Source organism: Vanessa cardui, chromosome 13 (genome assembly GCF_905220365.1).
Source record: "Vanessa cardui chromosome 13, ilVanCard2.1, whole genome shotgun sequence".
Lineage (NCBI taxonomy): Eukaryota > Metazoa > Arthropoda > Insecta > Lepidoptera > Nymphalidae > Vanessa > Vanessa cardui.
Window position 1 is genome coordinate 4,017,143 of NC_061135.1, and position 144,179 is coordinate 4,161,321.

General features: G+C 32.2%; 1 protein-coding gene across 1 annotated transcript; it reads left to right on the forward strand.

Annotated features, from left to right (window-relative positions):
* Window positions 1–34,486: 34,486 nt before the first annotated feature.
* LOC124534931 (steroid receptor seven-up, isoforms B/C) lies at window positions 34,487–119,134 on the forward strand (the record flags this gene model as incomplete). Its single annotated transcript, XM_047110973.1, has 4 exons — window positions 34,487–34,790; window positions 47,020–47,169; window positions 66,001–66,546; window positions 117,680–119,134. Coding segments are annotated over 4 exons (1,275 nt in total), but the record flags the coding sequence as incomplete, so codon positions are not given.
* Window positions 119,135–144,179: the final 25,045 nt, after the last annotated feature.

A 144,179-nucleotide genomic window follows, 5' to 3' on the forward strand; every position in this document is an offset into this window, starting at 1 on the left:
CATAAGGATTTTTTTTTTTTGTGTGTTGTGTATTGCTGTTGGCCCTACTGGCCTTCACAGCGTCACCTGACTTTCGGGCGAGAACTAATGTCCCCTGCCCTGAGGTTGAGCGCGGGGCTCTAAATTAAAACTAAAGTTCGTCCTGAGGGTGTCTCCTATGAGATCGCACCTCGGCTCAGAACGAAATCGGTGGGGAGTGATTCTAGCACTGAGTGAATTTACTGACGTCTCGGCCGCCTCCGAGACGTCGCATAACTGGGTCCTCGTTTCCGCCGGCGGAAACGCTGTGGGTGTGTGGTGTGTAGTGTGTTGTTCCCTACAAATGGTTTGTTTGCGATAGTGAGGCTATCGTCTGTGTCGTTCAGGACGTGCATAGGTCGCCTGAGTCTATTTGGAATATTACCTCTGCGAGAGGTGTATCGGCACGATTGAGCAATCAGCGGATTGCTGTGTTCTTTAGCTCTCTCAAAATACGCCGTCGATAGTATTTTGATATGCATAAGGAATGGCAAGTTTGATATTTATAAAGAAATTCTTCAAAACATCTCGGTGTCATGTTACCAAGATGTTATTAATTACTAGATGTCGCCCGCGGCTTAGAGGGCTGGCTCTCGTCATTAAAGTAAATAAATAAATAATAAATAAATAAATATGAGACAACATCACATACATTACTCTGATCCCAATGTAAGTAGCAGAAGCACTTGTGTTATGGAAATCAGAAGTAACGACGGTACCACAAACACCCAGACCCAAGACAACATAGAAAACTAATGGTAATCTACATCGACTGGGCCGGGAATCGAACCCGGGACCTCAGAGTGGCGTACCCATGAAAACCGGTGTACACACCACTCGACCACGGAGGTCGTCAAAGTAAAACTATAGTAGTAGTATAGTAGCCTATGTCCTTCTTTGGAGTTCAAGCTTGCGTCATATTAAATTTGACAAATTCTTTTCATAGGTTTGGTCGACAAAGACAGATTAACATTCACATTTATAATATTAGTACATATTAAAGCTTATGAAAGCTCTTTTAAATCGTAATGTTACAGACACAAATTAAATGTTTAAATACATTCTGCCGAGAAGAACTTACAAAAAACTCAGTAGTTATTCTTTTCCACCATTTTAATTACAGAGTATATCAATAAAGTACATTTAAATAAGTATATATATATGTATAATACTTGGGACGCGTCCGGCTACGCACGGGTGCAATACTGATACTAAAAATATACTACGGTATTTGTTTATTTACGACATCACATTAGAAACTTTTAAAATTGTCAGAATTTCTTTGCTAATTTGTCTAAGTATATATTATATATAATTTCAAATAAAATCTAAATAAACTTTATTCGTCATTTTACAATTAACTGAAGCTACCACCGGTTCGGAAAGTAGATTCTACCGAGAAGAACCGGTAAGAAATTCATTAGTTACTCTTTTCCAACATTTAAAAATATAAAGTCAAGTAGTTAAATACAATTATTTAAATTAATATATCCCGCTTGGAAGTCAACAGGTATTAACTCCACGCTTTTTTATCATCTATAAAATCTTGTATCGAATAATATGCCTTTTTACCAATGTATTTTTTTATAAACGATTTGAATTTACGAAACAGCAAAGTTAATAATGTCTGCGGTATTTTATAACTTCGAATTTGATACAAAAACCTTCCTCTCGAATCAATATATCTATTAAAAAAAAACACATCAAAATCCGTTGCGTAATTTTAAAGATCTAAGCATACATAGGGACAGACAGCGGTAAGCGACTTTGTTTTATACTATGTCAAGATTGCTTAGACAACAATACATAAGAAAACTTATTTACTTTGTCTTATTTATATTGTCTTGCTCGTACACACAAGAATTATTTTTATAGGCGTTTTAAATCATTTTCTTTGTTTAAGATAATGCATTGATTACATCGTCATAATCATCTTTGAAAATAAATATTTGTGTCATTGTAAAACAATAAATAAAACATGTAGGTATATTATGATATTATTTTTTACTCTTTTCACTTTTGAATCGTCATTTAACAATTAAGTGAAGCTACCACCGGTTCGGAAAGTAGATTCTACCGAGATGAACCGGCAAGAAACTCAGTAGTTACTCTTTTTCAACATTTAAAAAAATACAATCATATTAGTTAAATACAATTATATATGTATGTATGTAATGTTAACAAAATATTTAATAATAATATATATAAGGGAAATAAACACTAATTTTGAAATACCTACTTTAGATACTTTGTTTGTTTATTTGTTTATTTGTTTATTGGGAAACAAACAGTATTACAGTCAATCAATTGAAAATAATTCATATAAAAATAAATACATAAACCAATTAAGTTTCCACCGATTACAAGTTCATTTGGAGCTAAGAAGAATAAAACGTAGATATAAACACACGTTGGCCAAAATAGAAACCACAGATTAAAATTAAAATAAAAAAATGATGACATTGAGCAAAATAATAATATGATCAATGAACATTAAGAAAATTATTCAAAAAAAAAAAAAAAAATCATGAGTTAAACATAAATTATCAAAAATAAAATTAATTAATTACAATTTACAGGCATTACTAATTTCTTTTTTTAAACTTTTTTTTGTACACATTGTAAAATCTATATTGGAAAAACATTTATTATACTTATCACAGACACGGAAAATAAAAGTATTTTGAGCATATTTGGTTTTTATGATAGGTAAATGAAAAAGGGACTGATGACGCGTATTAATTTTAGGACATCGAAAGCATACATTTTGTAACAGATAGGGTGAATCTACAAAATTTTGAAGTATCTTAAATAAAAACAATTGATCTCTTTCCATGCGACGGTATTCTAAAGATGGAATGTGTGAAATATTCTGATTATGCGGCAAAAACTTGTAACTCAAATGTTTAATAAATTTGCGCTGAATTTTCTCTAATTGCATAATATGGCATTTATAAAAGGGATTCCAAGCAGTTGAACAATATTCGAGGACCGATCTAACAAACGAATTATATAAAAGTATTAAAGTATTTGCGTTTTTAAAATCCCTACCTACTCTTAAAACAAATCCAAGCATTCGGAAAGCTTTAGCTGTAACGTAATCAATGTGGGACTTAAAAGTTAGTTTGCTATCAATGTAAATACCCAAGTCTCGCACCTCGGTAACTCGTGCAATAATATTGTTATCTAGATGGTAATTGAAGTTAATATCTTTAGTTTTACGAGTGAAAGAGATAACATTACATTTCTTTACATTTAAACACAAATAGTTGTCTGAGCAGTACTTACATAATCTGTCTAGGTCATTTTGTAGGAGTTTGCAATCAGAAGTTTGAGTTACTCGTCTAAAGATTTTCATGTCGTCAGCATATAGAAGAATATTTGAATTCTCAAAAACTATTTGTATATCATTAATAAATATATTAAACAGTAGAGGACCGAGGTGCGAACCCTGGGGTACACCGGAAGATATAGGCACGAAAGAAGAAGTATGTCCTTTAATTGTTACAGCTTGACTACGATTCTCAAGGTAAGAAGACAGCCATCGAAGTAGATCGCCATGTAAACCTGATTTCTCAAGTTTATGTACTAATAATGCATGTGGTATCTTATCAAATGCCTTAGAATAATCGGTATACACGACGTCTACTTGGTATCCTTGATCCATTCCAGTAGATATATGGTGGATAAATTCACATAGGTTGCTTTCCGTGGATTTTCTGTTTATAAACCCATGTTGCTGATTAATTAACATTGGCCTAAGACAAGGGTAAATTTGGTCATAAACAATTTTTTCGAAAAGCTTCGCTATAATTGACAATTTTGAAATTGGCCTATAATTTTCAATATTATGCTTGTCACCAGACTTATATATTGGTACAACATAAGAGCGCTTCCAAGCGTCGGGCATAATTCCAGAACTTAACGATTTAGAAAATAATATTAAAAGTGGATAAGCCAAAGATTCATAACATGATTTCAAAAAATAGGCGGCAACCCATCAGGCCCCGAACCCTTGTCTATTTGTAACGTTTTCAAATATTTCTTAATGATGTTAGTACTCAGTGTAACAAAACCGATCGATAAATTACTGCAGCAAGAGGCATGATTACTCGATGTTATTCCGGGGGAGCCAAAGCTGGTAACAGGCTCTGCATAAACCGACTTAAAATAGTCATTAAATAACTGACATATTTTGTTACCATCATTACCCACCTCATTCCGAAAGAACATATGATCAGGTATACCAGCAGCAGCCTTTTTCGACTTAACAAAAGTCCAGAAAAACTTACTGTTTTTATTAATTTTTATCTCAGATTGATATATGTATGTATCATAACAATCAATTTGCACTTGTTTTTGACGATCCCGTAAAAGACTGAACGTGTCGTAGTCTGATGATCGGCCATAGATCTTCCATCGCCTATGAAAGTGCAATTTGCTACGAATAATTTTGATTAATCCGCGAGAATACCAAAAGGGGAAATGTTTATCGCCTTTTATAACTTTTGTTGGAACATGTTGAGATATTATAGAATTAATAGTTTTATAAAACATATCAACGGCATCGGAAACATTACAAGCGCTCAATAAGTCATACCAATCGGTTCTGGCTATAATGTTATTGATTTCGTCATAGTTGGCTTTTTGAAATAAGCGAATTTTACGAGGAACTGAAAAGTTTTGGGTAGTATTGGAAAGATTTAATTGAATATTAAGTGTCGGATGGTGAGCGTCTTCATTAACGAGATAAAAGTCACTTGGGCATACTGTACAATGTGTGTTACAAATTACTAGATCTAAGTATCGTCCGTTAACATTAGGGACACAGTTAAACTGCTTTAGATCAGTAAAGTTTAAAAAATTAAATATAGAATCAATACCTGGGTCGTTATCATTAAAATTACGTAGATTCATAAATTTTCCAACTCTATCCCAAACAGCATTAGATATGTTAAAATCACCAACTACTAAATAAATATCATCAGGATACAATAATACTTCATTCGAAATAAGTTCAAAACAATCACAAAGACATTCACTATGGTAACTGCCATGAGGGAAATAACAACAATAAACATGAAATCGTTTTGATATGGGTTCTAAGTCAAGTGCGATAGAGACCTTAATTATCTCAGCTGCATGATTTTTAACCACAATTGATAATGATGAACGAACCGATATGTCAGACTTCACTGCAATTAAAACGCCACCACCCATACTATTACCGAGCTTATCATAGTTACGGTCATGTCGATACACTGAATATCTAGAATCAAAAAGTTCTTCACTAAAAATACCCTCACAAAGCCATGTTTCGCTTAAACAAACAATATCATAATCAACATTTATTATTTTCCTGAAAAAGGAATTAGTTTTAGTACGTAAGCCGCGTACGTTTTGATATAAAATTGAATAATTTTTAATCACTGTAAACACAAAGAATAAATATCATGTTACTAATTTTTATAAATATATTCGCAGGAGAGAGCGTATTTAGGTATGTGTTAATTATTAAAATCAATATTTTTTTATGTCCAAAATCGTGTCCAAAATAGTAACATAAAATAATTTGAAGTCCCATAGTTGAGCTCAAAATACTTGATTCCAAAAACAGAATTATTAACATATATAAAACAATATAAAATATTTGAGATAGACAAACAAAGCTACTTATACAATTTTTTTTTAAATCACTAGACTTCACGAAATGCAAAACCGGACTTGTGTTAGAACGCCGGGCCATAATACTGCAGTTTTTGACCCACACGAACTCATAATTTTTTTCTTTTGCCGCTTTCTTCACAGATTGCAATAAGGCTTTATTTAGACTAGTGAGGTGGTCATTAAAAAATATTGAGTTATTGTTACCATTGAAGCCTATATCACAACATTTCAGTTTTAGTTTCCTAATCGCGGACAAAAATTCATCTTTTTTCCATCTACATATGAAACGCACAATAATTGGTTTAGATTTCTTCCCATCGGTTTTTTTAGAAGCGACTCTGGTGATGAAGTCTATATCCGTATTTATATTAAATTGTAAGTTTGTTTTATTAAAAATTGTTTCTAACAACGAGATCAGGTTTTCATTTTTTCTTTCTGGAATTCCATAAACTTCAACATTAGATTTTCGGGCCCACTGTTCTCGGTTATTATTATGAAATTCAATTTCTTCCACAGAACTGCACAGCTTACCGATTTCCATACATTTTTGAGATAAAACATTCACTTCTCCTTCGCAGCATTCAATTCGTTTATTAATTTCTTCAAATTTTGAATTTATAAAATCCAAACTTTCTTTTATTATTTGAAATTCTTTTTAAATGTTTTTAACTCTTCTTGAATGGGATACATAGAAGTTTTAAAATCACCTTTTAAACTGGCCAATTCTGTTGAAATTATGGATCTAATCAATTCAATAAAAGATGTTTTATCAGTTGCACCCAAAACAAAATCCTCATGTGTACCGGAAGCAGCACCTCTACGCGGGTTTACATTACTTTCACTGGTCTGTACTCGCACTGGTGTACTGTCGTTTCTCGCAATTCAGGGTTGATTTATTGTGCATTCCGGACAAATCCAGTGTTTTTTTAATTCTTGAGATACTTCTTTACGTTTTTCGGTTGGGTGTAAGCATCTAAAGTGATAATTATGACCACACTTTGAACACAGCAAGCAGTCACTAGCGACACCTGTCGTCAAATTGCAGCAGGCAAACTTCATTTTAATTTGTCTTATAAATAATGCGACTTAGAAATTATTATAATTTTTAATAACGCATATCGGTTCTAGTGGGGTTTGAACTCGGAGTCGTCGCGGTAAGTGAGGAACTCAAAAAGCAAGCACGCTCTACGCTGGACCAGACGTTCCTTAAGCTATCGTCTCGAAACTTGGCTACTTCTAATAATTAAGGCGAAGCATAAAGCCGGGCAGCTCATTAAGTTCTTTTGTTCTTAAATGGTCACTCTTAAGGTCACTGCAAGGGCACTGCGTATTAACCAAATACGATCACCACTAAAACTGTAAAATAGTCCTCTCACATATAGGAATGCTTGTTAAATTGCAGTTCAAACAAAACTGTACATGTGGTATTATTGTATTAACAACATTACAAGACAAAAACACAATAAAAACACTATTTATGCGATTAAACCATATTCTCTCTAGCCGCAGCCGTATCCACGTCTTAAGCTATGAAACGCACTGAATCAACTGATACAATCATACTTCCTATTTAAGCTTAAGATCTTGTCGCATTACATTTTTTTTATGGTATAGGTTGGTGGACGAGCAGATGGGCCACCTGATGGTAAGTGGTCACCATCACCCATAGTCAATGTGCCATCAACCTTGGGAACTAAGTTGTTATGTCCCTTGTGCCCTGCAGTTACACTGGCTCACTCACCCTTCAAACCGGAACACAACAATACTGAGTACTGTTATTTGGCGGTAGAATAACTGATGAGTGGGTGGTACCTACCCAGACGGACTTGCACAAAGCCCTACCACCAAGTAAATATGTATGTCATATATATACATAAATAATCTTCTAAATTCAAATTACTTCAAGAATAATATGTTTTAAATCGATGAATAATTTAGTTATTCTATTTTTAAAAGCAATTAAAAATATTCAAATAAATATGAACAATAAAATCGTGTAATATATTACAAAACTGGTTTCTTCCACTTGCGTCCAGATGAAATGATCTTTGGAGACAGGCATCGCGTGGTCAGAGCGTGGCCGACCTATTAATTCAACAGATAATATAACGTTTATAAATAACACGTTTTAATCCCCTCAGTACCATTATCATCTCAATGAGATGAAAGGCTTAAGCGTGCGATGTGATCAATGCTCCAAAGAGTTTATACGATCATGTCACCTGAGATAGGGTTAGCATGATCATTTGTTACAGAATAATTTATCGATATATCGATAAGATTGTTCGAAGTGAATGGCGGTTACTTTTTATATGTATTCCGTAACCGCTAATATCGAAAACTGGAAGGACAAGCAAAGGTCGAACGGCTGAAGATTAATGATAGACAAGTATCGTACAAAACAATCTCGCTCGTAGTTCTCAAGACCGTAGCTCAGCGCACCCCGTACCGACCACTCGAGCTCATTCATCAATATTCAAGAAAATCCACTTTCTACTCAACTAGTACAACAATTCACGTATGAACATAAATCGTAACAAAGTTTCGCGGCGCTATTATCCGCGAATTCTCACAATGCCGGGGATCGAACCCGAGCCATTAATTATAAATTCTGGACGCGGTCTTATGATGTATCGAGCATTGTCCGGCAAAGGTCACCGCTTGACCCGTGAGAAAAGCGAACACTGAAAAAAAAAAATAAAAATAATGATTCGATATTTAAAATCGCGCGACCCTAAAATTTGAATATCCCCTTCAAAACATGTAAGGTCCGTTAAGAAAACACTTATTGTGCGGACCGGTCATCTTTTGTGTGCGAATAATTTATTCTGTCGCATGTACGGCGCGGCGCGGTGCAGTGTCATCGTATTATTATTCAAATGCGGGCAGGTGCTGCCGGACGCAAACAGAACTGACCTTCGATTCCGTAATCTGCTTAGCTGTTGTGATTGGTCGAGAATTTTGAATTTCGAATATATTTAAGAATATAAATTGTTGCCTATTTCATTAATTATTATGCATTGGAGATCAAATTAAGAATGTGTCATTCTAGTTTCAAACAAAATGAATTAAATGCAACATTACAGAATAAAAGATTACAGATTCATTGGTCGAGAATTTTGAATTTCGAATAAATTTAAAAATAGATATTGTTGCCTATTCCATTAAAAATATACATTGGAAATTAAATTAAGAATGTATCATTCTAATTCCAAATAAAATGAATTAAATGCAACATTACAGATTACAGATAATACACAAGAGGAGAAAAAAACATGTTTTAATTTAAAATAATTAACGTAAATATTCTCGTTAGCTCACTTGTACCTGAAATAACAGGTTTATAAGAATACATGATACCGTGACGTTAGTTTTAATGTAAATTAAAACTTTATGTTCTTAATTTTTAATTTTCTTTTTGTGTTATGGGTTTATTTTTAAGGGTAATTTTTAAGAAATTATAGAAAGGGATAATTGAATTAATTAAATATTTTAAACATGACAAATAGACATTAAATTTTTATATCACGCAACACATTTTTAAATCACCCCTATTTTACTTTGCCGTTACTAGAACGTGCTACTACATTATGAAAAAAAAAAAATTAAAAAAATTGTGCCGGTAATTTTAAGTACTTACATGAAAAAAAAATCAAAAATGCATCATTATTAGTTCTAAATTTAAACCTAAACTAGATCTCGTCAACGTGGAAAGTCGGTTCGGATAGCTAGTATAAATATATTACGAGAGCAATATTTGCAATATTCAACATAACCAAAAGCCGTTTGCTCTCAATAGCCTCTATCAACAAGCCAACTTATTCATGGAGATAGCCGCTTTACCGAAAAGAGGGAAATTTTTCCACAAAGGCGGACCATCCATCAATGGGATTACATGAGTGATCGCCGTTCTTCACTTTAATCATCGGACCCCGGGGACCGCTTCTGTATCAAAATTATAATGTCCGGAGGATGGAATTGATTTCTCGTTTATATTGCTACTTGTCTGAAACAGCAAGAAGGTTTTACGCGTTTTGAATATTACAGAAAAAAAAATCTGTAATATTTATTACGCTTTTAAGTCTTTGTTTGGATTACAGAAAATAATATAGAGTATCAACACATGGGCGAAATAACAGTAAAAGTTTAGTTAATAATAATAAATGTTTATTTCGTTTTATTTTTATCACATTGTTAAGTGGATGTGCAAACAGGCCTTCTGATAGTAAATGGCCACAAATACACATATATCTTGGCGCTGTAAGAAATATTCCCATTCCTTACATCACCAATTTGCAACCAATCAATTGAAAAATGTTACAGCCAACTCAGCAGGATACATAATAGACATAATATTGTGCACATACATAAGTGCGCTAACATAATATGATAAGGCAGAGACGCGATCGAAGATAGTTCAGTGGCAACACCAACGGTTCTTCAGGACCGGGAGTCCGGGAGGGTAAACATTGCCAAAAGAATTCTCCAGACTGCTAAGTTGATACATTTTTACCCTGGCCTTACCTATTTTTGAGCCTAGGTCACGGCATTAACAGCTTTGCAACGAGGCTAAAGTATCGATGCATACAACTGTAATGTATTCGGCATTTTTAGGTTTAAAGAAGTTTATTTCCAAAAAAAGAACAAAGTTCGCTTACAAAGGAAATTTTAAAATTATAACTACAATTAAGATATTACAAATAATAAACAGTAGTGATATTAAACAAGATCAGTGAAATCATCTAATATATGGGTTCTTAATTGTTTTTTAAATATATTTAGAGATATTGAATTTACAACACTTACAGGCAAAGAGTTATACAGATGTGCTCCTTCAAATGAAATAGTTTTAATGCCGTACTTGGTTCGAGTTTTAGGTGTTTCTAGTTTATATCTGTTCCTTGTGTGGTAAGATTTTTTATCAGAACTTATCATGAGAATACCTAGATTAGTGCAGAGCCCTCGGAAATGGTAATATTTGACATTAAAACAAACGACTCGACGAGTCAATATCGAGTCCCGGTAATCCGCTCGGGGTTAGACGCAAATCCTCGGCCGCGGATGCTGCGTACATTACCCGTTTACTCGGATCACGCCAACCCTTTGTGAATCTGATTTACAAGTAATTGTCAGTTTCCATTGTCATGTTTTTTTTCCTTTTGTAGTGTCGAACTTCAACTGACGAAATCATATTTTTACCTTTAACATTTTCAATACTAAGTCCCCCACACGCCATATAGTCAGAAAAATACTAACATGAGACATAAATAAATAAATAATTGTCATAAATTAAAATTAACTTCGAGGATTGAAGTTACTAACAACAGTAATATCCATAGCTGGCATCTCATGTCCTTTCAGAGGAAGCTTTGTAAATCATTACGTAGCTCCACTTCTGTGGTATACATGTGGTAGAATGTCATCTAACGACTTCTGTTCTTATGATGTTTTCTTGAGCGAAGATAGGACACACATTTTTTTTTATTCTTTATTTAAGTAAGGGACTTTTATTTATAAAAAATGTGTCAGTCCTATTGTTCTCTTACAATTTGACTTATCAACACAAGGACACACATTTTAAGCACATACAAAATTGATGATGATTACGCTAATTCAATTTTTTTTTACTCTGACCCCAATGCAAGTAGCCGAAGCACTTGTGTTATGGAAAATCAGAAGTAACGACGATACCACAACCACCTAGACCCAAGACAACATATAAGAGTAATTTACTTTTTCTGCATCGACTCGGCCGGGAATCGAACCTGGGACGTCAGAATAACGTACTCATGAAAACCGGTGTACACACTACTCGACCATGGAGGTGGTCAATTTTGAGCGCAATAGCGGTTTTGCTCGCATAGCCTTTGTGGGCCAGATACCTGTTGACTTCCAAGCAGGATATATCAATTTAAACAATTGTATTTAACTAACATGACTTTGTATTTTTTAAACGTTGAAAAAGAGTAACTACTGAGTTTTATGCCGGTTCTGCTCGGTAGAATCTACTTTCCGAACCGGTGGTAGCTTCACTTAATTGTAAAATGACGATTCAAAAGTGCTTGTAAAAGTCTAGTTGAATAAAGTTTATTTTGATTTGATTTATCTTTCAGTTAAAGACACATTACAAATAAACTATATCCAAAAATTTAACGTAAAATGGATCTGATAACACAGTGTTCATATGACGATAGTAAAATGGATACCAACAGTGATGGACGCACAGAGGTACCCTTTAACCAAGGCTCGTAAAATTTTATCTTAAGATCATTCCTCTTCAATCTACACATATTCTCTCAATAGCTTATTTATACCACTCTTACATTGAGATAAATTTAAATATTAAGTTGCTAAAACACGCGGAGATCAGATATGTTATCGTGGGAAACATTATGATTGTAAAATGCACTGGCTGCATCTTTTCCCTCTCGAGGCTACTGCCAGCTCTTCTCTTGAGTCTCTCTCCGATCTCTCTCCACTGGGTTATCATTTATTTGGGATATGATTTAATTGGGATGCATTAAAATAAGAAGTGGACTAAGCAAGAAAATTATATGAAACAGATCATCATCAAATTTGTAAATTCGAAATTCAAATTTTACCAGCCAAGCTCAAAATTTTACTGTTACAGCCAGTTTCACCAACAGATATGAAAGGATTTGTTTTTTTTTTTTCGTTGCACATTTGAAAAATACGATGAATATTTTACTACTTACTTTATTTTATACTTTATCCGTTTTAAAGGCACGCTCTTGATCAAGATCGCGATTGACATGCTGTGGATTCAGGGTCTTCCAAACAATGTTTTTTTTTCGAAATATTATTTTATTGTATCATAGTTTTAAATGAATAATCTCGCATGTACCTTTCTCAGAGATAAACTAATTATATAAAATTATTATTTAAAGGACACCAAGTAAAATATATCTCGAACTATTTTTGCATGGTCAGTAATTTCAAATGACATTTTTTATTTATAGCGCGTGAGAATTTAGATTCTCAGAGGGTTGCTTGTGGATGGGGACAGATTATATATTTTGAAGGTATTCGAAATTTAAATAAAAGTAATCTAATTTTTACAATAATCTTTATTTTTTATTAAATCATAATAAATTAATAGCATTATATAATCTGTTATACATAATTAAATTGATTCAATATACACAAAATATAAATGTGTTGCTAAGATTAAAAAACGGTTATTTTGTTAGCTCATTGGATAACTTATGAATGTAAGAAATTTTTAGGTATTTATATTTCATTAATATTGATATAATATGGATGAATATGTGCTTATTTTTACTGAATCTGATTTCATAAAAAAGGTGCAAGCGATTTCAGAACGTTAGTCGTATTACTTTGGAATCTTTACAAGTTTTTTCCCGCGTAAATAAGAAATAATATGTCTGTCATCGATTTAATGTAAATTTGTCAATTTTGTCAAATATGACCTCGCAATTATAGAACACAAACATAATAAACATTGTTATTTGGCGGTAGAGATGACTAGGTAGTACCTACCAAGCTGGTCTTGCATAAAATCCTTCATCCAAGTACTTTCTTTATATAACAGAACCTTGTCAAATTACTTCAATTATTAAAAATAAATGTATTTGCAATATATAAACATACATTGACATTGTACAATATAAACATTGAAAAGAGGGCACTTTTGTAAATATTAATCTCGTAAAAGTCATCCATCTGCCCTCCTTGATGGATAGGGGTAGGAAATTGACGCAATATCCCTGATCTTGGCCGTTCAAAAATTCATAATACCGACATACTTATCTGACATTATACTACTTCTTGTTTCTTAAATATATAATTTTAAAATTAAATTTAAATCCATATTGCATTTAATTTTAAAACAACGGCGATGAAAAGATTATAACATAAATTTTTAATACAACAAAAAATGTATATCGAAGAAACGTATTAAAATTAAAAATTAGCGAAATTTAAAACAACTTAAACCAATTTAAGTTGAAATATTTAACATTGAAACAGTTTAAATTGAGAAAAGCTTAAGTTCTTACTTAAATTTTATTTATGGTTATAAAATAATGTACTTATAAGAGAACGTTATGTTTACGTAACGAAACGGTTTACTCTCCCATAAGCATCATTTTAATAATTTACAATTATTATGTCAATTGATTGAAAAATAGTCAAGTCCGAAAGACCATTCGATTATGTAATTGACTTTGAATAAAAATTAATATCATAAGAAGTTTATACATCACCTGAGTCTTTAAATATATATGTATACAAATATGAACTAAAAATAGTTACTGTATATCTTGACCGCGTGGAATGGTGGCAGGTATGCTAGCAGCGTTTCCCCGTTGGCTTGCAATTCCGATCCTCTGAGCAGAAAACGAATCAGCCCAGTCACCAGTGGCGAGGTGTATTATACGAAATAAACCATATATTATTGATTAACTTCATTTAATTAATTTTCTAAAACGGAAACAATATTAACTTTATAATTGTTTAATATATAAAGTGTAAGCTCGTACGTTATCGATTCAGAATAACAAGTAGGAATTAAAAGTCAGTGGCAAAATTTAAGTCTCACAGACTTTTATACGTTTAAAATGATTCCGCAGAATTTTTTAACTTTGCCGTTTAGTAAATTCAAATCGTTTATAAAAAATACATTGATAAAAAAGGCGTATTACTCGATACAAGATTTTGTAGCTGATAAAAAATTGTGGAATTAATACCTGTTGATTTCCACGCAGGATATATTAATTTAAATAATTGTATTAATTAACATGACTTTGTATTTTTTATATGTTGAAAAAGAGTAACTACTGAATTTCTTGCCGGTTCTTCTCGGTAGAATCTACTTTCCGAACCAGTGGTAGCTTCACTTAATTGTTAATTGACGATTTAAAAGTGCTTGTAAAAGCCCACTTGAATAAAATTTATTTTGATTTTGATAGAAATGTATTTGTGAAAAAGTTCAACAATATTAAAATTAAAATAATAAATATAGAATAATAATTGTTTTGCATGCCTATAAGAAAAAACAAGTTATATTGAAAACACACTTCAATTTTATTTATGTGTGCATAAAATTACGCCTATAAAGATATATGATTTAAAAAAACGTAGTAGCATTACAAGACAGCTGGTCAATATTTAAAAAAAAAGCAGTAAAATGGTCGGTTCGAAAAAAAAGTCGTTAACAAGAAGGGCGTGAGACAGTTTTTTTTTTTTAAATTTAAAATAGAGCTTGTGAGTGGTCAGTGCTTTTTTCCCTTCGACAAAAGGTAGGCAAATTTGTACAACACTTACAGTTAGTGGCTGAGAAAACATTTTTTTATTCACAGATTAAATATTTATGGGCTGCTTATACTATTGATATTTTTTTTTTTTTTTAAAAAAGCACAGGACTTATAATATGCTTATCGTATACGGTGTTCTTATTTTAAAATTAGAATATTAAATAAGAATAAATATAATTTGATTATAGAATTATTATACATTGATTTGATGTGACATGATTAAATAAAACACAAATTCGTATATGAGAAGAAATATATCATTTTTTGGTAAAGTTCGAACGAAGACTTTGTTTTAGTTGTTAGACATAATGGAATAACTCTTTATTTTACTACATCTCTTGAAATTGAATGTTTTCTTCACAGATACAACTAGGATATTAAAGATATAATATAATATACATAAACACTTATTACAAGTACTAATATACTTATTATAAGTACCTATGTCAGGAGAAGTAATTTTTAAGACTTTCAAATGTGATACTTTTATTTTGGTGCCAATATAATACAGTTCTAATTCCTTAATTATTTTCATATTAATAAGTTTAAAATATCCAAACAAAGTTTTATTGTCGTCGTTTACAAAACTAAAGTTGGCAAAGACTAAGAAAGATGAGAATTTTATTAGAATAACCTAGCTAGGTAAAATACCTTTCGATATTGTATATGATTGAAAACAAGATAAACTTGGTCTTTGTGATAGATATCACAAAGGCTACCTCTGAGCTCGATAAGATCAGACAAGTCCTATTTTCTAAGCAAACATGCCGGCAAAGGACACACGACCACAGCAAAGGTGCACCTCGACCCATTGTCCGACCTCCTTGGCTGCACAAACTACTGGCACAAAATATAATTGCCTTAGCCCCTCCGTCTATTCTTATTTTGAATTATAAAAAAAAAAAATTAAGTTGTGACGGTATTCAAAACACACGTCACTTTCTGTATCGATTTATCGCGTCACGAATCGGAATGTCCTTCCATTGTGGCGAAGTTTTCGGACGGAATCCCTTATTAGCTTAACCGTGAAGTCGCCGACAGTTCCCATGACGAGTGAATTTTATTTTTTTTTTATTTCTAAAATTATTACGATTTCTGGACGACATCGCATTGTTGTCGCGAATAGTTTTCGGAAGTGAAACGGATTAGTTCCGTTATCTCGCCGGACATTTTACGTAAAGTTCTATTTTACGAAATGGGAATTTTATTCAAATCAACCCCTAAAATAACGTTGCATCGAATTGTACGGTACATTTATTTTCTAGATTTATGTTTGAGTGGATTTCGAGGAAACATTTTGCTTCCATATTTAAAAAAAAGTACATATATACCAACGACATTATAAGTGACTTATTATTATGTACAATATGATATTTTTAATTATGAAGAAAAAAAATCTTCCATGAATATCAATTGTGGGCACAAAAAGTACCCTATGGTTCGTAACAATTCAGTCGATAGGGCGGTCTCTGATTACGTCGGTAACAAAAGTCTAGATGTTACAGATAACCCGGTAGCCACAATGCTGGGCGCATTACACCCCTCGGCGGTTTTAGGGTTACCAAAAACAAACCAATAGATACACAACTGTGTAACTCATCAAACTTTTCATAATTTTTACATCACAACGATGAGATACCTAATATGTTTATAAACTTTAATCTTTCTTAAACTAACTATATATAATCATTTATTTATTCTATGAACAATAACAATACCACATTAATATAGATACGAGATAATTAAGATATACATAATTAATCTTACAGAGTTAATTTTGAGTGCAAAATAACCGGTAAAAGTATTTGCAGAATTTCAGGTCAACAGAGTTAAAATATATTTGCAACGCAAATATATACATGCATATTACATAATACAATACATAGAATATTTAGTATACTTAGATCTAAACCAAAAGACGAGTTCAAATCTGGGCACGAATTAATGACATCTTTGCCTAACAATGTGACATCGTTTTAAAAAAACAAATCGATGTTTCTAATATCCTTCATGTCAAAATTTGATACTTAAACGCCATATTTGTAACTTATATTCTTTCCGTAAAGTCATAATATTTTTAACATGGCTATAATGATTTTAAATTAATTATAAATATCATCTGACACAACCCTATATCCGCCACAAAAGGTTGCGATGAAGCCCACGCAATGAGTGACATAATAACCGACGAACTGATCACAGATAAGCTATTAATTTGGCTCAAGTATCCCATTCTATATCAAAATTATAGCAGAAACTTTTAATCTCATACAAACCACGCAAAGTCGACTTTACCCGAACACAAATAAGGTTCAAAATTGTTTGACGCTTAACCCCCACCTAACTTTGTTTGAAATTGATATGAAACGGTATTGTGAAGACACACAATGACTATATTGTTTTTCTATTTAGGTCTACGAATACGTTCCGCTGATTAGGCTGTGCCCTTGAGGTTTGCTTGATTGATTAATATTCAAATTAACCCGACTTCTATACAGCGAGAATTATTTTTTTGAACCTTTGTTGTGTACTGTTCGAACATTAAATTTTATTTTATTGAATTAATTAATAATTATAAATAAGTTTATGGATTTTAGGTTCAATTCCGGGTAAGACTGGTTTTAGGGAATATATGTTTATAATGTGTTACAGACCAGTAAAAGAACTTCTTTAAAAATAAAATAAACGTGCATTGCTTTAAACGCCACACGTGCTTCACCAACCTGCACTGATGCACCCTGGTGGGATAGGCTCTAAATCTTAAAATCTTAGTCCAACATTGGGTCATTAATAATCTGTTACCGTTCAAAAATGTCATATCGTTGTCATTAAAACTTTAAACTACAAACGAAATTGCACTATCAAGCTTGTGTCATATAATTGGTTGATTAGCTAAATAATTTGTATGGTTCAATTATGATAATGTTTCAGGTCAGCTGAAGGTGTGAAGACGTATACAATTTTAGGATCAGAGGCCGTGGTACGATTAGTGCAAATTGCTTATAAGTATTATGTGTAATGCCCCATCGCAATTAAAGGGTTAATGCTAGCTTCTAATGAATTTTATTACACATCGACACGAGATGTTCCATATTCAATTTAATTTAAACTCGTACAGATAATGTTAATAATAGTAGAAGTGTTTATAAATGTTATTTATCAATTTGAAATTTAAATATAGAACGCGTTCTATTTACGAAGCTTCGATGTTTATCAAAATGTTACCTTATTGAGAATTTATTTTGTTTTTATGCATGTGTGCGTGCCTTTATATGTGTATAGATGTTCGTATTTCTTGACTGAAATTAATTTCAAACCAATATTATTCTATATAGTATAAACAACAATTTAGTTCAATTATTTTAGATGCAGATTTTTTATAGTTGAAGACCTCCGTAGTCGAGTGGTATGTAGACCGGTGTTCATGGGTCCACGCCACTCCGAGGTCCCGGGTTCGATTCCCGGCCGAGTCAACGTAGATTAGCATTATTTTTCTATGTTGTTTTGGGTTTGGGTGTTTGTGGTACCGTCGTTACTTCCGATTTTCCATAACACAAGTGCTTCAGCTACTTACATCGGATCAGAGTAATGTATCTGTTTTTGTCTCATATTTATTTAGTTATTTATACTGGTATCAGCAAAATGCGTTTATGGAAATAGGAGGTATTCGTGTAGATATCCATTTTAGAAACAGTTAAAGTGTGTGCAAAATTTCAACCCAGTTAGTTATGTAGTACTAAAGTTAGTTCAAAGGCCAAGGTTATCTTTCTAATTATATTTTAAAGTAATTCGTACGACATAGAACAAGATCAACTATGCCATATTTTGAACTATAACTTCCCACAAGAAATAATATCGTTACGGTTCCTGACTTAGAAGATGTGGCATAAAAACAATGACACGGCACTAAGGCGGGGAATCTTGACAAATTTACGACGGTTTTTGCCATCCTTTTTCGGTCCGAATACCGGTTTTTATGGGTTCCGTAAGTGTCGAACGGTTTACCGATTTTGATTTTTTTTTCTTCAGCATTTCGGTGAAAGATTATCGACCCGAAGAGAGGTGTTAACTCAATTTTATCGGAAATTCTGTTTGACGTTTGGTTAAGTTTATTAATGTGATATTCGACACTGAGATTATGATCTTGAAACTAAAATATTAAGAAAAATTGGAATAAAGTTATAAGAAACTAACAACTTGCATTTGTTGAACCATGTCATTTGGCAGCTTATTAGATTAGGATTATTCAAAAGAAAATATCCAATAATCGGACTTAATAACATCAAATGCTTAAATATATACAAATAGGAACTAAAACTAGTTACTGTATAAATCTTGACCGCGTGGAATGGTGGCAAGAATGCTAGCAGCATTTCCCCGTTGAATCGCAATTCCGATCCTCTGGGCAAAAAACGAACCAGCCCTCCTGTCACCAGTGGAGGCAATGAGGCGAGGTGTTATACTTTTGATGAAGCTTTTTGCACCACTCCTCCAAGGGCCAAGCGTTTCGACAGCAAATGGAACAAAAAAGTAATTAGATATAATACACGAATATTTAATAATCGGACAGTTCTGCTACAGAGACATAAAGTCTTAGTTTCCAAGTTTGGTAGGAATGCACGTATGTCTATATGTGCTGGTGACCACTGACCATTGATGGAATTCGCTTGTCTGAATTTGAGTCTAAAAATACAAATCTGATCCTCATAAGGTGCTAAGTTTTTCTATTTCATTTCACATAGTTAATAATAAATAAATATGAAGTTGTAAGAACTTTATTATAACTAAATGAACTATGTATTTTAACGTACACTATAAACATAAAAACTGTTTCCTTTCTATTTGTAAACTAACTAGAAAATAACAATAAATAAAAGAAACCCCTCTAAGTTTCTTTCGCCGGTTCTTCTCGGGTCAGGGTATTTTCTTTTCTGAACCGGTGGTAGTGTTTCAATTGACCATCAATAAGAAAGTGTAATGCTTCTGTATTGAATAAAGTTATTTGAGTTTGAGTTTACAATGTTAACTATACTTCTATGACTTCTCTTTCTCATATAAGACTCGTTATAATTATTCTCAAAGGAAATAACAAAAAAACATAGGTTTATCTATTTCATAATAATATTTAAGGCTTTATAATTGACAGTATTCGAGTCAAGATAAAAAACGTTTGATAAAAAAGTCGTAAACGCAGTACTTCTCACTAAACTTATTAGCGCTGCTTTGAAGAGATCATTAGAGAATATTGTTTGAATATAAATTTAAAACATAATAAAAAAAAAACGTACAAATGTTAAGACGTTGCCACAAAGGCGACGTATGTAACTATTATATTATTATATTATATGAATAGTATTTTCGAATTTCAAACTTCATTCATAAGTATATGAAGACAATAAAAAAATCTTTTGATACAAAACACAGAAACCCGTTGAAATGCCACGTGCTTACGCGCAGCATCCAACCCTTACTAACTGTTAACCCGTAAACGCGTGCGGGGATCAATAAGACCCACCTTCGAGATGATTCCCCTATCTCGTTTATCTTAAGCACAATCCCTCTTTATCCCTTTCACGTAAGGGTTAGGGAACTAGAATCGTGCGCATGGATTCTGTTATGTACCACGTGCCTTTTGTTCGGATAAAAAACGATCCAATATCGTTGAGACTATTACATAAAGGTTCGTTCGTTCCTTATGATAACATAACATTTATGTGTGCTAAGATAAGTCTTACCTTATCATTGTCGCATTATAATTGTTTATCGTGAAAGCCCAAAACTGGTCAAATCAAGTTATGAAACCATAAATTCCCAGAACGTATTACGAACACGTGAGCCCAAACCGTGGGACCACACATGCCGATTGAATAAAACAACAATATGTAGGCAAATCCGAAAACAAGATTTCTTTCTTCATCAATATTCACAATATTAGTTGGAGCCCCTTTATTTAACACACGATTTTTTTTTTGTTACTGGTTTCGTAACGACTTTTTTCTACGTCGAAAAGACGACGGTGACCTGTGACCTTACTTCGAGACCCTTTGACAGGGAACGGTTGAAATCTAGTTTTGTATGAAAAAAGTGTCTCGTCTTGTTCAACGGTATTTGAATGGAACGCCTCTGAAATGTATTTTACATGGACGTATTATATTAAATAGAAGTATATATTAAATGGCATCATCTATTTATGGCGTTAGTGTGAGTTTTATATCGCTATAGACCTATTTACTAATACAGGTAAAACCTAAAACGAAGGTAGTCGTATTTATAATCGAATAAATTTTTTTTAATTTTGTTTATTTATTCGCCTCACGCACACTTAGACAATTTTTAAACACTAGTGTCACTCGATAATAATATACTCACTCACTCAATAGTTTAATGTGGAGGGGCGCGCCTTCGTGAGTGAATACCTAAGATATAAACAATAGAATATAAAACTCAAAACAACTACTATACTGAGCATAGTATGTATAATGTATATGTACAGTATAGAAATGTGAGCCGAGACTGACCAGTAACTAGAATAAGTGAATCTTGAATAACTGTACATTTAAACTCGGGCAGTTGTCAATTAAATTTCAAGAGAATAATTTGTGTTTATAATGAATCTCTCCGGTGAAGGCAAACATCGTGAGGAGACCTACATGTGTCACATGAAAGCCACTTGATATATAAAGTTTCTACTCAAATTTTACTAATAGACAAATCAATTAACGAGGAATTTTTATCAAAGTCAGTAAAGTTATTATGAGTATTCGTTCGGAACTGTTTTGGGTAGTAAATAGGACTTAATAGACATTCAAACGTCATTTGATTTTACACACTTTAATTTAAAGTTTATTTCCAAATATTCTTTTCTTTACTCAAGTATAATGACCACTTATATCTTGAAGTATTTATCTTGCGTTCATTAATAACACTTATCAACAATCTATTAATATCTATTAATCTCCACACGATCTTAAAACACGCGACAGTTACAAGCGCTATAAAAAAACCTCCTCGATTTTTACGTGCAAAAAATCCCCAAGGATTTACACACAATAGTCCCAGGGCGCTCCCGTTAAGTAACCCAATTTTTGCACCATAAATAAAAAGAAAAAAAAAACATCTACAAAAGATAACGGTCTTCCGTATTTTTTTTAAGGTTCGAGGATGTATGAATTAATTTGTGTTACGCCCCGATGCTTACACACAAAGTGAGTATTGAGAGCGAAAATTAGCCCACATTCATAGATGTTTTTTATCTGTTAAAAATATATATAAAAACTTTTTATTCATTCTAATATTTTGTGACAATATTGACAGATCCAGCCTGCTCCGTTTTAAGACAGGATCGAGTATTTGTAAATAATCCCATTGAAAATTAATACCATTCTTAGAAACGATTTCGTGGACGGCTGATTGGGTTTATTGTTAGAAGTTTTTACAACTTAAACAAGACCGCTCTGATTTAGAAAATACTTCTTAGATTAATTATGGAATATTTCTATTTTCGATGTTTGGTTTCATCAAAATATTATTAAATGTACTTTAAAGTTTTTGTCACTGCAAATGTCATACAAAATACTTATATGTTGGAAATGTAATTAATTAGTGCGTTTAAAAATGGAATTCTATTTAACGATACAATATTGTATTGAAATAGATTTCTATTTTTAACTAACTAGTAACAAAATTGTTTAATTGTAAACACATATTGATTTAATTTAGCAATAAATATGTATTTCAATGATGTATTAATAAAAAAGTAACTTTTTCGTAAAATATTACAAAAAAAGTTAACTAACATGCATACATAACATTTTATTATTTTCAGGGTTTACCACTTTTGGACTCTACTCGTTTTTAATGCTGGAAGGAATCAAGTACATTTTGTATTTTTTTTTCGTGAAATATGTGAAAATAGGAGTATTTAGAATCATAGCGGGAGACTGTCTTTCATATGATCTTTCAGATCCTTTCATTCTCTATGCGTTTGCAGTGTGTAAGAAATTTCCTTATTTTGTCTTGCCTGGAAAATATGAATTTGACAACATAAAGGTAGAGGGATGCATCAACACGGTAGCATGCGTAAGCGATCCCGTGGTGCCCGCCGAAAGATTTACCGGGTTTACTCACTAAAGTTTTTTAGTGGGTAAACCCGGCGTGCCTGGGCGCACTCGGCATCCACGGCTCCGTTGAGTCTCACACACCCCCCACTTTCCATCACGTGAGGGAATGCGTTTTTCCAGCGAGAAAAAAAAGGAGGGATTCATCAACGTATTCAACATCCCTTGCCACAACTGTAAGTGGATTATAAACGCTGTTTGTTATATAGGTTATTAAGGTTAGGTTATATATGTATTATATATGACAAATCTGACAAGAGCTTGCCTTGCTAAGGACTTCTAGAATGGATAGAATCGGAGACTAAGGATGAAAGGACTGAGGACTGTCGTCACCAATAAGGATGCCATTCCCATCTGCCCAGACGGCTGCTTTCTGAAAAATTTCTCCAGCACAGCTGTAATTGGTTTAGTAGATATTAGATCACCTTGTTTGACTCCTTTATCAATGTGGATCTTACTTCTGTAATATTTTGTATCTTGTAAATATTTTATACATTTTTAATACATGTATTATTGATTAATTGGCCATATAGACCACAAAATAGAACTGTGAGTGATCAAAAAACTAAGTTATAATTATAAATCGTTTAAAAAAGTCCAATTCTAATTACAATATATTATATCAGTAATATAAATCAACTCTTAAAAAAGCGGGTTCCGGCTTTACAAACGACACTAAACAAGTCAGCATCCGTAGCTATTTAAGGGTTAATCGCGCAACCTCAACCGTAAACTACAACCCTACCACGTGCCAGATGAGGGTTAAAATATAAAAAGATAAAAATCTCGATATATTTTTTTTATCTCACACGAGTACAAGAATTTGTTAAAGGGACATTTTAAATCGTATTATTGTTGACGGGTTAATGACGTTTATAAGGCAATAGTGAATGAGCCGTATCCTGTAATACCTTTGCCATTTGTGTAAACCCAAAAAAAAAACGTCAAATTGACTACAAATATTAATTATATTTATAAACTAGCTGTACCCGCGACCTTGTACGCGTTTGAATTTAACAAAAAAAAATATTGTAGCCTAAGTTACTCTTATTTTATCAGTTATCTGCTAGTGAAATTTCCGTCAAAATCGGTCCAGCCATTCCAGAGATTAGCAGGAACAAATAGACAGACAGACAAACATTTTAAAAAATGTTGTTTTGATATATATACCGTGTATATGCATTGATAAAAAAGGGCTATTTTAATATTACAAACAGACACACCAATTTTATTATGTATATAGATAGACTTTTGTATATTGCATTCAGCGTAAATCAAGCAATAAATATTTATAGTCTAGACGAACAGTTCTAGTTTTTCGTGCTCACTTTTAAGGATCTTGGTATTTTCAGCATTTATACACTGGCACTATTAACTTCATGGATACAAGTAGAGAGATAATCATAGTTTACTTGGGTATATACCTTTTTTACCTTCATTTCTTTGCTCTACCATAAGGTTACTTGATGAGATATCTGTTTTAGCGATAAGGCCGTTTGTATCTTTCTTGAATGCTAATTTTGTATGTGTTTATTGCTTTTATAAAATATAGGTAATTTTATCTTTTATTTTATTATTTAGAAAATAAAAAAAGCGATTTTTACGATAAAATATATCGTCACAATAAATATCTAGATCGGAGATATTACATTCAGATTATTCTGATCAGAAGGGTCGACGGACGTTGCGGATTATTACCTACAGATTAACTATTGATTCGGTACTTTCTTCCCCTGGGAAATATATTACTGACTTATATTTTCGTAAAGGTTTCTGCGATTCTGTTTTTTTTTTTCATTTAATAATCAGAGAAAGTATCGACACAACCAAATAAGTTTGATAGTTAATTAAATAAATATAAAAACAACAATGGCTTAAATTTATTGACTATTCAATTATTCATGTATAAATACAACGATATACATATATACATATGTAAGCTGAGATGGCCCAGTGCTTAGAACGCGTGCATCTTAATCGATGATTGCGGGTACAAACCCAGGCAAGCACCACTATATATATGTGCTTAATTTGTGTATATAATTCATCTCGTGCTCGGCGGTAAAGGAAAACAACAGGAAAATTTCATGTGTCTAATTTCATAGAAATTCTGACACATGTGCATTCCACCAACCCGCATTAGAACAGCGTGGTGGAATATATTCCAAACCCTCTTCATAATGGAAGAGGAGGCCTTATCCGAGCAGTGGGAAATGTACAGGCTGTTACTTTACTTTTTTACATAGTAAAAGCTTTAGATATACGACTGTGTGAATTTTATTAATCTTAATTTGCTATTTGAATTGTCTCTGAGCGCGGCAGATACAGTTGCACTATTGTGCCAAAAATATTTGAAATCTGCATGTGTTATTAGAAGTATAGTGTTTTGTCAGATATCTAGAATACCGCAAGGAGCATGCATGGTTCGTCACGGTATGCGAAAGCGATCCCGTGGCGCCCGCTGAAACGGCGGAAAGGGTACCGCTGGTTTTTTAATGGGCATTCCGGTATTTTGTTCATCTTGTCTACCGGGGAGTCCCACATACACCCCCCCCCCCCTACTTCCACGTTGTGGTAACGCGTAGCACGTTTTTCCAGAGAAAAAAATTGGGAGCATGCAGGGTGTAGTTTGCTCTAAGTTTTCTTCTCCTACGGATTGTTTAATACATTAATGTGTATTCTATCTCGTGCTAAACGCAACATTCTAATTTAAAACATTAATTCGAATTCATTAATTCATATAATTAAGACTTCGAAAAAACAGTTTACTTGATACCCAGGAACTGCTTAAGTGTGCTAAATTGACAATATTTTATTTTTATAAATAGTTTCAATATAATGCAACTTATTGGTAAACAATACGAATACGTAGGATATAGTTAGCAGTTATGCTATTTTTGATTACATTTGATTGTAGGTTATAGCTTATATTGCATACTATATTTAAATGAACGCACATATATCTATAATCCCATTGCACCTACAAAAGGTACTCGAGAACGCTTCGTAGCAAATCCGATAACTCCCAAACTCAATCCGCGCGAACGCCTTTTTGTGATGTAACCGTGCGTTCAGCAACCTTGCTTCCCTTCGTTAATCGTAGATTAAGTGGCATTAAGCGCACAATCCTATCACTTGCCAACAAATCTCATTTTCACTGCACTTTAATCCGATATCATCGGTTTCCCATCACCACACTATGGTTTTTCCTAAAACAACATACATTGCTGATGCTATCAAAAAAATTATTCGAACAGGCTATATCGAATCTGCAATGTATGGGTTACGAAACGATAGAGTCGAGAGGATATCTCGTGGTGTCGAAAACCGTTCGCTTTGTAGTCAATTAAGTGATCAGCCAGGGGTTCTGCACAATTGGTCGCCTCCGCACAAAGCGTTGGAGCCGCGATGCGGTGATATTGTGAATCAGAGCGAGCTTTTATTAGACTTGTTAGGGTGACGTTTTATAAGAGGGATTCGTTACGAAACCGCGTTTAATTTCGAGGTATTGATTAAATCATACAGGTAATAACGCACCGTGACGTAATTACTAATTCGAAATTCAAATTTCATATTCCTAAACGGCTAAAAACTAAAAATAATACAAAGAAAAAGTTCTTTCGATGATTCGGTATTCGAATTCCGTTCGATTTTTTGTGCGTATTTTCGCAGCCAATGAAACCAGCAGTCGAAGTAGCCGCATCGCTGCGTGCTGAAGCGTGAAATCGCATCAGCGGCTTCGGACCGCGACCGACGGTTGCGCGCCTCTGACCGACCGCGGATTATTGAGGGACATTTTTTTTTTTTCGACAGATTTTCGGACGAATATTGCTACGAGCTTTGCTGATTCGTACCCTGTTCTTTTACTAGGAAATCTATTTTATGATTTTTTTCGCTAGCTACGTTATATTGATAAAGATTTTTCAATGTTAATCTAAAAAGTATTACTATTATATTATATTATTATACTACCTATGTATTAAATTCATTTATAACGAACATTTAAATACTTGTGCCTATTTCATTTTTTTTGTATTGACTATAGTATAACTTAGTAATTAAAAGACACACTAAGCACTTAAAAAAAAACAACTTTCGTACTAACAAGACGTAATTTTCTGTTTATTGTTTTCTCTTTCCAACTCTATATCCCCTTCTCGCTCACTCCTTTGTACAACATACCACGAGGATGACATCGGGAAGCCATTACTGATACACTTAAGACTGGCCGAGAGCGATAACCTCCGATCTCGCTATCAGCAATAAATATGGGTTATATTCGGGACGTTTCTGATCGTTTTATTTAAAAGATACATTTGTTTATATTCAATGGCAAAATAAAATTAAAATGACTTTTTTATATATCGATTATTATATATATATTTTTTATTCAAAAACAGTAGCTACAAAAGCATTGGAAAAGATCACATAGAGAATCTGTGGATCAGTTGATGTTTTAATTTTAATAAAAAAGTATTGAGGGGAGAAAAGAGGCTGAATATAATAAAGAACTAGACATTTAAAAAAAAAAAACTTCGGTGTTTTGGAACAACCGATGGACACAAAGCTTCACTATATATTATGTATTCAATAACAAACATACTATATCTAAATTAAAACTGCTTGAGAATAATTATATGACATAGGCAATATTGTTATTAACAAGTATGTTTTGCATTAAAACAAGAAAAAATGTTTAAATACTATGTTATTAAAACGTACTAATTATGATGAGAATAAGAGGGTAAGGCAGGTAAGAAGTTTCTCCAGAAATTAAAAAAAATATTTGACCTTGGAAATCTTTATTCGCAGATACGAGATTCTAAAAGACTTTTTAAACTACAATAACATAAGAAGTCAAGACAAAGATTCATACAAATCTAACTTCATTTATTGTCTGTAATTCCTATTGACGAGGTTTGCTGTATCGTTTTACTGATTGAAATAAAATTTTACAATCACACGTCGTTTAATTTACTTCCGTTGATAATCATTACAATTTGCTCAATAGTATAAAATTAATACCAATATTGAACTGAAAATTAATGACCTTTCTGTCTAAAAATCTTGTTGTTGTTGTGCTCTATGTTTTAATAATTCATATGATATATTACTTTGCAATAAAAAATCAAAGGCAAAAATTCCAGCAAGTGTTTTTCCGAACCGATACGACATGGGAACCTTCAAGAGAAGAACGAACTCCTTTCTTAAAGGCCGGCAACGCACCTGCAAGCCCCCTGGTGTTGCAGATGTCCATGGGCGGTGGTAGTCACTTACCATCAGGTGAGCCTCCTACTCGTTTGCCACCTATCACATAAAAAAAAGTGTTGGATCAAATTTTAACGCCAACCTGCAGTAGAGCAAAGTGGCGTATGAACCAGTAAGCCTGTACCACACATTACAAATATTATAATATAATAGTTAATTATCATTATAGCATTAATTTCGTATAAGCTCGTCTGTATAGGTACCACCACTACTACCAAAAATTATATAGTATTTTTCTGTTCCGGTCTAAAGGGCATCGACACCTGAATCATACTTAATTCTGAAGTTAATATTTCTTATTAACGTGTCACTATTTCACGATGGTGGGTCGTGAGTACCACCCTGTTATAAAAACATATACTGAATATACTTGAGTCGATATGGCCTAGTGGTTAGAATGCGTGCATCTTAACCAATGATTGCGGGTTCAAAGTCAGGCAAGCACTACTGAATATTTATGGGCCTTATTTGTGTTTATAATTCATCTTATACGCGGCAGTGAAAGTAAACATTGTGAGGAAACCCACATGTGTCGAATTTCATAGAAATTCTGTCACATGCATTGTCTCATTGGAACAGCGTAGTGGAATATGTTCCGAACCTTCTCCTCAAAAGAAGAGAGGGCTTAGCCCAGCAATGGGACATTTACAGGCTGTTTTTGTTGTAGTTATTGCTGTAAGATTTTTTTAGGTGGTGGTACTCATCAGTTCAAGATGGAGTGATATGTACCACCTTGTTATAAATAAACGTGTACTAAATATACTTATTTTTGTGTAATTTTAAATAAATTTCTTATTAAAGATTTTTGAACTTTGTTGCTTGACCTAACTAACCTCTTTCTTGAAGCTTGGCATTGGACGCATAATCTGTGTCAACTTAGAACTAATCATCCATTACGTATAAAATTGTAAAAAAAAATCAATGCCTACATTGTTTCGGTCTTATTCGTAATTATATTTTTTTTAGTTAATTTTGTTTCAAAGATCATAAGAGAAAAAATATGTTATGAACTAGAGTAATTAATTTTAGTAAGAGTTTCCGAATTTTGTTTTATTTGGTTGGTATTACGCTATAGACTTTATAGTCATGTTCATATTAGTACTATTACTTTGAATTCATAATAAGATATCAATAATATCATTACCATTTAATGGAGACCTGAGACTATCAAACGTCTTATATTCCAAGCTGATAACAGATCAGATATTAGAAAAAATAGTCGTTCAATTATTATAGCAAAAAAAGTGGCTATTGGTTTATAAAAATGTAAGATGCTTTTAAAATTCCAAAATCCAGTCCAAATTATGTGAATTTAAGTACAAATGTATGACTTACCATTACAGATAATTTACCATTATCATTAAATAGTATAAGACGAAGTCGCTTACCGCTTAGTATATTTAGTATCAGTATTACACCCATGCGTAGTCAGGTCGGGTCGCTAGTTGTGTTATATAACCCAAAAATAATTAATTGCTATCCGTCAAAAACGTCTCAAGACAGTCTTATGTGTACACAGCACGTTAACCGACGCGAAATTGATGAACAAAACAAATAAACAGGCGACAGACGTTCTTAAATTAACACATGCATCGTGAAAAGACAAAAAAGCAAGAAAACACAAGAAGAGTGATTTAAGGGTGACTGTTGTGCGTCTATTTAGTCTTATTTGCGGATCGATCGGTTAAATTGCGATGGGAACTGATTGATTTATGCATTTAAAAGTATTTGTATCGGCTATAACGGTACTTGTGACGTTTTAAATACGAAATTGAATTTGATTTTAATCGCGTTCGTCTGTGGTTTTCTTTACGGATTGATCTTCTTTGGTGACTTTTTAGTGATGTTTTTTTTTTTGTTTGCGTTTTATTTATTTGATTTTTCGTGTCTGAGATTATATTTAACTTCTAAAGCTGTCTTTTTATATCTTTGAACAGCTACTAAAATTTGATACAGTAAATCGTATACTTAAACGTTATATTTATGTTATAGGTAACAATATTCTATATACATTTCATACCATGCCGTATGAATGCCAAAACTGATGAATGACAGTAAGCCTATATATAGTCAGCCTACAAAATAATACTAAAATTAAGCAATTTGAAACGAACAAAATAAATAATAACTGGATTTAGAAATGGCATTAATTAATTCTCGTCTTACCCATGAGAGATGAATTTCATTAAATATATTCCGCATATTACGTAAAATGATTAAGATTGGATGACCTAAATGTATGAAATGAATGATTCAGTTTAAAATGAATGATAGCTTACATTTTTTTAAAATAATATTTATTTATTTAAGCATCATATTGTTTCAATAACAAAATGTAAATGATAAAAACTGGTATGGTGTAAAACTGTGGTTCATCAGTTATCAACAAAGCTCTATTTCTTAAAGCATTTAAATTACATAAATTTATTAAAGATATTACACAAAAGTATGGAAGAATAAACAGATTTCAAAATTAAAACATAAAAAACACATTCAAATAGTAACATCTGATTTAGACAGTACAATTGTAAGAATGAAATTATATTTCAATTACTGTATGCACTTGAATAAATAAGTTTCATTACGTTAAAAAAGTAAATATCTGTAATATAAATACAGCGTCAATATACAGGAGAGACGATACATTTAGTTATGTATATGAACGACAAAAGGAAAGTTCGTATTTCTCTGCATTCAGGAAAACTTGAGTCTCCTAATAAGCCTCCCCTGACCGTGGGGAGAGAGGGCGGGTCAGAGGTCGGCCCGCCCCTGCACCCACGTGTGCGTGCGCCACTCTGTGTGAGTGATACCTGAAACCACGAAATTCCTAGCCTGAAACTGACGTATTATATTGCGGAAAGGATATTACGTGTAAGTATAGCTATATTATACGTTTAAAAATGGAACGAAATGTTTTTGTAAGGGAAAATGTATGTGAATACAAATAATAGAGTTAATATTATTCTATATTCAAAATTCGAATTTCATGTTGTTAAATTTATATATTCTTTTTTTTTTGTTTTTGTGGACATATGGTATGAATAAAAGCTACGATTTTTACATACGGCCCGGAAATCAAAGGTCCTGAACCGATTATGATAAAAAGTAACGATAGCTAAATAGCTTGTGGAAATTATAATCTCTGAGATTGTATAAACATGAAACACAACTAGAACGGAGTGAAAGGTAGAATAAAATTAACTTTTTAATAACAGTATTTTAAATTAATAGTGGTTTTTCTTTAAGAAAGCCAGTGTGCTAAAAATTATGAGCTATGTAAACTTTAAACGTAGCTACTATCTTTCCAATTAGAATCTCGAGAATTATATTCCACTATAGTTTAAATGCATTTTTTTTTTCGTATTCCTAAATTGAACAAAAACGTTTTATTAAGAACAAAAATTATTAATATAGTATTTAAGTAGTTTTTGTTGAACAAATTATAATAAGCTAATTATTAAAATAGTCAAACAATTTATTACCCTAAATCATTCGTTCAGTTTAAAAATAACAAATTTTATTTAAGTCTGCTCACGATTGAGACTCGGTCAAGGAAAGATGTTGACATAGATTGAGATAATAGGCTAAGCACCCTCCACTTATGGATGGGGGGAATGAAGAATAATACATACACATGTACATCAAACATTCAGATGTAACTAACATATTGGTGACATAACTGTCATTCTGTAAAAAGCAATAAATATAAAAAATAAATCGAGTTGAAATTATTATTTTAAGTAATTTTATATCACGCGATCAAAGAATTACAATGCAAACATAGACATCACTTAGGCTCCAATTGTCAAATGATGTAAATCAAAACATTGTTATGCTATTTTGACGCGTATAGTATAATATAATTGTATAATAATTGCAATCAATATCCCATATCACTTGTTCACATTATACGTTAAAACCAGTCAATTTACACGACGAATTTTAATATCGAACGACCATTTAGACGAATAAGTTTATTATTAATTTAAATATCGAACTAATTGTATCGTAGATCTAAAAACAATACGTCACTAATTTATTCGATTTGGTTATTTTAATACCAACGGTCAAAAATTATTTTACACTAGCTTCCGCCCGCGGTCCTACCCGCGTGTTCGATCAACATTGCTTTATACCAAATTTCACTGAGTTAGTTTTGCTTTGGAAGCTACACAGAGGAGGATACATAGTCAAAAAGTTCCAATTAGATTTATAACTCGCCCGGGAATCGAAGCCAATTCACGAAAGTCGTATTAAACTAAACGATTCGGAAACCATATCATAGTCTTAAAAAATCTACTAGCAGAAGTTATAGTATTATGAACCTGAGCATCTGTTAATATTTCTCATGTTAGTAATTTCATATTACCATTCACACTTACACATAAAACATGTAAATAAAATAATGCTTACATGTAATTTACATTTATTAAGAATTGAATACAATTCTACGCAATGACGTAATAATAATAAAATCAAAAATATATTCCAGACTAGCAGAAAACATTATACAAGCTAAGTAATAAAGATATCTATATAACGTTGTATCTCAATTGCTTTTTGATATTAATAAGATATATTATATGACAATTTATCTCTTATCATGCCCATAACAGTATTTACTTACAGGCTTTTTATAATGAATGCAATTTATGCTAAAATCCGAAATCATCATTATGAAAAAATATATCTAATACATTTATACAAATTGTATAAGTTCTCCAATTCCTATAACATAAAGCTAAATATTTCGCTTCGATGTAGATTAAAAATATTTCTCAAACCTCCAAAGAGGTTACCAACAATAATGACAAAAAAGTTTGTATTTCGAATAGGTAAAAAAAAAATGTTCCGTCACAAATAGCGCTCCATCAATCGGTATGCCATAGACAAACATTCCAAAATTCCACATCCGCGAAAGCGTCGCATGCGCACCGTTGTAGCGCGTCGAATGCGCGGGAGTGGCGCGCGCGGCGCCGCCCACACGCCCCTCCCGCTCCAGATCCGTCATCGGCTATAATTAACAATTAAAATTAGTTTACTCTACGATTAACTATAACATATTGCTTTTACAACAATTATATTAAACAACGAAAATGATAATTAATCAAACGGAAGTCAAATGTAAAACTTTGTTACCTTCGTTTATTAATGACTTGAGACTATAAAAAATTTATAGTCTCAAGTGAAACTATTCATAAAATATACATGTAAGTAATATTTAATCGAATACAAATTGTGATGTAACTATTAAATATATATTTATTGGCAAATTACATGTAAATTTCGATGAATCAAATTTCAAACGATCTTATAAATAAGTAGAGTACATAAAAAGATATATGTATAGTTTTACTAAATCCCAGCGCGAGTCTAACTCGTATTGCGGTTGTATTTTTGCTATTCAAAGAAAAACTAAGGCTGAAATCCATTAGTTTCAAGCGAGCGTGTCTTCACTATATTCTCTACGTAGAGTCGCTACGTCTCAAGGATAGCGTCTATGTTAATATTGAAGTAGGTAGCGCAGAAATATGGACGTCGGAAAGTTGATACAAAGTAGGATTTTCAGGTACCGTCAAGTCATAAAAGTGTAAACGAACTAAAACTAAATATCATTTATTAAAACCTTATATACCAATGTATGACTAGATTTAGTCTATGAAATTGTTATTCTAATATATGTTCATCTATTTTCAAACACTAATAAAAGATATCTAGAACGAATTCAGCTTTATTCGTAAAACAAAATTACAACGAAAACCAATATAACTTTATTAACTTATTCAATAAATTTTATTACGTGAATAAAAATTCATACACGAACGCGGCACCGATGTCTCGATACGATCCAATTTCTGAACATTCGCATTCAAAGGGCGAACGCACAAAAACGTTACGACGAAAGGTAAAAAAAAAATATATCAATGTTCATAAACAAAAACAATACCGCCCAACGGATTTTCTTACCGACGGTACAGCTGAAAGATTTTCCCCCCGAGTGGGGGGGGTCGGTCGAGGTGGCGGGGCCTTCGCTCCCTGCCCCCAGGCCACCGGGCCAATGGCGGAGCGCCGCGGCCTGGCCCGACCCGAGCTCAGTCGCGTCTGAACCGCGACCCTTGACACACGCGCGCGCCACCGCGTTCTCACCCGGCGACCGCAACCGGCATCATCACGCACGGAGCGCTAGTATACGGCGGGGTCGGCGGCCCGGGGCTCTGCCCTCCGAGAGCCTCCGACCTCCCGCCTTTGGAGCTCGGCTTCCGTGGTAGCTGGCGGGAAGACGAGCTGCTACCGTCGACACCCGCGAGTCAGGCCGCGTCGACGCAGAGCGGCTCCTCCGCGAACGATAAAGGCCAGAATGTGGAGTGCGTCGTGTGCGGAGATAAGTCCTCCGGGAAGCACTATGGCCAGTTCACTTGTGAGGGTATGTAGGAAGTGAAAGTGTTCTATATAAAATGCGTTTGTAAGTGTTGTGTGATTGTGCGCCGGGTCGGGAGGTCATTGTGATGATTAAGTTGCTTTCCACGATTTAAAAAACTAAAACGTGAATATCAACTACTTGACCTGCGCTTAATATTATAAAAAAAAAAACGATAACAGACAACGGTCAGGGATAATACAGCCAAAATAATTAAAACCGAAAGTTATAAAAACTGTGCGAACTATTAACGTCAAAAAAATTAATTTCAATTAAAGTAGGTAGGTAACATTTCCAATTTGCAGAAATAAAAAATATTAATTAGGTGAGATAAAAAAAAAGTTATAAACCTTGAGATTTGCGCATAAAAAAATTAAAACATATTAGAAAAACCTGACTTAAAAAAAAGCACAAAGATTACCTATATTATAACAAAAAAAATAAAATACGACAAATTATTAAAAAAAAAAAATTAAACCTAATAAACAGACTCCATGATAACAAAAATAATTCCAAATTCAAAACTCAATATAACAAAAACAACACCAACTTCGCTCCCCTTAACTTCAAAAATATCAATTAAACAGCGTTACATCTAATCAAAATGCAATAAGAGGAAAATTGCCTGCTTCTCTAGATAAGGGATTCCTCAGTTTTATGCAAATTAGCTATAATTGACAATTCTTATTAGGGACTTTTCGTTTAAAACGCACTTTCATACTTATTGACCAATACGTAACGCAAGTAATATACATGCGAATTAAATATCATAATATTATTTATACAATTGTCGTTATAAATTGAATGCTTATGTACTTGGACATATATTATATAGAGAGTACGTATATTGACTTGTTTTATAATGCTATCATCTAGATAGTTTTAGTAACAGACTTCCTTTTACTTTGTCTTATACTTGTCTATGAAAAATGATTTGAATTTTCTGATTAACTATATAAAAAAACGTTTTTTAAAACCTTAATTTATTTTTTAAATACATATGTGAATCAAAGCTGATAAATTAAATATTTTAGTATTCTTTAGAACCTTGTGTTTTTATAATGTCAATAATTATTATTATCCATAAAATAATATTCAATTAAATTACAGTTATTTTGATTATTTTAAGTCTGCATGGAGGTTATTTTACCTCGGTTATAATTAAGCTCAAGATCGATTTTCGATAGACTCATTGAATAGCCAATTAAATTATGAATAGACTACCTAACTAAAATAAGATGAACCCATTTCATATTAAAATTACTTTAAATTAATTATTGATAATATTAAAACTTTTGAATAGAGACTTTGTTCTGTTAATTAAAAAAAAGAATTAAATATTTAAAATTCGAATCGGCGTTTTTCTTGTAAGTTTTCTAAATCGAGTGAAATCTAAAACTGTAAAGTGTAATCATTGATTATAGTTTTTTTTAATCCGTGACACTGAAGTTAAGTCCAATCATAATTTATTTTTGTTCAATATTAAAAAAAATCAGCGGTTTTTTGTGTAATTTGATAGTAACGATAAAAATGTTTGTTTTTTTTTAATCGTTCTCATTTAATTAAAAGACGCATTAAGTAAGTCCAATCATACCTTACTATAAATATTTCTCAAAGCGCTAGTAAATCCTCATTATAATATTAAATAGCATCGACAGCTAATAACAAGTTAGTACTTGAGGTAATTATTTCTGAGTTCAGATAGCCTCAGAGATAAAATGTGAATGATGCCCTGGGAACTTGGGCTTTTCACTGTTGTTCACTTCCAGTTAAATTGTTACAATCACGTTTATGTGATAACATTATACTCGTATGAGCATCGGACGCTCTTTACTTAGAATTAGATTAAAGTATTGTTATAACTTTTGCTACATGAACAATATTTATATCTAATGTTGATTATTGAATAGAACACGTGGATCTCAGACAAGGTTGCGGGTTCAAGACCGGGCAAGCCCACTGACTTATGCTTAATTTGTGTTTATAATTTCATCTGAGGAGTACGCTCCAAATCACCTCTTACGTTTTCCAATCAAGAATATAGATTGACTATAACATATTTAACTACTATATTACGTTTTTTTTCTGGATAAGTCATAATTTTAATATCAATGAGAACTCAATAATTGTAAAATATGTCAATTTAATTTGTATAAATGTGTTTAGAATATCACCGCCGGTGTCAAAAGTCAGTTTACCATTGGAATACTCACCAAAATATATCGAACGTTTTCCAAATAAATTAATTAAAGATTGACAAATATATCTTTAGATAGCTATAAAGTAAAACGGTTAAAATATTAGTATAACGAAAGATAAACGTCGACAATCGATGATATGATATTTATAACGTAAGTATTATAAGATCCTTGACCTCCGCAAGTTCACGCTCAACTACTTCAGTGCATAAATACGCTTACGATCTAAATGTAAGCAAGGTTTGAGGAAATCGCTTAACCTTAACAATCCCACAGCTGGACAACAATCCTAAATATACGCAACTCAAATCAGTGACATTTCGTCTGATACAAAGTTGTATGTTTTCCTTGCCACGAGATACAGACAACTTAATGGTGCTCGCTCTGATTGGAACCCACAATCCCTTTTTACGTTACGATTCACCCGTTTAACTACTGGACCATCTCAGTTCACTGTTTATGTGCATATGTTTTGTACATTTAGTATATTTAATTAAGTTCAAACCTTGTTATGAGAATGAAAGTGTTCATAGAAATTACAGAGATATTTTATCAGATGAGCTAGAAGAGCCTATGTTGTAACATAAATTTTAATTATAATAACATAAAATACCACAAAAAATCTGAAGTGATATTATTTTTTCTTAAATAATAATTACTGATCTCAGAATCCGTATTCGAAAATTTGCCGCCGTCGCCTACTTAACAGTTAATCTAATTAGGGTTTTAAAGTCAATATTTAAAATAGAGTAGCGTATGTCTGCCTCAGAATTACATAAAACTATATCCTTATATCTATTACAAAAGGCTATGGAATAGCATTCAAATATCTTCTAAATTGTGCCGTTGACCATTGAGGAGTTTTTTAAACCGATTTCTTAAAATTTTACTTACATAATTTTTTAATTACTTCATATTAGAACCATAATAGTTATTTGTTAGCTTTAAGTCCTGATTTTATTTACAGTGGGGCGTAAACGACCCCGTTCGCAGTTACGTGTTAAATTTAAATATCCCAACAAAATAAATTATATTAATTCAATGCATATATATTATCAAATTGTTGTATAATTTTCAAATTGCAACATAAAAAATTACATAAAATTATTTGATACTGGATTAATATATTTCAATAATCTCGTATAATTAACCATCAACGTCTAAGTATGTCAATTCAAATTCAGACGTGTTGTATCAGCGGTTTTCGTTTATACTACATGCTTAGTGGCGCCAGACAATTCTTTCTCATTAATTTGCTCGGACTTCATTAATAACTGGCTCCGATAATCTGTTGTCGTTAATCTAAAGTTGAAATTATTTCATTGAATATTTAAACAAATTTCTTTTATCGTTAGTGGCGCCAAATAGGTCGTGAACCTGTTTATCATTATAGAAATGTCTAATTATGGGCACTATTTCTGGCTTTCCGTTATATTGTTGACATACGTTCTGATAATCGTACCGGAATATTTTTAATTCGGATCATTGAGGAGACAAGTTAGACTACTGTATCAATATATGTGTATATTTCACAGAATTTTATGCGATACTGGATTGTGATAATTATGTTGCAAATATAATTACAAAATGTAATTATAATAATAAATTATTAAAGTTCGGTATTTTCTTTTTGAACCGTCAGTTTTACCTTTGCATAAATAAACAGGAAATAAAAAAAATATATACGATCAGGTATAATATTAATAAATTAATGAGTTTTATATAATATGGAGCATTTTTTACATTTTAACGACTCATCAAATTGTAATTTTATTAAAAATCGAGAATTTATAACCAACTTAGGTAGTTATCATGCAAACAGCGGTTAACTCGTGCTATACAAAATATACAACGAAATAAAACCATAAACTAAACTCCGAAATGTTTTCGTTAATACTCATCACAATTACCATAATACGGGTATCGATAAACTGCATTAGTGTCGCACCCATAAACTGTTATTTTGATGTCGACAAATACACTTTATTAACTGTTGGACCTCCCGCTGCCCGAAGTGCAACCTTGTCGAAGTATACAAGTGCGACTCACGAAGGTGTCTCGGTATAAAAAGTTTATAGCGGCTACGTTGACAAGGTTCTCTAACGAAGCGCTCCTTTTGACTTCAATGCTCGCGTTCGTGAGCGACAATACTGATCGCGTTTGACACCTGAATGTAGTGATGTAACAAGGATGTGATGCATGTCGGTGTTACAGTCATTTTAATTTAATTTAATGCTCAATATTTGTAAGCTACTTTTAGCGCGATTGCGTTATTTACATTTGGAGGTCGAATTTAAGTGCTACGATACCAACTTAAAAATATTTCATTTATTTTTTTGTTATGCGTCATATAATTTTATAACAATTAATTAATATAAAGATACTAATATCTGATAAAAGATGTGATTTAACGTTAAAAACCATTATTTTATTTAAATTAAAATTTTGTCCGTCTCGACTTCAGAAGCGCGGTTTGAAATCATATCTACGTTATCTATAAACCAACTTATCGTCATGTTACAAAATTCAAATTCGATCACAAAGAATACAAACGCACAAATTAAACTAAGTAGGCGCAAAATTATCGACGCGGCGCCTCACTATCTCGCCGTCTAACCGGTCAGTTTATGGTATGTTTTGTCCGGCGATACCGTGGCAGTTAACCCTATCTTTACGACCGACTCTAAACATAAGTGTCTCTCCGAACTTATTTATTCTTATCTCATTCCACTTTTTAAATTGAATCTGTGATCGGCGCGTGTGTGGCGCTCTCTCCGGCCACTAAAACTGTCAATAAACTCCTCAAATCGTATGAATCATGCGATCTTTTAATGAAAATTTCGAATGTTTAACGTTGAATATATACGATGTGAAGCACAACACTAGTGTATAAGGTAAACATTTGTGTTGTGACGTTAAGTAGCGTTTTTTTGTAAATTTAGTGTCGTATGTATAACTGTAAGAGATCGTCACGTCGTTAACTAGAAAACGTTTTATGAACGTATAAACTAAATTGTGTTCGTTTTTTAAACTAAGTGCAACTTATGATGATTATAGTATTGCATACGAGATTATATTATTGTTGTTACGCAATCTTCGCGCTAGAAAAAACATTGTTATATACTACGTTATACGATTTACTGGACGTTTTAAGCATTTTAATAATGACATTTCAAATCCTTCAGACAAATATCACCAGTATTTGTTTTTATTTCCATTGACATTCTTATTTTTCTTAATCATATCATATTTAATTTGGCACATACACAAAGACACACTCACATTCTGACGCATATTATGTACATGATTGATTTATTAATAAATAAATAAATGCACGTGCTTTGTTTTTGCAGTTACAATATGCCACCGTTTTAATCATTCGTAATTAAAATTCTTTACCTGGTTGTCACATTATAATTTATAATTCACATCACTCTTTTTTTAAATTACGAACCACAACTTGACTAAGGATGTCTAAAATTCAGCCTAAATTTATTTTTGAAATAAAATGAAAAAAAAGTCACAGCAAAATTAAGAGATATGACTTCTATGTTCGTTATTAAAATCAATTGAAATAAATAAAAATTCAAACAAAATTAACAGGCAAGGTGAAATAATTTATCAGTTAATAATAATTATCATAATTTCTTGTTATAGCCTCTTCCTATAAGACAACGGATATTTTGTCATTAATCCTTGCCGTCCATTATTCCCTTTGTGGCGTAATGAAATGATTGAGGGAAGTAATCATCGGATGCATCAATGATCTGCATTTGATAATTGCATTCAATAGTTCTATTCTATTCACAAGATGGCGCCCGCTTTGACGTTTAAAAAGATTTCGTATCTTTTTTTTTTAATTTGAACTGAAACGTTTTGTTTTTGCTGGACGATTTAAAATTTTGACGTTAAATATTAATAATATATTATTAAAAGTTATACAAAATATAATTCGTTTTAACTGTTGCATTTGACGCGTTCATTTTGTAATTTGGAAAATAATTATAGACGACTGGTTCCAAGGTATACGGTTCATGATTGATGAATGATTTGAACTTGCGATTGATTTTATTTTATTATACATCAAGCGGACCGCGGCTTTGCACGCATTACTTACCATTCGCTTATCTGACCACCTAAAATAAATAAATATATATATTTTAAGTACTTTACTAAGATTTCGTCCAGTATTAGGTATATTTTCCTAAAGCTAGTATCCAAAAATCCTACAGCTGGACAAGAGAACACTTCTCTTTTTTAAAGAGAATATTTTGAGTTAATATCACCTTGTTGTTTCAATGCATGTTTGATAAGCTCAATGTTTAAAAAAACATTTTGATATAAATATCTTATAATGCATTAATAATTGAAATTACGTTTACACAAATATATTTATATACTTTAATTCTTAAATAGATATCATACCAAACGATTCGTGTAGAGTTCGACTTTCGTCACAATAACTGATAATTGAAAAAAATTAAAAAAAAATCAAATTAATTCATGATTGAGATGAGATTGTGAATCATATTCAAATTCTTATCGAACGTATTCTAAAACTACCAACGTTTTGTAATATAACTACCGAAACGAATTGTACAGAAATATAAAAAGTAAAGTATTTTTTCTCGATAAATTCTTAGCATATACTAATATCTCAATGTTGTAAACGAACTATAATCTTGAGCCGATTAAGTATTCTTAGTAATAATTGCACCAGTTCACTACACAGACATGTTCTTACGTATTTTAGTGACAATATATATTATTTAAACTGTAACAAGTGGTGTTTATGAGAATGATTTTCCGTTTTTAATCAACTCTAATAACCTATTCTTATAAAAATTTACATTTTTTTTATATACTTACGTAATACTGTCTGTTTGCTTATTGCTGTTAATTTTTTTTCCTTTTTTTTTTTTGACTAATTGACATGTGTCATACCTAACCTGTATTTAATTGTATTGCATCATTGATTATTAATAGATCATTTTATTTTAAGCTTTACTTTTTTTTACGTCAAATGAACAGTGATTTTATTAAAGTTTTATTTTTTAATTTATATTTTAGCAATTTAATAGAAGCTGTACGCCCAATACCGTCGTCATTTTCGATAGTCAAGAATTTAGAAAAAATGTTAATGTCAATAGTTGTGTATATTACTTCATACATTGTTGCAAGCATATCCTTAAATCTCAATGCCACGGCACTATCGCGTAAATGGTAATACAAAGCTCTTAATTACAAGGAAAATTAGTTACAAGTCAGTTTATTGTATACTTTTACGCCAGCAACAACGCTTTTAAACTGACGGGATATGAAAGATTTAAGCTAATATTTTTTTTATTATTATTTATATTTATCCTCTACAATCACGAGGTCAATGAACTATCAATAATATTTCATACGAAGATCTAATATATTAGGATATTTAGGCAGACAACCGCTCATTGAAATTAGAACATTTCCTACTCATTTCCGGCACAATGCACTTGGATAAAGTTTATTTTGATTTGATTTGACTAGTTGGATTTGACATTTGACAATATGTTAACAAACATGAATTACATTTTTAATCTGTGTCTATCCCCTACCATTGTCGCGAGTTTCTTCTTAAATCTGTGTGTATCCCCTACCATTGTCGCGAGTTTCTCCTTAAATCTGTATGTCAATGCACTATCGCGCAATTTGCAAGCGGCGGAGGCGATGTTCCCAACGATAGTAGTAATTGGGCGCAACCCGCGATAGCCAGCACGCATCGCTCGCTCTGTTACGTGAGGAGATATATCTTAAAGTTATTGAGACTCAATAATATATGTTATATTTATTGTTACTTACATCATTTATTTCAAGATTAAAAAAAAAGTTTTACTTAAAAAGTATTAATACTGACTTCAATTAAATATAATTCATAATCTGTAGTTGTATTTTATAATTCATCTCGTGTTGAATCGAAAAGATAAACCGTCACGTTTCGAATGAAATTCCACATATGTATTTACCATCAAGCAAGCAATGGAACAATGACAATTATCACTGTACAAAAAAAAAATCAAGTATATTGTGACCACAATTAAAAAAAAAGATTCATATTTTATCAGTTTTAATAAATAGTGTCACATATGTCAGCTATGAAAAACTATTATACCACTATACTTTAAACTCGTACTAAAAGATTACTATAAAATATTACTATATAAGAATTTCTATACGCATTAAGACTATTGCTGTATTTGTTTGAATTGTTAGTTCCTGTGCTTGTGCAATGGTTCGATGTATTTAAAATAACAATATAGTACTTTCTACAATACATAACGAACCTCTGCATCGACTTTACCCCACAGCGTGTCACAAACATGCGCTATCTGTTTGCGAAGCTCTAACGGTATCTTGGGACGCAATGAAATGTTTTTCACAGTACTAGGATTCGTGCTTAGGCTTTAAGATATATCTTTCTAACATTTATCTAATGTTTTAGTACTTATTATATTGTACCTAGCTTTATGTCTTGAAGGAAATATACGTAGCAATTGACAAACATGTATTATGGTGGAATAAGAACTCCAATGTTGCTATATATTATAATTAAATAGTATGAATTCTCAATTAATAAGGTTAATTCTATTCAACAATAGTTCCATTGTCCCCATAGTGAATAGGTACATACCTAATTATATAGTAGTTAATGTATAAGCAGTTCGAAAGTTTTAAATTCCAAAATAAATATCGTAACTTGGCTGTATGTCGGAAAGCCTTTGCTTTTTCTGAAAAATAAAAAAAAAATCGTATCTCATACTCTTTAGCCAAGCTATGTTCCATCGCTTCAAGCGATAATAATTTTCCATGGTGAATCCGTTACATGCTTGCAGCGCTTTAATATCAATACTAAAAGCCTAAGCTGGTAAAATTATTCAAATCGCGTATACAATAAAGTATTTTCCAAAATCTTTCGTTAAATTAATGAAAATTATTTATAGTAAACAGTTGAAGACATTTCATCAATTCAATTAAAATCATTTTAAAATACAATTTTAATTATTTCAAATCTGCCTGGAATCTTACTAAAACGTGGCGGTACAATTTGACAACCAATAAAAACAAAAAAAAAAATTGTTTTGAATACGTACGTATATATTTTGATATAGTCAGTATCCAATGATGTTATTACATGACAATGGCATTAATACTTTAACAAGAATAAACAAACAAACTCTACCTTTGGATCACAATAGCTCACCCTTGAAGAAGGAACCTAGTAGGTAATACGTAGAAGTGCCTTTGAAGGCAGAGTAACTGATGGTCAAGGACTTTTCAATGGTAAACTAAATTCATCAATTTGAAAATATATATTAATTCCAATTTACTGAAAATATTACCCCATAACAACGTAAAAATCACATAAATAAAATACACATTAGAAAACTCTTAAAAAGAACAATAATCATTAAACATTCTTAAATTAGTGAAACATAAAAGAATTTGTAATCGAAATTGATGATAATTTAAAAATCTAAACCAATACAGTGTCCGTATGTTAACTAATGGCTAGCGATCACGCGACGAGCCGTCAGAATGAACTTTCTACACAATTTCAATATTTAAATCATCATAATCCATACAAAAAACCGATCTGTTGACATTAGTCGGTTTCTGATTATTAAAGAATAGTTTGAAAGAAGAACTCCAAAACCGGTACAATAAATAAAAAATGAACAATATATTAAAACGACTATAAGTTACACCCCATCGTTTAAAACCAATAGAGATTTTTTATAGATAAATATTCAATATAATAAAAATAACACATATTTATGATATTCGAATAATTTTTACGTTATTTATTGTTATAAAGCGTCATAATTATGTATAATTTCTTTTGCGAAATTTAATAAAACTTAGCATGTGTTTGGATAGACAATAAATAAAAAACGATTAGGATTTTTTTTATTGATAAAGTTGTTTTTCCACTAAGGAGGTTGTATCGGACGTAATTATATCTGAGTAATGTTTTATTTTTTATCTAATTCGCCTTGACACATTTAATTGATAAATTATAAGATCCAATATAAATTTCAATTTGTTTATTTAAGATAAAAAGGGAGATTATGCTCTGACTATGTTTTCTAGCGAATGTTTAATAAACAGATGCAAAGTTAATTGCGATTGGCCTTGTATTGGCTTTGTGCAAGCCAGTCTGGGTATGCTATATACTACGCACCACAGATTAAATTATATTAAAAGATAGTACAACAACAGACGCAAGAGACATAACATCTTACCTCCCAAGGTTGGTAGCGCATTGGCGATGTAAGAGTTGGTTTCTATTTCTTTGAGCGCCAATGTCTATGAGCAGTGATGACCAATCAGCATCACGTGGTCTGTCTGTCGAATTGTCTTCATATATAGAATAAAAATTAAACGATATTTGGCTGGGAGAGGAAATTTAATTTTGGAATTTAAGCTTAAAGTTTAAATCAAACTATTTCGAATTGATTTTTTTTTATCATGATAGAAATGTGACCTCAATGGAATGTTATATTACGATTAAAAATAAACATACATCATTATAATATTGTATCTAAAACATTTGGAAACTAGTTTCAAATACCATTAGTAGGTGGCAATACGTGCATCTTTATTACTTTACGTTTAAGCTCCCAGTCGATATGATTGTATGACCTTTAACATTCTGTCATATTTTTGGTCCAATTACCCAAAACCATAATTAATCATACACTTAGATCTTCCCCATGAATCAAGCCTATAATTGATGGGAACCATATGAAAATCCACTAAGTAATTTTTGAGTTTATCGCGTTCAAACTTACAGACATACTCTGGTGGGTTTTAATACATGGTGAACGTTATTATAAATACAAAAGCGTCAATGTAGACGCAGCCTTACGGAGATAATTCTCATCAATCCATAACATATTCATGAGGATAGCCATAACCATCGTTATATCGTTAAGTTGGTATTTTAAAATACTTTATAGTAATATATCGTATCGTCGATGCTTCCATACGAATAGACGAATTATCGTCGAGTAGCTCTGATGTATGAGATTATGTTAATATAATTAAATACATTAAATGCATTAACATGGCACATTAATATGTTATTACTTTGATTATAAGAATGTCTTAACGCCTACGATATTTTCTAATATACGTTTACGTAACAAAAGCTTTTAAGGAATTAATTAATTGATTCGAACTATACTTCTTAATTGGATTCTTATTAAAATGCTTTGTTTAACTAGTTAAGTAAGACACAACAACTTAAATCAGAACGTTTTATTCGTTCAAGCAACTTTGTTTTGTATTAGGTATTTTACGTACATTACTTAGTAATTAACTGGGTTATATAACCGAGTTGTGGTGGACCAGTGGTTAGGACGCGTGCATCTTAACTGATGATTGCGTGATTCAAACCAGATATGTACTATCGAGTCTAGATTTGCTTAATTTGGGTTTATAATTAATCTCATGCTCAGCTATGAAGGAAAACATCGTGAGGAAAGATGCATGTCCTTCTTCATTTCCATGAAATTATGTCACATATGTGTCCACCAACCAGCATTGAAGCCTTAGCCGGTAGTAGGACATTTATAGACGCTTTCTTTATACATTATTTTTTTTGCTTATCAACCTTGATATTATATTTTTCTTATTTTTAATAAATACAATTTAACATGTTTGTTTGAAATTAATATATTTTGCGTCCAGTGAAGGCTCTGTACTTTAATGAACTAAGGCTTTTCTTTGCATGTTTCTCATAAAAAATCAACCGTCTATTTTTTTTCTATCCGTCCGAAGTGTTTATGAGTATAGAAAAATATCAACTTGTAATAATGCCATTTTCTCAAGCTTGAATCCAGAGAACTTCACTTGAGTCATTTTTTAATGATAATAATACTGAAATGCAAATAATCATTTTTATTTGGTTTCATGTTACCTACATATGCATGTTTTTGTCGTATTTTATTTGTTTGAGTTAATTAGTATTGTGTTTAACAGTTATATCTGCTCCGCAGGCTGCAAATCATTTTTCAAGAGATCAGTGAGAAGAAATCTGACGTACTCCTGTAGGGGGAATAGGAATTGTCCCATCGACCAACACCATAGAAACCAATGCCAATATTGCCGACTGAGGAAATGTCTCAAAATGGGCATGAGGAGGGAAGGTGAGTTATAACATTTGATTAAAATACTACTTAGATAAATTATCAAGAAATAATGATACATTGCTTAGTTCTTATTAAAATCATTACTTAATGATATCGATTTATTTTGAATATTCTTTTACGATATATTAAAAGTAATTCATGCCTATATTGAGACATTTAATGTTGTAAATATAGTATTTTTATCATAATATTTAACTATGTAAGCACTATGTAACTTTGAATTTTACGACGTACACTACGAACACGACGCGATTCTAGTCATAACAAGTTTAATTGCTTCTTAAAAGTTTAATATTATTTTTGTGACGGCTTAAATTATGTCAGTCGCTACTATGTTGGTAGCAAGTATGTTTACATATCCTTCGATGAGACACGAGTGGCTCAGTGGTTAGGAAAGGAGAATTGAATTTGCGTTGTTGTAAACTCAATTTAAAATAACATATCGATCTTTATATTAGTTCGACGAGAAACGAAATAATACATGGTTAGTTATGAAGTGCCTTTAAGAATTAGCAGATAGATTAGATAATAAACAAATCCCGTTGTTGTAGTTATTAATTATTATTATTATTAATAATATTATAAATGTGAAAGTAAGTCTGGCTGTCAGTCTTTCACGACCAAGTCGTTGAACTGAATTTTATGACATTTAGTACGAAGCAAACTTAAGCTCCAAGAAAGGACTGGCTACTTTTTGGCCTAATACATGACAATAATAACCTAAAACGCAAGCAAAGCCGCGGTTGAATATTAGTAATGATATAAAAATACGTACATTTCTAATTCAATATGATAAAGCACATTCCATAAAAAAAAATCTATCTCCGTAATTTGTTTCGTTCTATGAATAATTATTTTTTGCTAAATCATTAAATTTTGACACGTCGTTCTCAATTAGTGTTTACAGCTCAAATCTAATTTCCAGCCTCTTTAGTGCATATTTTACACAAAAAGCCATATTTAAAGGTACATTGATTGTCACAAGTGTAATTAGTTAAATCATTAATCTTATACAACCATTAGTCCGACTGGTCAAGGGCGTTATTCTAAATAACTGTTGACGATCGACTAAGAGCGGCTTGAACTCTTAGGATAGTCATCCACGAGATTCGAGGAGCTAAGCGTTTTTTTTTTTTTTATAAACGTAAAATCCTGTTCAATTTGAAATCATTATATTCTAGATCACACTTCAACATATATAATACCAGTAGTCGCCCTCGGCTTTATTCGCTGTATAGTGTGTTGGTTGTCATGTATCGGGCAAAAAAGTAACCTAAGTCCTTACTTGGACTTCAAATTTGCTTCTTAGCAAATTTTATCGCATTCGGTTCAGCGGTTTGTTCGTGAAGTGTGACAGACAGACAGACAGAGATTATATTAACAACTGTGTGTTATTTCCAATTAAATAAATTTTCCAGCGTTTAATAATAATAAACTTCAAATATCTTATAAGGTAAAGTACGTATTGTAACGAAAATCTATAACGTAATGATTATATTCATCATTCAGCTCATCTGATGGCCGGTCACCCTTAAAGGTTATCATTAAATTGGATTTAATACGCTGTTATTGTTTTATAGACAAGCCATTGATTAATAGTATTAATGACTAAGTTTTATTAATCTCGTCAAGATTGGGAGTAGATACAAATTAAATTTCTTAGATGATAGGATTAGGAGTTATTATGTTCTAATGCATTGTTAATGTAAATTAATGATAAAAACGAATTAATCGGCAAGAAATAATGATATACACTAGATTTTAAGTGTTAATCAAATTAAACTTTAATGATTTTAACATTGAGCTTAATTTCGAAATAATTGTTATAATGCCTTCGGTTTTGTGTTTGATAATTTAAATTAGTGGGCGATTTTGTTCGCTTAAACTTTGATTACGAGGATCAAGTTTTCTGTCTAACCTTGAAATCCTTTCATTTCTTGGGTCAAAATATCCAATATACAAAATTATAATAGTTCCAACCTAGTAGAGATGAAAAAATATAGAAGAATATTTATAAAATAAAATTCTGTGACTAAAATAATTAGGAAAATTTAATATAAACTTTTGTTTGGCGCCATTTTAGAAAAACAATAATATTCTACTGGATTATGCCAGCGAGATGTCGTTTGAAATAAATATTACTTATTACTATTGGGTAAATATATAAATCAGTTCAAGCAAGAGATAAAAGCAAGAAGACTTGTATAGTCTGTATTCATTATCCTGAGAGGAAGTTGACCGTAATATGAACACGACCCCCGCTGTTCTTTGGATTAATCAATATTACACTGTGTCTCGTTTGGCGTTTTATTTTGACATATCTAATATAGGATTACTAATTTTTATACTATCAGACTATCATACAGCATATATACATGTAATCATCGCGGAATTTGTTATATTTTCTAAATTTTAAATACAGAATTACATACGAAATATAATGGATCAAAACCAAATTAAAAATGTCCACGCTTATTTAAATAAGTTCATAATTTTGAATTTCAAATCAACAGTAAAATGTTTATAAAGTGTATCTCCGTCGTGTTACCGTACTATTTATAATGTCGGCCGTAAAGGAAGGTCCGCTGAGGGCAAGTTAGGTTCATAACACCGCCGCCCGCCGGGTCACTGATTACCACACCTGCTCACAGCTCACGATCTTAACACACAACTATTATACGATTTTTTGGATTCAGATTTTAATACTTTTGCTTTTTAGGAATTAAAAAAAAAAACAAATATCAAAATGACATTAATACGGTTTAATATATTTGTAATATATATTTGGAAAATTATTTTTAATGATGGCATGGAATGCATACTTTTTCAAAATTCGAATTATAAAAGTTCGCTCCTCGACTGAAGCATTAAATAAATCTAATCAAGAAAATACTCGTAAGTCGTATCGTTGTTGTTCATGCCCAACACCTTTGCTTTGCTTCATTAGCATCCCTTCCTCAGATAATGTTGGTCGCATACCGGAAAGGACGAGTAACCCGCTGCTCTCAATCCAACCCTTGAGCACCCCATAACATCTCAACCCTCACCTCATATTTTGTCCAACAAACGATTTGTTTGCTGTCAACAAACAATGGAAAGGTGCAAAAGGTCCACTTTTTTATTCGAGATTAACTGTTTATTATAAAGGAAAAGAGCGTGCGGCTTTGTTATTGCATAATCGTCTTAGACATCAATATTAAAGATCTGGTTGAGATAAAATCGTCGTCTCCTTTGTGACTTTTTTTCTCTCGTGTGGTAGTGTTTTCTAAAACGTTTTAGCGGTTGAAAGGGATTGAGGAAGCGCTACTAAACTCTTTGATGATCTGTTACAGATATGTTTTTGTCCATTGGTCATTCTTATAACAGCAATGTGCTATGATATTTGGCTTATCTCCTCTGTTCATCGTGTTCAGGCTTTAAACAATAGGACAGTTTTAACACTTTTTTAACTAACGTGTTCAGTTTTTTTTTTACTTTAAATTTTGATTCAACTGGTTAAATGATTTCGTTTATATGTTCTGTCCCTTGATTAATGAGATACATTAAAAACCGGTTTATTAATAAATGCATAAATTGAAGCTGTAAAAAATCCCTGCTCTGGTCGTCACTTATGACATTAACAAAGGATACCTTTTGTTTCGCTCGCATCAATCACTGACTTCATTGTTTGGTATGTCTTAATAAGTTTTTGTTCTGGACCGGTCATTTAGAAAGATTTTTGCTATCATGATACCTCGAAAAGGGGAGTTCGTTTGTGATCATCAATGGAATTTGATTTTAATGAACATTCAAAATTCGCTTGATTAGTTTATAAGTTATCTTCGAATTTATATATGAAGTTAGGGGTTTTATATTATTCTAATTAAAACAGATATCTTCTAACTGCTAAAATAACATGTTAACCTCAAAGATATAAGCTGATATTTTTTGGTATTCTCATTATATTCAATCAATCCTTGCGTGAAATCCGTCATATGTTTAACGGAAACCATGAACAATACTATCTTTGTAAAGCCCACAAGACATGTCAAAAACATCATGCGTTCTAAGCTATTCCCAGGGGCTGCAAATTATGGCAATGTTTGCTTCGGTTATTATTTTTTCAATGGCAAAACGCCTTGCATACGCCTATTGTGAACAAAGAGTATGTCAAAAGGATCAAAGTTGCGTTTTGAGGAGGGTGTCAATTTGCGTCTTGAACCAGGTGTGGTCATTGTTGATCAACTGACCGTAAGTTGGGTCTGTTTGCATTAGGCTAGCCTAGTGGGCAAACAGTACCGTGAGAATAATTTAGGCCGTGACATTGGTCAACTATTGACTGACCAAACTGATAGCACATATCATTGTCTTCGTTGATTAATTTTTACGACTTAATCGTCAAAATAATCAGTGCTTAGAATAACGAGAACGTCTCGAGGCGGTAAACGCACTTTGCTGCGTCACAGTCGGAAGATATTATCGTTGTGAGCATAATAACTGTGACATGTTTCGTACGACGCTCCAGGGCCGCTCGTAATGGTCCACATTCTGGGAAAACTGAGACTTACTATCCGCGTCTGACATTAAGATACCATCGAAAGTTACGTGCCGACGCGTTCCCACGGCCACATCGCGAAAACCCCTAACATTAATCAGTAGACAACCCTTGCCGGACATCGGTCAAGAGTTACATCGAACCGAAAACATTAATTAAAAACGAAGAAAATAATAGACCGGTTCCGATACCTTACGGTCAAACCGTCTGACCCCTAGAACCTGCCGATACTGGTTCCGGGCGTCGTAAGCTAATTATGTTTCCGCACATTTTGTACGACGATTTGCATGTGAATTTGGGGACGAACTACAATAGGAGCAGTGCTAATCTTCGCTGAAAGGTCTGATCCGGTCGTCGGCAGGTAACCCTCACATGAATGTAAATAAACTGTTAGATATTTGATAGTTCCATATTATAAACATTGAATATAAAATGAAAGCCCAATAAGTATAATGTTTCACGTAATAACGCTCTAAAGACTTGCTGCAGCCTTATATTTAAAATTGAAGTTTATTGCCCATAATTTACCGTTCTTACCGAAGTAGCTTTATTAGTTTAAAATGTATTTAAATCAGGTAATTTGAATTTTTTAAAGGCGATCTTTTAGCGAGTCGTTTTAGTGTTAGCGTTAATAAGAACAAAACAAAAACAATACGTCCATTATGACATCCAGTAAAACTGAGACGAAATCCAATTCTGGCACCTCGTAAAAACCAGAGCGAAATGGCATCAGAAAACGAAGCAAAGTGTAAAATCATTTGTGTCGGATTAAAAAAGGAGCTAGTGAACGAGCGTGAGATATACACCACTATCAATCACTTCGTGATTTATATCCGTGGGGATGATATATCGAGGTGCGGACTCCGGCCGGTAAAAGTATTCGATAATTAACTTTTAAATTTTGACGGACGCCTTCATCTCTGGTTGGATTAACGAAATAAACCATTCACATAATGTTAGTCGCGAATCTGTCACAGATAAAAGTCAAGTCAACGAATCAGAAGAGATTTAGGAAGTGTTAGATATACTTTTTCGTATACAAACTCTTTCGAGAAAATGCCATAATGCTGTTAGTTGGTGTTACATCTGCACGCTTGCGCAAAACCCGTTGTCTGGTATGCGGATGTCTTTAATTCATTTATACAACAATCAGCTTTTATTTTATATTATATAATACAACTTCCTATTTCTTCTGAATTATTATAAAGGTACTGAAATTAATAACAATTGATTACTCCGTTTTGTATCAAAATGAGCCGAGTTCCTTAATCGAAAATAGCAATGCGAGTCTTCTGACGTTTCCACCATTCATCACAGGGAACGCAACGAGACATTATATAGCACGTCAAAATATTCACCTACAGGGGGTTACCTCAATTGCCGTTCCACTTGCCACGGCGGGAATCGAAGGTGGACCCCCGCTGCGCAGGCGGCGTGCGCCTAACGAACTAAAGAGGTGATTTATTAGAGCGGCCTCGACTCTCAGAATCTAATGCCTTCACGACGTGTGATGTTCACTCGGATTTCTCCCTTGATTTGATTATGATTAGATTTTATTGCCTGTTCTAATATTTGTTACGGGAATACTATTTGTAATACACTCATATAAACATTTACCAATAATGGTCCGAATTCTGAACATCGGATAGCAAGTCGTTAATTTGTACCGTTTAACGTTTACAACTAATGTTTTAATTTTAACATTAAGTGCTCCGAGATCTTAGGTAATTGGAACTATTTAATTTGATGTTAGATCGTAGGATTAGTAAACATTTATGATAGAATTTCCTGTAGGTGAAATTTTCTCAGGCTCGACCGCTTCGAGAGCGTATAATCTCGAATTCTTGAGCGGGTAATGCACAGTTCGTATGTATATTGGTTACTACGTTAGTAGTCCCAACAAACCTGTTCATCTGGTCGTGCCCTCTGTACCGTGCTTTACTATAAATTATATTTGTATACAGCCTTATAGTTTCACTTTACATTTTAAACTCATCGTTTCGATTCTGATAAGCCATAATTTGAAAGTCTTTTCCGCTTTAAGATCAGCTTAAGCGGTATTTTTCTAAACTCGCCGTCAAAATAGATATCGGTTTGAAGTTAACATATCAAACGCATATATTACTGGTCGATATCTCCGTAATAGTCACTAAATTACTGATTTACGATCGTATAATTATACTTTAGTCAAAATTATATCAAATTATTCGATGAATTGATTTCGTCTTCCTCGAAGATTACGAAAGTCGCATTGACAGTTCGTATTAAATGATAATCGCGTTGTAAATTAAATGAGAAGCGAGTGTCGCTTGTAATTCATCTAGCGTCCATATCTACATGTCAGGCCGTCTACGTCCATCATTACGTGAATCATCGTCCGCGCCGGTATCGTGCGGGAGAATTTCGTGAGGTCACAGTTTAGTATAGCGGTTTAGGCGCCCTCCGGTCGTTTGTCTGAAGAGATCGCTACTATTGGGTATATTTAAGGTGAGAGCGGGACAGCGAGCGCTCTCTGTCTAACACCGACCGTTTCGTGACCCCGCAGCTAATCACATATCTGCAAGCGTATTATGATTATCGCAAGCTTCGCTTCTCATACGTTGTTGTGGTCAGTGACTCGTTGCATGCTGCCTTTATTTCACATCGAGATTATTGCACGATTTTCATATTGATATGAGTTTAAATTGCAAGAATCTCCTCCTCTCCCGTGTTATCTATCTCCCCGCTCGTCGGCCGTTGATGAGCAAATTCTTCATTCAATTTACAAGCAATAAATCGAGCTCGCCTTAAACTTATTTATTGTCTTCGAGAGCTTAATTAATATTTATGTCATTAGTCACATTGATGAGTGTAACGAAACGGTTTTACCTGTAGCCGACCCTGACATAAATCTTCTACGACGTTTAATAAGTTGATAATTACTTCGGCCGAGTGGAGCTAATGCCGGGCAGGAATGCGCCGTGGCACGCGCTTCCCAATCGCTTTATTATACAAATGTTTAGCATATTTTCTACGAATTTTATATCATTCGATAAATTTAATTACACGATCTGGTACTGTTCCGATGTCTTCCGTGTCCGGTTTCGTCACTAATAGCGATTTAGATATGCAGCACGATGTGGGCGGTTCTGTTTACTTATCATATTTGCTTTCTATATTCGAATTGATTGTTTGCTTGGATTCCGTTTTAAATTAACAAATCGACATTAGAAGGAGACTTATCGGTACAACACTGGCTATCGATATTCAAATCGTCTGCGCCATTAGTCAACGCTTCTCCGAATTTCGAATCGACACTTTCTAGAGACACCAGCGGATCTCTAATCTTCGTATTAGGGCCTATATTTCTCCTTGTCGTAAGACCCGGGAATTTTGTAATGATATCAAAACACAACCGTTATGGTAACAAAAGGTGGATGGTGTACCATTTGTCGATGTTATGTCGCTGTTGGGACACACTTAGTCGCGTGCTGGGTCCGTTTGAAAAATTACTGACATAAATAACGGATTATCAACTCGTATCGAGACGTAACAAGATAGCAGGCAACAGCTAAAATAAATAGATTAACGGTACATCATGTATGTACGTGTTTTTATTAAAACCAGTGGATAGGTACCAGTTATATACAGACATACAATCAAAAAATGCACCTAGTAATGAAGCAATCAAATTGAAAAAAACACACTTAATTTAAGTAGTCCATGTATATTTTATAAACCCTTTTGATACTTTATTCTACGATACATTAAATATGAAACTACTAAATGTAGATAATTTCGAAATAATAAAAAGAAGATGAAATGGCGTTAATCATACACGAATAAATTCAAGATATGACTTTTTCATGAGTAACAAAAAAATACATAATTTATGTTACATTTATGTTACAATATAAAGCTTCATACAGATAAGAGATAATACAAAACAATCTATATGACTATTATAAATGTGAAAGTAACTCTGTCTGTCTGTCTGTATTTCACGACCAAACTGCCGAACGAAATTTGATGAAATTTGGCATGAAGCAAACTTGAGCCCTAAGAAAGGACATAGGCAACTTTTTTGTCTAACATATGATAACCAACCTCAAAAACGACGACGACACGGGCAACAACTAGTATTTATACATGTATAGATAATAATAAAACATCACCCAGTCAATTTCCACGTTAACAGTGATGTATGTTCCGAACACACATACATCTTACGTTTCTTGTAACGTAAGTAACGACTTGATAGGTAGAAACGTGTGTCATCGTTAATGGTTGAATTTATTACTAGTATTTTTTTGTTCCCTTACGCCTATGGCGCTGTGAAGTCTTCATTAAGCTCTTAATACATTTCCAAACGATTGTTCTCGATTACGGATGTATCGTGTTTTCTTATTCGTTTATTTAAACTTAAGTTTTTTTTATATGTCCAATTAGAGACCCCAGCTTCGCAATACTAATACTAAATATTCTAAAGATTTATTTATGACGTCACAGTAGAAACATCTAAAATTATCAGTGTTTCTTTACTATATTGACCGTGTATTATATACAAAAATTCCTCTCGAATCACTCTATCTATAAAAAAAATCGCATCAAAATCCGTTGCGTATTTTTAAAAATCTACGCATACATAGTGTACAGATAGCGGTAAGCGACTTTGTGTTATACTATGTTATGATTACCGCTCTAAGATACGTACTTAATACTTCTAAAATGTTCTCGGTATAATCTACATTCTAAATCACTTGCGTAGTGCCCATGATTTTGTGTTTGACGTGATGTTACCTTGATATATTCATAATTCAAGATAAAAAGTCGCGTTTATATGATACATTTACTACATAATATGATGATATTGACCGTAGTCGGGTTTTACGCATATGAATATATCTCTACAGGATGGGACAAAATCAATCCGTAGTAAGAAAATAAAAATTGTTAATGATGTAATAAAATAAAAAACAAAAAGGCTTGGTATTCGAATTAATTTTTTTATCAGATATATTAATTTTTTTGGAAACGACTCTCGTACCATTGATGATATTAAGATATGATACTGATTCCACGGAAGTGCCCACAACAAAAATCAAAATATACTTTAATCAAACAGGCTTTTACAAGCACTTTTAAATCGTCATTTAACAACTATCTTAAGTAAACCTACCACAGGTTCGGAAAGTAGATTCTACCGAGAAGAACCGGCTAGAAACTCAGTAGTTAAAGACAATTATATATTTAGATAATATACACATATTGTACGTTTTTTACTGATCCACAAATCTGACTGACTGACTGACACGTTAAATCAACGAAGTAGATGCTATTGGAGTCCCTTCAACGCTTGTGCAATATGAAATCAATTTATGTACATTATATAAAATTTAACGACTATGCATATTTCTGTGTAATCGCTGGAATGCATAAGTAAAGCTTATAGAACATTTTAATTATCTCGTTCAAATCACCTGTACGTTTTAATAACAAATTGAATGATACTCTTTTATTGTGTGGAAAATAACCATTTAAATAAATAACTTAAATTTAACTTAAGTATATTTAGGATAATTTAAAGTAATTTAGGTTTCTTAATTAATTAACTCGGTACCTTAACCTAACTTTAATTCCTAACTTAAGTTATTCTTATATAACAATATACGATATACAACCCACATACAAGTACCTACTTTAACTATATTATAAACTAAGTATTGAAAGAATACTATCTTATATATACTACTCAATCAACCTGTAAATGTCCTTCAGCTGAATTAAGACCTCGTCTCCGTTTGAGGAGGAAGATAGGAGCTTAGCCTTATAGATATATATTTATATAAAAGAGTAACTACTGAGTTTCTTGCCGGTTCTTCTCGGTGGAATCTACTTTCCGAACCGGTGGTAGCTTTACTTAATTGTTAAATGACGATTCAAAAGTGCTTGAAAAAGCCCACTTGAATATAGCATATTTTGATTTTGATTTTTATTTTTATTAAGAATCTTAAACACAAATTACATGAAAACAAAATACCCAGATTATGAACGCACGATTTTATATCGTTAATCAAATATTATTATGTCATAATTAAGACGTAACAATAAAGTTTAACTAATATCATAGAACAGCATTGACACATTTTCAGATAATAAACTTTAAGATCTGAGACCTAGATAAATATCCTTGTAAATCCTTCCTAATAATTACAGTGAATAAGATTTATTAGCCGTTTACTTCACTACCGACTTGTAGTCGAACGTTAATGCTGCGACGTTTTATATACTTGTATGTGCGTCTATCAACACATATAAACTGCGAGAATATACTAGAAAGACTTTAAAAAATTGAGCCCTCCATTCGAGCAGTTGTTAAGAAGTGTAACAGGTATATAGGTCCTTTCAATGGCAGTACAAATGAATATATATAACGGAGAGCTGACAAGATTGTTTGGTTAATACTTCGACGTACACATTCACGGAATAATACAACAAAACTATAGCGTGATTCGTATACTGATTTGTTACAATATTTTATAAGCGACACCATCCGTCATATCCTCTTTTTTCTACCAGCTGACATTTCTTTTTTGTCTAAAATGATTCTCACTGGCCAGAATCAAATCTTTAAACTAAGTGAATTCAATCAAAGTATTTGATTACATCGTGCTGCGACATATCTAAATCTTAAACCTTAGTAATATATTGTATTAATTATGTATTTGTAAGAAAATTCGGTAAAGTTAATATCGGAACTTAGGAAGTATATAAGTTTTTAAGTAGGTTGAGCTAGAACATCGTATGGAATATGAGCGAAAGGTTTGTTTATCTCTTACTTCCTCTGCTATTGAAATTACAACGTGTATATTCTTTTGAAGAGAAGGTTTAGAGCTCATTTTACCCCACTGCTTATGTTTCAGTTTTGATTGAAATTGGACATATGCAGTTTTGGATAATTTTCATCGCACGAAATGAACTATAAACAAAAATTAAACATACATATTATGAAAATTCAGTAAATACCCCATTAAATTTAGATTTGAAAGAATCACGTCGAAAGTACTTTACGAAATAATTTATGATTTATTTGACCGCTTTGTATCCGAGTTTGACTTTAAAATAAGTGAAGATTTCTAATCTCCGTATTCATATTTGTGCTAATTTATTCAAATCAACATCACGGTATTGTTTACGTAAGATACTTTTTGTTTGTTAAAATAAATTACGCAAACTGCTATTTGTTGCTGCGACATCCGATGTGTCAAATTTGTTTTACACTAGTGCCATCTATTGTAAAATTTTATATTAATACAAAATTACATAGAGCTGTGATGGGCCAGTGGTTAGAACGCGTGCATCTTAACCGATAATTGCGGGTTCAAACCCAGGCAAGCACCACTATATATATGTGCATAATTTGTGTTTATAATCGCATTGGAACAGCATGGTGGAATATGTTCCAAACCCTCTCCTTAATTGAAGAGGATGCCTTATGCCAGCAGTGGGAAATTTACAGGCTGTTACTTTACTTTTTACTACAAAATTACGCGAATCTCTCAAATATTTAATTTTATACAGATGCATCGAAGATTGGCTTGTTTAGTTGACGTTGATTGTTCTATAATACTAACCTTTTTGATAATACACATGTAGGTCAGTACATTTAGTGATATAACAAGATATTTTAGTAAACATATAATAAAAATCACGTGAGCCTCTATTAATGTACTATATACTATATACATATATATAGCAAATTGAATAAAGACTGGTGGATTACATAGATTCTTACCTAAGTTATTTACTTGATTCTAAGTTATATGCAGCGCAGTTTTATATTTTCATTTTACTAACCGAAGTATCAATGATATTTAAAGTCGGCTTCAAAACCTTAAACAATTTAAATTTCATTTTATATCATCATTATAAAATTTTAAATATCCTTAGTATTTATATTATAAAGAGGTTATATCACATTCCGATTTTGAATTTTTTTCACTAATAGACAGCTACATTATTCCTGAGTGTAGGGTTTGCATTATTTAAAAAATGATATAATTCTCTATGTTAATAAAGTGCATCCGTGTGAAGACGAGCGGGTCTCTACATATATATATACTATAAGTATATTCGTTACCAATATATGAATTAGCTTGTAATACTTAGTGCATTATTGAAAATTATTTAGGTTGGCAACATTTTAATAAAATCTTTTGATATAAAATCCAAATGAGTTATTTTGAATTTTTAAGTTATGTATTTGTTTTGTTTTTAAATCTGATTTTTTACCATCAAAGCAATGATGAACTATTTTTACATTCTTTAGCATAAAAAATAACTATAATTGTGTAATAATAATAATGATGATGACCAGTATTCTCGTTGAATGCTGTTTCGCAAAGAGGGTACAGTCGCGGTACAACCTGTTGGTTGTTTTATTTGCAAGTTTTTATGTCACGTAGAAACCAAGTAAGAGATCGAACTTTTTCCAGAAAGATCGCCTCTCCCCCGACACATTTTCTATTTAAAAAAAAAACAGCAGCTAAGCCGCACCTTAAAAAACAGTTATCTAATTAATGGTCTACTTATATAATTACTCTATTACAAATTTACAATCCATTTGATGATTACATAAATTATTTTAAAGGAAAAGAATTCAAAAATTCATTTCTTAAATAACTTTTAATACAGATGACTATTTACAATTGAATACTTTCAATTGGCTGAGGATACAGTATCCACAGTCCATAAATTCCAGTATCTATAGGCAATGCATTTGCGCAACAAATTATTAAAAAAAAGAAAAAAAACATTTCATTTTCAGCTTTTAACATAAAGTTTTAAAATTAATAATTGACTACCATTTTGTTAGCCAATCTACCTATAACTGAGCTTTAATGAGCAATGACAAATATCTCAATTGAATTATCATTATAAACGCTGGGTGTCAATTGAACAGCTAAGCCTTTTGTTTCCGACATTACTGCGGCATCGACAGATCTCAGAAATGACACGACAGATAGTTTCCTCTAGTAAATCTGTGTCAAGAGCGTTGACGCCCTTGATAATTTTAAACCTTATTATCAAAACATAAAATACATTTTCCCTTAGCTGAGAAAAAAATAAATAAAATATATCACTATTAGTACGTGGAGAGAATGGAACAAAATTGTTGATTTTGGATGAAAATTCTATTCGAATTTCGCACTTGTGTCTATAATCTTAAGAGTGCTTAGGATGTAATCTTGGCGGCTACAAAATTGTACACAAATGGATAGTTAGGATCGTTCTCCACGTATATAGGTTAACCGTGCCTGGATTTAGAAACAGTTTAGCAATTTTATAGTCGTATGAATTTAAAAATTAACATTACTATCTAAACAAACAAAATAGTTTTTATTCAGGTTGGTTCTAATAATCAAATATTTCTATATCAATTTCAAAAGTAAAACTAACATCAGTTGGGAATTTAGATTCTATCAGTATAGCAAGAAACTCCATGTAGTTTTTTAAATGACGATTCATAAGTGCATGTAAAATCCTGCTTGAATAAAATATATTTTGATTTTATTTACGTCTCTATTGCATAGATTATGTATGAAAAGTACAGATTATTCATTAAATTACATAAAACGGTTTACAAGCTATCTTAATTCCAAAAAAAAATCTAAAGAAATGAGGCAAAAAAATCCTTCGCACCCTGAGTCATACATTATTTTAGTAATCTCTATATTTGTGTCATTGTGTCTTTGAAATAATGTAGTCCGCGTTTATATTTCTAAAATGCAAAGTGACCAAATGCTGATGGCATAGTTAATAACATACAATATATAATGTAACTAACTGGAATCCAATCTTGTTATAAAAATATCAACATAATTTATAATATAAAACGCGTTAATTTCATTTAATCCGACGAGATATGCGCGGGCGCCGCTTAATATGAAATGGTGTTAAAGAGGACAGCCTGATGCAAATTATCGTTAATGGACCTACCTGTTAACCGTATGGGTAGCCATACCAATAACTTATATTAATATTTATTTTATTATTTATGTATGCACAGCCTACTTTGTTATTTGTATGTTATTTATACGATGATCATTTTTAACTTCGTAGTAAAGCAAAGGAAGAGAATAAGAAATATTGAAAAATAATAATAATAAAAATGATTGATTAATTATTCTTTCAACAAATAAGTTTTCAACTTAATATTATTATTTTAAAATCAAATCAAAATCATTAAATGAAAAGACATATCGTTATAAATGAAATTCGATGCATAATTCGTACCTAAATGTGAAATAATAATCGATTTGTCCGAACTCGGCCATCAATTTAAGATAGTGACATTCCTTCAAAACCCAATATACTTGTACCTTGACCGTACCTTTTGAGTGAGCCAGTGTAACTACAGACACAAAGGACATAACATCTTAGTTCTAAAGGTTGGTGACGCATTGCCGAAGAAAGGAATAGTTAATGATTCTTACAGCACCATTGTCTATGGGTGGCGTTGACCACTTACCTTGTGGTGCTCGTCCGCCAACCAAAAGCATAAAAAACAAATATATATATATTTTAAAACAGAGTAAAGGATATTATTCGTATACAATATTGATTATCCGTCTCACTCTTACGTTGAATAGACAATTGACAGATCGCCCAATTCATGTCAAGCGAAGCACCAAAGATGTATCGGCAGATAGCGTAATGACGCGCCATTAGGCGAGGTGTCGACGCACCGTGGGAGTGAGGCGTCCTACTTCGCTCTGAAACCGACTAATCATGCCAGCAATTACTCTAATTCAGACGGAATTACCTATGTAACACTTTAATTGAATTGTTGATGTAACAATTCGTGAACGATACCTCGATGATTTCTGTGTACGAAATCGAACGTAAAATTATATTGACGATAATTATTATTATCGATGAATTTATATTCTTTTTAAAACGTAAAAATAGCCAGTAATGAGTAATATAATTCCATTAAATGAACACTGAAATGTTTCAAATGACCTAATGTCATTGTCTTTCAAAGTTATTTGTAGTACACGAATTATTTTCCGAGTGTTAATACATTAACATGTGTAGTTTTTTTTTTTTACAAAAGATAAAAATGTAACAAAACGACCGAGAAGCATGTAATAAAAAGAACTTGCTTCGTTCTTTTATTTTTTATCTGTCAAACGAAAAAAAGGTAAGCGCGTGCGCGAGCATTCGCGCCGGCGCGGGCTCGCTCTCCCGCCAAAAAACGTGCACGGTCCGAATACTCGACGAGCTTGGCATTTTTGTAACAACATTTTTGTCGGTATGCACCATGACCGAAATTGACGCATTTCAGAACGAGCATGGCCTAAAATACATACTTAAATATTTCACAATCTAATTCAAGTTCAATGTAACAATGACTTATGTGCATTGAAAATTAATATTACTTATACTTTTTTCATACTGTAATGTCATAGTCACACATTTGATTCAAAGCAAATTTGTAAAAAGAGATTAGGGCAAGTTATTTTAAAAATACTACACATAAAATATGATAATTGTTTTTATAACATCATAAGCTTTTAATTGCATATTTCTAGACAATAAAAATAGTTTATGGTATTATATAGTTGAGAGGTATTATAAATACTATATAAAGAATAAAAATCAAATACTTACCGTTTTCCACCTGTTAATTCTTGGAATTTATAATCGTGACAGAGTGGCATTGATTTATAACGCCTTAACTGGCCTACGCGGTGGCGTCACGGTGTTTACCCGCAAAAACCATAGACAATATGAATGGGAAGAATCCAAAAATGTAAAAAGGTTAACGTCCTCGAGTTTTTACTAATAGGTATAATTTCTGCTTGCTTAACAACAAGTATTGATGACCATTATAAATAATTATTGATTAATATACATATATAAAAACTATCTATTCAAAATTACACCAAAGGCAACGGAAACATGACAAACAATGAACGCAACTAAATTGACATAACGACAGATTAATCATATCATTATTATAAAATAAAAGCAACCTTTTCGTTAGACGTAAATTAACACTGATCTATGAGTTTATAATCTGTGCCTTGATAATACTCGTCTAGTTCAACAACTTAGCTATTACGAGTTACAAGAAATCGATTACCTTACTATAAAATACGATCGATAAAATTATAAAACCACAAGTCTTAAAATAGATTAAATAAAATAATTTTAATGTTGCTATTAAATAATATCATATTTATATTTTATCTGTTTAATCTGCATATTGTCTTATAAATAAAACAATTAAAAAAATATTAAATAAGTTAGCATTTATAGACGAAAACCTTGACCAAAAAAAGAAAATTTAATATGAATTCATTTTAACTTTAGTGAACCTTTATTTATTGAGAAAATTAAATATTTTATAAAAAATTGGAGCTTGTTCATTTAAAAACATTTAATATACAACTCGAGCAATTACACTTTTTATCCTGTGTACAGATATATAAAAAAAGCGTGTTTGTCTTAAGCCAAAGCGATTTAAAATACATTATAAAGATGTTGGTCAAACAAATTACAGATGCTACAAACACGAGATCTATTGAAATTACAATTTAAATATATTTTGTAATAATTTCGCTTTCATAAAACTGTACACATTATTACAAGAAATATTTTTAGTAATAACATATATTGTTACCATATCAAAAAATTGTTCGACGTAATTCAAAATTAAAAAAAAAAACTTCAAAAATAAAACCCACCGTTAATTCTTTAAATAATATACACAAAACAAATATATTATCTGTGGTACAGTAATGAAACTAAAACAAGATCCAATCTTATCAAGAATCATAACCATCCATGTACATAAAACAATGATATAGTTAGCATTGGTACATTATGAACGGAAACAAAATATTTATCACAACGACTTTGACCAATCGGAACGCTCTGCGCGAGATAGCTTATCTTAGAACTCTAATGGCATGCCTGCTGTATGCGCCATATTGTAACCATGTTAGTCAATAAACTCGCATAAGCGGTCGATTCAATTAAAGATTATTACAGATGTATCTTACTCACCAATTAAGATTTAAGTATTGGTGCCATAATTGCTCCAGAAACTACGACTTTCATACTTTCTCTTATAATTTAAACTGAAGTACAAAACGCAAATAATAGTCGTTACAGTAATAAATCAAAGTAACTTCTTCAATTTCCATGTATTCCGAAAACATAATATATCTACCACTTATGAGTATTCAATACATTTAAAATCGACGAATTTATTGATACTCGAATATATTTGTGTGGTACTATATCAGTTTTTATGCTATTAAGAATACTTTAGTCTCAAATGTCTCAACTTTATTTTAATCGTCCCAATTTGATGGTGACATATAATATGGAACACGTCATTAATTCCCTAAGCCATAAGAAACCCATCGATTGTACACTGACTCACTCATAGTCAAAACTGTTATACGGCAATACAAATTAATGCTATTAGCTGGTGGAATAACTGTTGGGTGAAATATAGCCAATTATTCTACTATTAGAAAACCTATCAAGAAGCAACATTCTTCTTACACTGATGACAACAGCGCGTAAAGCCGAATTCGAACGTACATACGGCATTTTATAGTTGAATAAAGTTGTATACTCTATGTGGAATGGCATTTCTGAGTGTGATTGTCACTTTAATTACCCATAGCTCAACATCTCTCGTGGTAGCGACATAGGAAGCAATATTAATTTACGCGCTCACCGACTGTTGTTAGTGTGGTCATAAACGCCATTACGAGCACGGTATAACGACGTTGTACCAACATGCTAATTGTGATTCGCGTTCAAATGACTTTAACTCTAAGAATGGGCTTCCATATTTGAATTTAAAATGGTCTCGCTTCTCGCGAAAACTGCCACTAGTCTTGTAATGGCGGCAAATGTTTTTACATTTACCTACTCAAGAAACTGCTGTTTTTCCTTTGGTTACGTTTAGTTTTCGTCAATGGACTGTTTAACAAAATAAATTCAAGATATTGGTAAACGTTTAAATAGATTTCTTGTGTCGATTGTATATTTAAGGTTGGACGGTCGAATGGGAATAGATTATTTCGGAATTTACATTAAAACAATAGACTTTGTTGTAACATCTACCTAGCGACATGAATTATGTAAACCGCCGTACTCTAGACATGACTGTGATTTCACAAACAATCCTTCATTTTTATTATATTGTGTTCAAGTTTTATTTACTAAGATATTATTTTTACTTGTAATATTGTCATAATAGTTCAATTATTTTTCCTTTGTTTCAGCTGTTCAAAGAGGCCGAGTGCCGCCAACGCAGCCCGCCGGCCTCGCCCTCCCTGGCCAATTCGCCCTCGCGAATGGCGATCCAGCGGCCGGCCTCAACAGCCATCCCTACCTCTCCTCGTATATCTCCCTCCTACTCAGAGCAGAACCTTATCCCACGTCGAGATACGGCCAGTGCGTCCAACCCACTAATGTCATGGGAATAGACAATATCTGCGAATTAGCAGCAAGATTACTCTTCTCCGCCGTCGAATGGGCGAGAAATATACCTTTCTTCCCCGAACTGCAAGTGACGGACCAAGTCGCACTTTTACGGCTCGTTTGGTCCGAATTATTCGTCCTAAACGCATCTCAGTGTTCAATGCCTCTACACGTGGCGCCATTACTCGCCGCTGCCGGTCTCCATGCATCACCGATGGCAGCTGACCGGGTGGTGGCGTTCATGGACCATATAAGAATCTTCCAAGAACAGGTGGAGAAGTTAAAAGCTCTCCACGTGGACTCAGCGGAGTACTCCTGTCTGAAGGCCATCGTACTCTTCACGACAGGTAAAATTTTGGACAGTTTATTTGGGGAGGCAAGGTTGCTGCTGTACAGGGTTGCTGGTGCGGGAGCTGCTGTAACAAATTACACTGAACTTTTTTCACTTGTGAGAACTCATTTGGACGCATACGCTGAGGCGTCAAGAGTTCAGCAGCCCCCAGCACCACCACCTCCCTCAGCCGCTTCCTCTGGATATTATTCTACTTTGGACACATCGCTCGGTGTCAACTCCTCACTATCTTACGGCAGCTTTTTGTCCCCTTCACGATTGCCGCCCAGTTACACGAGCAGCCCGCGAATACCTGAGGCTGGTGCCTCGTTTAAATTATATGACGGTGGAAGTGGCAAGGTGTACAAAACGGATCAGGGGGGTTGATGTCGAGCGATGACTTTTGCGGGATATAATTGAGGTGTCGGGTGGCGCCGCTTGCGTTTGCACTTGACGTTTGTCGGATTTCGGTACTTGCTCCGTGGCAAGGTTTTATGATATTGTAGGACGTTTTTATTGTAAAATGGGATAATAACTCACGCTCCTCGGTCAGAGGCGGGAAAGGAGTGGGGAGTTTGCGACTTATTGTTCTCGTAGGTGGCTGGATAAATTGTGATACACCTACTTAAATACACATGTAAATTTATAAATATGAAAAAAAATTATGAATTAGTCAGTAATAGTTTGTTAGACGGACGTCAGATCGCGTGCCGTTTTAGTTTTTAATAATTTATTTCATGTAAATAGTTTAATTTATTTATTTATTAATAATACACGCGAAATTTTTTAACCTAAAATTCATTTCGTTTTAATTTTTGTCCCCAAAAATATTTATAACCTTTTAAGTTTTTTTTTTTAATTTAAATATTATTGAATAAGACGCTTACTCAAAATAAACCTAATCAATGATTTTTTTATTCAATATAACTTTTTTTATTAGGTTTTATTTGTAACTATCGAGAGAGGTATAAATGGTAGAGCTACCTAGATTTTCACTTTTACGTGATCAGCTCTTTCCTTGACGCAACTTAGCTTGTAAACTTTCTTACCATAATAAATATAGTGATTACACAATCGATTTAAAACATCTTCCGAAACCAGTACTGAGTTATAGTAGTATTGAATACAAAAAATTGATTTGAAACATCTTTGTACATGTGAGGATAATAATTGCAGACGTGTTCTGTGACGCGTTATGAGAATATGTGACTGTGAATATATATGTATTTGTTTTATATATTTATTGACATTTATAAATTACTTATTAAACTATAATTTAAGTATTAATTACATATTACAAAATTACATATAATATAATAATTATTTTTATTTATTTTAAAAGAACTTTCAGTAATATAATACGTAATTAGATTACGTATTATTTGTATGTAGCATGCATACAAATATAATTATCTAAATTTATAACCCTATCTTGTATTGTACTAAGGTAACACAAAAGAGGTTTCACGCATTATTACTTACTTTACTAATATCCAAAACACATAAGTACAAATTTGTAACTTGTAACAACATATATACTATAATAAAGATAAAAGTTTATCTGTCTGGCTGTCGCTATTTGGCAAATTTGGCAGCCATTAAACTTGAACTCCAAAAAAAGGTCAGAAAAGCCAGGAAAGACTACTTTTTTGCCTGACACATGACAACCAGCCGACGAAAAACGCGACCTAAGCCGCGGACGACTACTAGTAGTATTATAAAGTAACAATTTAAACAAATACGGAACTGAATAGTTCTTATCTCGTTCACATAGACGTCAGTTTGTCGCGCGATTATCGTACGTTCGTCGCCTGACGGCTTCCGACAGACACACCCTTATACGTCACAACGGCAACAAACTTACTCGCTGTTAAGGTGCGTTTACACCGACGGTAAAAATTTCTCAATTGAGTGATAATAATTGTCGATTATGACGTGACAAAATATCAAGACTACACGGCAATGACAACAAGTATCAATTTGAAAATTTTCAACAATAGTATATGTATGTAATATTATAAGCCAGCGACACGCCCCGATTTCGGCGACGGTTGCTTATAACACTCTTCATCATCATTACATTGTATAAAACAAACGTCACTTACGCCTACGATGTCTGTCCCTATGTATGCTTAAATATTTAAAAATATGCAACGCATTTTGATGCGGTTTTTTTTTCTAGATAGAGTGATTTGAGAGGCAGGTTTTTGTATATAATACACAAACAATATACTAATCAACTACTGAAAACTTTAAATGTTTCTAATGTGATGTCATAAATGAACAAATCCTGTAGAATATATAGTATCAGTTTTGCACCAATGAAAAGCCAGGGCGGGTTTCTAGTATCATAAGGAAAAGTGGATAAAAATGAAGAGCGTATTTATTATTCTATTTTCAAAATCAAGGTTAAGTCTTTAAATTTTCATAAATTCTGAGAGCGTTGAAATGTTTGCCCAAAATTTTATATATGACATTTGTTCGTTAAACGACGGTGTTTTAAAGAAAATTAAATAAATGCATTATTTCACAAGTAACAATATAATGAATCCTAAATAATTGAACAGAAACAGTTATGACTAATAATCTTTTTGCCGTTCCTATCATCAAAGTTGATTAATGGACTTCCGAAATAATCACTCGGAAACAATTTGATAGACTTTTTTTTGTTTTGCGTTGCATTTTAAATACTATTTGAATATTTGATGTGTCAAAATTTACATCTAATTCATTGCCAGTTAAAAAATTTAGCTTAGCGATCGTCAGTATATACATTCCAATAATTCATATTGATTTTTCCATAATGTTTTCAATATATGTGGTAAATGAAATGAATTAAAACAATAAAAAAACTGCAAGCTTAGAAAGATATTTTCGTATAAACTATAATATTCTCTCAGTAAAAGAGTATATATTTCTTAAGGATTTTCTCCTCCGTTCTTTGCCTTTTACTGATAATATAGATAAAAACGGTACCGCTTAATTTAATATATGTTATACCGTATAATCATTGACTTCCTAACTTATGCAATATTATGCTGACTTTTTTTATGTCAGGTGTGATTGTAAAGTAAACTCTTTTGCGTTCTTAAATACTCTAAACATTTAAGTCGTAAATATCGTACTGACTCATTTAAAAAAGAATTAGTATGATTTTAACGATACATATTCGATCTCCTAATTTATGTAATAGAACCTCTTTTGTATAAAGTAAAGGAGACAAGTGCTGTTTTAAAACGCATTACACTCCTATTCGGTTTCTATAATACAAGAAGCTCGTTGTATATTTTAAAACGAATGACCAGTTTAAGAAGATCTCCCATTGGACTCAGTAATCAGCTATGTAATATATAGGCAACTAATTGTCACCTACCGTTTGACGTTTTAAGGATCATAAGTAATGACCTTCCTAGGCATCCCAACTTGCACCATACCAAATTCTATCAAACGGTTTCAGTTGTTTTGTTGTAAAAGACCAACAGACAGACAAACAAACATAGATTATTTAGAATGTTACATCATTAAACAGTTCCAAAATAGAAAATTATTAGTCAAAGGATACTTTGTGACGCACTATTTTTATCCTATATGTTAACAAGGGGTGGTAATATCTTCCAGAGTCTGGCAACACTTCAGGGGACATGAATATGTAACGGCAATAAATGTTTAAACGTCTAACTTTCACCGCCATCTCGCTGTATAATGGGAAATAGTTATTTTACAGCGGGCAAGCGTAAATTGATTGTTAATACGTAATATAAGTTAAGCTCGACCCTTGAGAATTAACATTAAAAACTACAGTACAAACCACGAACGCACCTCTAATGGGCAATGACCTCTATAGAATACTTACATGTCTCAGAATATTTGTTTTTCTTAAACTTCCTAAAATTAACTTCAAATTGGATTAATAGTTCTTAAAAATGTTCCAAAGACCAGACTACCTCGTATAACTAACAAACTTAGCTTTATAATGTAAATAAAGATAAATACACTATAAATTACCTACGAAGACGAAACGTCACATGTTATTAGTGTTTATTAATATAATTTAACGTTTCTAATATTTAAATATGTTAAAAGATAATATCGCAAAAGTCACGTACGTATTCGGAAATCACAGACAAGTGACGTAACTTACGATCGTACATACAAAGCAAAATCGTCTTAGGGAAAATTTAATATTCATATATTGACGCTGACTGTACGCATATATGTGTGTTCGATAATAAAGTGTAAACTATCAGCGATCGAGGCAAGCGTGACTCGGCGTAATTCCTCCACGAATATTGATGTCCATTGAGATGTCTTGTGACGCAACACCAGCTCGTATGGCGGTACGGACCGACGCTTAAATGATAAATAAGATTAATTTTATAAAAGTCCATAGACACGTGCTCAGAAATATGCATTTACTTGTATCGTTTCGTAATTCTGACGCCGTTAAGTATGCGATGCGGCGTTTTGTTTGGAAATTGACTGCCCTAACAATGGGTGTAGTGTTAATGAAGGATTGGCAAAGTTAGTTAAGGCTTCGTTAGCTTTTATTATGTTAATGCTTAACATTGTTCCCTGTTGTATACACGTCGTGTAATCTTTCAATTTTTAATCTCTATTGAGTACACTAATTTAGTCAAAAATAACAACTCTATTTTCATTTACGTCTACTTATATTCCATTTTTCTAAATGTATTTATTATCTGTTAACAATTCGAACCAATTTATTTATTCTGTATGTTCTTTTTTTAAACTGTTGTCATAATATGCATATATGTAGGCATAAAAATGCCTTTGAATATTAGTAAAAATAAACTTCTCAGTTAAATTTCAGTGCATTTTTCCCATTATACATTGAAAATATTTGCTCCGATGGATAGCGAAGATTTTTTATATGTCGTTTTTTTATTTCTTGTTGTATAACAGTAACTCCGCTGTTAGCTAAAATATGACTTACTTTGACATACCCAAATAATGAATAAGTACATTTATTGCTAAGCTATAAATAGAGTATTATACCAAAACCAGCGCGAAGTTTGTGCAATTCTTCAGGTGGTATCCATATGAAATACATCTATCTTGTTTACCCCCGTAGAACTTTCCCTGGGAGCGAGTGAGATGTGGGTCTGTTGGGTAACGGTACAGAATTCGTGACGCAGAGTCCGCGGCCGGTCACGATTTTGAAAAAGTGTCGGACGGTCCGGGCTGCCCGGGTCCCTTGCGTTCCGAGAGTTGGAGCTTGGAACAAGTTACTAGAAACTAGATACTCACAATAATAATATCACTCACTTATATCGACTTCAAGCAACCAACAATTTATATTTAAATCCTTTATCTAAACAAATGTCATTTCTGAAAAAAAATAATGTTTATTTTTTTATGTTAGTACCTGTTTAATGAGCAAAGGCATTATTATATCTGATACCGTTTAAAACAAAGCGCTTACAAACTTTTTCTTTTAATCTTAAATTATTATGACGGATTTTTTACTGTGAAAAAAAAACATTTATCGTTTATCTTGTTGTTTTAACTTTTACTTAGTATTAATCGTGGTTGTCCTTACATCCTTATTGTATTTCTCTCATACATATTTGATTGCATGGATACAGAAAGATTTAGACTTTATATCTATAGGCGTATTTTGTATAATGGGTATTAAGCATTACGTAAATACAAATCAAATAATTATAATGTTGCAAGAACGATAGATATCTCGATAGCGTCAGCATAACATGTTACGAGTTTTTCTGAATCTTTTTGTTTATGATTGTAGTCTATGCCTTGTACCAATACAATGCATAATGCATGCAGAATCACAGTATTACACGGCCCTTTATTTTGTTCTTATGCTCTTCACTAACGTGCTGTATATTTTGAAATTTCACTAAACTTTTCATTCGATTCTATTAAAGTACAGGCAGTAATATCCACCTATTTTAAATAGATCAGAAAATTTGAATTTTTTTGAAGTTTTATTTGGTAGCCTACTGTACGTTTAAAAACTGTCGCATGAGTAAACAAAAGGCATCATCTCAAAGACGGCTCTAAAAAGAAGGTTACAATACGTAATTCGTCTTATTGTTACGTAACAAACACTGATCTCGAACCTCGGCTCTGTCCGGCAATCATCGCACTATTGTGTCCCGATTACTTGCAAATTCTATTAAAATACGTTTTCGGCAAAACACGCCCGGAGGATATTTCTAGCGCGTTGCAAATCGTTTGGCCATTGACGCGGCAAATTATAATTTCACTAGCGATCGCGCGCAATTCTGATTGGTTAATTTTATTTTTTATTTTAATTTGTAACCTATGATGACCAATCAGAATTGAGTAAGCTTAAAACATCGCTTCGCTTTTGTTTTTCTTAATTTGAATAGATAAATTACGTACATGGTTTTTTATCATTTGAATATTCTAAACTATTAATTATTATCTATTTCTTAATATTCAAGTATGTACAAAATTAGTTTATAATTTGAAAGGATAATATATTTGATTGGTGCAATTTTATGGTAATGTTGTTATTTGTAGCCGACTGTACCCAGTAGTCGTATCATAAAAGGTCAACACGTGTTTCGGTCAAGATATATGAAGATGACTATAACTTTTGCAATTGATTGAAACGTCGGTTACACGCTTATGTTATTTATAAAACAAATTTACCTACTACTCACTTTCGGATTTTTTGTTTCAGTATTAACTATTTTCCTTTTTATAAAAGACTAGCTGAACTCGCGGCTATACCCGCGCGAAATTTATAAAACAAAAACTTCCAAGTTCCATTTTACCCCCTTAGGGGGTTTCATAATATTCTTAGCAGATGTCTTTACCCTATAAAGAACCTACTTCCCTAATTTCAAGTTTGTCAGTGTTATAGTTTCTGAGATTTGGTTATTTATCAGTTGAAGGATATTATGCAAATATCTTTAAATTTTCTAATCTTTATATCGCTAGATTTTAATCTACAAAAAGTTCTATAATTGATTTTACATAAAACTGTCTTTAGCTACGTCCGTGATTGTTTTTTTTTATTATTTAAATTTCTTCTGGCCCACAAGATTCACGTAAAATACATAAAGTACACATAACATATTGTTCATACAATCACAGACTGACTTCGTACACGAGAAATCATAAAATCACAATAAACACGAATAACAGATGTGTACCGAATCCCCTTCAGATTCACCTCTTGTCACTTTTGCCGAATATTAATAAAAAAAAGAAACAAATATATTGAAAAATGGAACGCCGATGAAACACGCCACCCTACGCGTGTCAAATGAACAATATTACACCAACATTACGAAGGAAATTAACTCTAATTTTATAGCGCAAACGATTCAATTTACAATGTTAGCGCTTTTGAAAATTAGCAACCTATGCAATTTTGTTATATTGCACATGTTAGTTCAAATAATTTTGTACTTTATCCGTTTAAATTTACAGTTTAATTTTGTTCAACACTGTGGGTAACCCTAAAGTGATGGATGGAAATATTAAGGAGATAAGTGTCAGTGAGGGCTAGGACTTGTTTTTGTTTGTGACCGCGTTCGTTTGTCTTCTTATCAGATGACAACACGAGTTAAGGCTTAGGTTACACGAGAGAATATTATTACTTCGGTAATAAATTAAAATATCATTCGCTAAAAATGTTTACAAGTAGACATAAAATAATCATTTGTGATTTTATGATCGATTTAAATTACTATTTTTTACATATTTTTACAATCATACCTATAAGTGTGTGTGAGCTTACCCACACAGCTCAATTTAAAATATATATTTAAACTAATTATACACGGACACGCCTCGAACCCAGAACATCTTAATAAATCGTCCCATCTCTAAATTCTATAAGAACACTAGCTTTCTCTTAATTATTGCTATTAAGAAAATGTTAACGTACTCTGTACTCAGCGTGTAATAAAACAGGTCGCCGGTATCATAATTTATTAGTTACTTACACTAAACTCAGATAACTTATCCGAGAGGCTAATGGTGTAAATATGCAACTGAAATTAATTAGAAGATGGCTATCTTCGAGTCTGAAACACGCCGAGGTCGCCAGTGATCTACCGTTATGCTCCTAGTCCAGGCAGGTGGGAATTATGTGAATATCGATGTTAAGTTAAGCGGAACTATTTTAAAATAAGATCCTGTTTGTATCGCTTTCTTTGCTTTCATCACATTGGCTTAGGTTTAACTAAACCCAGGTTTGATAAGGTTTCGTTTTTTCTTAATATTTGTAGTATTGTAATATATTATTAGTTTAGGGAAATAATTGATATTGAGATATTCCATGTTGCGTCATTACATAGTATAAAACAAAGTCGCTTACCGCTGACTATGTATGCTTAGATCTTTAAAATTACGAAACGGATTTTGATGCGGTTTTTGCGGATAGATATATTGATTCAAGAGGACGGTTTATTTGAAAGTATTCTGTAATGCGAAGCCGGGGCGAGTCGCTAGTAATTTATAAATAGGAAAGCAATTAGACGAATCCAAATCACACATTAAAAAAAGAATGACGAGTAACAAAATCATAAGTGAACTAACTCATAAGTCAAAACAAATTTTAATTCGAAATTCGAATTTCGAATGTATTCTATATATATTTTTTTCATATTTACAATAAAGAAATATATATCTAGTGCGTATAACTGTTCGTGTATAAATGTGCCCTTAACATACACTAGCTCTGACCCATCTCGAACATAATTAAATTAATAACATACCGATATCAGCTTTCACTTCCAACTGCGTACAGCTTGTTTGTAGGCACGCCGTGGAGTCTAGATCGAGCTTGAACCTACGATCTTGTGAACCGGTTCTTGATAACTACTGAATCATCTTATTATATTTTAATTAAATGTAGTTTAATTTGAATATTATACTCGAAAAATTTTGAGATTTCAAAGTTGATGCTGATGGGGGTTTGTGCAGACTTACTCGCCAAGATAAGTAATATGAGGTTAAAAGTGAGTAGAGTATGAAATTTATTACTCATTTGTATAAATTAATATACATATATAAGGATATATATTAAGTTAAAAGCCTAGATAGAGACCACAGAATATTTTGGCGTAGCAACAAAAGCAAATACAAAATCCATCAATATTATATCAAAATTCGTTGTAATTTTAAAGATCTAAGCATACATAGAAACAGACGGTGGTAAGCGACTTTGTTTTATACTGTGTAATGATTAGCAATTTGTTATTACGTAAATAATTAACAAATAAAGTGACAGCACGTTTGACATTATAGCAACAAAAGTCGTAGTCTCACGTCTTCCTATCCAATTAGTGTTTGACTTTTGATTTTATTTTCATCATTTAAAATAAATGTTCATAATCAAAAAGTAATAAATGAATCATCTTCCTTTTTAAATTCGACTAAACGCAGACAGAAATATTAAGTCTTTTGTTCGAAAGCGTTGAAATTTTAAATGTCAATTTTGTTTCTAAGAAATGCAATTCAATAAGTTGGAATAGTTTAAAATTCAATATAAATATTTCGTATTCAATACTCAAATTCAATTCGGTCGATTAAATATTGGAAAATCCGTAGTTAATATTGACTTGATTACATTCGCGAATGAGCGTAAAATATTATTTGCGGGCAATACAGCCTATTGTTATTGTGTTTGACGTATTGGATACTTCAAACTTAAATATATTACTATTTTATGAACTGGCAACTTTAATAGTTGCCAGTTTCAAATATTATATTTTTATGCTTTAGTGACTAATTTCTGGTATACCTTTTAATGTACATCCACTTAATAAATAATAGGCTGGTATTCTCTTTTGATTTATAGATTTAAATGATTTTGTGAAAAGTCTATTTTAGTGTAAGCTAAATAAATGATACTAATAAACCTGGGTCTTTGATAAGAAAAAATCTGTTCCAATGTTACAACACGCCCAATATAAGATGACCTCTCAGGAATTAGACTATACAAAATGATTAAAACTGAAAACAATACAATATGCATTATTGTAATCGCGTTGCACAAATTACTTACTTTATCTCACAGGCGAATATAAAAGAGGTCGTATAAATAATTTAATAAAAAAATACAGTATATAAATTTATGAAATTTAGTTTTTTGTAAGAGTTAAAAAGTGTGACCACAACAACGCACATCAGTGTCAGTCAGCGTGAGCGCGTGTCACGGTCACCGTACACTTGTTTCTGAATAAGGCTGGGGTCGCGGTAGTCACAGATGTTGTTTATAGGCACTCCTTCTAATCTAACCCTCGCTTCTCGCCCTTTGCATTGCATTACCAAAGGATAAGGTAACTGACAAAATTTAAAGCTTAGTTATTTTACTTTACATAATTGTCTAAAGAAAATATCAATTGTGAACTATTTCACTAAAATATAATTTGTCATTATGTAAAAATATTTGGAACTAGCAAAAATCGAGGCTTCACCAAAAGCAATTTTTATATAAATTTTCGTAGCATCGATAACAATAAAAAGTTGGATTCAGATTTCAATTCATTTATATTCAATTCTATTTATATGGATTTACAGTCGAATTATAATTTTTAATTCTAAAATAGTTAATATTATCGTCAGTGGGATTGTTTCAATAAAATGTTTAATATCACGTATATTATTGTGAGTATAAATTATGGATTAAAATTTATTTCAAAACAAATTATAAACTATTTACCACGTGATCCCAAATCGTAAGCCACTAATAGGTAATAGGATATGCAAATAACGCGGCACATCGGAGTTTTCGGTTCGGAATAGCTTGTGGGATGACCAACACTAATTGAATTACGTGTCGCTTCGAATTATGGCGATGTATGTAACTTCCATTAAATATTTATTTATTACTACATAAATATTTATTTTATTCTCTTGCTTTAAAATTACTATAGTATTTTGGGTGTATTTCAAGACACGTAACGTTCTCGTAGTGTAATTTCGTTGTAATTAAGTAATTGAAGAAAGAAGAAAACGTATGACAATTGCTTATACATTTCGAGGTTATACATACTAAATCTTAATAAATTCCACGCTAAGAAATATTATTTTCTTTGCTTTAAATAGATGTTACAAAATCTAATAACGATAACTTTCAAAAGGTGTGTTCGAAACAATGATATTCTAATAAACAAATATGTTATACCCATACTAAACAACAGAAAAAAGTGTGCCGCGCCGGGGACCGTTTATTTTACATTTCGTTACAAGTAAAAAAGATAGCTTGATAAAAACAGTAAGTAAAAGGGATAACTAGATGTTTTAATTACGCAAAACCTATAACTACATAATTATGATATATTATAATGAAAACGACTAAAGGCAAACGTCCCAATTAGGACGTTTTTTAGTCTTCACTTTTTGCGCGTTAATGACATATCTGTTTACTAGAACATCATTGGTTCGAAATTTGATTTTATTTAAATTTCGATTCACAGATTATACATAACAAATACCAAAAAAAAACTATATACGTCACACAATTGTCTCCGAACCGATGATTCGGTATATCTGACAGACATCAACTATTCGCACGTCTGTCTTGTCTCACGAAGTTGGACAGATAACGCACAATGAAAGACCAAGTTTGTTAACGTAGGGATTTGAAAAGCTATTCGCTTCGACGTAAACGGCGTCTATCAGACTTGTAACCCCTGCTTGGGTTTGTCAAGGCTTAGAAAGGCCTGTTTAGAAAGTTTAGGCTTCAGTTTTCGATTATCGAAGAACCGAAATTGGAAGTATACTTATATAGATATACTGCGTTGTTTTGATCTCCCTTGATAAATGTTTTATTGATTTTGTATACGATAATTTCTTCCTTTATTTAATTAATTATTTTTTGAGTTGAAGCTACTTGCTAATCACTTCCTTTTGTATGTAAGAGTGAAGTGCAAGAAAAAGTGATTAATTAAAAGTGAAGTGAAACCTTAAATTGATTTATTTTAGTTTTCAATTGCTCTTTATAATCAATTACGATATTAGTAGATGAAGCTGTTTTAGCACTAAAGGTTCTAAATTTCAGCTCATTGTGGAACTAGCTGTAAATTCATTCATTTACGACATATGAACCCATTTAATAATAATTAATCACGTTGAATAAAAACTTTTTATAAAGTGCATCGGTATAAAAATAATAAAAAAAAGTTAATAGGTTTTAAATCAGAAAGCCGGAGGTACACACAGAACCTAAATGGAATCTCCGTTTATCTTTTATTATCTGTCAAATCAAAATTTCAATCTGTGATATCAAAAGATCACGAGATATTTATAAAAATCTTGTAAATGTCATCGAAGCAACACCTCGTTAGGGAAATTGTATATATTTATGTTATTACCTTTAACAACGATGACGGCGATGGCGCCCCGTTGATATATTCCAATGGTACCTTAGAACACTCAAATGGAGGTGGCATCTGTGACGTCAATAACTGTAGACTATGAAAATTATATATAATTAAGTTTGTTATAAACATGAAGGCATAATCAAAAGGTAATGTAATAAATTAATACTTTTGTATCTGTATCCATATTTTTTGACAATGACAAACGTCAATGTCAAAGTCAAAAGAATTTTTTTAACTAAGTAGTTCACATGTGACATTGACGATATAATCTGTGCCATTTTGGAACAGATAAAAGCAAAAAAAAAGAAAAATATGTAAAGACCTTTGACACAGATTTAACTCTCATAATTATAAAATATATTTAGGAGAAGTTCCCATGAATAAAAGTACCCAAAGGCTGTTTGTTACTTGTATATATTTAGAAGACAAATATTTACGTATCCGTAAACTGCTAGTGAACAAAACAGATTAAACTAACCAATGTATCGTGATCTCTAACATCGAAGTTAATTTCACTTGTCCGTTCAATTTCAGTGGGGTGCTAGGTCGCGTTAAAATGGTTAATTATTGTACGATTCAGCATTGTCTTGTGTTAATAGAGGTCGAGGGCATTTGCTGAACTATCAATTTGCTGAACACGGTTTCAACGTCTGGTAATAACTATGAATAGGTGTTAACTATAATATTTGACTTAATTATTATCAACTTAGTCACTAAATGTCGTAAGGGTTATACGTAAGGCACCATTTGTGCCTTATATGTTTAATGCATGTGCAAAAGTCACTTGTTACTTAACGATAGGGTGATATACGACTTTTTAAATTAACATTAATGCAATTAAATCATTTGAAGAGCATAAAATAGCATACCACAGCAAGTCACCATCAAACATGAATAAAATCTTAGTAAATTGCACTGACGATATTCAGGTATCAATAATTTACTAATATTTCTCACTTACCAATCTGTTGCTGGTAAGCTACGAATGGCTAAACATGGGAAACTTACTCTAAAAACCATCCATATGCCCCGGCTTCGCATATATGCAATACTGACACTAAATATTCTACAGAATTTGTTTGTTTACGACATCACATTAGAAACTTCTAAAATAATATACAAAAACCTTCCTGTTGAAACCCTCTATCTATTAAAAAAAATCGAATCAAAATCATTTGCGTGATTTTAAAGATCTAAGCATACATAGGGATAGGCAGCGGTAAGCGACTTTGTTTTATACTATGTAATGATAAACTCTATCAGTAATATAATGTATGTTACGCACATAAGCCATTAGCAGTGTAAACTTGCAAATCGTACAAGAAAGGCACAAATCAAGCGAGATATTCAATCTCTGCCCACAATAACATTACAATATCTCATCTGATACGAGAACTGAAGGGCTTAGCGACATTTACACCCTTGGAGAACCTTGATATACATCCACTAGATGCGTTATTACTACGCACCGATACCAAGATTAATCAAAAAGTATGTACACTTAGACTCCATTGTTTTGGCAATTATTAAATTAAATTTTAAATATCAAACCAAACCGAGATTTTGACATATTTATCGCTATTTTACAAATAATACTATTAACTTTAATTAAAATGCTGAATACTATAATGAATGCTAATACTAAATATACTACAAATTTTTGCTTGTTTCTTTACTATATTGTGCATTTATACATATACAGAAATATTCCTCTCGAATCACACTCAATATTTTTAAAGATCTATGCATACATAGGGAAAGACAGTGGTAAGCAACTTTGTTTTATACGATGTAAAGATGATGATGAAATATATTGGTGCAGTACTGGTGGAAACATAAGTTTTAGCATTTCCAGCGGTTCAAACCCTTTGTTAACGATTTGTAAAGGGATACGGAAGGGATAGGTGAGGGGCTTTGAACAAATTAAGGGATCCTAATGGTTATCGGGATCTGAACGTTAACTTAACCGGCCCTTACGACGAGATGAATTTTAATGCACGATCTTGTGGGCTTAGCCTCATGAATTTGTACCTTACCATGTGTTTTATGGCCATTTCTTATCTTGTATATCTTTGTATGTGTTATCTCTATTTTACATTTGATTTTATCATTTGAACGCAACTTAATTTAGTAACGGGGTCATATGAGTTTTGTTTGTTGTTTATAATTAGAAGGTCGTAAACTAATATATAAGTGTGAAAGTAACTTTGTCTATCTGTCTTTCAGTCGCTCTTTCACTACCAAACCGCTGAACCGATTTGATGAAATTTGGTATGAATCAGATTTAAGCTCCAAGGAAGTACAAAGGCTAGTTTTTTGCTTAACACATGACAACCCAACCCTTAAAACGAGAAGGAAACCACGGGCGACAACTAGTATTTAAGAAAAATCATTTGTTACATTACATTATCAATAGTGAAATACTTGATATTTTCTAGTATAGAAATAGATGAGTAGGATTTATTCACAAGTATATAAATATAACAACTTTTTCTTTTTATTTTCTTTTATGGTATATGTTGGCGGACGAGCATATGGGCCACCTGATGGTAAGTGGTCACCATCACCCATAGACAATGACGCTGTAGAAATATTAACTATTCCTTACATCGATAATGTGCCACCAACCTTGGAAACTAAGATGTTATGTCCCTTGTGCCTGTAGTTACACTGGCTCACTCGCCCTTCAAACCGGAACACAACAATACTGAGTACTGTTATTAGCCGGTAGAATAACTGGTGAGTGGGTGGTACCTACCCAGACGGGCTTGCACAAAGCCCTACCACCAAGTGAACACTGGATATTAGCAAGAATTCTATGAGTATTATAAAGAAATTTATTTTATGTCCGAACATGTTTAGACCTAGGAAGAAATTATCATGGCAGAAAGTGTAAAGCTGTTCGAATATGACTTAAGACTCGTTTCTCTTTTTCTCGTGAAGTAATAAAGGTCTTAACTCATTCGTATGCCTTTAAATCATATAATAGGTATAATAATTTGAATAGGTTATGTCGCATATGACATATTGGCGTTTGACGATCTAGTAATATGTTGAGTTCCGAGTTTTTTTATAGTTCACTACTGTTTTCTTTTCTGATGTGACATAAATAAAGATAAAACATATTTTATTATCTGTGCCGCATGGTTAGATTAACTCCCTTTTTAGGACAAATTGTTCAAAGTTTGGATTTCCATACGCTTAGTGGATAGGAAGCTTTTGTCTTCAAATTAGTGATTAATAAATATGGTATTTCTATTTGGTAATATTTTCCTATAATCATTACATGATAGAGGTGTGAACTGATGTAACTTTCTTGGAATTAGTTGTCACTCACGTATTTGCGTGATGAAATATTTCTTTTTTTGTTTCATTTAGTATCTATGAAAAGGTAAATGACCTTAATTTATGCCTGTTCAATATTTGATATTATACCCAGCCATAGTTAATTTACTGTGAAAAGTTTTCGGAGTAGATTTCGGCGATCACATAGTGGATGTAGGTTGCTAGTACACTATGTAATTATATTAAACAGCCAGATAGCTTTCATTAATGCCACAATTCATTTTCTTTAAGCAGTGCGTAATGTCGTGTACATTAAGCAGTGGTTATAAAACAAAAATCAAGAATAATTTAACCACCATGAAAATCAATATTTATTAAATAACTTTACAATCCGATTAATATCGATATTGAATGTTCGTGACAAATCGAGTATCGATAAGAACATCGATACACGAAGCAATCGATAAACGTGAATCGATGGATTAGATCGATATCTCGGCTTCTGGATGTAACTTATAACGGGGCAGTTTTATGGAAGTCATTTGTGGTTAATATAACTGGCAACACTACATTTGATAGGTTTAGAGCTATGTTTAATTAACTATATAGGTATAATCTAATTTATGAAAACGTAGACGTTTTTTTTTGTAATTTGCAATACAGTGAATATGTCAACGTAGTAGAGAGTAGGTTAGTACAGACAAATTAAATTTTGACATCGAATTGGCTTGATATAATTGATGATTCTAGTTATTCTACCGCCAAATAACTGTACTCAGTATTGTTGTTTTCCGGTTTGAAGGGTGAGTGAGCCAGTTTAACAGGCACAAGGGTCATAACGTCTTAGTTCCCATGGTTGGTGGCACATGGACGATGTAAGGACTAGTTAATATTTCTTACAGCTTCATTGTCTATATGATGGTGACCACTTACCATCAGGTGGCCCATATGCTCGTCCGCCAACCTATACCATAAATAAGATGAGAAATTGAATAATCTCATTACAGATCACTTTTTCACTTAAATACTTACCCACTTTAATTGTACTGTTGAAGTACTCCAAGAATCTATAACGGCTTCTTTGAAGTTAAAAATGTACCTATCGTTTTCACGTATCCACAATGAACACCATGTATCTATTCAAGATTTTATGTCAATTAAATGAGAATTACAATTATTTAATCATTAATTACTCATTTTGTGATTTGTGTCAGTTATAGTTTCATTTTTTTGTTTTTTGATGTTTTAAGTAGGTAAATATAACATTTTTAAAAAAGTAATTTTTATAAATGATAACAAAAATATTTTTGAACAAAATACGTGGTTCTTTCTTAATTACCTTAAGTAACATACATAAAAATAAACCGTGCATAGCATTTTGAGACTTATTACCATGATAATAAAAATCAACGCAGTCGTATTACTTTCGTATAAGGGCGAGAAAACTGCTTTGCTCCGATAAGACGGCAATTTGAATAATTACTGTGTAAGTCATCGGAAGATGAATTTCAGAAACAACAAATTTTCCTTATGAAATTATAAATTAGCACAATTAGGCTGCGTATACACTGATCCGACCTGATATTATTTTGAATCAGATCTATTAAAACGTAAGGCATCGTACACACATGGATCAATGATAAAGTTTAAGTACTGATAACCTATTGATTAATAATAGTTTTATGTAGCACTAGTAATTCGCCCGCGGCTTTACTCAAGAATAAGGGGGCGGGATTGATGTAATACTGGTGTTAGGTTCCTTATGCCCCTTTCCATACCAATATGTGAAGCCTAACAAATAAAAACAAATAAAAATTTTTATCCAAGTAGGCTTTTACAAGCACCTTTGAATCGTCATTTAACAATTAAGTGAAGCTACCATCGGTTCGGAAAGTAGATTCTACCGAGAAGAACCGGCGAGAAACTCAGTAGTTACTCTTTTTTAACATGTAAAAAATACAAAGTCATGTTAGTTAAATACAATTATTTAAATTAATAACAAATAATACTTTTGCATTTATAATATTAATAGTATTTGAAACTAAATATTAACAATGTTCAATATTATATATCGATTTCAAATTTCGCTCATAGCAACCATTAATTGGATTTAAATGAATAAAGGTACTCTGAAAGCAACCTTTGACCTTAGCAACCTTAGAAACCTTTTATAATCTAACTAATGGGAATTAATTTACCTACTATTTACAGTTATATTTTTCATCCTTTTCAATTGAATGGTAAAATCATAAATACAATCGAATAAAAAAGAAGAAATGTCAAATTATACGGATACGAAAGGCTATGGATGAATAAGTACTCATAGAAAAGTACAGTACGTATAATTGCGAATTCTGTTTTGGCTTTATTTCATAACGTATTGAAGTAAAAAATTGTAGAAAAAAAAATGTGTATTAAAAATAAAACACGATGAAATACATTAACAAAGTTTGTTATTATTTAAATTTCGAGATTTTTAATGTCAGTATTGCCATAAACAGTAACAAAAATAAGTTCTAATAATACAAAACAGAAAGAGAGAGTGGGCGTAGTCACAAGGGATTGGTCTAATTAACGCTTTTCTTAAGGGACGAATTTTTATTTGAATCGTCAAAATCATTGTCAAAATTGAACTCAAATACATCCAGGCGAGTAAAACCACAAAACAAAACTGGTATCTATAAACTTTAACTACAAATCGATAGCGAAATCCTACGAGATATTTCTAAAGTAAAACCAATCGATAGTATTCCCAAGCATTGTGTATACGATTTATATACTGAGATTCGAGATTAATAACGCGTGGTGCCCCAGATGATCTCGGGATCGTGGCTCACTGTTTATTCGATATTTCGTTCTGATATTTACTATTTCCCAACTGGAAAGCAACCTTTTAATAGTAATACTCGTTATTCGTTACTTAAGGCTATTAATGTGCGTTCTAAATATCATTTTCTGTATTGTAGAGTTAAGCAAACGTAAATTGTAATGATAATTTCCATTGTGTGAAATATACATTTTATATAAAACTAGGAGAAGTAGTAAACGACCAACTGGTTGTCGTGTGTTAGGCAAAAAAGTAATCTATGTTCTTTCTTGGAGTTCAAGTTTATTTCAAACCAAATTGCATCAATTTCGGTTTAGCGGTTTGGTCATAAAAGAGCGACAGACAAACAGATAGACAGAGTTACTATCACATTTATAATAATAATACAGATAATATAGATTAGATATATTAACAGAGAAAATATTTTTACTAATTTCTGATAAACTACAATTTATGTCAGTTTACACGTACAGCCTCTTTCTGTCAAAAGCTTCAATCAAATTTTGGACACATATTAAACCTTTTTTTTTTTCAAAAAGAAGTTTCGCTTCGACAAACGCGAAGAATCGTAGTAATTCTAATAATGTTCACAATGTTTTACAATCGTGTTTCAATGATTAATAAATAACATTTAACAAATCAAAGATAACGTGATCTTAATTACTTAAAAATCAACCTTATCTTCACTCGATCAAGTACAGTTCATATTTATCTTCTAAATCGACGTATGGTGTAACGCATAAGCGGAAGCGATTAAATACTAAATTAATAATTTATATTCTATTTTGTATTGATCATAATTACATAGTATACCTAAAACCAAGTCGCTTACCGCTGTCTGCCCTATGCATGCTTGGATCTTTAAAATTACGCAACGGATTTTTATGCGATTTTTTGGATGGAATTTTGTGATGCATTGGGGACGCATAATGTAAGGAATGTTTAATATTCTTTATTAAACTGAAGCCTTTGGGCAGTGGTGACCACTTACCATCAGATGGCCCATTCGCCATTCCATTACGTCACACCTTTATAACATACATATATGTATCACGAAGCTACTTAAAACATGATGATCCTACTTTGACGCAGCAACAGAAAACTGTTTATATAGTTATATCGACTAACGAAGTTTTGATGTACACAATGTTCATGTACAAAAAAAACATATAAGTAAAAACCAACTTTTATATAAATTAAAAATTAAGGTATACTTATTTGCATTGTAACCAATAACTTAAATCATAAATGCGAACCAGTCGCTTGGAACCCGTTCACAATTATTGCGGGAATTAACTACAGTTATAATTTATTGTAAGCTAAAAATGATCAAGCTTATCTTGTTACAGTACATTCGTAATCACTTATAATTAACAAATAGCTTAGCTAACTACAAAAACAAACTGCCATAAAAAATATATCTCATATTTACGGAGTTATTACAAAATGCTAAACTTGTAGTCGGAGCGATGTTGACAGGTGTTAAATCGAAGGAGAGATGAGCGGCGCATGCGCATGTAACATAGCTATGATGCAATTAGTCGATTCATTATTATTAAACGTTCTTTATGAGAATTTCGTATTTGCATATTTTACGATTGCGTTCCGTAATAACTATTATATATGTATTTGTAAAATATGTATATCATGATGTTGTATACTTTACCTATATTGTTATAACTTGAATCATGTGTTGACAATTTTTTTTATTTACTTAAGGATTATTAACATGAATTCCTTAAATATATAGTAATATCAATTTAAAATACTGTATAAATCTAAAAGTATATACTAAGTCGTTTCCTAACATATATGCTTTTTCTAAGTACCTAACAGCCTATTTATTTCCCATTTGCAATCACCAATGAAATTTCCCACATTTAAATTTGTTTTCCAATAATTCCTTTCACTGATTCCTACAGCATCAATCCCATCAGACGAAAGTTATTCACGGTGATTGCAAGTAAATCAATGTCATCCTTATATGTATTTGCACTTGTGTTGCCACATGCAGGAATCATTGCTTCTATATTTACAAATGGCAACATCTTCTAACTTATTGATACTGACTTCGATCTCGCTTGGATGATATTTAGTAATATTTTTTTATCTTGTTATGAGTGATATTTTTGTAACTTTGTAAAATTATTTAAATGAAGAATTATTTATTTGTAATACTTTAATTACAATATGTAACATTACAGCTGTAGGGTTATCTATTAGGCGGTATACTTATGAAACTAATTTTCTTATCGTATTACTAGCAACCCGCCCCGGCTTCGCACGGGAGAAATACTGAAACTAAATATACTACAGAATTTGTTTATTTGCGACAAAACATTAGAAACTTCTAAAATTATCAGTGTCTCTTTACTATATTGTCCATGTATTGTACATGCAAAAACCTTTCTCTCGAATCATTCTATCTATTCAAAAAAACCGCATCAAAATCCGTTGTGTAATAGATCTAAGTAGGTATACATAGGGACAGACAGCGGTGAGCGACTTTGTTTGATATTGTGTAATGATATCTATTTTGATCTACTAATAACCTATTATGGAAGAATCAATCCTAAATTACGTTGATAACATTGGTGGGTCTCACACGGACTATGCCTTCATGAAGCAAGCAATTCAAGCGTATAAGCGATAGACCGTCCACAATTATACACGAGACTTAAAACAAAAGGCGTGTCCGATACGAGTATCCGTCATAAATCCACATTAAAGAATTAGATGCCGCACGCCCCACAACTCCATCTCAACATCTTAACACGACCAATTAAAAAAGTCATCAACAATGAAATCTCTGAATACACCTGACACGACCACTTTACATAGCAGGTTAATGTAGGTTCACACGTGAACCTAAGGTGAGAGCGATCCACCGGCGGCAAGGCCGAGAAATTAGGTCTAATTGAAATTGAACCTACTGTATCCGTAATAAGGTCAAGATTCCCATGACCGCGGCTGAGGAGTACAATTAAGAAAGTATCCGATAAGGCTCGGAGTACGTTTTTCGAGAAAGGATCGTATAAGGATGGATTAAAGGCTGTTTTGTTTTGTTTGAAGTCATTGGACCGGTTGGTTCGGTCGCGAACTTTTACCTATAAATTTGTGTCGGCTAGCTGGCATGAAGCAGCGGGCGTGCTGGCTCTATGAGATTTAGTTTGGAGTCCTATTAACAAGCTTGTAGCGTTCATTTATTATTTTATTCCAATTTATGTCATATATAAAATTATTCTTTCACCTATCAACAACATTTACACTTAAACAAATATAAAAATCTATTATTCTATACTAAGGGTTATTTAACAATACATTACGATACCGAACAATACAAAAAACGCTAGCGCTCATAACATATGTCATATATATGATAGGACCTCGCTTATACATTTCACAACGAGTCAATTAAACCTGGCATCATCATTACATGGTTTATTTTGATGCTAATTTCATAGCAATTCTGTTTGAACGCAACATGAACGAAACGGCTATCTAATAAAACGCAAATAGTATATTTAAAACATATAAAATATAAACAGTTAAATCTTCAAATAACACATAAAACCACTATAAGACGACATCTCATACCGTATATTTAATTTAATTAGTATTTCACAAATAACTTCCATATTGGTCTACTGGCTTTCTTTTTAGGTAGATCACATTATAAAAGTAAAGTCAAGTAACAGCCTGTAAATTTCCCACTGCTGGGATAAGGCCTCCTCTGCCATTAAGGGGAGGGTTTGGAACATATTCCACCACGCTGTTCCAATGCGCGTTGGTGGAATGCACATGTGGAAGAATTTCGATGAAATAAGACACTTGCAGGTTTCCTCACGATGTTTTCCTTCACCGCCGAGCACGAGATGAATTATAAAAACCAATTAAGTACATATATATAGTGGTGCTTGCCTGGATTGGAACCTGCAATCATCGGTTAAGATGCACGCGTTCTAACCACTGGGCCATCTCAGCTCGATCACAATTTTTATCCAGTATGGATAAAAATCCAGGAAATTCATTAAATATCATATTAATGATGTCTTTTTAATTTACGATAAAATTATTACAAAAATATTTGGTGCTATAAATCAAAATTAAAAGATCATTAGTTTAAAAAAATATTGTTTATCGAGATGTTGGTGAATCGATTTGTGAGTTAATTAATTAATCACATGTTTTATTCGAGATCTATAATTCTCTTGCGAGCATTTCATATTTGTTGAATTTTGTTATTTCCGAAATACAAACAGGTATATTACTAAGCTATATACCGACATAACTAGTTCTGTTGGATTATTTCTGTGATTACACAACCAACATCTTAAACTTATCTCCGTATTTTTCCTATTTGCAAGCCACCTATATCAATTATTATAAATATTAATGCAAATGATTTCATTTGTTATACATATTTCAAATAAAAAGTAGCACACTTTTTTAGGCATACTTTTTAAAGACTTGGGTTCAATTAAGCTTATCTTAATAACGGAATATTAAAAAAAAAGTTATTTAACACACACGTGGATACTGTGATTAAATTTTCCCAAGAGATTTGACTAATCTTAATCGCTTAATATTCGAACACTTTCCATATATCAGCTGACAGTTTTAATTAAAAAAAATATATGTGTCAATAAAATTAACCACAGATTAAAAACTACGTACGTGCCGAACCAACCTGTAGCGTCAGCATTTCTCGTGGAATATAATAGGCACAATGTGAAAGTGCGCTTCTCATACATTTACTAGATTTAATACCTTGTATTCTAACGTACCTCATTTAAATGCCAAGTCATCGTAATCCATATAGGATAATAGATGGAGCTAGATGATTATCTCGTTTGAAACGAGCCCATATGTTTGACAATAAATACTTCTTGGTTAATTTAAAAAATTAAATGTATTTTTTTTTATTCGTAGATCCATAATTGTCAATTGATTTTGACAAATGTTTGAAGTGGATTAAAATTTTAGGCAGAGAGTAATGCGGCCATTTTAAATAATTGTAACAAACATAAATCCGCTAAAGTTTTTTTTTTTTTAATTTCTAGAAATTTCACGTGTCAATGTGCAAATCGAGATTGACATAAAATAAATTATATTAAAAAGTTAAAACTGTTCCAAGTAACGCTCCCTTAATAAATTATAGAGATAAGTTCTCTTTACCGTTAAATTATCAGTTGCATTTAAATGAATCTTCGAAAAGTTAAAAATATGAACGTATTAGTAACTTTAATAGTGAGATACCGGGTAAGTTAAACTTGATCACTGTTTCAAGACTTATATTAATAGAAAAAAAATTAAAGAAATATTGTAAAAGTAAGAATAAAAATATATATTAATATTATAATATGTAATTAAGATCACGTTATCTTTGATTTGTTAAATGTTATTTAGTAATCATTGAAACACGATTGTAAAACATTGTGAACATTATTAGAATTACTACGATTGTTTCTGTTTGAAAAAAAAAAGGTTGAATATGTGTTCTATATTGATGAAGCTTTTGAAAGGAGGAGGTTGTATTGTGACGTGTAAACTGACATAAATTGAAGTTTATCAGAAATTAGTAATAATAAAATATTTTCCCTGTTAATATACCTACCTAATCTATATAATTATTCTACATTAATAATGTAAATGTGAAAATAACTCTGTCTATCTCTCTGTCTGCCGCTCTTTCACAACCAAACCGCTGAACCGAATTTGATGAATTTTGGTATGAAAAATTTGTACTCCAAGAAAAAACAAAGACTACTTTTTTGCCTAACACATGACAACTAACACCCTGAATCACAAGCGAAGCCGCGGGCGACTGCTAGTATACAATACATTAGTTGATACTTGCCTTTGCTCGCGTTTTAAGGGTTGCCATAAAAAATATTATGTCCTCATGAACTTGCGACATAATCATTTTTGTTTGACTATGAAAGATCAAAATCCGGAAAAGGACAGTTAATTCTGAATTTATAATATTAATATAGATTAAATAAATTCTAATTATATAGATTATTAAGCAATATATACGATATTGAAATAAAACTATTTATAACGGATTTGAATCGCGTATATTAATTATTATTAACGTCCCGACGATTCGAGCACTTTACAGCGTTCGTGGTCACGGGTAGACTAAGGTGACATTTGTCTATTTGAAGAACAAAGGAAATATTGTTAACAACTACCGCCAACGATTTCTCAATTGGTATCATGAGTAACGTTCCACGCCGCACGCAGATAATACGCAACGCAATATATACGATATACTAAACCGAAAATGACTAAATCAGAATTCAGCATCACCGCGTACTTCATTAATAAATTATAAAAAAACCTTACTTTAGTAAACTTCTAACTAAAAATAAATAACCAGAAATTAAACGTAAGTATCTGTTAACAAAAGTAACTCTCTTATTTTAAAACATATCATGCCTAAAAATAATTATACAATTCTTTTAAGTAGATTTCATTTCGCACTATGAAAGAAGTGCCGTTCCTTATTTTTATTAAGCTAACATATAAATGCAGCAACATATAGTGATTTATATGTCCTATGGACGTAGTGTGAAAACGCACTTAGTTATAAGAGCTTATTTTTTATGCACCCTAGCACGCGTTCGATGGAAGTGTGGCGCCCGTAATGTTATGTAGTAGTTATAGTGATAAGCATTAGCGGAAAATATAATCGCTGTTTTAATTGTCTTATTGTTTATTTTATGCCATAATAATAATATAACGGTTTATAGATATTTATGATATAGGAACATCACAGTATTACTTTGTATTCGTATTATTAAATTAAATATAAATTTACCGTAAATTACTTAATTTATTGATATGATATGACATTAGCCCAATTTATATAGCCCGAAACCAAATAACTTGTTAATGATAGCTTAATATTTGTTTATTTCATTTTTATATTAGTCAATTGATACAGAAGATATAGATCTATTTTGTAAATCTTACTAAGCATTATTATAGTAAAAAAAAGTTACTAATATGTACCATCGAATACTTTAAGTATGTAATGATAAGTCCCCACTTATCATTACTATTTCAATGCATAAATAAATACGTAATGATGATGATTTCATAGGTTTCCTCATGTGAGTATTAGCAACATTCGCTATCATTTCGATATAGCGATTTCATAAAGATTATTACCCGCTCCGCTTATCACCGTATTTCAGTGTGTTAGCGTTTTACTTTAGTGAAGTGTGTGCAATATTTATTGTGTTGCGGTTAGGGGGTCGACGCGAGCGTAAAAAATTTCAGATTAATAGATTGCTTTAAGTTATTGAGAAAAGTAGTGCATCGATACTTATATTTGAGGATATTTTCTTTCATCATTACTACATAGTATAAAACAAAGTCGCTCTCTTTGTCCCTATATCCCTATGTATGCTTAAATCTTTAACCCAACGGATTTTGATGTGTTTTTTTTTATAGATAGACTGACTCGAGAAGAAGGTTTATAGGTATAGTACGTGTACTAATAGAATAGAAAAATACTGATCATTTTAGAAGTTTTAAAGTGTTGTCTTTAGTAGCAGATTTCACACGTGGGAATCGGATAAAGCTAGTAAATTCATAAATGTCTTAATATATAATTGTATGTGGACACATTGTAATATATAAACATACTATCGCATTGAAAATAAGATCAAGTTGTATTAGGCCAGGTGGGAACAAACGAAAAAAAAAATATTTGAATAATTTCGTATAATTTTACCCGCCTTTACTGTTTTATCGACATTTCACGTATATCGATAAAACAGGCCGCTGGAACATGCGGACCGGGAAATTAAATCAACAACAAGCACGGATAATTTACTGTTGCATCTGGAGAGACTATGTAAACGATTTATCTTATCTTGTTACTTAAATTAAATCCAATTCACTTTATAAAATTTATTCATTTTTAAATCGAAATAGGAAAATCACTACATAGTGTAAAACAAACTCGCTTTCTCCGTACCTATATTAGGGCTATATGTATGAGTAAATCTTTAAAACTACGCAACGGATTTTGATGCGGGTTTCTTTAATAGATAGAGTGATTTGAGAAGAATGATTTTATATATAATATATGGAGAATTTAGTAAAGAAACACTAGAAGAAGCCTGGGTCGCTAGTTATTGATATATATTTTTAAGTAAGTTGCAACATCTATAAACTTTTCTTCGTGAATTTATACCCAATTATAAAGTATTTATTTTTTTTGTAATAAAAACTCCTTAAAACGTCCTCAACCAATCAGTCTAGACAAATATGAATGATTACCGTAAAATTCCCGATCCCATCAATCTTTACCGTCGGTTATTAAAGCTCAAACAAGTCATTAGGAATATTTTTACATAAATATATGATTTATAATTAACTTTGCATCCAAATCGGCGACTTAAATTAATACACGAACGATTAATTTACCTAAACAACAAATTTAAAGTCATAAAAAAAATTAAATATAAACAAGTAATTATGCTCGGCTCATTTAAAATAATATCTTAATTAATATCTATCGAATCTGATGTCGATTTGATAAATTCGAATCGTAAATTAGAAAGGTGTTGATCGATGCTGTTTATATGTCATTTATTAAACGACGTGTGGTTTCTTTATGTATTTGGCAGATGAGGAAATGCAACATTTGATTTTAACTTGATTTAGAAGATATATTATAATATAGATTTGGCCCTGTTAAGGGCTTATTAAAGTAGGAAATATGAATCACCATACAATAAGGTAATTTAACACTTATCGCAAAAATGGAATGTGTGCCCAGTACCTTTATTTACTGGCTCACTTGCTCTTTGTACCGGAATACAACAATACTGAGTATTTAACTTAGTGGTAACAGACAACAGTCTGTTACCACTAAGTTAAATATGGAAAACAGTCTCTAAATTTCTTGAAATAATTTTTAATATTACTTTTAAAAACTAATTAATTCAGTTGAAAAACTATGACATTTCAGATAGGAATAGTACTTATATGGCATAAATAATTGACTCCTGATCATAAGGATCCCATTAATGCAAACAAATTTCCCGTTGTGATCACGAAAAAAATAATACATATAATACATTTTTACGCTCTATGACGATAATAATATGATGTCCTTATTTTTTAAATTAAATCATTTAAACTAGTAACAACTAATCGTTAGTAATATATATTGGTAAAGTAAGATAATCCTCTTGGTTTAACAGAACAACGTAGGTACCGAACTATTCATACGTGAATATAATATGGGAAGTTAAACTAAACTTCCAAGGAATGGCCCAAAAGTTGATAAAAATTCGTTTAAAACTACTGTTACTGGCCAGAAACTAGAAATATAACGAAACGATGAACGTTATGTACACAAGCCGGACAAAACGGGTCAGATTACGTTGGTTGTATATTCATATGTGAATTATTATAATGTCTGATCGCTATCTCGGATAGATCGTTGATGTGTTTATTAATAGGCGTACTGTCAACAGAATAATATTAAAATTATAACAGTTTAGTTTTTTTTAAATATTATGGTATTTGAAAGCGAGATTGAAACAAATTATCATTTATAATTTAGAAAGAGAATCTTTTATGTATAATGCAAATACTTTAACTAAAATAAACACCAAGAATAGCGTCAACAAAAAAATATATATATAGATTTTCTCTTATGTGAATCAAATCTAAGAAGTCTTGTTTTGGGCTGGCGGTTACTACACCTACATATATTTTAGTTTATTTTTTTATATAAATACTAGGTATATCATTGATAAAGATTAATATGCCCAAGATTTAAAATTTGATGTTAAGCCAGTAACATCAAAATAATAAAAATAAATAAAAAGATTTTCAACGTACACCATTAAACTACTTTAAGCAATCAATAATTGTAGTTGTACATACATTGAAAAAAAATATATAATATGTATTACAAATTAGAGATTGTTTTTTTTTTCTGTCGCTACAATAAGTTGACAACGGTAGGTAAGACACAATTATTTAATATAACTTGTTGAATTATTACATTTATATTCTCTGTGAGGACATAAATTTAACAAACGTCAAATAGAAATTTATAATTAATTGCACAATATTCTGCTCGATTCTAAACGAGTATAATTTATATTATATGTATATTTTGATTCGAGAATTGTTGGACAAAGACTTTTGACATTATTTTACCTACTTAATGTTTACCTACTATTTTGTAATTCTAAATTTGAAATTGCAAAACAGGCGTGTTTGTGATTTGTTTCGAATACATGGACCCAATAGTGGTAACAAACTTTTTGGGCCAACATACTTATGCGAACATGGCCAACACTAGTGCTATTGACGTGGAATAGCCTGATTTATACGCTCCAACCCCCAGAATGAATAAAGAACTACCGCCCAGGGCAAGCCATTTGTCTCCATCCTTTAGGGAAAATGGAAGATTTAGGAGGTTTTTTTTTTCAAGACGAAGGAACAACATACATTTCAATAAAACGCATAGCCGATTATTATGGAGAAATATGACAGATACTAATACATCACTTTTTTATTATGCAAGTTATGAATGTTGCCTGTTTTTATTTTTTTTTATTTTAACTTGAACAAATACTATTTGTTAAAATTTATTATGTAGACATAACTGTTTTCCAGTTATACTGATGTATTCTCAATAAATCATTATAAATATCTTGTTAACTTACCTAACTAAATCAAATAATAATATAATTACTTAAGTTATAAATCAAATCAATTTTGACGTAAATATTTATGGCCAATTTCAATAAATTAATTTACCTATATCATATTTTGATTATTACTTCTCTCAATCAAAATTTATGAGAAGAAAAAACTATATTAATCAATTAACAAAATTTAAAACCTTTAATAAGAAAATAATGGAAAAAATTCACAAAACAGAGGAAACTATTTTTGTCGCACAAAAAGTGTTTCCCGCCCAAGATTTATGACTTCAATCGGCCCCCGCGTATAGCGCGGGAAATGAGGTGTTGCCGACATTTTATATTTCTCCACTTTTCTTTAAGACACAGACAGTTTTTTATTGCTCAATTAGTTCAATGACCCAGAGATTTTTTTTAATTTTAAAATTATAGCAACTGTGCAAATTTCACACTGTCAAATTTAAAACATGAATGATTTAAAGCTGTCATTGGGCCAAGTAATTTAAAAAATATATTATGTTTGTAGGATAATTTAACTGTGCCTACATTTAAGAGGCAATATCACTCAGCACGCGCTTTTATCATATGAGTAGTTCGCGGTCACTCAATGATAATAAAAAGGTCCTGCACACATTCGCGTCACGTTCGCCCCGATGTCGCCCAGGCCATTGCTGAAATTGATACACATTAGGCATTTACCACATCCATGCAACTACAACACTCTTATCACACGGCTTTAAGGTTTAAATTCCCTTGATTCGACAGTTTTTTTCCTTCGTACAACCGTCCAATAATCTTTGAACTCCGCTCATAGGGTATACGAACTGAGATTTCTTACGATCACAGGTCTTATGTTGTTGGTGTATCATAAGCTTTTTGCTTCTTGACCACAATGTTTTATTCCTGAAAGCGTCTGACCGCCTGATACCAATTGCAAGAAATACTATTAAGTGTAAAAGCGTGGGGACGGTCAATAGAATAAAAAGATGGCTTCTTTAAAAGGAAAATAATAAAGTGTGACTTATGAAGTGTCCGATATGTTTTGGTCTACGGGAAAGCGATGAGGGGTTGTTTTGGCAATCTCTATATTCGTAGTATTTGTTGTTTAAATTAATTGATAGTAATCATGCGTGAAACCAGATTTTGTTCGGAGATAAGACAAACACGACGTAGGCGGCCCTCAGGGCGGCGCTTTGTGATATACTACGGTACGAACTAAACATTCGAATACCTACAGATAATAAATACGACTGGACGGAAGACTTGTGAAATAAAATGTATGTACATATATATTGTAGATTATTGTAACTGATAAGAAAAATAATAATATTGTAACTATTATATTATATACAAATATCTCTACATAAGATAAAACAAAGTATGTACGCTTAGATCTTTTAAACTACGCAACGGATTTTGATGTGGTTTTCATCAATAAGTAGATTACATGAGGGAGATGTATAATATATATATAATATATGCCTATTATAATATGGAAAAATTAACGATTTCAACTTTCCCAGCAATTATATTTTTATTTCATGTTTTGTTTCCTTTTTAAAATTAAAACTTATAATATACCCGTGTAAAATAATTAGTTCTATATGTTTTGCAATTTCAATCGTACGCTTATATATAATTTTGGTATGTAACCTTAGCGGAAATCATTTTTTTTTTAATTTTCATACTTTATATTTGTCTTTTGCATGAAATTACACCTATCTTTGGGTTTGTTCTACTATACAAGTTTTTGTTGTAGCGCCCTTACATCCTTATGCATGAGTATAAATAGATTTTACTTCTTATGTTTTGATATTGCATGTTTTTTTTTTTTAAATGTAGCATATGCACGTTCATTTCAATCTTTTCGCACACATATGTGCATGTTATTGGTTCCTGGTGTTGGTTACTCTTGGTGGCGGTCTCAAATCTGTTAACACATCACTAACCTTTTCTTCTGTTCCGAGCAATTCACCCAAAGTAACCAGGTCACCTAACTATGCACTAACAAATGCCTTCGCGGGGACATTTAATACACGTAAGTAGTTTTTTATTTTTTTATATAAAGAATCATTGAAACAAAATTATTTTTAAGAATGCATTCGAATTTTAAAAAAATAATTCAATTAAAATAAATAAATTTAATAATGAAAATAGTTTTTATTTCAATGTTTTCTTTTTTTATTTTTATTCATAGATTATTTAATTTTATATTATGTTCCTAATCATTCAATTATGTTTCGTTTTTTATTTCTATCTAACATACATATATGCTTATCGGGTAATCATTATAAACACCACATATTTCTTTACCTATAAAGAGTCTAACAGAGAGTCATCTTTCTTATGATATAACAAATATTCATTAAATACTTACTGGTAATTAAAATTAGATTGATATTAGTTCTGAGTCCAATTAAGTCGGTTTGATAATTGAAAAATATCATTCAATTCGGTAATATGAATTTTCTAGAAATAAATAGCATCTCTCTAATTAGCCATCAGTATATTAGTATCACTGAATATCGCTTTTCGGACTACAGACATTAACATTTAACTATTCACATAATCCCTAACCACGACAGTGTCGACCAACCCTGTTCCGCCGCGGGTCGCTCCGACCCCGGCACCCAAAAGGGGCTAATAAGTGAAACAGAGATTTATGAGTGCACAGATATGCAAATAGAAATTTGCGGTCCCTCGCCGATAAAAAGACGTCTCTCCCTGAGGGGGTCTGTTTGTCCAACTGTCGGGGGATGACGGCTTATAATTATTTCGTATCGTATAACTTCGCGATGAGCCTATATCAATTTCGTAGGTACGAATTTTTCGGCAGTAAATTAATTTTACAATCCTATCTTGTTGATGATTAATGACCTATTGTACGTACACAGAGTATGCTGAAGTAAAAGTTATTTACAATTAATGCATGTTTTAAACGATTATTACTTTCATGCTTTCTTATAAAAGTTTCTTATATAATAATGATGTTTAATCGACGTAAAGCAATTTGAATTACTATGTAATATATGTTTATAAATAGTACTGTAATGGATATGAAAGAACAAATTTGATTAAACTCGTTAAATATAGATTCGGTTATCTCATTTGTCGCGTCAAACGTATAATTGAAATAATTTAATCTCGACTGGGGACGTCGTCTTAAAATTATCTTGTTAATTTATTGTTTTCTAAATAGTGTTGTTTTGAATAAATTTCAAACAGAATTTTTATATTTTGGCCAAACACTTTTAGTTTTGTCAATATTTTGGAACTCTACTTCGGTTTTGTAACATCGTAACATTGATTACGTATTTTTTTAATCGTTCTATGATCTACAAGTATTTATTTATTCCAATAGACAAGATTTAGTTCAATCTCATTCACCATTTATTAGTTTATGCCAACTAGCTTGTGTAATATAGCTCAAGATATATATTCGAGCGTATTTAAAATCGCGTATTATTTAGTTATACTAATTATTTAACAAAATGAATTTTCCTACTACGATTTTAAAACAAATATTCCATAACGATATCAATCACCATCATTGGGTAAATATTTATACCAAAATTGTAAAGCGTTATGAGATCCAAGTATAAATAAGTGTAAGCAAACGAAACTTTAGGAACATGTCATATTTGATCCAACACCAATGTTTGCTCATTAGAGAACGAAGGGGTCTCGTCAATTTGTTATATCTAATGCTAAAAATACACGATTAATAATTGCATATCGTATAGTTTAAGCATAAATAAATTAAAAAAAAAAAAAAACATATCTACATTGTATTATAGTAAACATCAACTAACCAACGAGGCAAATTATTTGGTCGTAAATTAATAATAAATCTGATCAAGTATATTTCCATTCCAATATTGTTAATTTTAATTCTAGACACAGAAACTGGCAACACTAAATATTAATTCCTAGAACACTGTAATGCTATTCTAGATAACAAATACACGGACCGAATGTCAACAGAGTCCATCTGTTTCCATGACCAAGTCTAAATTTTCATATGCATATGACGTATTGATATAGCATTCAGCAACCCTCTTGTTGATACTGACCAACGACCTAACGAGCTGTGACCACATGAATATTCAGCGCACTGATACAAGGAATTAATTTCGTTCTCACTTGTCACGTTCAACAATTTGACATTTCGAACGAATTTCACTACATATACGAACTTTTTTTACATTTGTATAATTCAAATGTGCTAAGGCACAATTTCGTGCGATGTCATTCGATTATTCTTTTTTTGAAATGTGCAAAAAAAAATCGAAATAAAATTGAGTATCGGTTACAATTTATTAGAATGCGATTCTACATTTTAAAAATGGTGGTAATTTAACTCTTAACTAGTAAAATTTACTTTAATTATTATTTTAATATTTACTTAAATTTCAAACCAAAAGCCGTTGGTTTAATTTTTTGACTTGCAAAGTGTATGAACCAAATGGAATAATGATGGAAAAAAATACACAATTTATAATATATGAATTATAATTTGTTATATGTAAATAATTAATACCTTGAGTAACTTTTCAGTTTGAATAAGTTAACAATATTATAGTAAATGAAACAATAACATTTTTTATTAAATTAATGATTTTTATCCTGTGCCAATATTTGTACCTACAATAGCATCTGTCATGAAATAATGAACTCAAATTCTAAACGTAAGCCGTAACAATTATTTCAACACAACTATATTAACTTCTATTCATCTCGATTACAAGAGGCGTCAACGAAAATTATACGATGATGAAAATAATTATATTGCAAGTCGAAAATTCAAAACCGAATAATGTTATTAAAAAATGTCGGTAACGCGTGTTTAGTGTAAGGTTACTAATCATTAGTTTCGCGGTTTTGTTGTGGATATATATTACTTTATCCCCTCAATATATTTTATTGTAAGTGTAAAATATATTATTGCTTTGTCATCCCAATGTTGCCATTTAAAAATAATATTTTTAGCATAAAGTTGTCACTACTATTACCGACTGGTACGTCATGTTTTTTTTTTTTTTGAACAAATACTCGTCAATGATCCAAAAGTCAAATCAATTACACAGATGTAAATTATTAATCTGTTGAATATTTTTTTCAAAAACAGTACAACTCAACAATTCTTTCGAAACATATAAAAAGGTGAATTAAATTGCAAAATTTAATTTTCACCCATCGATTAGCGGTCACAGTACAGGGTGTCAACTCGACGCTTCGTTCCAGTGACGTGTGCAGATACGATTATATGTAGCCCTTAGGGAGATGCAAAAAATGCGTACACGATGAAAAGGGATCGAGATTGCGACTTCTGTCATTATATATAAGTCATTTGAAATTATACATCCTACTAATAATAAATACGAAAATTTGTGAGGATGTACGTTTGTTACTCTTTCATGAAAAAACTACAGAACGGATTTAGATGAAATTTTTCTGTAATATAGGTTATACATCCAAATACCACATAGGCTATATAATGATTTTATGTAATTTGGTCATAATATAACGATACATATCAAGTACGAAGTCGGAATCGGTCGCTAGTATGTAACTTTTTTTTAATTTTATCGTTAACTTAAAACTTAAGGTGAATAAATAATTTATTTTAAAGAAAATATTTTCGTTCAATATCAGTAACTATACAATAGTTTTTTGTTTTAATAATCTCATGTTCATAATCTGCTTTAGAAATAGAGTATTCAAAAATAGAATTTATAAAAATAATAAAACATAGAATCATTCTTACGGTTCTATATTTGAATATTACTCTATATTTTTTTATGTTTTATAATTCATACCAGAGACAGTTGTTAAAAAAGAGGTTAAATAAGAACTGATTAAATCAATTATAACATTGTTTTCGTGGTAAGAGTCGTGGCCATTCAGAGATGGCGACCGCGGTCGAGGGGACCGAGCACCCCGCACTTAGTAGATTAGGGTTACGCGCTGGTTTATCTACGGTTTGTTGTTTAGGTAATCGCAGATTAGAGTTACAAACCGTTACAGTGCACTGCGAATCATTGGATATACCGTAATGATTTATATGATATTTTTTTTTTTGAGTATTATTTGTGCACAGATTATTTCGCCAATTTCAGGAATAATTAAATAATTCATGTGCCCAAACCGTTTGACAGATTCAATTGTCATTTGTCGTTCTCGTCCATAAATGACATGGGATAGGTTAGTTTCCTTTATTATAAATTTAATTTAAAAAAAAACAACCGAGTAAAAAATAACAAACTGTATTTCTATATATCTATATTTATAAAAATAGTTATATTCCAATTATACTTTATACATTTCAAATCAGATTGTATCTATGTAAGTATAGTTAGTCTAAGTAGTTAATGAATGAGTCACATTAAGTTGTAAAATCCAAGATAAAGTAAGACAAACTGAATGTGGAATACATATCACGGCATCAAAGTACGTATTCGTATTCCCAATGATCCTGCGAGTGAGTACAAGGGACAATTTCGTTAAAAAGCTCATTAAAAAGTTGTTCGAATCGTTAATTTCGAGTCGTGATTTCCCGTTCGGTCGAAGTTTTTCTTTTGTGTCCGTTTAATTGTGGATCTCTACCGGCTGAATTAACCAAATGAGGGCGACACAGCGCCCGCGTCGCCGGTATGCCTTATGTACAGTCGGGGTAAGAAAAGCTTCGTCCGATTGAGAATTACATATTTCGTTGCAATGATTTGATGTTTAGATTCAAAAGGTACTACGAGCTTAAGACTTGATAAAGGAATGAATTTGAAAACTGACGAAGGTTTTCTTACTCTGACTGTACAATCACGAACGAAAAATTTGCCTCATCGACAACAAATAATAAGTATTGTGAGAGACAATTCTATTTTTGAAATTGTTCAAGTATTGCTCATTAGAACGTTGTTTAAACAATCATTATTTATACGGGACTTAATCAAATAATTATTTGTAATTAGTAAATAAATCTGTCTCTAAATTTCCGATAAAGTTCTAGAACTCCTGTTCCTAATTGTAAGGTATGTAGAGCTCATCTCATCGAGAAACAAGACCTTAAATAGCCTTTTATAGCTCGTCCATAGACAATAGATTTCTCGAAGCGATCAGCTATCCTACATGAGCGCGGGAATGTACCAAACAAAAGGACGCTCGTGATCCGCGCATACGCTCACGATGCCATTAGCGGGCGCCGTGGGCGTAATTAAAGAGTTACAATACAGTACTGGCGAATTAAAAACAATTAACTTGAGCCCGAATTGAGCACAATGGCCGCACTGAGCACGACTGGACAAGAGCATGTTGAGCGTGAATTGCGACTCCTGTACGCGACGGCTCGAAGGGAGCTTACTAGTTTCAAATAATTAAAAATAAAATAATCTGACACATGTAAAAAATACTAGAACACCTTATATGATGACCGTGTGTTGTTTTATTCTTTAATAGCGACCCGCCCCAACTTAGCACGGGTGCAATACTGATAATAATTGCAATACTACTGATAAAAAATGCAATACTAAATATTCTATACAATTTGTTTATATACGACATCACATTAGAAACTTCTAAAATTATCAATGTTTTTTTTTAATATATTGCCCATGTATTATATAAGGAAACCTTCCAATCACTCTATCTGTTAAAAAATATCTGTAGTATATTTAGTATCGGTATTGCACCCGTGCGAAGTCGTGGGGGGTTCCTAGTTTTGAAAATAAAAGGAAAAACGTAGAATCAATCGCGTCCTTTTACCGTGTTAATCGGTCCGTCAAATTAGGTTTCCACCGTACTTGCGAAAGTGCTGACTGCTGGTGTGCCGATGAGGGGCGACGCCATTTTGTTTTTTTATTTTTTATTTTCGGTTTTCACGGCACTCTGGCTCTATTACCGGGCTTTATGCTAAGTTAGTTACGCTTGGCATTCTATTAATATCAGATTTTGAACTTTGATTTTTTAAACTAATTTAAAAAATCGTGAAAATTATTAAAGGTGCGATTCTTCGATCATTTTCTTATTTGTTTATTTAAAATGAAGAACCTTTTAAATAATTATTAAATATAACAGTTGTGTTTGCAACAAGCGAAAATATAATGTTCTTAGTAGGTATTGCTTCCTAAAGGTACTTACATTGAATCGTTTTTAAAATTAATAGTTGAATATCGTTTGTTATAATTTTTTATATTAGCTTGAGTTAAAGGAAAACCAATTTAATTTCATATAATTCATATCCATTCATTCATTCATTCAATACCTAAAGAAAATATTTATATTAATAGGAAATAATGAGAAAAATAACAATCATTATTATGATTAATAAAAAGTATTTCGAATCGATACATCTCGCTCCGTTTTCGAGCGTACTTTAGTGGTTAATATAATAATAAAATTCACATATGATCTTTTATAATACAATTGCTGAATAAAATGGGGTTCATATAATTAAGGCAGTGTCGTGTTACGACACGCGCCGAACAAAAGAGTGAGATTTTTACCGTCCTGTACAATTGTGTCATCCCTCGTTCTAAACAATCCGTCGATTATTATCAATGGTTCGAGTAACAAGAAACATTTGTTAGTGGCCAGTACGAATAATTATAGCGTTAAAAAATATACAGACTTTTTTAATATGAATATTTTAAATAAAAATGTAATTAAAAAATCCACAATAATTTATTGACTTTGGCTGAATGATTACAATCCTTGATCCGTTAATGAATATTAAAAATTTCAGTAAGGTTATAGAATAAGTATTTTATGTGACAATTATAACGATGAAAATATAAATAAAAACTTACTACGTGTGCGCTTTGACCAGAAGCACAGCATAGACAATACCAGGCTAGGTCATAACAAACAGCGGTGTAAAAGAAAACAAAACCCTTTATAGTCTGTGGAAACCATACATATATCAGACACGACAATGGGTGGACTTTTTGCGAGCGATCGTGTACCGTGGCTTTTTGAACTGGAATTTTTTCACTCCATTCGTCGTGTAGGCGGGCTTTATTTCACCCCGAACTCAGGGTTGGTCGATGTTGTCTTTTTTATTATTTTTTTAATGGTAGTAAAAATAAATATTGAATTTTGTTTTGCATAATAATTTAACTAGTATTCAAATTACATACAATATTATATGCTTAGTATACAATATAATTCAATATTATATTCAACAGTATTTTAATATAAGAAAACATAGACAATCTTTTTTTTAAATTATAGTGGCGTTTTAAAAATGGAATCAATATTTTTACAAGCTTTATCGAACATAATTTTTTTAAAAATTATAGTTGCATTTTAAAAATGGAATCCTTATTTTTTCAAGCCTTATCGTGTGTACAAAAATGCACATCGACATCCCTGCGTTGAACATTAGTTTCAAACTCGGACAGCCGTCCTCCCGTTCCGTGTACAGTCATGTTCATCTAAAAACTAAGTTTAGAGTCACGTCCATTACAGTACAAACGATACTGTACGCGACTGTAATACCTGCTGAAGTACAAAGTAACTACACGTAGAACCTTGTCATATTTAAAAAATATAAAAATCTAGATCTAGATACTTGAATTTCTAATAAAAATATATTTCGTATATTTAGAACCTTATCACTATAAACTTTCAACGGAATAAGTTAAAATCTTGAATAGATTTATACTGTAATATAGTTTCACATGGGCCTTGTTTATTTGTATGGTGCCCATGTTGACTAAACAGCCCATTTCGAAGTATCGTATTAGAAGCGGCGACAGTTATGGAAATAAATACACTTTTATGGTTATTTATAGTCAACTACGTCTGATCGTTAATTTTATAACATTCTTCGACTTTATAATTTCATTATCATATTTAAACGCTTCCTATAAATAGAAATCGGTAACTGAAATTAGGAAATAACTGATATATCATCTCAAAGCTGCCATTACATGACGCATCTACGTTATCTCTCAGTACGTTGGTATAGTACGACACTACTTAGATGTAGCATCGGTAAAATTCGTAAAACTGATTACTGCCGATTTATACAACCATTTGAAATAGCTCTCTATCGCACCATTCGACGCTATTCGACGCTATAGATTCTCGCGTCAGAGTGAAAGCAACTGCATGTAAGTCGACGTGTCAAATTGACGAATATATTAGGTCATATGATATTACAAATTATTACGTTTGTGTAAAGATCATATTCACGTAATAAATAAATATTGATAACTTGGGATAACTTACTTAATTCGGATGTGATCGGTTTTACGAATTTAGCCAATGCTACATATAAGTTGTGTCGTACTATACTTAGTTTGTTATGCTGGTGCTTCAATGTAAAATAAAACTACCCGCTTTGTAAAAATATGTCATTGTTGCTACCATCTCATAAAAGAATCTGAACTATTTAGCTACATATGTTTAAATTGACTTCTCTTATGTTAGATTATTATTTATCAGCCAGATAGCAAGTTCCTTTGTATATTACAACATTCTTTTGAAATCATAATATCAAAGCTAGTGAATATTGTAAAAAAACCACTTTTCCATTAAAGCGACATCGGCACTTTTTAAATTTACTTTCAAATAATAGTTCAAGGAGAGAACCGTTGACCCAATATGGCAGCTCATTTCCCGCGTTCTAGAACCTTTTTTAAACGATTAAAAAGCACGTGACAATAATCGGGGCGGCTGTTATCCGTCGAAGTGACTTTGTCAAGAGGTATCATCGGTGTCAAGCACGCACTGAGCCACTACCGCCCTCTACAGCGCTCTCGTACGTGATTAAATCGCGAAATGTCAAAGTGCAAAGATCTTTGTATCGCTCTCACCCATCGCTCAATGCTCTTCTCTGTGATGTGTTCATTCATCAAAAAACTGCTAGAGGCGCATATGATAGTGCGATTAAAACTAGGGCGAGAAGTACGTCCCATGTATTTGTTGTTGTTTTTTTTTATTTTTAAATTAAGAATACATAGTTCTGAGACTTCATCGTCGTAAAACTATCGATATATCTTATCGAGTTATTAATAACTTTAATGTAAGCCCCACTCTTAAATATAACACTAACGAGATAAATTCACTTCACAAAAGTCGCTATTTATAAAAACGCTACACGTTTAATCAAAATCCTATAACCTTAACACTTATCCAATCTACCCAAGTGCAATATGCTTTTAACATTGCATTATGTGCCCTATTTGTTACAAGATAAAGTTGATAATGTTTTGAACCATAGGTTTGAACAACTGTATGGATGTGTACACGTGTCAATCTTTCGTTTTTCCGCCACATCCGCGGTCAGCTCTTTGTTATTCAAATGAAACCTGCCCATCTGAGCGGAGGGGAATAATTAAGGAATATTTAATAAAAAGAACGATTAAAAAACCAAAAACAAATTCTCTTCTCTTTATCTTTTTTATATCGCTTAACGGATACATAAGTTAAATGTAAAATATACGGTTCAAGATTGATTATCTCTTCATCCATCCTAAGTCAATCTTATCTTTTAAATCCTATGTAGTTTATTATTTGTTTTTTTTTTAGAAAAAATAGTTTCCTCGCCAATATTTAATTGATTACATTTTTGTATTGCATCTATAAATAGTCAGTTATACTCGTAGTATTGTCAGTAGTCGTAAGCGAGGTAGTCGCTGTTACGATACTAAGGTTATACTACAATTCAGGATAAATAAAATTGTACATCTTCGAGTCGGACATGGAAGTAGTCAATAACGGCTAACGAATATCTCTCCCATATAAATATAATATAAATTTTATCCGCGCACTAAAGAGTTTTAGAAATCCCTAGTAGTGATTTACTCCATCGTTAGTCCAGGCTAATTCTTCCGCGTTGCGAGCCTCGTATCACTTTTCTTTCTATCTCTTTCTCGCAATCGAGTTTACGACGTCATTAGTGCTATCAGTGAATACAGTGCGGAAAATCCTTAACATATATTTTTATTGCAATATCGGCTTTATATTAAGGGTAATAAGATTATGGGGTGTTAAAAATAGTACTCAGTACGTCGACGCAAAGTCACATAGTACGAAAGTAAAGGATGGCCAGCGATAGTTAGTTAAGGCGCGTTTTGTTTATGAGAATTCGATAGTTACAACCGCTGTGTCCTGAGAGCCGATTATACTGTACTTTGTGGGTGCCATCGTGTGAATTCCCCGATTACTCTTTGTAATTTAAGCGTTGGAATAAGCGTATGATAATAGATTCTTTAGTCCACAAGCTAATGGCTGTATTTAAAGAATAATCTTGTTCAGTGTTTACATCAAATTTAAAAACAAAATTACACCTAAAACAAGAAAATATTGTTCGAAATCTTTATAAAGGTTAGAGTTACGAATAAAAATCAATTTTACGTATGAAATTATTATGACGGTAGAAAAATATTTCAATGTAAATTAGCACAAATGTGTTGCCATTCACAAAATGACACATAATAAGCCGGTAACACACGTGGCCGCGCTCCGATCTGATTGCACAGCCGCTTTATGCCTGAACTCGGACTATCAGTGACACTCTGACATTCTGAAACTGACAACCGCCGCTGACACCGACATCGCTCTCGTGACACTTTGACCCAGTTGACGACTCTGTAAACCGCATTGTTCTTTTGTGTTAATTGTCTCTGAACGAACTGGAAATGTTCTTAATTGGTTATCGTTACAATATTTCAGACGGTAATTATTAACAAGTACAATTTGGTACTCATTCATTATTAGTATTATTACATACTATACTTGAACAATTTTATTTTTAATTGTTTTTATTATGATATCAAACAGTTTACAAACTAAACAGTATTCCCTAATATTTTTATTAATAAACTAGGCAGTAATTTCTCTTTCCACAAGTACTTTACAATAATGAAATAATTAACATAGCTTCCAGTAGCCGTGAAAGTATTGTTATGTCGTAAAGTAGCGCCACCCGCGGTGTTGTTTATGTCACAGCGATCGCGAGATAGCCTGCCTCGCATTGTGGACGCGTCTTTACAGCTTTCGCGCCTTTTCGCTTTCGCGTTCCACGCTTAAATCAACTTATAACCACAGATAAAACAAATACCGACTAGTTTTATAACGTATTTCAATCCTGGTATTTTTATGTCGCATACTTTGTCTTATTAAAATGATTCTCTTTTCGAAAAGTAAAAATCGATTATTATGAACGTTTTTAAAATATAAGACAGATTATTTCAATGGCACGAGTCAAATCCCATCAAAAGTCCCGTGTCCAGAATGATAAAAAAAAATTATAATACAACAAAACATATTTACAAATACTCGCTCGCCCGCCCACTCAAAAGGTGTTTATTTAAAAATTTCGACACACAATACGAACTCAACCTTTTTTCTCTTTTCGCGCCATTTAATGCTATTTCGAACCATTAGTATAGAATTCTATGAATTGTCAAAACGTTCATACAATATTCGACCTTATTCTTTTGATGCAACTTGTCTATTTCTAAAACTGTCAAATTGACGTTTTCGATCAACTTTTTTTTTTGTGGGACACGTGTTTACAACGTTCAATTTGTGTCCATTGATTCATTGTTGGTATCTAAGATATTTATTACTTTTCAATATTGTCACCGTTATTTGGACGTTTTGATTAAAATTATTTATGTTAATGTTGTTTATGCGTAGTCGGTACATTTATTATTTTGTAAAATGTCGTGTATCTATGATGCTAACATGTTGTTTTAATCAAAGCATCCATTTTAAGTTTACAATAAAATATATGATAATAATTCACGTCTTGCAACATATTTATACGTCTTAGAAAATTGTTTGGAAAAATATTCTTTATGCACTTACGTATTTAAAATATTTTGGAACACTTCAAGAATACATTTATAATTCATTCTTCATTCTATTTGTTAAGAATTTCACAAGTTTTTAATGACTTATATAATATCTTCTATGTATTATTGGTAGAAATAAGGATACGTCGAAGCAAATATCTATTTAAAGATTAATTGAAAGAGTACTATACATTTAAAAAAAAGATTCCTGGTAGATTCTTTACTGGGACATTATTTATCCTACTACTATTATAAAGGCGAAAGTTTGTATGTATGGATGTTTGTTACTCTTTCACGTAAAAACTACTGAATGGATTTGAATGAAACTTTACCACAATATAGCTTATACATCAGAATAACACATAGGCTACAATTTTTGAGGTTTCTAATGTGAGGTCGTAAAAAAACACATTTTTTGCGCTTACATTGCAAACGCTGACTGAATCCTACAAGATAGATCAAAACAATGTACTACAGTATTGTACAACTTAAAAAGGTCTACAAAAAAGTCCGTGATGGTATATGTTTATGTCTTAGGAATAATCCACAATAACCGTTTTTTATCCTTTACTTCTTCTTTCCTTTCTTTTGTACGAGAAATAATGGCTTATTTACGAAGCGATTTTAAGCGATTACTAGACTAGACGGGACGAACCTGAAGTCCACGCGAACGAAGTCGCGGGCAAAAGCTAGTTTTAAATAAACCGCAGATTAACCCTTTGTCTAATTTACTCCATACCATAAACCATAGAGGTTCGTGTAACATTAGCACAGATTGCGTAACGGTACTAATAAAACGAAGTTTGTTGTACATTATTAACGTAAATAAACACCTCAGATCACGATAAGGGAAGGGTGTGATAGAAATCAACGTGACAAACACCGGGCCATTGTGGGCGCTAAATTTGTTTCGCTATTCCGATCTCCTTACGAGATTATTTTACGATTGTAAAGGCGCCATTGTTGAAGATGGAAGCGGGTACAGGATGCTCCCTCGAATATCGACTCCTTGCTATCGATATATAAACAATTTTGGGGTTGGAACAAGTTATTTGTATTGTTTTGAGCTAACATTAACGTAGTTTTCGATTAAACGTTATTCTGATAATTGTGATTGGCGACTATATACTTTTAAAGATTTAAAAAAGAAGAAGAGAAATAATGATTCCTTTGTGATGTTCTCAGCTCCAATAGACAATGTACAGTCAGAGTAAGAAAACCTTAGTCAGTTCTCAAATTTATTCCTTTATCAAGTCTTAAGCACTTAGTACCTTTTGAATCTAAACACCAAATAATTGCGACGCAATGTGTCAGTCTCGATCGGTAAAACAGATTATCACTAATACCACACACGAAAATAGATCTTAAGGTGACAAACCTTTTCTTACCCCGATTGTACTTTTTATTTAAAACCTGTAGTACGACACAACTTAGATGTAACATCAGCAAAATTCGTAAAACCGATCACATCCGAATTGAGCACGCTATTCCAAATTATCAATATTTATTCTTTGTTAATATGATCTTTACAATATAACTTGTGATATCATATGACCGAATATATTCGTCAATTTGACACGTCGATTTACATGCACTTGCTTTCTCGGGTTGAACTGGCGCGAGAATCTATAGCGACGAATAGCGTCAAATGGCGCGATAGGGAGCTGTTTCTATTGGTTGGTTGAATAGTAAGTTGTGTCGTATACACATTCTACAAATTATTGAATTTAGAATATTTTCAAATAAACGTTAAAATATTGAGAGCAACCTATATATCTCATTGATTTTTCCACCTATACTCGTGTACGCGTCAGTTATAATAAGATTCGGTCGAAAAGAGAGCTATTATGTCCGGTCCATTGTTCGGTAATGCTCATTCTTTCGGTCTTAGATGATCCCGTCTACGCAAACATCTGCTGAGCACGCCTACATCATGCTATTTGCGCTATTTGTTATCTGTTGCCTTTATTATTCGATCTGATTTATAATCTGTATCCAAAAAATATCATGTATGGTTGTATACAATCAAATCTTTTCATTTTTAATTTTAAAAATAATCTTAATCTATAATATTGTATATTTATTATTATAAAAATGAAAGTAACTCTGTCTGTCTGTCTGTCTGTCGCGCTTTCACGACCAAACCGCTGAACCGATTTTGATGAAATTTGGTATGAAGAAAACTTGGACTCGAAGAAAGGACAAAGGCTACTTTTTTTGCCTAACACCCTAAAACGCGAGCCGACTACTAGTAGTATAATCTATGTTTGAGATAATTTGGAAAATATGTTATCATTAAATCAAAATTATACTTTAAGTTAATTGAATTTGATACTTCTTCAGATATTAGATAAATTCAGAATAAAACCCTTTATCAAAATATGAAAAGCTTTATTAACACCCGCATGGCGCGTTTAATAAGCGGCAATTATTTTATTTTTATAAAAGATAAATATGGCGCGAACGAATGAATGAATGAATGCGGGCAGTCGAACTAACACGCTCGATCACCCTTTACTATTCAGTAAATATCGCTTAATAGTTCATAATAGAATACGTCATGCGTGCTCAATTACAAAAAATCTATTTTATTGATTTTGATTAAAATAATGAATTATCATTTTTTAATGTTGGTACGCGACAATTTGATTGAGATTAATACGTTATTAAACACGCATAGGTTTTTTTTTAATGTATGGGTGTCTGTCTTAGGGCCGATTTTTAGAAGTCTAACTTTTAATAAAACCTTAAGTTTTTATTTCTCGGAATACGATTGTGTGTTATCGAAAAACGACAATATTTTTTTAGACAAATGAAGAAGGGAATTCTAACTGCAAATAAACCGCAATTATTATCCGATTAATATGTTGATACCCTTGCTATATTAAGAAAAAAATACACTAACAATACAGAATAGATCAAGTTGCACATATAAAAATGTTAGTAGGTATACTGTATACAAATCTAATTCAAAATTAATTCGTTTTTATATTATAATTTTGAGTTCCGGAAATAATGACACTATTGTCTTTTTTTAATGGTAAATTGCTACGTTATTCCTTAGCGCTATAGGGTACAGTCGTATCGTATATTGTACCCTTACGAATCCAAAGCGAAGCTATATACTATATTTAATCATTATTTACGATTATTAACAATATATTCGATGTTAATATTAAACATAGATTCAACATCAAATTAAAATTTTAATATTTTTTTATGGTCGATAAATATTATAAAATATGTTATATAAATCAATTCTAAATTTGAAATTATTAATAAAATTCGTAACGGACGCGCGTCTCGGTGGCGCCGGCGCGCGGTCCTTCATTGCGGCAGATGGGACATTGATTTAGCGGGTCAAATCTGTTGACATCACCATCAATACTATTTGAGCCACTAAATGTTGCTCCAACCTCTGAATCACGGGTTCATATTTGATTATTAATATTTTTTAAGTTAAAAAAAATATTATAACTTCGTATGCGTCACCCACCGAGCAACTTATCTATATTAATTATTTTAATATTATAAATGTGAAGACAGCTCTATCTATCTGTCGCTCTTTAACGACCAAACCATTGATTTGTATTTGATGAAATTTGTTATGAAGCAAACTTGTTGCCTTTCGCATGACAACCCACACCCTAAAACGTGAAAACCCTAAACCCTAAAACCAGTCATAATATATTTTAACACTACGCAACAATAGTTAGTATTATTGTATTCCTGGCTGGTATTATTGTGATGGTTGTTTGAGCCAGTGTATCATGCACAAGGTATATAGCATCTGTGCTCCCAATGATGGATATGATCCGTATTTCTTATCATGTGTATGAACTGTAGTACCTACTCACTATCTGCCTACTAAATGAATTTTTTTTACAAAAGATAGTCATCATTATCATCATTATCGTCACATAGTATAATACAAAATCGCTTACCACTGTCTGTCCCTATGTATGCTTAGATCTTAAAAATTACGCAACCTATTTTGATGCGGGTTTTTTTGATAGTATTATGATTCGAGAGGAAGGTTTTTGTATATAGTAAAGACTATACTGTTCATGTATTATAATATTCAACACTGATAACTTTAGAAGTTTCTAGTATGATGTCGTAAATAAACAAATTTGAAGTATATTTAGTATCAGTCTTGCACCCGTGCGAAGCCGGGGCGGATTGATAGTTGTTAATAAAAAAAAAAACAGAAAAATGTATGTGTATAATGTAATATTATTACAGCATCTATTACGTTTTATCGAATAATGTAACTCGGGTACAAGAGTGCATTAAACACACAATTACTACGATTCATTAAGCTCATCTTATTCTTTACTGGTCATTCAGACCGGGGTCGTATCAATTAAAGTATATTACATTGTTACGTCGACGGGCGCAGGGTTAATTACTATTGGACGATCTAAACGTGATATTGGACCAAAGATCAGCTCGGATGTTTGTTGGGCACCTTTCGATTTCAGTGCTTTAAGGTTAATGGTTTAACAAGACACATTGCTTTTTATACAAATTTATTTTAAATGTAACATTCTATTTGTTGTTCGTTTTTCAAATTTTTATTTTTTATTTTTATCACAAAATTCACTGTTAGAGGTCATATATATTGAATTTAAATTATTCCAGCTACACTTGCACAGATTCCTTATTTGTTGTAAAATATGCAAAAGGCGACTGGTTTAGAAAGTTTTGGAAAGACAGTAATATTAAATGTATTAAATAATTTTCCAAACTAGGTTTTTCGTTCTGAACGTTTTGTTTTTGCTACGACTTTGATACATATACAAAAAAAATACCTAAACTTAAAACAGACAATAAAACAACGTCGGTATACCTTACGACTTATCATTATATATTTACCTCAGCCATGTTGAATTTATTTAATACCGATTTAATGTAATTTAAATGGGTTACGCCCTCCTTACATAAAAGCAGCAATATTCATAATATACAATATTAATATTGATTTAAATTTGCATTTATTGAATATATTCACTTGAATACAAAGATAACTAACCCACCACAGGTTTACCACTGATTTAACAAGCGTTTTGTTCTTGCAAGAGATCAATCATTACATAGTACAAAACAAAGTCGCTTTCTTCTGTCTGTATATATGCTTAGATCTCTCAAATTACGCAACGTAGAATACGTTTTTTTTTCTATAGATAGAGTAATTCTAGAGGAAGTTTTTTGTATTTAATACTTGGACAATATAGTAAAGAAATACTGATAAATTAGACATTCTCTACTATATTTACTATCAGCATTGCACCCTTACGAAGCTGGGTCGCTAATTAATTATAAACAAGTTTATAACACAAAAACGTATAAAAATATATTTAAATAATCTATGTAGTATATAGGCTAACAAGTAATACATAGACTCGAAGTTTATCAATTACGTTCATCACAAACAGCTGCTCCGGCGACAATTAGTGTAAGTGAATAGAATTGTACTTGCGTCACCGTTGAAGGCGTGGACCAGGAATTAAATTTGATAGGCATTAGCTACTGGTGATCTGGGTCGCTGGGACCACTATTAAATATCAACAGTTTGGAAAGATTAAGATTACATTCAAATGTGCAAGGAACCACAGCTTGTTGAACTTATGTTTGCCATTGAAGATCCATCATAGAGAGGCGAAATGGTCCGTTAAATCGATTGCGACCATCGGTGCTATTTAAGCGACTAAATGTTATCCCAAACACTAAATCATAATTTATTTATTTTATTCATTGCATTTATTATTTTGCTAAAGCAATCAATGAACTGTATTTGACGAGAATTATCATAGCTGACCTCAGATTGAAAAGGAAATTGAAAATAATTTATGCATTTTTATACTCAAAAGAATTTTCACTATAATTAAGCGAAAAGCTTTTCATAAGAGTAAACCCAATACATATAAATTATTGAGTCATGTTTTAAAAAAAGTATTTGTGATCCTCCCTTCGCTCACATTTTGTATTTTAGGCATAACACCCGTAGCCATCGCTCTTCCTTGTATTTCGAGCTACCTTCATACCAAATGTGACAAATAGATATACAGAGTTACTTTAAATAGATATATAGATATCTTCGAAGACCTTCCTAGTAATTTTTCATAATATACCTAATGACTATCCCTGGGCCGTCTCCAAGTGGGTTAATTTTTAATTACACCTCACGCACATGTCAGTTACAATTTTTTTAAGTGGTCACTTTATTACTATGACACGTATCTTATGAGCGGTTAAATTGAGAATAACTCTCATTATGCCTATTATCACAAGTGGGTCAAGAATAGTATGGTGATTTGTTTTTTTTTTACCTACTTCGTATGTTATGTCGTATTTAAATAGCGCTTGATCGATTTTCCACGAACTAAACTAACCTAACCGAACTATTTTTTTAAGCCTTTTCGATCTGTCTATTTTATGTTGATACGACTAAGCTAATTAATCTTTTTTGGTTAAGATTTGAGTACAAATTGAAGTAAAATTTTCTATAGAACGTATAACGCATAAAGTTTCAGTGAAATTTTCCTGTTTTAAGTATTCACTTCTGACATGTTTAGGTATAATTATAAATATTAACAGATAAAAAAATTATATATATATATATATTATATAAATAAGTATAGAGAATAATTCTAACCAAAACTGTAACATAATAACTGAATATTCTTAATTTATTTCAAACACAATGAAAAACCTCCTTGGTCGAGATATCGTTTCAAACCAAAACTAAACCATAATAACTAAATATTCTTAATTTATTTCAAACACAATGAAAAACCTCCTTGGTGGAGATATCGTTTACAGTTTAAAAGAAAAAAAAAAAAAACATTTTCGTATGAATAATGACCGTAAAAACATTTCTCATCTCAATTTCCTTTCCAAGCAAAGGCAGCCCTACATCTGGTAGCGTAATGACAGTTTTGTTTACCGCGTCATTTCGCCACCGTATAACAATAAAAAATATTAATGTTCCTGCAAACGTACTGGGGTCCTAATCGCATTAAGATCGCCTGCGACCGTTCACGGACTATTATGCTTAGACATTTCTATATCTGGGGTCTATAAAGGATTATTTCGTACTAGTAGTCGCCTGCGGCTTCACTTGCCTTTAAGGATGTTGTTCATATTTAGGCAAAAATAAGTAGCCTGACCTTTCTAGGAGTCCAAGTTTGCTTAATTTCAAATATCATCAATTCAGCGGTTTGGTCGTGAAAGAGGGACATACATACATTATAATATCAATTATAAAGAAACGAGTATCAAGTAAGAAAGGATTGAAAATAATGATCTCCTTCGTAGATTATTTTTACATATGATGAATTTCCGTGACGTATAATACGATATTTAATTACTTACAGTTTATGATTATTAAATATATTCAACATATGTCATGATAATATGCAATAAAAATGAATGTTTTATTTTATTCGATATGAATACACGCTTATGTTATTAATAGCAGTTAGATCATACTATATTTTTATAATTAAATATATTCAAATATGTCCATTTTATAATTAATAAGAAAACATTACTGGAAACTGAAGTTGATTTATCTTTTGGTTTACATTTAATAAAGTAAACATATTTGAACGATTTAAAGTAAAGTAAATTATTTTTCAAAATGAAAAAATTGAGTTGTAGAGTATTAAATTTAAATAACATCACGAATACAGCCAAATATCATATGTAGTTTCATAAATAAAGACGTTTTTGATCCTGCCTTAATATTGCATTAGACTTCAGTCACATACCTTCTTTAAACAAACATTAAAGAAAATATTGTCGCTTACGGGAAAGTTGTCAACTGTTGCTTCAACGAAATGTGTTATTAGGTCAATTATTTGACACTTACGCGTTAATTGGTCATCAACCAACTAATACAATAGCCAGGAATATCTTAACGAAACACCGTCTCATTATTTTTACGGCTTAAATATTACGAAACAAAGCAACATCGCCGCGCTTAATGTAGCGTATATATTACTTTTATCTACCTGAGTTTTTGAAGACGATGTCGTTTAAATTTACATAAATAAAAGTTTTTATTGGGGGGGAATATTACGTTAATATTCATCGCTATATTTTTAGGAAAGAACGAAACGTTTGAACTTTAAATCGATCATAGTGTCTTCAAGTTGTATGTTCTAACGTATTTCTGTCTTCTTTGCAGATGCCTGCGGGTTATCAGACGTACCACACATAGAAAGCCTGCAAGAGAAATCTCAGTGCGCTCTTGAAGAGTACTGCCGAAGTCAGTACCCCAACCAGCCCACGCGTTTCGGCAAGCTCCTCCTGAGACTGCCGTCGTTACGAACCGTGAGCTCGCAAGTCATAGAGCAGCTGTTCTTCGTTAGATTAGTGGGTAAGACCCCCATCGAGACCTTGATAAGGGACATGCTGCTGTCAGGGAGCTCGTTCTCGTGGCCGTACATGGCGACCATGTGACATACAATGTGGAGACAGCTCGCGGCGGCCTGATCCACGCCGTACGGCTTTCCGCCATATCTGCCGAGCCAGCGTTTCGACTTCCAGAGGTACCAGCGAGAAGCGCCCGAAGACGCCGTGACGTCATCCAGCGAGTTCCAAGACTCGGAGCAGACAGCGTCCGAAGAGTACTTCGGTACGCGGAGCAGAGACAGCGAGAGAGCCGATCCGTGCCCATCATTCGATCCGATATCAGCGTTCTACCCGCCGAAGACGACCGAGCACGAAGTCTTCGAAGCAAGCAATAATTGTGAAACTCAAAAAAACGCTCAAAAAACCTCGATGATGATCGATAACCTCCTAAATATTAGAAGTGAGTCCTGTTCGCAAGCGAACATAAAATGAACTCTTAGGGTATATTGGGGTCAGTAGTGACATAGTTCAAGTTATTTTGTTCCTCTGTAATATATTTAGACTAGAGATAATATTTAATATTGTAAATAAAATGTTTTTATTATATTGTAAATGTATATTTAATGTGATAAGGTAAAAGAGGCATGTTTTCTACGACGTTCAATAAGAGAGCTCTTTAAGCGGTATTCCTAAATTGGAATTGATTTTGTATTGACTATATCTTCCGTAAGCAGTAATTTATATAGGCGAAATTTAAGTAGCAATCTTGGATTGGCAGAACGCAATAATAGAATATTGAGCGGCCTTTGCACGTGGATATGTAGACGGACGGTTTTAGTCGATGAAATTGCGAATTTTGATGCAATACAATAATCCAAGCCCAAAGTTCTGTCATAAATGAATTTCTGTTTAGGTGCTATAAAAATACTATCGGATTTTATTTGAACTGATCTGTTTTTGATATTCTAAAATGCAGCAATAATGCAATAAAAATATCGTAAATGTCTAATATAATGTAAGATTTAAATTTTTCTTTCACTGGTGCTTTTAAAAAATCGTAACTTTTTTTTTTTACCTGTCAAAATGTACAAACTTTGTATAATTCCGAGAAAGCATTTATTGTATCGTTTTTTAAAAGATTTTCGTAAGCAATAATAATGTTAATTTGTGTGTAGAGGTTTTATATGATTTCATAGTGTTTTATTGTTTCTTATATCGTATTAAGAGAATATCTTTACATCGAAACATTTTGAATGTGTTTAATTAAAAACATCCTAAGTCAGTTGTAGTGGCAGATTTTTTTTATTTTTTATCTTTTCTCTTGCAGCAAATTCGTAGCTTATAAGTAAAATGTCACAAGTGATTTAAATAGACAAGCTATATTGAGGCTTATGTACTCTAATTTTTATAATTATTGTATTCAATATCGTTCGTGTCGGAATTGTGTCATAGTTACTCGTATAACATTACTGATGAGATACGAATTTGTTGTTACGAAATATACTATTATATACAAAAATAAAACGTACACAAATAGTCATTAAACATATTTAATGCTATAAAATATCTGAAGTACAATTTTTTTTTTAAATTAAAATACAGAAAAGAAAAATCAACAAAAGTCCTAAATAAATGGAATTACAACCAAAAATAATCCATAATAATGCATTGTTTATGTTTAAAAAATTACCATCATAGAATTGAATAACAAATTAAAGCATATTATTTTATACTTAATATATTACTTTCTTAAACGAATAAAAGTAGTACAAAAGTATCAGCAAGATAATTACGTCACTTCAAGAATATTGACTATAAATGACTATGCAAAATGAAACGTACGAATATTTTTTTTAAACCAACCAATGCATTGTATCTCTAGACTCGTTTTACATACAAAAATAACTCATAAGAATAATATATGCATCTCTTTTTAACACCAGTTTTCCTTAATGAGCATAAAACTCTATCCCTCTCATGTTCATTAATTAAGAACGAATTCGAAATTTGAAATTCGCATTGTCTAGAGATAAAATATCATTGGATATCAGTCGTAAGTTTTTATTATTATTTGTATGTATATTTTCTACTCTTTCACTATTGTGAAAACTCCTGCCAAATCTATGACATGTAAAAGAGAAGGAATGTATTTATTCGCAATAATTGTACAGAGGGTGTAATTATAGAGTCGGTGTGTTTGATCGGAACTGTATGAGAAAACGTAATTGACGAATAAAAAATGTCTTTCTGGATTCATTTGTTTTATTTTTTTATCGAATTATCTCGCAATAAAACCTTTTTCGTTTATAAAAACTTAAATCGTTTTTTATAAGATATAAAAAGGTGGTTGTAAAAAGTATTGAAATTTTTTGAGTCATGTGCACATCTTATTATTATTAATTGAATCATAAATAACAGCGCCATCAGCCGTATGAGTTTTTATGATGATAATAATATTAATTTGCCGAATTGTCAAGAAAGACAAACTGCAAACTGTAGTACATAAAAATGCACAAATGTGTGAAAATACAAAATAAATTTCCCTGTTCACTTACTGTCATATTTCGATTGGATTTGGATTCGAAAACTAGCAAAATTTATAGTGGTAGGTTTTGCAATTTTGTCTGGGTAGGAAACAACACTCATAAAATATTCTTGTGGCAAACTGCAGTACATACTGTTATGTTCCGTTGATGAGTTAATAAAACACAAGGGACATAATATCTTAAGTTCGTGGCGTATTGGTAATAGAAGGAATAGATAAAATTTCTCAAAACACTACTGTCTATGGACGGTGACTACCATTACCTTACCATCAGGTGGTACCATTTACCTGTAACATATAACAATTTAACTATAGAGGCAAAATGGTGGTTGGTTGTACAAGAAATGCTACATTTTTCTTACAGTACCAATAAAAGTGATTATCACTTACCATCACGTAGCTCGTTTGAAAGTATCTATTCGATGAAAAAAAAATCGATACATAAAACATAAGCGTCAGTCGTTTAATCGATACTACACACCATCGATACATCGATAAGTAAGACTAATTAATTGACTCGAGTATCGCTAACACGTATGTTCCCACGTGCCTCGTGCGTACAAATCAGGGATCGCGTGCGCACCTGTTGCACGCAATGCGTTCGCACACACACACACTGGAATACACACATGCACACACATTGAATATAACCGCTGTACTGGATGCTGTAATCATGTTGGCGCAGATATTATTTTTCAGTAAATTATTTCCAATATACCTAAATTTTCAGAATAATATTTCACTTCTAATATTTAAAAAGGAAAGCTTTAACATCCTATCCTACTAATGTTATAAATGCGAGAGTTTATGAGGATGAATGTATGTATGTTTGTTATTCTTTCACGAAAAAGCTACTGAACGGATTTGGATGTAATTTTAAAATTACATAGCTTATTCATCAAAATAACACGTAGGCTACAATTTATAATTATTTTTTGTAATTTGGTCATAATATAACGATACATATCAAGTACCAGTGCGAAGCCTGTGTGGGTTGCTAGTTATTAATAAAGCAAAAATAATAAAACCGAATAACAACTATAAACATAATATTTAAAACATACATATGGAGTTTATAAATAATACGTTCCTTATAAAATTAGATTAATATGTACCCTTTTAGTCAATTTAGTCGAAACGTAAATTACAAAAAAAAAAACATTAACTTATAACGAAACAAGAAAAAGCAATAATAAAATATATGATGTCTAACATAATACAAGTTATAATTTCCCTACTGTCTTTGTCAATGACTGTTTATTCAATTATCATTGCCAAATTAAGAAAAAAAAAAATAAGATTCTATTTTTAAATGTTAGTATTATCGATATTTAGAAACAAATCAGTTTTAATTCATCATAATATTGTAAGTCAATGCCTTAACTTCCGACCACCTGCCAGCAAACTCACCACCTGCGCCGGTTGACGATATGAATCCACTTGTAAAACGTATTAAGTGTAAACACGCAATTATTTGCTTTGGAATGGCGCAGTGGTTACAACGCGTGTATCGTAACTGATGATTGCGGATTCAAAGCCAGCGAAAGAAACTTCTTGTGATGTTCATGGTCAGTGGTGAAACATCGTTAGGAAACCTAAATGTCTAATTTCAGTTCTGTCACATGTCTATCTGACTCACATTAGAGATGCAGCAGCATTGTGGAATACCTTAGCCCAGCTGTGGGATACCTACCAGGTTTTTACTATCACTGAACTCAAGCATTAACAATAATAAATTACGATATAACTATTTTATTAACATAAGAATTAATACACCACCAACCCGCATTGGAACAGCGTGGTGGAATATGTTCCAAATCTTCTCCTCAAAGGGAGAGGAGGCCTTTGGCCCAGCAGTGGGAATATACAGGCTATTGTTGTTGTTGATTGGTTTATTAGAACACTTTACAAGTGTCTTGGCAGTTCGTCTCGGTATAATCTACATTCAGAACAATTGATAGCTTCATATTTTAGTTACGCTAATTTTGGGACGCTACTGCCCCATCTTTTATAAGTGAAACAGTGTTAAGAGCCGAAGCCGCTGCGGAAAAAGCTGAAGCGAAACTATTAAATAATTTTCTAATTTCAAATGATGTCTTTAAGGTAACTTCACTCAATTGTTAAATGACGATTCGAAAGTGAAAAGCCTAATTGAATAAAGTAATTTTTTTAAGACCTTTAAGCAATAATTCAGAAATCATTAAAATAAATGTAGAACACTTGAAGTGTTATTATTTTCGCTAGTAACAGGAAGGCCGGTTATTTTTACCCAGAGGATCCAAATTTCGATTCCATTGGGAAATGCTGCTTGCATTCTTTTCGCTATTCCACGATATGTACAGTAACTATTTCGAACTTTAATTTCTACATAATTAACCTTAATGTCCTTAATGTAAATAATCGTATTTAAATAATTATACTTAAAAAAAATTGTAACAATATATAGTGCTGTCGTCATTTCACCGTTAAACTGTAGCAGCGGTAGGCAGCTGTGCTGAACAAAATCCGTTCAGGTCAAAAGTCTCCAACCGTTTGTCACGCACGCTGGTTTGACGTAACGTAACGACACGTCAACTAAAAACTCGCGACTAAAAGTTAACTAATTGTTACAATTGGTGTAAATCGGTTTTGAAAGATATTTCTGGTAATTCCCAAAAAAACTCTCTTTCTCCTTTTGAAAAGAGGAGCCTTTAGAGCGGCTCAAACCCAGAAAAGCACCACTGAATTTTCATGTGCTTAGTTTGTGATTATAATTAATCTCGAGGTCAAAACTATCAACAAAAAACATCGTAAGGAATCCTGCATGTGCCTAATTTCAACAAAATTCTGCCTCACGTGAATCCACGAACCCTTACTGAAGCAGCGTAGTGGAATATACTACAAAACTTCTCCTCAAAAGGAAGAGGGGTCCAGCAGTGGGAAATTTACAGGCTGTTGTTGTTGTTATTATTTGAAAAAAAGTTTTATAAAATAGAAAGCATAATATTTTTCGGAATTGTCCTCATTTCGTTTTGTAGAGGGAAGCATATTTCTAATTAAATAAACATACGTAGATCTTGATAGACAATATTGATGGATCGCATTTAATGTTAGCAATCATGGATATCAGCGAACTTTGCTGTTTCAAATCAGGAAAACAGAACTTTTATTTTGTTCTCTGGCAAAAATAAGGACCCGAGGACATCTGCATGCGTAACATGCAATTGTACTACATGAAAATGCCAGATTAGCTGCAATGGAACAGCGGCTGGAACAAGGCTGTGTAAAATTGGAACATAGTTTAATATTATTAAATGGACACAGCATACCAAGCGCTTTTCAATCCTTATTTTACAGAACTATATTTATTTATTTAAGCCTTTTTATTCCATGCATAAATCAACAGTTATAATTTTTTTTACTAGATATACAAAAAAACCTTTGAATATTAGATACGAAATTCGAAATGACTAATAATATATTATTAAATTTGATTTCATAGGTTAAAAAAAAACCTAAAAATTTCGTGGTTGCATGGACCCCTCTGAGACGAAGACCTTCCAAGCAGAATTATATTATGTAGTATCAATAGTAAATTCTTATAATATAATAATATAGTTATTAAACTTAGGTGTAATCATTTGTTGATATATTTCCAATTCTAAAGTTGGAATAATAACCACACAAAGGCTGGTCGGAGGCTCATTCGGGTAACACTTATGCATCATTATAATCATTATATCTTCCATATTTTATAAGTTCTACATCCTGCAAGTATTATTAATACAAAAGTTTGTTTGTTTGGATGCTCAGTGAAGCTGGAATGGCTCAAACGATTTTCAATAGATCTTACATAGGAATAAACGTCAAATAAAGGATTCATACAATAATGATTATATTTTTATTTATATAAGAATAAAATTTCAGTTAGACTAGACGAACGACATACTATTAACGAGCTTAGCTGACAGTTAGCTAATAAAATTTGAAGCAAATTTTGATACTGTAAGCAATTTCATTTGAAAATATCACCGTTTTCAATATCAATGTTTTCGAAAGAATGAGAAAAGATTTTTAGGGACTGTTAAGGATTTGAATTTGAATCTTCTGGAACCAATAGGGTAGATAAAGTTTAAGTGATGTTTCAAGACATGGCTATAGGTAAATTTTCAGCTTTTCAGTAGGGTTATAGGGCGGTGGGCGTGGCAAAGGTCGCCCAATGGGGTCGGAGGTCGCGACCCCCGACCCGCGAGGCTACAGAGGTGCGCGCAAACTCCACGACCCGATTGATTCGCGCCTGAGCTTCCCTGAATTGACGAATAGGTATTAAGTAAGGCGTTGTACCAAGCTATACATTGATGTAAGTCTTCCGCGTTCTGACTTCATTTATGTATTATGTTACCGGTTTTAAACTGTTCTTACACAATATACTAAGTGAAGATACATAACATACATTAAATTAGGTCGTGTTATGTTTCTTACTTTTTGGTAGAGCTTTGTACAATTCCATCTGGCCTCAATCATCATATATTCTACCGTTTGTTAGGTATACTTAGTGATGTTGCGTTCAGATTTAAGGGTGAGTAAGCCAGTTTTACTGCAAGTACAAGAATACAAAATGTCTGTAGTCCATAAAAATCGTCTCTCAAGAGGTAAAATAAAAAATAGAAAATGTTACTTTAAATAATTTTAAGTTATGTTTTTGTAGTTTATGATCCTTTACTTTTTGGTTGCCTATAAATGCACTGGCTCACACTTCCTTCAGATTCATCATAGCAATAAAATCTATAGATGTTTGACTAATTAATGTACTTGTTCATAGCCAGCCATAACAACTATGCCAAATCAGGGATAAATTTAAAATACACACACACAAAAAATACAGTTTTTAGTTTAGTTAATTTAGTTTTTATACATTACAACAAACATCTATATGTATGTGTATGTATATGGCTTGTTATTAAGTATTTCTAACATAAGATTAAAAAGTAATTTATTTATTATTCATTGCAGTTTCATACTTTATTTATGACAACCTTGTGTACCTTACGTTTAAATACGCGATAGTCTAGTGTCATTTTTATAAGAATATAACTTTATCGGTTCAAGCCAGAGCCGAAATAGTCCAGTGACTAGAACACGTGCATCTTAACCGATGGTTCTACAAAGCGAAGCAAGCAACACTGAATTGCTTGACAACAAGTGAAATTTAAGTGCTTTATTTGTTTGTGCTTATGATTCATCTCGTGCTTGGCTTGGTTGGTTGGCTTGGTGAAGAAAAAGAACATTAAAAAACCTGAAATTCCAATGAAACTCTGAAACATGTTTGTCCGTATTGGGACAACATGGTGGAATAAGCTCCAAACCTCCTCGAACGGAGAAGAGGCTTCAGTCCAACAGCGAGATATGAGATAGATGGGACTGAAAATGGCCACAGAGATTAGAAAACGCTTTTTTTTAAGATAGATCTCTATCCCACCAAGCTTTATTTAAGGATGATCAAAATAAATAGAAAATCCAACACATGCTTGTTATAAAAAAAAAATAAAACAAAAATGTACAGAATCATTTCTTCACAATATTTTGCGATAATATCGAATTGCACCTGGCAAGTAATAAAAAACTAAAGACAAATGATAGCCAAATTTCAATTACAAACAGACAGACAGATTCTAAAAGAAAAGAGGAAAAATTAGATACAAAAATTTTGTTTTTTTATTTCGTTCATATTATTTGTAATCAGATCGCTCGCTTCTTCTATTTGCTGTATACATGAAAACAAACTGCATACTAATAGGTACGATTTAAGGAGCTCTTTTTGTAGGCATTGTGATGTATGTTTGGAGATTCGAGCGATAAGACAGACGGACAGACAACCAGTATCTAGTAAACGGCGCTGCTACACCTATTGGATAGGAAATGTGATGGAGACTTCAAGAGTAAACTTATTTTTTTGTAAGATATTTTAATGATTTAATATCATTCAAATTAATTCAATGGAGTTTAATTGACACAATAAATGAAATGACAAAATAATATTAAAGAAATAAAAGTGTTAGTTAGGTCCTAAAATCAACTTTTAAAAATCGAAATATACATTATTTCGATTTTTAAAAGTTTAAGCTTTAAAAGCTATAAATTACATGAAATAGCAAACAAATAATGAAGTAAATAAATCTCTTAATGACTCGATAAAAAAATCAGTTACGTTACACTGAATTGTTTTACTTTAACTCAAAATTTTTACTCTTATAAGAGTTAGAAAGTGTTACCCACTGTCAAAATTTAAATTAAGAATATAATCAATGTTCGATTTTTGAACATTAAAGATCATCTCCACTCTTTGTTGTTATCTTCACGCACCTAATCGCGCGGGTGGTCGCGCCTGATTGTGATTGACAGTCACACGTCACACCATCACATCCATCACTTACCAACACTATTTCCCTATAAAACACGACATACGTCGTTCGCTTTAAACCAACGCACCTTCTCAAAAGAATAAAAAACCAGCAATGAACGTTAAATATTTTTAAGGTTTGCTGTAAGTTTCAACGACGATATTTAGTGGTAGGTGGTCGTAGTTAACTAGACTTGGGTGTCTGAGGCTTTGAACGTTCCTTTTGAATGTTAGTAATGTATGGACGATTGACAGGCCGGTGAGAAAGGATGTGTTATATCAAAAGATTTTGAAGTATTGTATCAGATATGATGTGAGATGTCCATTCATTACATAAGAACATTCTGTCAAACAGTTCGGATAAGAGGCGATTTACTGTGATAGACTAAACTTTCATAGACCGCGTTAAAATAATTAAAATAAGATTTCAGACATCGCAATAAACATAACACATATATATATATATATATATATTATTAAAAATGGAAGGCTTTCTTTGGCGCTCTTTGACTCAAGGTTCCTGCCAACAAATAGGCTTTTGCTGATGCTGTACACAATTAAAAATCTTAATACTTATGAGTATTGGTATTTGTTGATTTTCATACAAAAGGCATACATTTATATGTATGTAAGTCTATAATTGGTAAAAGATAATTGTCGAGACTTATGCTTAGTGCCTCTTGATAGTTTGTTTTGTTGGTTGGAATTTACATTATATAATATGAAAGAGCCGAAATGGCCTTGTGCTTTTAAAGAGTATATCTTAACCGATGATTGCGGGTTTAAACCCAAGCAAGAGCTACCGAATTTTCATATTTTCAAATTGTGTTTATAATTTCGTATTCAGTGGTGAAGCAAAACATTGTGAGGAAACTTTAATGTGACTCATGTGAATCCATCAGCCCACACTGAAGTAGATGATGCTCCTAACATTTCCTCAAAAAGACAGCAAGCCTTAGCCCAGCAGTGGGAAATTTACACGCTGTACTTGTTGTCATACATGTTATATGTAATATAACGTTTGTCCACTTGAATTAAGTATATTTTGACTCGGTTCAGTGAGTTAAATTAAAAACAAGTACCGACATCAACTGTTAGACAAAACTAACTTCCTTTGTGTTTTATCAATAAAAAGGCAACAGCATCCCTAAGCCACTATCGCAAGTGACAATTTATCTCACGTCCCCCAACACATTGTTTTAGCGCTCGCGCCGAAATACCGAGCGACCCTAATGAAATTTATTGTTCTCCGGTCCACGCGAGATTCAGTTTGAAGACACATCTGAAGATAGAACACTTATATAATAATAAAACATTGTTTAAGCGATAACGCAAAGAGAACTCCCCCCCCCTTAACTTCTAATTTTAAGTCTTAAGCTTGAGCTAGCAGTGGAGTCATCAATAGCCCAGGAATAAGAATCAAACTTACTTTTATATCACTAGACCAGTAGACCATTGCGCTGGACGCTTTCATGTTGAAAAAAAGTTCATCATGGAGCCATTTCATTAATTTTATATTATTTGACAATAAATCTGTCATATCTGTGTCAAATACATCACCAAAAGCCATTTTATTAATTGCAATTAAATTCTGTAATTAAACAATATCGTGAAACTTTTAGAGTATGTTAAACATTATTATGCAGTTTTCTTAAAAAAATAATAATCGTAAAAACTTCTATAAATATTCTAACCATTGAACGCGACAATTTATATGAAATCATACTCAATTAAATGTATTTCTTTAATTACAATTTTAAACCTTTTAAATAAGCCACAAAAAAGTTGATCTGCCTTGCCTTGAACAAACATTTTCAATCAGTCATCGGCTACCGTTACTTTAGTCGTTTCATTATAAAATATCTTCAGAACTATTTTCTCTATTTCAGTTATTACCACGTGTGTAACAAAAGTAGGAGAAATTGACATGGACATAGAAAAAAACAAAGTCCCGCGCCCCTGTCTACGCCGCCGGAGATGACGTCATCCACTTAACAAAATAATTTTCACCACTTAAGGGAGGAAAAACTTTTTGCACAAACGCAGTGTCGCCAACTTAAGGCATTAAATAGTTACTACCTATGTGTGATATAATAGGAGGATACTTACATTGTTGACTTCCAAGCAGGATATATTAATTTAAATAATTGTATTTAACTAACATGACTCTCTATTTTTTTTAATGGTACAAAAGAGTTTCTACTGAGTTTCTTGCCGATTCTTCTCGGAAGAATCTACTTTTCGAATCGGTGGTAGCTTCACTTAATTGTAAAATGACGATTCAAATGTGCTTGTAAAAGCCTACTTGAATAAAGTTTATTTTGATTTCAATGGTAAATATTGATTTCATTGGTCTACAATTCTACTGGCTGATTAATATGATTTGGATTTGGAATAGTACCAAAACCCAAATAGATTTTGGTTACGAATATTCTCGACAAAGGCTGAGCAACTGCCCAGTATTTATTTATTTATTGTAAAAGTTACACCATTGACTTAAAAATAATATTTAATAAAGGAAACATTCAAGGTGATATATATTTATAGATTTCCAAAAATAAAAACTAAACTAACCTGTATAAAATATAAAATCAAATTTTAAACTTAACTATATATTAAATGAAATTAAAATATAACTAAGACAAAACATAAAAGCAAATTATTAAATTAAAAAAAAAGAAAAGTAGATATCAAAGGTCAAGATTATGTAAGCAAAAATATGGGCACTCTATGGATGTTATTCGGCACGAGCTGATAGTATTTCTTGGGGGCAATTTTCGTAAGGAAACCTAAAGGTTTACTAAAGGTTACCTAAAGGTAGATTTGCATAAATGCAAGCGAATCAGCCCATTGGTGCTCTGGATAATAGCCTAAATCTAAGAATAGAACCCTAGAAAGGGTACATACCTACTTTTTATTTTCATTAATCTAGAATTTTATTAATTATAATTCAATTTACATTTCAGACATTATTTCATTATTTTTTTTACAAAAAATTGAGTGTTGATAATTTTATTGTAATTAACTTACATACACGCTCGTTGCGGCGGAAACGTTTAAAAACTTCAGTCTTCTTAAAAAAAGGCCCGAAACAAAAGTCACAGTATCAAATATATGTACCTATGTATATTATGCCTACGATACACAATAATTCTAAATACGGCGCGAAATTGAACCAATTTACATAGTCATAAATACGTTCCGGGCCCTCCGCTATTTTTCCGCGAAAATCACCCACGGGGCTTTTTTTACCCCCAAAGATAAGACACGTCACGGCGTGACAGATGTCATGACATTTACAAGTCACGTAAAACAAGTGAACGAAACTCGCTCCTCACCGCGTTTTGTATTTTTTGTCAACCGATTTTTTTATACCTTTTTTTTTGTTCGAGAAAATTGATTTATTGAAGTTTGCTGAAGTTAGCGGGTACGATGTCAAATCGCCATTTGTGAGTCTGTGGTACAAGCTGAAATCGTGACACTTCTCTTTCAGTATGTAAATCTCTTTTATTAAAAGACAATCAACATAACTATATTAGTATACAATACATGTATATAACCTTGGAAGTAATATACCAGTTAAATTTGGTTACCAAATTGTTTTCTCTCAAAAACTTACGTCGTTCTTATAAATTACCATCAGGAAACTTATGACAAATGTCACATTTTAAAATCAAACAAAACCTAAAAATCTAAATCAAATTATACTTTATTCAGGTGGGATTTTACAAGGATTTTTGAAACGTCATTTAACAATAATATTAAGTGAAGTATCCACCGGTTCGGAATACAGATTAGGTACTCTTTTTACAGCAAAGCTCGATTCATAATGTTAAGAAGTGATATGTGAGATTAACTATCATAGTGGAATATTGGAAGTATAATTGCATAACATAGTAAAACGGTTTTCAACATATCATTAGTGAAATACGGAGCGGATTATTATAGAACACTACTGCTGATCTGCATTTTTTACGGAATAATCGATAATAATTCTCAGAGAGATTCTACTTCTCCTTAGAATTAACCATTCTTATTCACCTTCCCTGTTCAAGGTTTTATATATAACAGAATAAAGTGCGATTTGATTTAGGTTTTGTAAATCCTATTTTATTTTCTTCGACATAATTATCGATAAAGTACTATACTAACTTACACTGATACATTTTTATACTTAAACTTATTATGTTCCGAGTATTATGTTCCTAAAGGGAAACTCAACATCTTTAAGCAAAAATAGTCTGTTATCTTACGTTTTATCTCTCATTTAATCTTCAATACATATAATAAAATTGAAGTGTTTGTTTGTAATATTAAAATAGCCCTTTATATATACTCAATGCATATGTATGTATAAACGGTACATATACAAAAATAACATATTTTAAAATGTTTGTCTCTCTATTTGATCCGGCTAATCTCTAGAACGGCTGGACAGATTTTGACGGAACTTTCACTGGCAGATAACTGATATTATAAGTAGTAACTTAGGCTACAATCAATTCTTTTTTGTAAATTCAAACGTGTACAAGGTCACTGGTACAGCTAGTATTTGATATAAATGTTACAAATTTGAAGATAAACTAAAGCTTAGTATTGTTATCAATATCACAATTGTTTCTGAAGCTTAACTAAATTGAAAATTATGTGCGGTGGACTTATAATAATTCCTCCAGATTTGTATTTGTACAATTCTTGTTATCCTATTTATTTTGACTATTTAATATTTCATTTTATTTATACACATTATTTCAAATAAAGAAACCATGTCAAATTATCAATTTTCCGCTTTTGTTGCTACCAATAAACATTTCGTTTTAAGTTTAAAGTTTTTTTTTATCGTACGCATTAGTTCCGTTAATTTTATTAGAAGCAATAAATTGGTATCATTTTACAAGATCAACAGTATCCCACAATCATTTATAAAACCACCCATAGCCGACTTGAGCCATTCATTCCCCGCCGTCCGCATTCCCATATTTGCTTACTGGTAATCAAAAAACTTTTGTCCCATATCCGAAACTCACGTCTTCCATCTGATTAATGATTTCAACCCGAAAGCGGCTGCGACGGTCCGAACGACCGTAGACTTTAAGAAAACAAACAACAAATAAAACGGTGTCGCTAATGATACGTCTAATGGTGCAGAATGATTGTCACTACCATTAGCAACGCATAAATAGTTGTTACCGTTAAACGACCCCTTTTGCTCGGACCTGTTTGCACATCCCGGCCAGTTGAACAAATAGCCGAAACGTCACGACATCATTAATTACACGCTTTGCTTTTTGCCGTAAATCTAAGTATTAAGTAAAATTTCATTTGAGCATAGGTGTGGGAAAAGTCGTTAGATGTATTTTATTCTCTAAATTTTATTAAATTCATTATTTTAACACATAATTATAACACACACGAAATCAAGAATCGTCATTTTACAATTAAGTGAAGCTACCACCGCACCGGTTCGAAAAGTAGATTTTACCGAGAAAAACAGGCAAGGAATTCAGTAGTTACTCTTTTTCAACATTTAAAAAATACAAATTCATGTTACTTAAATACAATTATTTCAATTAATATATCCTGCTTGGAAGTCAATGGGTATTAACTCCACGTTTTTTTGTCATCTATAAAATCTTGTATAATATGCCTTTTTTACCAACGTCTTTTTTACAAACGATTTGAATTTAATATCGTTTGTAATAATATAAAGTATACATATTTTATGAATAATTTCGCTTCAGTCGGTTCGTATTTTATTTTCTACACAGCTTAACACAGCGCCAATTAAGTTTTCAACAGCGCGTCTCGCGCTAAGTGTCAAACCCTCAGCCTTAAAAGCATTACACATGTCTAATGCAATAAAGACTTGCTACATTTCCCAACAACGCTCGCGTTATCGTCACCGCATGATCCATTACTCCTTCTTGACATTCAAATGAGACGTGTCTAACTATACCCGGGAATGGATACAACCTCAGCCAGAGATTAAAGTGCAAAAGACCACGTGCAGAGTTTTCCTGTCGCCCTCGTTGTAAAGCCAGCGAAACGACGAAAGTTGTCATCAAATACGCATCCTTCGGGGCGGGAATCAGTTTTAAAAGCCATTAGAGTGGGTGGGGTGGCAGGCGGTTGTAATTAGACTGCGTTAATATTTAACAAGTGCGACGGCGTAGAGATTAGCGTAATACTAGCCCAGCTGTGCCCGGACACCTTCTGTGAATTGTCGCCTTTAAAAAACCACTCTGTCAACATCGTCAAAAATTAATTATGTTGTGTTCTGCCTTTAAAATGGAAATTTCGGCGATGCTAATGGCTTTGTTATATCGTCGAGTCGAAGTCGAGCTTTAAATGATGCGATGTTTTTATTTCATCATGCTATCCTTATTTGCGTGAAAATTGAACAAGCGGATTTATAAGAGATAAGATAAAGGTGTCGAGTAAAAACATTGCCGTGAAAACTCACAGGAGTAATCCTTTCAACCCTTTCCGTGCAATTAGAATTACTCGAAGATGGCCGCAGCATCTGTGGGTTAACTAATGGCGGATGCATTATTAAAGCCCCGCGGTCGGGATCGCGGCGCCGAAGGGTTGGGACAGATTATGTTATTACAGATTTCGGTTTGAAGTGACGAACGTATGACAGAGAAAAATAAGTACCACGATATTCAAATACATATATGTATTCGCCAACTTTTCTTAAATATTGATTATATTTTCATTCGTGGAGTTTATTTATATGGAATCAGATTAGGCATGTAGCATGAAGAGGTATAATTCTTATAAAACCATAAAGGGACTAATGAATTACTATTAGAAAATATGTGACGCCAGTAGCATTTGGTATAAACATAAAATGAAAATCTAATAATATCTCACAGATAAAATAAAAGCTGTCCGCCTTGTTCATTATCATAAGCAAGTTTATTTAAACGACATTCCTAAACGAGCCGTTACTTCAGTTTTCTTCATCATTAATCATACGAAACGGAAGAGATCCGAGTTTTTACAAAGCAACGAAAAATTGCTTACGTAACGATATGCAAATGTCGCTATTCACGTATCCTCAGATGACCGTGGGTACTCCACGGTTATGAGAAACTTTTTAAGCCAATCAGTCACAGTCCGGGGTTTCCGGGACCAAGATTAGCATAGCCAAAAATCACAATAGCTAACTCAAGAAGTTAATGGACGGTTCGTGCATAATTTTCGGTACGTACACAAAAGGGTTAAACAAAGGTGTTTCAATAAAAAGCTTTATTAATGTGATAGATGAATCATCGGGTCCGTTAGACCGGTCGATGCTTTAAGTGTATTAAAGTGTTAGTTTTACCTCTTGTTTTGATTTCAATGGTTCTGAAAGATTTATTCCGTCAAGCTGATTTGGAATTTGTTATCGTTGGAATTTAAAAGACTTCGTTCTGTGGAAAGGGTGAGATATAAATTAAAATATGAAGTTGATTTCTAACAAAATATTTTCTCACTTTACTTTTATCTGTTGTCTCAAAATATTAATTATTCTTTATGGAAATAAATAACAAGTAGCTATATCGAGAAACATCGTTTTATTTAATCTTTGCTATTTGTATGGGTTGTTATAGATATTACAAAAATGTGAACACAGATGTCAAAAATATTTCTGCCGTGCGGTCTAGTAATAATATTCATGGATTTGTTCACCTTAATTTTACCTATATTAAGTCATAATGGATACCTAAAAGTAATAAGGTGTGAGCATATCTTATAATTTACAAATTATTTAAAAAAAAATTAAAATCTTAAAAATAATCTATATTTTAAAATATTAATTTAAACGTAAAGTTCAGTTATAATATAAATCCAAGTAATTCTAAACTATTATAAGGTATCAAGTATCATTATAATAGGCAATTAGTATTGTTGAAAACAAGAACAGAAACCATTTATCGATGACCTCTTGCAACTGCAAATCTCAGTCAAACATGGATCTTTCAAATCTGGTAATCTTTAAGATAGGGTAGCAACGGGTAGAAAGGAGCGGTATTTGTTTCTGCCGTCACCTTAGAAGCTAAACAAACAATGCATAAATATGGACGACTTTTGTGTCTTTCCCATAGTCTCCCATTGTCAGTATTGTCACTTTGTGCCCTTTGTATTGCATTGTATTTTTAAAGATCTTTTGTACATGTAACGTCACGACTGATATGTCCAGTTGTTTTTTATTACAAACTGCTTCTGCTTTCATTGTCTGTTTTAATGATCTTACTGGTCTTTTCTTAATGAACTACTCGTACTATGGTTTGTTTCTTAGGACGAGTATTTCATTATTTTTAGTTGGTTTTTGGGGATTAATTTTGTAGCAATTCGATAGTAATTTCATTCCAAGAAACTTTATGACAAGAAAAGGAAAATTTGGAAATGTAGGTAATTTTAAAAATATATTTTTGTATGTTTTTTTTTTATTATTTTCAAACAATAAAAACAAGGAAGTAACTGAAATCAAAATTCCGAAAATTTCTCTCGCAGTGCAAGTCAAACAAACGTCAATCAAATCGAGCCACACAACTAGATGCCAGAGGTCACCGATCATCGTCTTCTTCACCTGCGCCCAGCTTTTTTAACTAGCAACCAAATTATAAATCAAGGGAAACTACTCCTTATATCAATGCATTAAGATGTAATTTACCATCACCAAGCGCTTGCGTGATTTTAGCCTCTGTTACATTACCGACGCCTCGATTTTTTGCTTCTAAACATTCATGTCATTCCAGCGAGCAAACACGTATACAAAGGACCTAGTCACTATCCCTTTTTATTAATATCAGTGGCTGAATGGTTACAAAGGGTTTTGTTCTCATTATCCATAATCGTACTCGTTCAGGTGTTATATTATGGTGGGTTGTGGCATTAATGAGCTTACTATTCATTCAACGAGAATGCGCATTTATAAGATTTTTTATTGCTATTAAATTAACAAGACGAACAATGTAGAAATGACTTTCTTGATCAAACGAGATATTTAAAATTATCATGGAAACAAATACTTTTGCATAAATCTAAGATCAACAAGCGATTATATATTACAGTGGAGTTAATTGGTGAAACGAAAATAAATACATTATTAAAGTTTGTACTTATACTTCTACTAGCTACAAACACTGAACAACTAATTGATTACTTCAATATCTATATCTTTTTTAATATCACCTTATTTAACAAAAAAGAACAGGCATATATCAAAGGAGGACAAGAAGAATATCTAGAACTAATCTTCGATTACAAGTTTAATTATCACATGGTAAATATACATAACAATTTCCTTGAGAAGTATATTGAAGCATTAAACTTAAGTATTATCTACATCAAGATTTTCAGAGACACCATGCCATATATTGCCAAACATACCTAATTCTATTAAATCCGCTAAATTATTAAAATCATTGGTATCTATATTCATAAGTTATAAAACTGCTACTATTTTTTATTTACATTCCATTATAATATATTCATGATGTAAATTGTATCCCCCGTTCAGACTTTCTTGTTTCAAATAACTACCGAAATCACAGCTTCCTTCGGCACCACGCTGATTTGCTTGGTCTTGTTTATTTAAATCGATAATAAATGTCACCCTTAAGCAACAGTAATAGCGAATAAATAATCGATTATTATAGCTGCTCCTACATTGGTAGGAATCTAAAATCGGTAGTTCACATATTGAATTAAGTAATGTCCATCAAAGTAATCCCACTGGGATGTTCAACTGATATAATTTTAAATAAGCAAATGGGATCAACAATTTTTAGTTTCGAATTTATATTTTTTTTTACATAAAATATTGCTTTAGATAAAACCGAGTACAAGAAATATTAAAAAAAAACTATCACAGCAGAAAGTATTAGTCGTTAATGTTCTACTGATAGGTCAGGTTTAATCCTGAGAAGAAGGTTTTGGACTTTATCCCACCACATTACTTCAATGAGAATTGGTGGATTCACGCGTGAATTATCAGTTTGACATGTGCGTTTTTCTCTACCGCCAATCATGAGTATAATTATTAACATGGCATTGGAGAACTGATCAGCGTATTTTTGGCTCAAATAGAAGCCATAAGAAACATATGAACACACGTGCTACTTGCCTGAGTTTACATGTCATATTTCTTCAAAATTAACGTATTCTAACCGTTAGGGTATCTCAACACTACAATATTTACTTTTGGTCAATGGATTTTTAAAAAAAGTGACTTCCATTCAATTGATTTGTATTTAATCTCCCTTATCCACGTGGTCAATCTACATCTCAATAAACGTATCCCTCTTTTTATCATTATTTCAAAAAACGCGTGTTCGTCTCGTGTCAGGTGAGAGTGTGATGCTGACCCTAAACTTGACCTCGAGTAAGGGAAGCTGCGGTCATCTCGTGTTTGAATAAAATTATATACTTTATAGTGTTAATCGTTGGCATGACCTACGAAGATTTAGTGGACAAAGAATATTTTATATTATTGAGCGTTGCCCTCGCTCGTTCAATATTTTAGTTTGTTGACGTTTCTTAAATCGACTCACTCATAGGTATATTATGGGACTTTGTATTTTTGATAAATTTCAATAATTATCTAACGCAACTGAGAAATCGAAAACAAACGAAGACTAAATCATCCACAGTTTTGAAAAGACAACACCTAACTAACTATTAATATTTTCGTAAAGCATTATATACATATATTAACAAACATCTATCTATTTCCTATCTACGAAAATTCATTAATAATTCACTAAGCCCAAACTGACCCGGTACGCGATAGTTCTATCCACAGCAGATTTTATGGGAACCCAAATGGCTAATAATTCATAAACATCGGGCATCGGACCTCGACCACTCAAAATCAATAAAAGCGTACCCGTCGGGCCAGAATCCGCTATTAATTTGAACATGTCCGCACAAAGGCCGTAGTCTTCGCCCTTTTAAGACTAGAAATTCCACAAGGATAATAGTGGATAGTCTACACTCGTTTAAGAATGATAAATTACCTAATGGAAGTCGGTATGTCCATTCCCACAGATATTAAAGCGAATACAAAGGAACGACCCCTAAGTTGTCCGGACTCACGCAGCGGTATTGAAAATATTTCAAAACACAAGATGCATTGTTCGATTGGCATGCAAATCCTTGTGAGGGTATTTGTGGGGAAATTGGAAAAGTTGCGCCGTTTTTAGACTTTGATGTTACCAGCTTTATTGAACGCTAATCGCTGTTAATAGTGTATCATGCGGTGAGGCTAATATTAGGAATATCGTTTCGGAACACGATAAGTTGACTTCAAAGAGAAAAATGTAATATGTACTCGAAACTTACTATGGAGAGAATTGAAATTAAATTTGCTTCATCAAATTACAATTCTTAAAATAATTACTTGCAAATTGCGCAAGCTGATATTATACACATGCAGGTTTCTTCACCATGTTTTCCTTCACCACCGAGCACGAGACGAATTATAAATAGTAATCGAGCACATGAAAATTCAGTGGTTCTTGCCTGTGCTTGAACTCGTAATCTTCGATTAAGACTCTTAAAGATGATATGATAAGAATCTTAAAGATTGAGTAAGCATCTTAAAAGATGCAAGCATTCTAACCGAGTTTGGCCGAGTCCAAATCGTCTATTATGAAATATATGATCTAACTAGTGCCTATTCATATTTCTGGTCTGGTTTCTTAAGAAGAGCGAGTTAAGAAGCGAACCAGATACTATGAAAGGAAAGAAGAATAAATTAGAAGAAAAAGACACTTTTATGTTGTCTGAAGAATAAACTACGTATCTATATTTTATTTAAAATTAGAATGTAATTGTGAAAAAGATAAAAAAATGTTTTGTATCCTTGCCAGAAAATTGCGTTGAATAAAGATGGCTGATACCATTTACTAAGATCTAATCAGGCGGCCACCACCAGGGTACCAGCAATCGACAGAAGTGACAAATGAGTGAGTTGACAGTTGACACGTCGCCCCCGCGGGTGTCCTGACGTTACCAATGAAAATATTATACAATATAAACCACCCCGCCTTGGTCTTGATCGAACTTGATTTATTTGTAACCTTGTCTCTAAAAAATCTCAAAATAATGATATAAATATATTTTTTATTTTCTTAAACATAACATATTTTTTGGATGGTTTTATGTCTTGGTAGATAGATTTTTTTTAAATTGTAAAAAAAATTACGTTTTAGATTGATTACGAATGCTTAAAATATATACATTTAACACATTATCACTATTCCGAAACTAGCACTAAAAGTTTTTGTGATAATAAGAACATATATACAAAACCTCTTTTAAAATATAAGAATAATTTTATATTTAGAATGGTTTTATAAAACTTGATACGATTGGATGAAATGAATGAATGTGTTGGGACGAAAATCTTGACATCAATAATTTCCACATGTATGAATCAATCAGCACTGGAGCAGCGGTATATGAAAATTAGAAAAAGAAAAAAGCAGTATAAAATACTACTTTTTTCTTTTTCTAATTGTCAAATCAATTAAAGATTAAGAAATACGCGGATGGAACTGCATGCAACAACCAGTTGCGATATTATATATTATCAAGAATTCCATAAATGTTTTCTATACGGCAGATTGCAGATCAGACCGAACAATATTGATTCAACTCAACAAGCTTTATAAGCTACCGCTACCGAGCAAATCGCATTTATCGGGATTATCTCAGGTTATCGGACATCTTACCATCTCACCACTGTACCATATCGTATCAAAAATAAAATATTCGCGATTCATACTCTTAGTATGACATACATTGCTGTTAACATTTCAAAATATAATTTGACATGCCATAATTAGCAAGCAATGTTTATCGTGTATATAATTGAGAATACATTTATTTTATTTGATTTTATTAGGTTTTAGAAATAAGGGAGCGCCGAAGACGTGATCTCGGTATGAAAGCATTTATGCAAAGTTGAACGTTTTTGTTATCGTGTCATTTTATCAGTCCCTCAATCAGTCCTAGGGACAAGTCGACGAGGAAGTTCGTATTGAGTATGCTAAAACCTAATATTTCTGCTTCAGATATACATCCTGCGCTTATCGTTCCGTTTATAACGTTCGTGTATTACAATTTTACTTATTTCATAACATTGAATCTTAAGATGAATGTTAAAGCGATATGCTACTGACTTTCGCGACAAGTTCACTAAGCAAAGATTTTTGGATATAACTATAATAATTACTCGTTATTTTTATAATCCATGTTAGTAAACCTGCATGTGTCGGTTTGTGAAGTGTGTATATTGGAAGGATAACTTTGTATAAATGTTAAGCAAAGATGTTCTATTGATCAGAACATGCAGGTTGAGAGCTGACATGCTAATTAATATTTGAGGTGCATGATTCGACCAAAACTCGAGCACTCTAGCACCATGAGTTTCCAATCATTGTCCAAAAGTAGTGCCAAAAAAAATACTAATACTAAACAGATATTTTACTCAATTTTGGTTTGTGAGCCTAAATGCATAGTTAAGGTCTATGATCAAAACTCGAACCCTTTTAATCATCATACGCCTCCTATAATTTTCCATTAGAAAGACAAAAGATAGAACTTTACTGTTTTAAAGCCAAAAAATTTTAATAATACACGATATTTAATTCTGCATTTAATCAAAGAAAATACAATATTTTTCTTTCGCCAAAATTCGACAAACCCTTTTATTAATCCCCAATCAAGTAATTAAAACAATCAGAAAACAATAAAACAACCGGAACCCTTAAATAAGAAAAGCACTCAAGAAGTTTTATTTTTAAATTATTTACGATCAACAACTAATTACTTGTGCTTTGTTAAAATTAAAAAAAAAAAAACAAATCCATTGTTGTTTCGTTTGTTTAGATTTTTTTTTATAAAATGTATTTATAGACACATAAATGTGCGATATCTGTTTATTCTTGTTTGCCTTGGATACTGAGATGTTATGTCCCTTGTACAAGCATAAGTTAGCTACACTGGCTCACTCCCCACTACAACTGGAACACGGCAATAATGAGTACTGTTGTTTGGCTAAGCAGGTGCTGCCTATCCAGTTGGACTTGCACAAAGCCCTACCACCAAGTACCTTAATATACCATTACTGTCATTTTACAATCGTATTCTGTATGTGTCACAAAAAAGTAACTGTCTTTTCCGGGGTTATTCTTTTATGCCAAATTAAAAAAAAAAAACAATATAGCGTTTTGTTTGAGTAGAGATGGCCCAGTAGAGTCGAGATGGCCCAGTGGTTAGAACGAGTGCATCTTAACCGATGATTGCGGGTTCAAACCCAGGCAAGCACCGCTGATTTATGTGCTTAATTTGTCTTTATAATTCATCTCGTGCTCAGCGGTGAAAGAAAACATCGTGAGGAAACCTGCATGTGACAAATTTCATAGAAGATATTTAGATATTTCTGATTTTAGATATTTCTGCCACATGTGTATTAGACCAAGCCGCATTGGAACAGCGTGGTGGAATATGTTCCAAACCTTCTCCTCAAAGGGAGAGGAGGCCTTTAGCCCAGCAGTGGGAATTTACAGGCTGTTGTTGTTGTTGTTTTGGTTGAGACAAACAAACAGACAGCATTTCACATTATTATTAGTATATGACAAATGTATGAAATAAACATAATGTACTTCGCACCAAGATCCTGATAGGCCAGATGTGCACAGAACAACTCAACAAAGGTGTCATCATAAGTATGAACTTATGATGAAACCCTTGAATGGATTACAATGTATAAAATCTTCTTTTCATTTAATAATTTCAATTATTCAAGAAGAATTATATACTAAAATCTCAAATAAGATACTAAACTTATGTATGAATTAAGTACTTGTGCAAATAAAATATACGTTCTCCTAAGTTATGCTCGATCGTTGTCTTATTTAAAAATAAAATAAAAATAAGCAAAATATCGTAAGCTTAAAAACAATGAGACAATCGATTAAAAAACTCGAAAAAAAAAAATTGTCTCCAAATAGGTCCGCTGACAACATTCATCTCAATCAATCCCGCGTCTCCCGGAGGAGTAACCCTTCTGTCCCCGGAGACATAACCCTCCTGGCTCATAACCCAATTAATGTGAGAGGGTAGTGTTACCCCTTCCTCATGTCGACCGCAAAAAATGTAAATTGAAATGTTAAATTAATTTGATCCGCCGTCATATGTGCAAGCTATGATTTTATTGAAGATCAATATTCATACTTATTTATTCAGATATGATCTATGAAGTTATAATAAACAAATTATAAAGGCATGTTATTACAATAATCTCTAAAATAGGTTATGAGCAAGGAGATCCATAATGACTTTTACTACAATTTTATATTTAAAAAAAAAGTATTACTTGATGATTATTCTCACACCCAAAACGACTATCTTTGCTTTCTCAAAATCCAATACTAATAATTATATATTCTAAAAAATATATCTAACACTGTTTCATGTAGAATAATTTTCTTTCAAATCGTTGCCAAAATCTTCAATTCGATATAGGTATTACTCGTGTGTATTGTTACTACTTAATTATATCCAGTATAAAAAAAATACTATATTCTACATACCACGTTAATCATAAATTAATTTACAATAATTAAAGTCTGGTAAGGAGTACATGTAACAAATTGAACTTGGTATGAACCTGTTCAGTGACTGAGAGCTTGCAAAACATTAATATGAGATTACATAGTAAATTAAATCTTACATATCCTTATTAATTGCTAACAACCCGTTCATGGGCATTAAGGCATTAACTACAAACAATATATCTTTTTACATTTAACATCGTGAATATATGCTTAAAAGTTGACTGGATGAAACCACCAGGGGGCGTTAGGGCCGCACATACCTTACACATTTGTTACATACAATTATGTCAAAGTAAAAAACAGTCATAATAAAATATGTGAAATATGTGTATTATATTTGTGCAGGTTCGAATGTTATCAATCGGCTTTTTAATTACTTTGTTTTATGGTATAGGTTGGCGGACGAGCATATGGGCCACATGATGGTAAGTCGTCGCCATCACCCATAGAAATATTAACTATTCCTTACATAGTCAATGTACCACCAACCTTGGGAACTAAGATGTTATGTCCCTTGTGCCTATAATTGTAAGATTACCAATTATTCGTCTTTTAACGCAACAGCAAGCTAAATATGGAAACAACAAACAACAAAATTAGAACCAGAACAAACACTGATATGATTGATACAACTATATCCCATAATTACATTGACCAAATATTAAAAATCTTAAGTGAAACGTATTTCGATTGATTATTATTTTTGACATCAAATACAATATTTATAATCATTTTCATACTAGCTGAATTTCTTTACTCACGCGAAATTTATGAATCTTCACCTATAGCATGCAAAAAATAGCTAAACTGTCTTGTTGCCAAATGTTTTCCAAATCACTACACCAATTTTTACATTACATTACGTTGCGTGCAAAATATACGCTGTTGAAATGAAGGCAATAATATTGTTTAACACCTGCATTTGTGTCTCGGATCGAATTTCCTATAAAAGGGAGTAGGTACTGAACTAAGTAAAAGTATTTAAAATGAGGCTATGCAGATTATTCAAAGTTTCATCCGCACCACCTTTTTTTAAAACATTTTCTGCCTCGCGCAACCACTCTGTGGCGGCTTTCGCCGGTGTTTTTTCCGAACCGATACGATTTGGTCCATGGCCTGTGATAATCACTCCTCAATGAGCCTTCTCGTCGTTTGCCCCCCATAACATAAACAAAAGAATTGAAAGTCGCCACATAGGGAGTCAATTCTGAATGTGGAATGACGTCATCATTATGTCGTCTTCGGAACTGATCGATGTATGTAGATTGTAAGGGAAGAAAATTCTAGATCAGCCTACAAATTTGACCTAAAAAATCTGACAAACCTTGCAAGCTAAATCAAGACTGTATAAGTCCCAGCATAACCACGAAACCGAGCAATCTAATAAGTAATACGATCCATCTAAAATGATTACCAATGCACAGTTTACAAAAAGGATCTCAATAGGACTTGATGAGCAATGATTGGTGAGGCGAGTGACCCTTCCAAGAAATTAATTATTCAAACTATGTCGCTGAGAAAAACGGACTTTCTGAAGCGTCTAGTTACCATTTATTGTAAATCAGTTCGTCAGGAGTTTGGACTTGTTTTCATGACTGCCATCGAATATTCCCGGCACGACTGAGGCTCGTGGCAATAATTTGATCTTATTTATTCAAATATTTTCACTTTCACGCGATTTCATCTCTCTGTTACATTTCAGTATGATCTACTAAGAAGTACTAACTACTATGTACATAAATATAATATTAATATGTAATAAATAAGATTTAACTAGATGTAAAAAAAGTAA